General features: G+C 45.5%; 6 protein-coding genes across 14 annotated transcripts; 3 read left to right on the top strand and 3 right to left on the bottom strand.

Annotated features, from left to right (window-relative positions):
* Positions 1–3,425: 3,425 nt before the first annotated feature.
* GLE1 (GLE1 RNA export mediator) lies at positions 3,426–23,503 on the top strand. Of its 3 annotated transcripts, XM_056539020.1 has the most exons (17): positions 3,426–4,020; positions 4,142–4,173; positions 5,919–6,030; positions 6,100–6,225; positions 8,680–8,828; positions 8,922–8,982; positions 9,839–10,087; positions 11,687–11,909; positions 12,812–12,924; positions 13,025–13,094; positions 14,829–14,971; positions 16,237–16,427; positions 17,897–18,026; positions 19,362–19,466; positions 21,383–21,465; positions 23,183–23,246; positions 23,327–23,503. In XM_056539020.1, exons 1-17 carry the CDS (start codon positions 3,931–3,933, stop codon positions 23,393–23,395), a joined length of 2,010 nt encoding a protein of 669 aa, XP_056394995.1. In that variant the 5' UTR covers positions 3,426–3,930; the 3' UTR covers positions 23,396–23,503. The 3 variants fall into 3 exon arrangements, with proteins under 3 accessions (XP_056394995.1, XP_056394992.1, XP_056394993.1); XM_056539017.1 differs by lacking the exon at positions 4,142–4,173 and having other exon boundaries at positions 5,882–6,030; positions 8,922–9,015; positions 23,327–23,502; XM_056539018.1 differs by lacking the exon at positions 4,142–4,173 and having other exon boundaries at positions 5,882–6,030; positions 23,327–23,500.
* A 7,773-nt stretch (positions 23,504–31,276) lies between these two features.
* Positions 31,277–41,154, bottom strand: LOC130290611 (torsin-1A-like). 2 transcript variants are annotated; one of them, XM_056538470.1, is made up of 5 exons: positions 40,999–41,154; positions 37,973–38,238; positions 35,205–35,380; positions 34,354–34,481; positions 31,277–31,841 (listed from the first exon to the last, which is right to left on the bottom strand). In XM_056538470.1, exons 1-5 carry the CDS (start codon positions 41,099–41,101, stop codon positions 31,597–31,599), a joined length of 918 nt encoding a protein of 305 aa, XP_056394445.1. In that variant the 5' UTR covers positions 41,102–41,154; the 3' UTR covers positions 31,277–31,596. The 2 variants fall into 2 exon arrangements, with proteins under 2 accessions (XP_056394445.1, XP_056394444.1); XM_056538469.1 differs by having other exon boundaries at positions 40,879–41,116.
* Positions 41,155–46,897: 5,743 nt separating this feature from the next.
* On the bottom strand, positions 46,898–65,593 carry LOC130290700 (torsin-1B-like). Of its 4 annotated transcripts, none has more exons than XM_056538685.1 (6): positions 65,413–65,593; positions 62,665–62,775; positions 53,840–54,093; positions 53,322–53,497; positions 50,865–50,992; positions 46,898–47,592 (listed from the first exon to the last, which is right to left on the bottom strand). In XM_056538685.1, exons 1-6 carry the CDS (start codon positions 65,441–65,443, stop codon positions 47,351–47,353), a joined length of 942 nt encoding a protein of 313 aa, XP_056394660.1. In that variant the 5' UTR covers positions 65,444–65,593; the 3' UTR covers positions 46,898–47,350. The 4 variants fall into 4 exon arrangements, with proteins under 4 accessions (XP_056394660.1, XP_056394663.1, XP_056394661.1 ...); XM_056538686.1 differs by lacking the exon at positions 65,413–65,593 and adding an exon at positions 65,150–65,202 and having other exon boundaries at positions 46,899–47,592; XM_056538687.1 differs by lacking the exon at positions 65,413–65,593 and adding an exon at positions 64,974–65,113 and having other exon boundaries at positions 46,899–47,592.
* Positions 65,504–77,544, top strand: REXO4 (REX4 homolog, 3'-5' exonuclease). Its single transcript, XM_056538684.1, has 9 exons — positions 65,504–65,640; positions 66,770–66,989; positions 68,319–68,605; positions 69,979–70,131; positions 71,612–71,805; positions 72,667–72,755; positions 73,871–73,945; positions 74,977–75,051; positions 77,408–77,544. The coding sequence occupies exons 2-9, from the start codon at positions 66,792–66,794 to the stop codon at positions 77,537–77,539; spliced, it is 1,203 nt and encodes a 400-aa protein (XP_056394659.1). The 5' UTR covers positions 65,504–65,640; positions 66,770–66,791; the 3' UTR covers positions 77,540–77,544.
* Positions 77,545–78,683: 1,139 nt separating this feature from the next.
* On the bottom strand, positions 78,684–101,658 carry STKLD1 (serine/threonine kinase like domain containing 1). 3 transcript variants are annotated; one of them, XM_056538681.1, is made up of 19 exons: positions 101,511–101,657; positions 101,246–101,332; positions 100,986–101,030; positions 100,678–100,752; positions 97,958–98,062; positions 97,767–97,837; positions 96,908–97,023; positions 93,805–93,917; positions 92,524–92,684; positions 91,379–91,509; positions 88,584–88,667; positions 87,382–87,498; positions 86,829–86,978; positions 86,082–86,210; positions 84,422–84,550; positions 84,186–84,314; positions 82,997–83,137; positions 81,788–81,867; positions 78,684–78,821 (listed from the first exon to the last, which is right to left on the bottom strand). In XM_056538681.1, exons 1-19 carry the CDS (start codon positions 101,580–101,582, stop codon positions 78,774–78,776), a joined length of 1,983 nt encoding a protein of 660 aa, XP_056394656.1. In that variant the 5' UTR covers positions 101,583–101,657; the 3' UTR covers positions 78,684–78,773. The 3 variants fall into 3 exon arrangements, with proteins under 3 accessions (XP_056394656.1, XP_056394658.1, XP_056394657.1); XM_056538683.1 differs by lacking the exon at positions 101,511–101,657 and adding an exon at positions 101,418–101,436; XM_056538682.1 differs by lacking the exon at positions 87,382–87,498 and having other exon boundaries at positions 101,511–101,658.
* A 10,169-nt stretch (positions 101,659–111,827) lies between these two features.
* On the top strand, positions 111,828–130,120 carry SURF4 (surfeit 4). Its single transcript, XM_056538150.1, has 6 exons — positions 111,828–112,022; positions 121,004–121,190; positions 123,845–123,921; positions 126,451–126,494; positions 127,372–127,558; positions 128,662–130,120. Exons 1-6 carry the CDS (start codon positions 111,975–111,977, stop codon positions 128,926–128,928), a joined length of 810 nt encoding a protein of 269 aa, XP_056394125.1. The 5' UTR covers positions 111,828–111,974; the 3' UTR covers positions 128,929–130,120.
* Positions 130,121–130,452: the final 332 nt, after the last annotated feature.

Below are 130,452 nucleotides of genomic sequence, written 5' to 3'. Positions count from 1 at the left end.
CCGCGGCGCTAAGACGAATCCAAAATGCGCCGCCTCTATAGACGGTCAATGTTCATTGTTTCAGTGGACGTCGAAATCAGCATTTTTTGTAGAAATTTTTGCGGCAGAATCCCACTGAAAATATTTCAGTGAAATTTCCGCCGTGGGGACATGGCCTCAGGGTACATTCACTTTGCGGAATTTCTGGGTGGGAGATTCCGTCTAAGCAAACGCCCCCCCCCCCAAAAAAAATAAAAAAATACTCCGGCGCCAGGACCCGATCCATCACCGCTGACAGCAACTAAGTCGGCGTTCAATTCCCCCCCTGAATTCCTGCCGCTTCAATTCCACAATGCGAATGGGTCGGCGGAAGGTCCATTCACACCAAATGCTAGATTGGTGCAGCGGAATTCCGTGTGGACAGAACCTTATGGCTATTAAAAAAGGCGAGGAGGAAAAAATAAAAAAATAAATAAAAAGAAATATGCAAAAATAAATACTTTAACTAAATAAATGAACTAAATTATTTAATGAATTAAAATTAAATTAAATTATTTATTTCAACTTACCGGTAATTTAAGTAAAATTAAATATAAAAATACATTTAAAAAAATACATAATAAACACAAATAAATAAATGTAATTAATTAAATTAATTAATTAAATAGACAAATAAATTAAATAAAAACTGCGTCCTCAAGGGGTAATTCAATGGAAAAAGGATTCCGCAGGACGACATAACGTATACATTAAACGGAAACCAGAACGCAGCGTGAAGCCGACCTTATTGATAAAAAGTGAATACCGCCATTACTAAATTCTGGTCCAATGCGGTAGCATACAATGGGGGGGGGGGGGGGCTCGGATCATACAGGGGCCCCAAAATTAACTATAAGTGTTATTTAGGGTCTCCTAGTCCAGTGGTCATTTATATAATCTATCCTATATATCAGTGGTCTCCAAACTGTGGCATTCCAGCTGTCGCAAAACTACAACTCCCAGCATGCCCGGACAGCCGTTGGCTGTCCGGGCATGCTGGGAGTTGTAGTTTTGCAACAGCTGGAGGGCCGCAGTTTGGAGACCACTGATATATAGGATATATATCTGTGGTTGGATGCATGTTCCCATCGGAGTCCCACCATATCAGGACCTCTACTGACCTGACCATCTTACGTTTCCCATATAAGAGATACGAGTGTGTGCTCACCTATACGGATCTGAGTGCACGCTCCTACCCGAAGAGAGTCCGTCACCTCGGCCGCTCTACAAGACTCTACCTGACTGTGGGATCGAATCCCCAGGGACTCCTCTACTAGTAAACAGTTCCTATAGTTACTGAAGCCTCTTACAACCGTCTCCTACAGAAGCCAAGCCGCTCCCTGTTATGGGAGGTGGAGGGGGAGGCCGTGCCCGAGGACAGGTCTGGCCTCTATATACAGTGTATATTGGGATTAAAGCAGAGGAGGTTCCCTTTAAATAAAATAAAATAATTTATTTATATATATATATATATATATATATATATATATATAATGTTTTGTTTTTCCTATTGTAAATAAAGTTTTGAATAGACAAACTTTTTTTTTTTTATTATTATTTTTTTTAATAAATTCTGCAGATCTCTGCTTGAAGCCAATGAATGGAAAGATTCTTGTTGACATCCAGAAGGCTGGAAATCTGCCCTGATCACTTGAACGTGTTGCATGTAATCCCATAGATTTCCATTCGCTTAAAGCAAGCGAAGATCTTGAAAATGGTTAAAAAAAATAAATTAAGACATTTGTTCAAGATCTCTGCTTGCAGTCAATGAATGAGAATGTTCTCGTTGACATCCGGAGGCTAAAAACCCATCCTGATAGCTTAACCAGCAATTTTTTTTAGGAGAACGTGTTGCATTTACGCGAGAAGTTTTCTAGTCAGTAAAAGCAAGCAGAGATCTTGAAAATAGTGAAGAAATATACACTTTCTAGATCTCTGCTTGCAGTCTTGTTTACTTCCAAAGGTTGGAAATCTATCCTGATCACTTGAACGCGTTCGATGTGAAGCCATATGTTTCTATTCACTTAAAACAAGCAGGGATCTTGAAAATGGTAATAATAAAAAAAAAAAAAAAAATGAAATGCCTGCGTTCAATATCTCTGCTTGCAGATAATGAATGAGAATGTTCTTGTTTCCATCCTGAGGCCGAAAACCTGTCCTGATGTTAGGAGATGACTGTCTGGGTACGATGTTGGATGTACACAAGCAGGTTTCTATTCAGTAAAAGCAATCAGAGACTTTGAAAATGGTAACGAAGTACGTACTTTCGAGATCTCTGCTTGCAGTCAATGAATGGAAAGGTTTTTGTTTACTTCCAAAGGTTGGAAATCTGTCCTGATCGCTTGAACATGTTGGATGCAAACCTATAAGTTTCTATTTACTTAAAACAAGCAGAGATCTTGAAAATGTTAAAAAAGAAGAAAATAAAAGAGAAAATACATACATACTTTCAAGATATCTGCTTGCAGTCAAAAGATTTTTGTTAAAATTGTAAAAATAAATAAATAATACTAATAATAATTTACTAAAAGCAGAGATCTTGAAAGAACAGTTAAAATATGAAATACCCACTTTCAAGATCTCTGCTTGCAGTCAATGAACAACACTTTGGGACTGTGTTTGAAGAATATTTAGGATATTATGTAAACAGGCATGTTTCTATTTAGCAACTGCAATCTCTCTGCTTGCTTATAGTGAACGGAAACATGCTTGTTTACAACCAATATGTTCCAGTTGAGCGATCAGGACAGGATTCCTGCCTCCTAAAAATTTTGCCATTCATTGACTGCAAGCAAAGTTCTTGAAAATGGAGGAGTACTGAAACGCAAATGACGCGTTTTTAATTCTTTGCCATTTTCAAGGTCTGTGCTTGCTCTTTTGTGAAGAACAGAAACACCTCATTTGTGTTTCAATTCGCCATTGACACGATCTCTGCTTGCAGTCAATGAATGGCAACATTCTTGTTTACACCCAGAGGCTGGAAAACCTGTCCTGATCTCTCAACCAGCTGTATGAGAGGGACGGACACTGGATGTAAGCAAGCAGGTTTCTATTCACTAAAAGCAAGCAGAGATGTGGAAAATGGCGAAGAACCCGAAACACAAAAGGATATTGGGAACTTGCGAATCTTTTTAGGATTCAGTGGCTGAGTTTATGACCAACCTGCGGCTAACTAGCTGTTGTGGAACTACAACTCCCATCATGCCCTGACAGCCGAAGGCTGTCAGGGCATGATGGGAGTTGTAGTTTCACAACTAAGATTCCCAGCACACTCTGTAGCTTTAACCTACAGATGCTGTGGAACTACAAGTCGCAGAATAACCACAGGTCAGGCTTAGGCAGAGACTAAAGCACAACAAACCGCAACCACTAGTAATAGCCTCATTCTTACCATTGGCGGCGCCATCGTCCTTGCCGATCCCCCCCTTCCCCACTACATACACCCCGATAGTCCCAGCTCTGCTCAGCTTTTGTTCCGGGACACGCCCCCCAGAACGTCCATTGGTTTGTTTAAAAGTCGTCCCAAGCCAACGAGGTTTGTGATTGGATAACAAAAAGGAAAAGGGGGCGGGTACTATGTAACGTCCGTTGCCCTGACAACACCCAGCCGCGACGCGTTCGGCTTCCTGCTTTTTATGGGAGTTTTTTTTTTTTCACGGAGTCACGTGATGGGTGACCCGGAAGTAGAAGGCGGAAAGGGTCCTGGGTGCACACCGTCTTATTATGTAGTGTGGATGGATTAGTCCCGGCTTTTAGCGACGCGTTCGGCTTCCTGCTTCTTATTTTTATTTTATTTCCCATGGAGTGACGTGACGGGTGACCCGGAAGTAGAAGGCGGAAAGGGTCCTGGGGTGCACACTGTCTTATCATGTTAGTGTGGATGGATTAGTTCCGTCTTTTTTAGGCGTTACTATGCCGGGCGATCTGGACTGGGAGGCCTTGGTGGCCATCAAGAATTCCTCTAAGGGGAAGCTGCAGTATAATAGAAAATGGAGCTCGGAGGTAACAACAATCATTTATAAGTATCTGACCCACCACTAGGGGGCACCATTATAAGGTGGCACTAAACTAATTTGACATGAAGTAGTTAACAAAATATGTTGTCTAACACAGCGCACCCTAGTCCATAAGGTTGTATACGGTATTGCTGTCGTCTCCAATATGCGAAGTTCCAGATGTCCAAAAACTACAACTCCCAGCATGCCAGGACAGCCATTGGCTGTCCAGGCATGCTGGGAGTTGTAGTTTTGCGATATCTGGAGGGTCCACGGTTTGAAAACCACTGTGAGTATTGTCTAAGCTCCTTACAGCCCCTCTGTGGTGTAAACGGATACGTTGCTCGTTGGGTTCTGTGCAGTGTACCCTGAAGAAGTGGCTACTAACAGAAACCCGTTGGCAAAAGTGAAATTCAGTGTATCTTATGTGAAGTGGTGCCGTACCCTATAGCCACATCAGCAAACTGTTTTATTCAGTTTATTTACAGGAGGTATTCCCTATAGGCACCTGCAAAGTGTATACAGAATTACCCATGATTCATTTGAACTGTAATAATACAGCTCCGTTTGGCCTTTAATACCACACATAACATGCTGAAAGTGTTACTTCTGCCAAGCAAGCTACTCAGCGCCCCGACGTGGTGTAAACAGATACTTCGCCGGCTGGTCGTCTTCAGTTTTCCCTGAAGAAGTTGCAAGTAACAGAAACCCAATGGAAGAAGTGTAATTATTCAGTGTATCTATCTGAAGTGGTGTCATACCCTATATCCACATCAGTAAACGGTTTATATTCAATGTATAGGTTGTATTCCCCATAGGGACACCTGCAAATTGTATATTACCCACAATTCATTCACAGGGATTGTAATGTAAGTATTATGAAGAGTGGTTTTTATATGTTGGGGTTGCCCTTTTTTATTGATAGGTTTTGGGTGTGTTTTAATCTAAATACCCATAAAAAGTATATATATATTTTTTTTTTATGGCACTTCACAATTTTTGGTCGTATGATTTTTTAGATTTTTTGACAGCACCTAAATACAGCAACAAAAAATTGGGGACTGAACTGGAATTCCAATATAGGTGCCGCACTTACATTTAAGAGAAAAAGAGGAACCCTAGATACAGGTTAACACTTAAATGGGCAATGTCATTAAACCTAATTTTTGCTATTGCACTCCTTATGGTAAATAAAAAATCTTTCTAATGTACTTTGTTGTTTTAAAAAAAATTTGACGTTTCTATGTTTTATTTGTGTTTAAAAAAGCTGCCACTAGGTGTCTCCCTACTTGTACAGACCACATTCCCCCCCCGCCCCCCCCCCCCTCTCCCCCCATCTCTTGCACAGACTTTGTACTCCTGCTGGCCTGGCAGAAGTCCATCATCAGAGAAAAAATGCAGTCCGAAGTGCTGTGGGGGTTGGGGGTGCAGTGCAGCGTGCAGCCTTAGCCAATCATAGCTCATCTCACACTGAACTGCTCTGCGCTGTGTGTCTGCGAATCTGACTGAGACTGAGCAGAAAATACAGAGTAATATCAAGGTAGAAAACTAAAAAATAATAAAAATAAAGGTGGGGGGTGTTTTATCATGAGCTGGGAGGATTATAAAATTTAACAAGATCTTGAAAGGTACTATTTAAAGGGATACTTTGCCCCTTTAAGTGTCAAAGATAGGGGATAAGATGTCTGGTCCAGCCACTGGGACCCACACTGAGTCGCCCCTTATTCCCCCTTCTACCCACCCTCGCCCTCTCTGCGCTAGCTCTGCACTCAAATGGGGGAGCATGGACCATTGATCTGTCATTCATTCAGGTGCTAATAACTGTTCCTTCTGGTAACATCCCTCCCCTTCTTGTCTGTGTTTATTAGGATGCTCTGGGTATCGAGTCTGTGGTGGCGCTGTCTGATACTCCGCCTGGGTACTGGATAATATCAGCTGCAAAAAATCGGACAGCACTCTCGTGGAGACCGCACTCCCGCTGCAGGATGACCCCGCGCCCGTCACACGCAAAGACTCTGTAAGCGGATCCGTATCTTTGGTTGTCCGGCCATCAAACCATCTTGATCTCACCAGCCTGTCTTTACAGGATAAGCGGCACTCCGAACTGTCGCCTAAAGAAACCGCGACGCCGTCAAAACCACGGCTGGCCAAAGCAATGGAAGTTCAAGGCAGCATATTGTTGTTTGAGAAAGCCCACAAGATGAAAGCGCAGGTCAGTCCTTAGGAAGATTTATTGATTACGGAGCTCCCCTTTAAAGGGACCCAGTCGTTCGTTTCATGCTGCCTGAAACACAGGCCGTGTGAAAGGTGGTCGTGAAAATTGCGTAGATTGGCGTTTCTTAACCAGGGTGCCTCCAGCTGTTGCAAAACTACAACTCTCAGCATGCCCGGACAGCCAACGGCTGTCCGGGCATGCTGGGAGTTGTAGTTTTGTAACAGCTGGAGGCACCTTGTTCTGGGAAACTTCAATAGATTATGTGCCCTATAGATTTGATATACTTAAATGGGCACCATCACCAACCCCTTTTTTTTATTTTTATTTTATTTTTTTTTTAGATGGAGATGTAGTACTTATGTACTACAATATATATCCATTATTTATTTATTTATTTTTTTGTTTAAAATATTTTATTTTACATTTGAAAACCGGCCACTAGGGGTCTCCCTCCTAGTTGCCGGCTGCAGCCTGACGTGACTTCACAGCTGAATTTGGACCAATGCCGCAGGGCAATCGGTCCTAATTCAGTCAGTCAACCTGCGCTCGCTCCCTGCCTGTCAATCAGACAGGCGGGAGTGAGGGCTTGTGAACGCCGGGGCTTCACGCAATGGCTCACTGGCCTCGCGCGCAGCCCATCCCCCGCCCCTGGCAGGGATATCTTGCACGGCAAAGTCGGCGATGCTCCTAAACTTCTCTTCCCTGGATAGCACATGATCTGCTAAACAGGGAGGAGGAGAGCCCCGGAGCAGCTTGCCTTGCTATTGGCCGCTGATCTATGCGCGCTTCCGACAGGAGCGCAGCATAGATGAGGTGAGGGCAAGAAGTCGGCACCCAGCAGGCTTCAGTGACATCGCGCCTGCTAGGGGAAGTCTGCTTCCGGCAGCAGAAGAGAAGACCTTTATAAGGTAGGAAACAATTTTTAAAAGGCAGGGAGGGGGTTAGGGATAGATTAACAAAGTAGGGACAGAAAAAAATAATTAAGATGGTGGGAGTTACTCTTTAAAGGGGTACTCCGCCTCTAGACATCTTACACCATACCCATAGGATAGGGGATATAATGCCTGATCGCTGAGGGGTCCGGCCGCGATCGGACATCTTATCCACCATCCTTTTGAATAGGGGATAAAATGTCTAGGGGAGGAGTACCCCTTTTACAGTGTACCTATTATGATGAGCACACAGGATACGTGTGTAGTAGTATTACTCAGTCCCCATCACTTTAGTTTGGCTCAACTGCAATATCGTTCTCAACCTATGCACAGGTGTGGGGCAGTTTGTAAAAGATAGCCGCCATGTTTTTTCTAATCCTGAACTACCTACAACCAAACGATTTGTTCAAAAAAAAAATTTCAGCAATATCTGTTTTGGGGAAAGCTGGGTGATGACCAAAGCGGCTGCCATTATGGGCCCCCACAGTGGTTGACACCCTACTTTTTCTAATAATCTTTTCTATTTCCTATAATGCTGGGGAAAATGTTGAAATCAAATATCACCTTGCATGCGGAACAGACTGCGTGATATACTGTCATACCAATAGATCGGTGTTTCTCAATCTAAGTGACTCCAGCTGTTGCAAAACTACCACTTACAGCATGCCTGGACAGCTGTTGTTGTTTTGCAACAGCTGAAGGCACCCCGGTTGGGAAAACGCTGCAATAAATTATGTGCCCTCAGATTGAATAGGTTCGAGATACTTAAATGGTTACTCCGCCCCATGACATCTTTTGCCCTATCCATAGGCTGTTCTATCCATGCCTGATCTTGGGGGGGGGGGGGGGGGGGGGGGGGGGGGGGGGGGGGGGGGGGGGTCCAGCCGCGATCAGACATCTTATCCCCTATCCTTTGAAAAGGAGTAAGATGTCTAGGGGTGGGGTACCCCTTTAAGTATCTCAAACCTATTCAATCTAACGGAGGGCACATAATCTATTGCAGTATTTCCCCAAACAGGGTGCCTCCAGCTGTTGCAAAATTACAACTGTTGCTGAACCACACACAATCAGACATCTTATGCCTTATCCTTTGGATGGGAGAAAAGGTGTCAAGTGGTTGGAGTACCCCTGCAAGATCACGGGGGTCTCCAGCGGCAGGACCACCGCGATCAGGCATCTTATCCCCTATCCTTTGGATAGGGGATAAGATGTCTAAGCGCCGGAGTACCCCTTTAAAGTGTACCTGTTATCCTGCCGCAGCTCATCATATGTTTAAATGTCCCCCGAAATCTTATACTCCGAGACTGCTGCGATCAGAAGTCATTCTGGAAGTCCCATTGACTTGTATAGGGCTTCCAGCATGTAAGTCCTCGCTCCCCTTGCACACCTACCTGTATACATAAGTATTGCATCAAGTCATTTAGTACCTAAGAGAGAAGTCAGCTGCAACCCACATGGGATAAGAAGATAGAAGTTGCCCACGCCAAATAATCTGTAAAGTGTTTCCTCTATTTTTAAGGAAAAAATGCAGGCGCGGCTCGACATGTGTAACCAGTTCAGCAAATCCATAGCGGAGAAGTCTGTGGAGCAGCTGAAGCGCTTCGATGAGATGATGGAGCTGAAGCAGAGACAAGAGAAGCATCAGCTGCTGGAACAACTGGAGCAGAGGTGAGGGAGGACTGAGCTGCCATTGACTACAGTGTCCTATATCATATGGGATGGGGAGGTCACTAATGTCTTTACTGTCGTCTTTTCCTAAAGCTCTAAGGAGGTCTTGGGACAGCAAGAAAAACTAAAGGAGGAACATCGTCATAGAGCGAAGGTCAGCGTCATGTCACGGGCCTGGAATCCCAATGTATTGTGTGAATTTTGCGAGTGACCTATGATAAAGGGAAAGGTCCAGAGATAAGTGGCGGTAGAACAGCAATGTGCCATTGTAGGGGACCGGTTTCCTTTATCTTCCTGTGATATAGTGGCAAAAAATGCTGGTCCATGTCTCTTCCTGACCGCCCTTTTGTCTGTAGTCAGGAACAGTCGGAGCGGCTAGTCCAGGATTCTGTAACGCCCCCCGAGGCCACACCGCACCTGTCCGGCTACGTCAGCACTTGGCCTGTTATTGACGCACAGGGCCTCCTCAGCACGTGCGCCATTCATCGTCTACTATGGCGTGCCTAATATGTTTCTGCCAGCGCTCACTCCCTATGCCTCCCAGCTCTGCACGCCTGTCCAAAGGATAGGGGATAAGATGGCAGATCGCAGGGGTCCCACCGCTGGGGACCCCCGCAATCTCAGTGCAGCCCCCAGCATTCTGTGCCGGGGCGCTGCTTCAGAGACAGGGACATGACGTCACAGCCACGCTCCCTAGTGCCGCGCCACGCGCCCTCCATTCATGTCTATGGGAGGGGACGTGACGGCCATCACATATAAAGCCGGAATACCCCTTTAAGTTTAGCTACCCACCCAGGGGACTACTTATGGGGCCGGCAGGGGACACTTATAAACTTCATATCCTCACCATCCCTGCGAGCAGCAACGTTTCCCTGGGATAGTGGTGATGACGACGATTTTACCATATTTAATGCATTGCCATGTGTTATATATGGTAAAATCTTATGCTTGGTTCCCTGATTTACTTGACTGTATTTGATCTGTAACCCATATTTTCCGATCCCCCTCAGCTTGTGACTTTGAAGCTTCGTGAAGCAGAGCAGCAACGCCAACAGGAAATGGAACGCGTCCGGCAAGAGGAAGGGCGCGAGAGGATGCGCCGCCTGTGCACTGTGCAGCAAGAAGTGCTGCAGCTTGTTCAGAAAATTCAAGTGGACTACAAGCAACAGGAATCCCTGCGTGTGGATCTCTCTGCTTATGGCCACCGAGGGAACCAAATATGTGGCATTCTATCCTCTGTTGTTCGCTCTAGTAGTGAGGTAAAATAAATTCTCAGTCCATTCCTCTAGCGCAGTGTTTCCCATCCTGGGTGCCTCCAGCTTCTGCAAAACTACAACTCCCAGCATGCCCGGACAGCCGAAGGCTGTCCGGGCATGCTGGGAGTTGTAGTTTTGCAGAAGCTGGAGGCACTGTGTAGTAGTATTGTCTTAAAGGGGTACTCCGCCCCTAGCATCTTATACCCTATCCAAAGGATTGGGGATAAGATGTCAGATCGCCGGGGTCCCGCTGCTGAGGACCCCCGGGATCTCCGCTGTGGCACCCCGCCATCATTACTGCACAGAGCACACTTGCTCTGTGCGTAAAGACCGGCGATACAGGGGCCGGATCATCGTGACATCACGGCCCGCCCCCTCAATATAAGTCTATGGGAGGGGGCGTGGCGGCCATCACGCCCCCTCCCATAGACTTGCATTAAGGGGGCGGGCCATGACTTCACGAGGGTGCAGAGCCTTGATGTCACAATGATCTGGCCCCTGTATCGCCGGTCATTACGCACAGAGCGAGTCTGCTCTGTGCAGTAATGATAGCAGGGTGCCGCAGCGGAGATCCCGTGGGTCCCCAGAAGCGGGACCCTGGCAATCTGACATCTTATCCCCTATCCCCTTTGGATAGGGGATAAGAAGCTAGGGGTGGAGTACCCCTTTAAGACAATACTATAGAGTAGTGTTTTCCAACCACAGTACCTCCAGCTTCTGCAAAACTACAACTCCCAGCCTGCCCGGACAATCTAGGGGCGGAGTACCCCTTTAAAATACAGCTGCACCCTTACTACCGATATAATTTACACGCACACTCATTAAAACCTTCACTCCCTCCCCCTTCAAAAATGTTGTCAGCTATTTCTCCCGATCCCGCTCGTACAGATATGCTCGGGCAGACAGTAGGAGAACCTCTGCCAGACACTCCTGGCGGTGGCTTATTACCCTCAAGTACAAAAGAATTGAGCATAGTGAAACTGCCCACTACTTCTTCTCCTCCCTGGCTTCTGCCATTGATGTTGGGGCACACCAGGCCCATAAAATGGCACTTCTGATCATATTGAAATTGGCTGGTCCGGTGGACATTTATAGGTGTAGGGGCCCCATTTTGCAGTCCATACTATAATTTACTACAAAACAGACAAAATGGAGCGCTCCATGGTGCAATAAATAACCTATGTGGAAACGCTAGTAATGATAGAGCGCTTACCAATGTTAGTTGTGCAAGTGCCAGCACAACTTGGATAATAGCATGAAACAGATGCCTCTGCTGCCGCTCCACAATATAAGCAATCTAAAACCAACGACCTCCAGACCAGTGGATGATAGGTCGCTGAGGGACCAGGCAACAGTTGAAGCAATCGGCTTTTATTCCCAACATGCAACGCGTTTCGCGCTAGTGCGCTTCATCAGGCATCCATGCCTGATGAAGCGCACTAGTGCGAAATGCGTTGCATGTTGGGAATAAAAGCTGATTGCTTCAACTGTTGCCTGGTCCCTCAGCGCCCTATCATCCACTGGTCTGGAGGTCGTTGGTTTTATAGTACTATAATTTAGACAGCCAGAACAATCCTGATCTGAGTTTCTTCTCCTCCGCAGAGAGGTTTCCCTACACAGGATGATGTGAGTCTTGGGGAGCGCTCCCTGCAGGAGATGCAGATGTTGGCGAGCACCATAGAGAAGGAATTGGCTGCAGCCGAACAGAGGAAGAAGGCGGAGGAAGAAGCTGCTAAGCAGGCACTACTACAACAACAGCAGCAGCAACAGGCAGTGCCACAGAGCCCAGCTCCAGCGCAGGACCGGAGGCAAACTAAACAAGAAGGCAAGTGCTCTACAAACTAAAGGGTTGTAACAACCAGACTTTCCTGGCTACGGCCAAGCAGTATGTGTCCTGTTGGCTTCTTAGTCACAGCCAAGCAGAGACAAACAGACCTCAGAATGTTATGGGTGATTATAGGAGGTTTCCAGTTTAGTCATGGTAGAGAATAAGTGTTGCGTTACAGCCCAAACGTTCCTGGATGAGTGCAAGTGAGGGTTCCCTGAGCGAGCCATCACTTACACTAGTTTCCGAGGGTGGGGGCCAGAGGAAGGGTAAGTAGATGAGCCTTTTCTGGAGATCGAGAGGCGTTCCAGCGGTCGGATCCCTTGCAATCAGAAACTTATCCCGAGTTCCCTGGAGTACCCCTTTGATGTCATGTGACAGCAGTTCTTAGATGAAACTTGAACATGAGGCCCTCTCTGACACTTATAATTAAGATATGTCCCCAGGAGGTAGTTAGGACCTCCCCACCTCAAATTAAGTAGAACCCCCAATTAGGTAGGTGGGGAATCCCCCTATTAGGTAGAAGCCCCCAGTTGGTAGGTATGTGTGTAATTCTATGTGAGAGATGCAGGGTTCGGCTGTCTCCGCACTTCCATAGAGATACATGGAGAGCGGGGTGCGGGGATCAACAAGCTCCATTCCCGGAGCTTGTTGATCCGGTCCCAGCGGTCTGACCCTCCCGTCATCTATTACTTATCCCCTATCATTTGGATAGGGGATATGTATTTATACACAGTAGGTCTCATTTAACAAGCTCTGGTAAAATGAAAGCTTAGCTGGGATTGGTTAATATGGGCAAGTTAACTCCAGTTTTTGGTCTGTCAGATTGGCCCAGATTATCAATGTTTTTATATGAACATGAAACTCCTTATTAACAAAGGTCCTTTTTTTTTTTTTTTTAGGACTCCAGAAAAAGGCTTCAAAGGGCACATTGGAAACCTTTCTGCAGCTGCAGAAGGTATTGGAGAGGTGTGAGAATGCCTGTGAAGACCTGTCAACAAGCAAAGACCCAAAGGTATCTGAAGTCGTCTTTTTATGTGTTTTTGTTTTTTTTCCATTCCTAATCAATGCTTTGCTGTCCTTTTTATCTACTATAACTTTACGATCTCTTCCAGATAAAAAAGATCAGGGCTGATTTTCAGAGGGCGGTTAACATCCCTGTCAGCCAGATATCCAGCGTATCAGGTGAGTTTTTACCATTACAGTCATAGGTGAAGTATGTAAAGGGATATGTACACAGTACACGACTACGACTACACAGTGATGGTTATGTTCTAAATGAAGTAGAAGTGTAACATTACCACAACACAACCTTCCAGTCATGTGAAGGTAATGCAATACTTTCACCATGTAAGTCATGGTTGGGAAACACTGTAAGTAATCAGAGGCTACCATGTACAGTTGTCCCGCAACATACGATGGTAATCCGTTCCAAACGGACCATCGTTTGTTGAAACCATCGTATGTTGAGGGATCCGTGCAATGTAAAGTATATGATAGTGGTCTACAACTTGCGGACCTCCAGATATTGCAAAACTACAACACCCAGCATGCCCGGACAGCCGTTGGCTGTCCGGGCATGCTGGGTGTTATAGTTTTGCAACAACTGGAGGTCCGCAAGTTGTAGACCACTGTTAGAGAAAGTTGTACTCGCCTGTCCTCGCCGCTCCGGACCGTCACCGCTGCCCGGGATGTCACCTTCCATCGCTGTCGCCGTGTCCCCGACGCTCCGGCAAGGCCTCTGCTTCCCCGGCATCTTCGCTCTCCGTCACCGCCATCACGTCGCTACGCACGCCGCTCCTATTGGATGACGGGACGGCGTGTGCAGCGACGTGATGACGTCGATGGAGAGTGCCGACGATGCAGAGGATCCCGAAGAGGACGCACCGGAGCCCCGAGGACAGGTAAGTGATCGTCAGCGGACCACACGGGGCACTGTAAACAGCTATCCGGTGGCAGCTGAAGCAGTCTGCGCTGCCGGATAGCGGTTATGCGATGGCCCCGACATACAAAAGCATCATATGTTGATGCTGCCTTCAACATGCAATGGCCTCTGAGAGGCCATCGCATGTTGAAATTATCGTATGTCGGGGCCATCATAGGTCGAGGGGTCTAAATCTTAGAGGTTCTGCTGTTTAGGTATATTCCACGAGAGGAAGAGCAGGTTTCTTACTGAAGTTGCCATAACTCTGTCCAAAGTGATATACAGATAAGACAGAAAAAAGCCGGTTTTGCGGAGGCGCTGCACAAGAACATGAAGCGAGGACTCGAGCAGCACAGGACAATAAAATGCTTTTATTGGTATAGTAGGGACAACGCGTTTCGGAATGAACTCATGCCTTCCTCAGGTCCACTTACAATGCCCAAGAAAATGCTTGTTATGGTACTGTAGAGCTGGGTAGAGGTACTGTGTGCGTCTGTCTGACCAGACCGGCAGCAGCACAGACGCACACAGGACCTCTACCCAGCTCTACAGTACCATAACAAGCATTTTCTTGGGCACTGTAAGTGGACCTGAGGAAGGCATGAGTTCATTCCGAAACGCGTTGTCCCTACTATACCAATAAAAGCATTTTATTGTCCTGTGCTGCTCGAGTCCTCGCTTCATGTTCTTGTGCAGCGCCTCCGCAAAACGGGCTTTTTTCTGTCTTATCTGTCTACCATTACTATTGACCCCCATTACTGGGGTCCGATACTGGTAGGAACGCAGCAGCCAACTTGCGCCATCGACCCTACCCTTGCTTATCGCCGCACCAACCAACCCACTGTTGTACAAGGTGGGTATCTTACTGTGGTGTGGTGAAGGGCACACACCAGCAGATACCCCTCATCAGGGAGCACCCCCTGTGTTTTTTTTATTTTTTTTAATCCTTCTCCAAGCATCCAAAGTGATATAACATTGTCTTTTAACTTCTTCAGGGTCTCATGTGAAGAGCACATTTGACAAGATTAATAATTTCCTGATGGGAAAACCCACTGTCTCTGCTGGGCAAACCATCCTTCTATCTCAGCATCCCCTAGGTCTGGACTTTGCTTGTCTGAAGTTGGCAGGAAAGTTAGTGGTGAGTAGTTCAATGGGAGAAGCTCATGGATTGTGAGAAAAAAAAAACTTAAAGGAGGGCTAATGTATGGAGTGTAAACTTAGGCTTCTTTCACACTGTAAATTTGCTCAGTTACAAATGGAGGTTAAAGGACAACTGTAGTGGAACACTTTTATATATGCCCGTGCCCGGGCCTCAAAAACAAACAAAATAAACGTATACATACCTTCCTACAAGCCCCCGTTGGTCCGGCACAGGCATCACGGTCCGGCAGTGCTGACCTCATTCCACTTCCTGGGGATGCCGCAGAGCCCTCAGCGTATCACCGGCCGCAGCGATGTCCCGCCCCGGCCTGTGATAGGCTGAGCCCACTGTCGTGTAAGAAGCCGGCCAGAGCTCCTTACATGACAGTGGGCTCAGCCTATCACAGGCCGGGGCGGGACATCGCTGCCGACGGTGATACGCCGACGGCTCTGCGGCGTCCCCGTCCCCAGGAAGTGCAGTTAGGTCAGCACTGCCGGACCGTGATGCCTGTGCCAGACCAACGGGGGCTCATAGGAAGGTATGTATAAGTTTATTTTGTTTGTTTTTGAGGCACTGGCATATATAAAAGTGTTCCACTACAGTTGTCCTTTTAATGGCTCTCTTTTTTTTTTTTTTTTTTATTTATTTATTTTTTAAAACTTTGTCTGCCATTAACGTCCATCATTGTAACAGAGCCTAACAGGAGTTATAATGGGAAAAGAGGATCCCATTCACTTGAATGGGATTGGGATTCCTCTAACATACGTTATAACTCCCATTATTGCGGCCGACGATAGCGGGAGAAAAAAGACGTGTTATGCACAAAATTTCCTCCCGCTATCTTCCGGACGTCTGTAACGGACATCACCTACCAGACGAAAACGGTAGTGTGAAAGGAGCCTTACCATAGCCTCTTGACAAAGCTACAGGAATGGCAAAACGTCGGGGTGGGTTGTGTTTGTGGTTATAACTGCAGTAGTGCTGTATCCCCCATACAAACATGCGATACAAAATAAGTTTATTAAATTATTGTAACCTTTTAATAATTCACATAACTCTGTATACAGCAGTGCCTCCAGCTGTGTCAAAACTACAACTCCCAGCATGCCCGGACAGCCTCTGGCTGTCCAGGCATGCTGGGAGTTGTAGTTTTGCAACAGCTGGAGGCATCCTGGTTGGGAAGCACTGCTGTATACAACAGTTTCCATTGCAGTGTTAACTTATCTAATCTAATTTAATGAACATTAGTCTTGTGCCTACAGAATCAAGGTGAAGAGGAAGTTGCTTCTCATCATGAATCCGCCTTTCCTATTGCTTCAGTGGCTTCTGCCTTATGGGAGCGGTATCCCATAGTGCGGGAACTTTTCCTTGCCAACCTGCACAAGAAGTGTCCGTACGCTGTTCCGTTTTACCCAACTTGTAGTGAAGACACCCCTCCGATGGAATATAAGAGGTAAGAACAAAGGGGGAGATTTAATAAAATCTGTGCAGAGGAAGAGCGGTGCAGTTGCCCATAGCAACCAATCAGAAAGCTTCAATTTTAAAAAGGCCTGTAAAAAAAGAATTTTTGGGTTGCTATAAGCAACTGCACCACTCTTCCTCTACACAGGTTTTGTTAGTCTTTATACAGCCCCGTATAACACGCATTTTTTATTTATTTTTTTCAGCTAAAATTTTTAGCTTAAAGGGGTACTCCGCACCCCTAGACATCTTATCCCCTATCCAAAGGATAGGGGATAAGATGTCAGATCACGGGGGTCCCGCTGCTGGGGAACCCCGATATCTCGGCTGCAGCACCCACCTGTACGGCTTCCACCTCACACCGGCAACGCTGGAGGCTTCGGATGCCGACCACAATGGCGGAAGAGCGTGACGTCGCGTCTCCGCCCCGTGTTACATCACGCCCCGCCCCCTCAATGTAAGTCTATGGGAGGGGGCATGACATCACGCTCTTCCGCCATTGTGGTCGGGATCCGAAGCCTCCAGCGTTGCCGGTGTGAGGTGGAAGCCGTACAGGTGGGTGCTGCAGCCGAGATCCCGGGGGTCCCCAGCAGCGGGACCCCCGCGATCTGACATCTTATCCCCTATCCTTTTGGATAGGGGATAAGATGTCTAGGGGTGCGGAGTACCCCCTTTAAAATCTATCTGCGTGTTATACACCGATAAACTATTTCTTACCCGCGTAAAAGCCGCTGCGGTTCAATGATTTAATTCGGCCGCTTTAAATCATGTAACTGCAGCGGCTTCTGCGGGGCCAGAGTCCCGCCTCTGACGCCAGATTCCCTCCCCATCCCCGACTTTCATATTTACCTTTCCTGGGGCGCGCTCCTGCAGGCTCAGATACCGCCGACGTCCTGCGCTGTCGAGTGACGTCCTCAACGCGACGTCACTCTTCATTGCACAGCGCAGGATGCCGCCGGAGCCTACAGGAACGCACCCCAGGACAGGTAAATATAAAAAAAAAATGGGGCGACGGTGGGACTCTGGCCCCGCAGAAGCTGCCCTACACGCACCCTCATTTTAACAAGGATTTTTGGTTAAAAAAAAACTTTTCCTTGGAAAAATGAGGGTGCGTGTTATAGGCCAGTGCGTGTTATACCCCTATAAGAGCCCCCGATAGTTACCACACACCTGCCACTGATGTCTTAGTGCCAGATACCACGGACACATCACAGGTCTATGGAGTCCAGACATCGATGGGTCAGGATGGAGGAGACCTTTACAGTACTAGGCAGGTGGTTTTTATATTATGGCAGTTCGGTGTATGGGCAATAAGCCACAACCATCTGAACACTTGTCGGATCTGTCTCCCCGCTCCTGTTCTGATGTATTCTCCACCATCTCTTCTACCTCCTGCGCATGTACATTGTGTTTTCAGATCATTTTAATATAATGTGATTTTTCATGGTTTTTGGCCTGTAGGTTGCTGGGATACAAGGTGAAGGACTCTGTGGTGGAAGAACAAGATAGCTTCCTGAAACGCATGTCCGGAATGATTCGGCTCTACGCTGCCATTATGCAAGTTCGCTGGCCTTTTGACTCACATCAGGGGGTGCGTGAAACTGGTCTTAGTGTCATTTCAAGCCTCTAAAGGGGTACTCTGCCCCTAGACATCTTATCCTCTATCCAAAGGACAGGGGATAAGATGTCTGATCGCGGGGGGTCCCGCCGCTGGATCTCTCCTGCAGCCCCTCCGTTCACGAGCTGCACAGAGTGAAGAACGCTCCATGGCTGATGACGGGCGATACAGGGGATGGAGGATCGTGATGTCACGGCCCCTCCCCCTCGTGCCGTCATGCTCCGCCCCTCAATACAAGCCTTTGGGAGGGGGCGTGGTACCCTTTTAATATGTCTGAATTTCCCATTGTCAATCATGCAATATTTTTATTTATGTATTTTTTTAATTTATTTATTTTATTTACATTTTATTAATTTTACTTAGTTATTTATTTATGTTTTATGTATGTTTTTTTATTTAGGTATTTATGTTACTACATAGGAAAGAATTCTTACTACAGCCAAACTTTATGGTCTATACACAGGTTACGTCATATTGCAGTGTTCCCCAACCAGGGTGCCTCCAGCTGTTGCAAAACTACAACTCCCAGCATGCCCGGACAGCCAAAGGCTGTCCGGACATGCTGGGAATTGTAGTTTTGCCACAGCTGGAGGCACCCTGGTTCTAGAACGCTGTCATATTGACCGGGTACCCTCCATTTGCAAGAATTTTTGTGCACTGGTTCATGTCACCCTCCATTAATCTGCAGGGGGTACAGAATAACTGAGCCTGTATACTTATCTTTTTCTGCATGTTCCATATGGGAGAGTGACCGTCCATCTGCTTCCACTTCCAGTACTTATCAGCTGATGTATGCTCCAGAGGAAGTTGTGTAGTTCTCTCCAGTGTGACCACAGTGCTCTCTGCTGACACCTCTGTCCATGTCAGGAACTGTCCAGAGCAGGAGCAAATCCCCATAGAAAACCTCTCCTGCTCTGGACAGTTCCTGACATGGACAGAAGTGTCAGCAGAGAGCACTGTGGTCACACTGGAAATAACTACACAACTTCCTCTGGAGCATACAGCAGCTGATAAGTACTGGAAGGATTAAGATTTTTTATATAGAAGTAATTTACAAATCTGTATAACTTTCTGGCACCAGTTGATTTGAAAAGCTTTTTTCTTCTCCAGAGTTCCCCTTTAATGTTAATATTATTTAGGGGACACAAGCAGCTGCTAGAAACCTTTTTTGAAGTTTTCACTTTTCATTCTTCTTAGTAAAGTACTTTGCTGTGGATAACACTAATGTATTGTACCAGCAATTTCAGAGTTTTCCTTTGCACCTTTTCCAATTCGGTAATATCCCCCCCTTTTTTTCCCCCTCCCTAGAACCACCCACATGGATTAAATCATGGATGGCATTGGTTGGCACAGACGGTGAATATGGAGCCACGGTCGGATATAACAGCCACCTTACTCTTTGATTTCTTGGAGGTAAGTGCTAGTAGAAATATCGCCATCATTTTACTTTATGACATTTAAATTACATGAAGTTTAGTTGTCATACTTTGGCGTTACGGTTATTCATGGGCATCTTATTGGGGGACACAGGTACTATGGGTATAGGCTGCTGCCAATAGGAGACCACCCAGACCTGGGATAATATTGATGGGCTATTAACCTTAGTCGACTGCATCCCTCTTTATTTTTTATTTTTTTCCCCTTCTTTTCTGCGTTGTCTATGCAGATTTCTCCTTTTACCTTTTATTGTGTTCCTTTTTTCGTGTGCCCGTCACTTGCTTTCCCAGGGATCGGAGAGGAATCCCCATCTCTTCTGTTGTTGGCTCCACTCATTAGGGTACCTTTTTGGCATTTTCAGCCCCCGTTAGCTCCATGTAAAAAAAATATATATCTATATATCTATATTATTATTATTATTATTATTATTATTATTATTATTATTATTATTATTAATAATAATATAAATTTTTTTTTTTGTGTACAGGGCCCTGCCACCATATCTGACTCTCCCTCCGAGACCTCATGCCCCCAGCAGGCCACTCCCACTTGGTTACTTATTATTCATGCTCTGTTTGTAACTGTAAATTTGCCTCTGGCCAACCCCAGCCTTACTACCCCTGATGATGCTGGCGATACTGCAAAACATGTTGGGCAGGCTTCTTTAGAAAGTCTTTACCGCCTTCTAGGTACCGATGTAAAAGCATACTCCACACGCTGATTTATCTTAGGATATCTGTATAGGGATGTTTGATAATTGTACAGTGTTTTAGGGGTGGGTCACTAGAGGTTTATACCCCCCTGGGCATTTTATTGGACCCAAGAGTTTAGTTTTGGTTAATTACCCTGGGATTCAGTCCATTTGGCATATGTTTAGAACTTGGGCAGTCTTCAGATCACCATGGAGGCTTTCTTTTGTTTAAATTTTCAACCAGTCCAAGTCCTTTACAAACTTTCCCCCTGAGACAATCCTGTCCAATCTTTCCCCCTGAGACAATCCTGTCCAATCTTTCCTCCTGAGACAATCCTGTCCAATCTTTCCCCCTGAGACAATCCTGTCCAATCTTTCCCCCTGAGACAATCCTGTCCAATCTTTCCCCCTGAGACAATCCTGTCCAATCTTTCCCCCTGAGACAATCCTGTCCAATCTTTCCCCCTGAGACAATCCTGTCCAATCTTTCCCCCTGAGACAATCCTGTCCAATCTTTCCCCCTGAGACAATCCTGGCCAATCTTTCCCCCTGAGACAATCCTGGCCAATCTTTTCTCCTGAGACAATCCTGGCCAATCTTTTCTCCTGAGACAATCCTGGCCAATCTTTCCCCCTGAGACAATCCTGGCCAATCTTTTCTCCTGAGACAATCCTGGCCAATCTTTCCCCCTGAGACGATCCTGGCCAATCTTTCCCCCTGAGACGATCCTGTCCAATCTTTCCCCCTGAGACAATCCTGTCCAATCTTTCCCCCTGAGACAATCCTGTCCAATCTTTCCTCCTGAGACAATCCTGTCCAATCTTTCCCCCTGAGACAATCCTGTCCAATCTTTCCCCCTGAGACAATCCTGTCCAATCTTTCCGTCTGCACTATAACCGATTATATCTGATTGTAGCAATATTGCTTATGTAGTGTTGTCATGTGACCATGTGGACCAGTTGATGAAGGCCACTGTGTGGTTTTGCACATGGCGACATTTCGTGTGTGTTAGTGAAATGATGCCATGTTCTTGTGCACAAGTGATATCTGCAGTCATGAGAGATGATCTCCTGTATAATATAAATAAAAAATAAATAAATATATATAATATATATATATATATATAGTCTGGGCTTCCTTTGTAGCTTTCTGCATCTTAGAAATGACGTCTTTTTGTTATGGTTTCCTTCTATACCTACAGGTTTGTGGCAACGCTATGATGAAGCAATACCAGGATCAGTTCTGGAAACTCCTAACGTTAATCCATGACCGGTATTTCCCAGAGTAAGTCTATAGGACTTTATACTACAAATAGTACAGAGAGGTTACAGGTGGCAAAAGGATGGCTCTGGATGTATCACACGCCCCCTCAATGCAAGTCTATGGGAGGGGGCGTGACGGCAGTCACGCCCCGTCCCATAGACTTGCATTGAGGGGGCGTGGCGTGACATCATGACCCCCCACAGCCCGCACCCAATGTTCGGAACAAAATATTCCGGTCAGTGGAGTACCCCTTTTAACCCCTTAACGACATAGGACGTAAATGTATATCCTGGTGCCCTGGTACTTTACCGCAGCAGGACGTACATTTCCACCCTATACATGACAGCGAGCACTATGGGGACTATTTAAGTGTAAAAAGGAAAAGAAAATTATAAAAAATAAAAGTGAAAAAATTATTAAATCCCCTCCGCCAATAAAGTAAATCATCCATTTTTCCCATTTTACCCCCAAAAAAGCGGTAAAAAAATAATTAATAAACACATTTGGTATTGCCACGTGCGTAAATGTCCGAACTATCAAAATATGTTATTGATCCCGTACGGTGAACGGCATAAACGTAGAAAAAAAAGTCCAAAATTGCTGCTTTTTTTTGTCACATAATATAAAAAATAATAATAATTTAAAGGTTAATATATGCAAATGGCGTATCAATAAAAAGTACAGATCACGGCGCAAAATAGGAGTCCTCGTACCGCCGCTTATACGAAAAAATGAAAGTTATAGGTCATCAAAATAGAGGGATTTTAATCACACTCATTTTGTTAAAAAAGTTTGAGATCTTTTTAAAGCGCAACAATAATAGAAAAGTGTGTAATCATGGGTATCATTTTATTCGTATTGACCCACAGAATAAATAAAACATGTCATTTTTACCATACATTGTACTGCGTGAAAGCAAAACCTTCCAAAAGTTGCAAAATTGCGGTTTTCTTTTCAATTTTCCCACACAAATAGTATTTTTTTTATTTATTTCGCCATACATTTTATGGTAAAGTGAGTGATGTCATTACAAAGGGACAACTGGTCACGCAAAAAATACGCCCTCATACTAGTCTGTGGATGAAAATATAAAAGGGTTTTATGATTTTTAGAAGTCGAGGATGAAAAAACGAAAACGCAAAAATAAAATGATCTGTGTCCTTAAGTCAGCTGTGTCATGCTTAGAGCTAAAGTGTCAAGAAGGCAGTGCTGAGCTGCAGCATGCATGCCTCCTCCCTCCACCACCTCTCTCTGCCTTGACTGATAGGCTTTGCTTCCAGCACTGAGCCCTGTCAATCAGTCAAGGCTTAAAGGGGAGGGAGGAGTTATGCAGGTTGCAGCTTAGCCCTGCCTTCTTGACACTTTAGCTCTAAGCATGACACAGCTGACAGATTTCCCTTTAACTTAAAAGGGTACTCCGCTGCTCAGCGTTTGGAACAAACTGTTCCGAACGCTGGAGCCGGTGCCAGGAGCTCGTGACGTCATAGCCCCGCCTCCTCATGCTGTCATGCCCCCCTCATTGCAAGTCTATGGGAGGGGGCGTGACGGCTGTCACGCCCCCTCCCATAGACTTGCATTGAGGGGGCGGGGCGTGACGTCACAAGCTCTCGACTCCAGCGTTCGGAACAGTTTGTTCCAGACGCTGAGCAGCGGTGTTTCCCTTTAAGTATTCTCTATAGACAACCATCTTTTTTACATCCAACTATTTTACATTTTTAATATTTTCTTTCTTTCACAGGATTGAGAAGATCACCACCAGTACAGAAATGGGGTCGGCTTCTCGACTCAAGCATTTCCTAGAGGCAAGTTGACTAGCTTGTAGCTAACGCGCACGGCGCGGATCTAGTACACGACTCACATTAAGGATTTTTATGTCTTTCAGGGAGCGATACGACGGAAGGATATCCCTTTACCCAAAGGATATTTATCAGCCTCATTCTGGAGGACGTGATAATGTTCAAGACTTTTTTGATATTTTATTTCTGTAAAATCTATTTCTACAATTATACATGGTGCGTACTGCCAATAAAATGTTGTTTTAAAAAAAAAAAATAATAATTACATGGCTCCTTCAGAATGTCGTATAAATAAGGGAGGGTGATCCCACTGCTTATTATTGTAGTATTAAGAGTTTGGTGTCCCTGTAGAATTTCAATGGATTTTTTTTTATTGATGGCCTATGCTCAGGAGTTGCTCTAATCTTAACCCCATCAGGACCAAGGGCGCCCCTTGCCCTGGTACTTAAGATTAAGGGTGTACCTGTACGCCCTGGTTCTGTCAAGAGCGGAGAACGGGTTAAAGTTGATTGCGGCGTCTGAAATGCCGGGTTAACGGTTTCGGTAGCTCATTGGAACTGATCGGGACGTCCGCTGTGAAATCGAGGGTCCCGATCAGCTGACTGGACAATGGGAGGGTCCTCACCTGCCTCCTCGCTGAGAACACTGATCAGTGCTATGCTATGGCACAGCATTGATCAGTATATGCAATCAGAAGATTGCATGTTGTATTCCCTGATGGGGGCAAAAAAAAAAAAAAAGTTAATAGGGGAATTAACACCTTCCCTAATAAGTTTGAATCACCCCCCCCCCCCCCCCCACTTTTCCCATTTTTAAATAATGTAAAAATAAATAAAATAATCATATGTGGTACCGCCACGTGCGTAAAATGTCCGACCTATTAAAATATAAGGTCAGTTAAACCGCACGGACGATGGCGTACACGTGGTAAAATACCAAAAAATTTGCACTTATATAGCCCTGTATGCGGAAAAATAAAGTTATAGAGGTCAGAAATGACAATTTAAAACATACTAATTTTGGTGCATGTAGTTCAAATTTTTTTAGAAAATAAGTCATAAAATAATGCCTCAAATGCGCATGGAGCTCTCTCTCTTCGGAGCCCTGTCGTATTTCAAGGAAACAGTTTAGGGCCACATATGGGGTATCTCCGTACTCGGGAGAAATTGCACTACAAATTTTGGGGGGCTCTTTCTCCTTTTACCCCTTATGAAAAGGAAAAGTTGGCATCTACACCAGCTTGTTAGTGTAAAAAAATAAAAAATAAATTTACACTAACATGCTGGTGTTGCCCCATACTTTTTATTTTCACAAGCGTTATAAGGAAAAAAAGACCCCCAAAATTTGTAACGCAATTTCTCCTGAGTACAGAAATACCCCATATGTAGGCATAAAGTGCTCTGCGGGCGCACAACAAGGCTCAGGAGTGAGAGCGCACCATGTACATTTGAGGCCTAAATTGGTGATTTGCACAGGGGTGGCCGATTTTACAGCGGTTCTGACATAAACGCAAAAAAATAAATACCCACATGTGACCCCATTTTGGAAACTACACTCCTCATGTAATGTAATAAGGGGTACAGTGAGCATTTACAGGAGCATTACAGGTGTCTGACAGATTTTTGGAACAGTGGTACGTGAAAATAAAAAATAAAATTTTTCATTTGCACAGCCCACTGTTCCAAAGATCTGTCAAACGCCAGTGGGATGTAAATACTCGCTGCACCCCTTATTAAATTCTGTGAGGGGTGTAGTTTCCAAAATAGGGTAACATGTGGGGGGGTCCACTGTTCTGGCACCGGCGCTAGCAGAGCACACGACGTCCACACATGGGGTATTTCCATACTCAGAAGAGATGGGGTTTCAAATTTTGGGGGGCATTTTGTCCTATTACCCCTCGTAAAAATTTAAAATTTGGGGGAAAACTTGCATTTTAGTGAAAAAAATATTATAATTTTCACATCCATCTTTAACGAAAAGTCGTCAAACACCTGTGGGGTGTTAAGGCTCACTGGACCCAATGTTACGTGCCTTGAGGGGTGTAGTTTCCAAAATAGTATGCCATGTGGGTTTTTATTTTTTTTATTTTTGCTGTTCTGGCACCATAGGGGCTTCCGAAATGTGACATGCCCCCAAAAACCATTTCAGAAAAACTCACTCTCCAAAATCCCACTGTCGCTCCTTCTCTTTTGAGCCCTCTACTGCGCCCGCCGAACACTTGACGTACACATATGAGGTATTTTCTTACTCAAGAGAAATTCGGTTACAGATTTTAGGAAGAATTCTCTCCTTTTACCCCTTGTAAAAATTCAATAACTGGGTCTACAAGAACATGCGAGTGTAAAAAATGAAGATTTTGAATTTTCTCCTTTAATTTGCTGCTATTCCTGTGAAACACCTAAAGGGTTAACACACTTAGTGAATGTCATTTTGAATACTTTGTGGGGTGCAGTTTTTATAATGGGGTCATTTGTGGGGCATTTCGAATATAAAAGCCCTTCAAATCCACTTCAAAACAGAACTGCTCCCTGAAAAATTTTGATTTTGAAAATTTTGTGAAAAATTGGAAAACTGCTGCTATATTTGAAGCCCTCTGGTGTCTTCCAAAAGTAAAAACATGTCAACTTTATGATGCAAATATACAGTAGACATATTGCATATGTGAATCAATATATAATTTATTTGGAATATTCATTTTCCTTATAAGCAGAGAGCTTCCAAGTTAAAAAATGCAGAATTTTCAATTTTTTCATCAAATTTTTGAATTTTTCACCAAGAAATGATGCAAGTATCGACAAAATTTTACCACTAACAAAGTAGAATATGTCACGAAAAAACATTCTCTGAATCAGAATGAAAGGTAAAAGCATTCCAGAGTTTATTAATGCTTGAAGTGACAGTGGTCAGATGTGCAAAAAATGGCCGTGCCCTACAGTGAAAATTGGCTGGGTCCTTAAGGGGTTAAAGGGGTACTCTGCCCCTAGACATCTTATCCCCTATCCAAAGGATAGGGGATAAGATGTCTGATCGCGGGGGTCCCTCCACTGGGGACCCCCGTGATCTCGGCTGCGGCACCCCGCCATCATCACTGCACAGCGACTGATGTGACTGATGGGCGATACAGGGGCTGGAGCATTACGACGGCAGCCACGCCACCTCCCATAGACTTTTATTGAGGGGGCGGAGCTGTGACATCACGAGGGGGCAGAGCAGTGACATCACTATGCTCCAGCCCATGTGTCGCCTGTCATCAGTCACAGAGCAAGTTCGGTGTGCAGTGATGATGGCGGGTTGCCGCAGCCGAGGTCACGGGGGGTCCCCAGCGGCAGGACCCCTGCGATCAGATATTTTATCCCCTATCCTTTTGGATAGGTGATAAAATATCTAGAGCCAGAATACCCCTTTAAGAGGTCAAATCAGTGGCCACTGGTGTTATGAATAAAACTGTGTCCCTGTAACTGAATGTGACTCCTACAGTGATTGGCTATGCAGACACTGTTTTCTCCATCCCCGCTACCTTCTCGCTCTCTCACCCCGGGACTGGACATAAGTTTTCTCCATCCCTGCTCTGGGGACGCAGACAGGACACAAGTTGGAAGAGCGCTCCACAACCTTTCTCCCAGCTGCCCGCTAGCTGTGGCATAACTACAGCGCCTAGCATACCCTTACAGTGAGGGCACGCTGGAGGTTGTAGTCTTGCAATAGCGGAGGGGGAACAGAGCGACATGGAGGAGCGGAGCCGCCAGGTGAAGGAGGAAGAGCCAAGTCCCAGGACCGGAGCGCCTGACAGGAGCCATAACTGACAGGAGCGGCGCGCAGGCGCAGATGTTCTACGGGCTCCCGAGCGGCCCACACTGCCCTCTCTGGCCAACTGCGCGGGATACTTTTTCTATTGTCATGAAGCCACGCCCACTATACTTTATATACTTTTACCACGCCCACACGGGTCATGTGATGACTGAGGAATGAAACTCCACTAAGTGTGCGGGGATTTCTGGGGGATTTTATTCATAGAAGATTGTGGATCAGTATCGTCACTTTTATATGTGTCCTCTAAATATAAATGTATATCCACTAGGGGGGTGCATAGAAGTATTGGGACTCCCATAGCACAAGGGTCTCCAAACTGTGGATCCCCATATGTTGCAGAATTGCAATCTCCCAGGTGTGGTTTTGCAGTATTTGATTCCAACCCCTCCGCTATGTAGTTTACCCCATGTAGGTAGATTGCCCCTCTCCACATGCACCATATGTAGGACCCCACTGTTGGTAGTTTGTTCCTTGGATGTAGGATCCCCGTGTGTATGGTTTGCCCTGCACCCCCATATAGGGTAGACTCCCCCTGTACATAGTTTCCTCCCTCCATAGGTAGGTAGGATTCTCTCAGTAAGAAATTCCTTTCTCTGTGAAAATGTGTTCAGATGTTAGCTGGGAGTCAATATGGAAATGTAAAATGCTTTACCTACATATAAAGACATACATTGCTGCTTCTTGGAGACCATCAGTACTGACAGATCGTACTATGAGGAGTCTGCAATTCTATTTAAAGCGTACTTGTCAGATTCCCTCCCCCCCCCCCCAAAATAAAAACCTTACATGTTGCTCAGTACCTCCACCTGATTATGTACATTTTTATGTGTGTATGACCTATATTTCTCTCAGAATTACCTTTATTTACTTGCCATCATTGCTCAGTGAGGTTTCTGTCCATGCAGAGGCAGGGGGCGTGTCCCTCTCTTCTCCTAACTGATGACTCCTCCCCTCCCTCACTCTGCTCTAACTCACAGAGGGCTCTGGACCTGTAGTGGTCTCTAAACTGTGGCCATCCATATTTAGCAAAACTACAACTCCCAGCATGCCCAGACAATGACCAATGGTCTCCAAACTGAAGTCCTCCAGATGTTGTAAAACTACAGCCAATGGCTGTCCTGGCATGCTTGGAGTTGTAGTTTTGCAACATCTGGAGAACCACACTTTAGAGACCACTGGTCTGCTGCCTTCCCCTACCCTTTTATGGGGTGCAGTTTTTTTTTATTTTTTTTTTGTTCTGTTTCTTTGCACTTTTTTGATAGCGGCTAAAAAAAACTTTTGCACCCCAATTCATTTTTGTGCACATGGCAGAATTTTCACTATAGATGTTTTTTTGCGGTGGAAATCCCTATTCCGGAGTCCGCAGTAACCATAGACGTGTCTATTCTTTCTGCGGAGTCCACACATAAATGCATTGCCATCTATAAGACAGCGCACTTGCGAGCACTCAGAGCGCCGGCATGTTCTGCCAGTGCTCCGCTGTCGGTGGCATGTCCGCACTGAAATGTCTGAACATAGACTCAGCTGCCCGTATGCAAATCACTAATTTAGGCTCCAAATGTGCATGGTGCTCTCTCACTCCGGAGCCCTGTCGTATTTCAAGGCAACAATTTAGGGCCACATATGGGGTATTTGTGTAGTAGGAAGAAATTGTGTTATACATTTTTGTCGGCCTTTTTATCCTTCTACCACTTCTGAAAATGAAAAAAATTAGGGCATTTTTTGCAGTCACAAAAGCCTGCAAATATTAGGTAAATATATTGCTGTACCCACCACCTGTACCCACCACCAAAATTTCATGACTGTTGCGCTTTAAAGGGGTACTCCGGCGCTAAGACATCTTGGATAGGGGATAAGATTCCTGATCGCGGGGGGGGGGGTCCCGCATGATCTTGACTGTAGCACCGCGTTACGATCAGTCCCCGGAGCACGTTCGCTCTGGGTCGGATTACTGGCGATCACGGGGCCGGAGCATTTTGACGTCACGCTCTGCCCCATCAATGCAAGCCTATGGGAGGGGGTGTGACAGCTGTGACATCACACGGGCAGGGCCGTGACATCACAATGCTCCGGCCCCGTGATCGCCAGTAATCAGACCAGGAGCGAACATGCTCCGGGGACTGATTGTAATGGGGTGCTGCGTGCAAGATCACGGGGGTCCCCAGCGGCGGAGCCCCCGCGATCAGGAATCTTATCCCCTATCCTTTGGATAGGGGACAAGATGTCTTAGCACCGGAGTACCCCTTTAAAGTAAAACGGACATGTTTTCTTTACTCGGCGGGTCAATACGATTGAAGCTATACCCATGTTTACATGCTTTTTTTTTTTATTGTACTACTTTAAAAAAAAAAAAGAAAAAAGTCAAGCCTTTCACTGTCCAGGCATGCTGGGAGTTGTAGTTTTACAACAGCTGGAGGCACCCTAGTTGGGAAACACTGCCCGATAGTAATACCCATCTGCACGATGCCCTCCATATAGATTATACATTAACTCCGAGCAATACCGTATACTGCGACACTGAACTTTCATCCAGCACGTCCGAGCATCCTGTAATACAATACAATCCCCATCCTGTTGATCTCCGGCTGCTGCAGAACTACAACACCCAGCAAGCCCTGACAGCCAGAAACATGATGGAAGTTGTAGTTGTGAAACATCCGTAGAGTCGTATATTAGAGATCAGTGAAATACGAGAATTTCCCAACATTTATTATACCGTCTGATATAGTCACATGGGGCTCGTTTTAATTTTTTTATTTATTTAAATTTTTTTTTACAACACACAGTACAAAAAGGCTGGAAATGTAAACATGTGAAATCATAATAAAAAAATGATATCAATCTATACCCAGAAATTTAAGTGCTGATCGTATAGTCAGAATGTGAATATATTGCAAACTTATATTAGGATTCTTTTATTTCTTACTCTTTTTTTTATTTTTACTTTTTGCTGTCAATCACAACGTACATTGCTGCTTCTTGGAGACCATGGGGGAGATTTATCAAAACCTGTGCAGAGGAAAAGTTGCTGAGTTGCCCATAGCAACCAATCAGATTGCTTCTTTCATTTTTAACAAGGCCTCTGCAAAATGAAAGCAGCGATCTGATTGGTTGCTATGGGCAACTCAGCAACTTTTCCTCTGCACAGGTTTTGATAAATCTCCCCCCCCCATCAGTACTGACAGATCCTACTATGAGGAGGGTGCAATTCAATTTAACCCCTTCCTGACAGGTGGTAAGGTGCTTATTTTTTATTTTATTCCTGCCTTAGTTTTCGGTCTACATAGCTGTTTTTTTCCTCAGGACCACATGATGTATTGTAAAACCTTAAATAGGAATAGAAAAATATGCAATATCCTTTTGTTTACTATGTAAAGTCTATTTACACGTATATATTATCCTGCACAGTTTTGATGCTGTGTTCAGAGATTTAGTTTACATTAAAGGGGCACTCCGCTGCTCAGCGTTTGGAACAAACTGTTCCGAATGCTGGAGCCGGCAGCTCGTGACATCATAGCCCCGCCCCCTCATGACATCACTTAAAACCCGCCCCCTCAATGCAAGTCTAGTGGAGCCGGGCTGCAGTATGAACTTGGCCTTACTCCGACCGGCTACTATGACCTGCTGGTGGTGCCGCAGGCGAATTTCACAGGTTTCTCCACAGATTACAACTTGGGTATGGGGGGGGAGATGATCTCAATAAAGGGACAATTTGTGATCACTCTGTCCCCAATATGATGCCAAAACATTCCGATACCTGTGTAATACCTCATACAGACAATACTAGCCCTTTAAAGGGGTACTCCGGCGCTAAGACATCTTATCCCCTATCCAAAGGGTAGGGGATAAGATGCCTGATCACGGGGGTACCGCCGCTGGGACCCCCGTGATCTTCCACGTCGCACCCCATTAGAATCAGCCCCCGGAGTGTGCTCGCTCCGGGTCTGATTACTGCCTATCACAGGGACGGAGCATAGTGACGTCACGGCTCCGCCCCCTCAATGCAAGCCTATGGAGGGGACGTGACAGATGTCACGCCCCCTCCATAGGCTTGCATTGAGGGGGCATAGCATGACGTCACACGGGGCGGAGCCGTGATCGCCAGTAATCAGACCCGGAGCAAGCACCCTTCAGGGGCTGATTCTAACGGGGTGCGGCGTGGAAGATTACAGGGGGTCCCCAGCGGCGGGACCCCCGCGATCAGGCATCTTATCCCCTATCCTTTGGATAGGGGATAAGATGTCTTAGCGCCGGAGTACCCCTTTAAGTAATCAATATACTTATCCTGTGGCTGTGCGGGCATGCTGAGAGTTGTAGTTTTTCACATAGAAATCGATTCATCATTACTTGTATATTCACATCATTATCAATAGGGATCATCTTACTTGTTCTGCACCTAAAATGTCCGTCCATGTGGGGTGAACAATAAGGGACTCAGTAAATGTATGCAACAAGTTCATTAAAAAGTCCTTAGAAAATGTCATCTCTTTATTGGCCAATGAGCAGGCGAGGAATGAAGGCCGCATGGTGGAGGAATACGGATCCGTCATAGTAAGACATCCACCTTGGTGGACACAGTTTTGCAGCCCTTAACAGAATAGATTTTTTCCCCAGGGGGGTAATAGGTCATGTCTTTGGCAATCATGGCTACCGTCTCCTCATCTGTCGCCATGCCGCGACGCGCAAGCTCCGCCTTCACACACATCTTTACGTGCTGAAACTCCATAGGGAAGAACGGGACAAATAGGTCAATGAGGTGCTTTTCGATTAGGCTGGCGTGCCAATATCCACCTGAAGCAGAAGATGGAGGACGGAGAGAAGGGAAGAGTTAATGACATTCTAATTAAAAAAAAAGAAGAAGAAAGGCAGGAGGTCCAGCACTTCGATAACAAGCAGCTTTATTGAAGATTCGACACACAGTAAAAGCGGTAGTCAGACGCGTTTCGAGTGTATGCGCTCTTCCTCAGTGACCGAGGAAGAGCGCATGCGCTCGAAACGCGTCTGCTGCTTTTACTGTGTGTCAAATCTTCAATAAAGCTGCTTGTTATCGAAGTGCTGGACCTCCTGCCTTTCTTCTTTCTGTTTGGTGCCCAGCCGGGCACCGGTCCTTACACCGGATCAGGACTTTCTTCTTTAACCCCTTACGGACGCAGCTCCTTTTCACCTTAAGGACGCAGCCCTTTTTTGCAATTCTGACCACTGCCACTTTATGCATTAATAACTCTAAGATGCTTTTACCAATTATTCCGATTCGGAGATTGTTTTTTCGTGACATATTGTACTTTATTTTGGTGGTAAATTTTCGTCGTTACTTGCATCCTTTCTTGGTGAAAAATCCCCAAATTTCATGAAAATTTAGAAAATTTTGCATTTTTCTAACTTTTAAACTCTCTGCTTGTAAGGAAAATGGATATTCCAAATAAATGTTATATTGATTCACAAATACAATATGTCCACTTTATGTTGGCATCATAAAATGGGCATATTTTTACTTTTTGAAAACTTTAGAGGGTTTCAAAGTATAGTAGCAATTTTCAAAATTTTCATGAAAATTGCTAAATCTGATGGGACAGATGTTACAGAACTACAACTCCCAGCATGCCTGGGCAGTCTAGGCATGCTGAGAGTTGTAGTTTTGCAGCATCTGGAGGGCTACCGTTTGGGCACCACTGTAATAGTGGTCTCTAAACTGTGACCCTCCAGATATTGCAAAACTACAACTCCCAGCATGCCCAGACAGCCTTTGGCTGTCTGGACATGCTGAGAGTTGCAGTTTGGCAATCACTAGGAGGGCAGCAGTAAATATCGCTTTACTGCCACCTCCCTTGATGCTCCACGCTGTCGCCTCCCTACCTGCGCCGCTGATGTCACCGATGATCGGCGGTCCCCACGGCATCTTCTTTGCAGGTACCGGCCGCCATCTTCTCCCCCCCGTTCTTCCAGACATCCAGAGGTGGGCAGAGCCGGGGTGGGGAGGGGTTAGAGGGGGGGGGTCCATGGCAACCCCCCGTCGACTGCCATTGGTCAGTACTCAGTGCTGACTAATGGCAGGGGATAGGAGGAGGCTGCAGCACTGCAACCTCGTTCCTATCCCTATTTTCTGGGCGATCGATTCACCAGAGAATTTTTCTTTGGCCACAGGATAGGGGATAAGTGTCAGATCAAAGGGGTCTGATTGCTGGAAACACCCCCCCCCCCCCCCCCTCCCTCCCCACGATCTTGAGAAAAGGGCCCGCAGTCTTTATCTTGAATGGAGTGGCGAGTCACACGTGCTACTGCTGCTCCATTTGTTCTCTATGCAAGTTGCTGAAGCGCTGGACTCTACTCCAACAGCTTCATAGACAACAAATGTAGCAGCGGCACTCATGAGGGACTTGTCACTTGATTAAATATAAAAACTTTAGGCCAGTGGTCTCTAGGCCGTTGGCTGTCCGGGCATGCTGGGAGTTGTAGTTTTGCAACATCTGGAGGTCCGCGGGTTGGAGACCACTGGCCTAGGCCCTGTTCTCGAGATCAAGGTTGGACTCTGCAAACTGACACTTATGGACTTATGGATGTAATTCGGGAATATCCCTTGTAGGATACGTCTAGAGGTGGGAAGAGTCCATCTGAAAAAGGACAATTGGAGCCACCGTTCTGTATATCAGCCAAGAGTGCTGAGGCCACTCCCAGTAATCATGATTGGCCGATCTCAGGTGACTGACAGACTCTAGGTAACCAAGCTCCTCCCACACGTCCTTTCCTGCTGGTTGTCAGACCTAATGCCATTTAGAAAGAACTTTTGGCGCTCCTCATTGCCATCTGTGTCTCATTTAAAGAGTTAAAGGGATTATCCAGGAAAAAAAAAAAACATACATACATAATATATACACACACATTATATATATATATATATATATATATATATATATATATAGGCAAGTTAAACAGATTTTAAATTACTTCTATTAAGAAATCTTAATCCTTTCAGTACTTATGAGCTTCTGAAGTTAAGGTTGTTCTTTGCCGTCTAAGTGCTCTCTGGTGACACGTGTCTCGGGAACTGCACAGAGTAGAAGAGGTTTGCTATGGGCATTTGCTTCTAAACTGGGCGTTTCCCGAGACACGTGTCATCAGAGAGCACTTAGACAGCAAAGAACAACCTTAACTTCAGAAGCTCATAAGTACTGAAAGGATTAAGATTTTTTAATAGAAGTAATTTACAAATCTGTTTAACTTTCTGGAGCCGGCTGATATATAGAAAAAAACGTTTTTTTCCTGGATAACCCCTTTAAAGGGGGTGAAGTTTCTGGGTCATACTCACTGTCTTTTTTGTTGAATGCAGCCAGATATACATCTCTTTCCACATCGGATAATTTTATTTCCTCTCTGTTCCTTCCAGCCCTCCAGAATTTTAGAGATAATTCAGTGATCTTCTCTCCTCCTGCATTACTGAGATAGAAAATCCCAAATTATTGGCTATTGCAGTAATTCTGATAACCCGGCACTGAACTGCAGAACACGTCATAGTACGTGTAGTGCCGGTGTACGAGCAATATTGGTCATATGGTAGATTATTTATATCGGGCAACTCCTTTTCAGCGGTGGTGACTGGGCTTCAGGCGGTTATCATTCCTACTCTGGCGTGATCGATAGCCGGGGCAACGCCATCTTCAGTACCCAGGCTATCAATCATGCCAGAGTGGGAATGATTACAACCCAGTGCTCCATGACTACATGATGTCACATGACCTGATGACTACTTGTGGCCGATTACCATACGGCACAGGACGTTTTCAAACTTAACCTCTTAAGGACCAAGGACGTACCGGTACGTCCTGAGTCCTTTCCCTTTCTATAACGCGGGTCGGGCCCGGCCTCTAACAACCCGTGGCTAATAGCGCACAGCACTGATCGCGGCGAACGAACCTCGCGGCTCGGTGGTTGCTGACTTTATCCTGCATAAATTAGTTCAGCTTTCAGGTGCTCCGATGCCACCGGAGCACCTGAAAGCTGAACTAATTTATGCAGGCTAAAGTCAGCAACCGCCGAGCTGCGAGGTTCGTGACGAGTCGAATCACTAACTTCGCTCATCTCTACTTCTCCCCTATCCTGTGGATGGGGAATAAGATGCCCATTTAAGCAAGGGCAGGATACAGATGAACACTGGCTTACCTGAGAAAAATGAAGATGGCCTTCCTGTACGATATGCCATCAAGGTTGTCGTAGTAATCGAGGAAAGGCTTGATGGCGTCGATGAGCCCGGGGTGCATCTTATCGATCTCATCGAATATAAAGATCGATCGCTCGCAGTCTATCACTGCGTTTTTTACCAATGTCTGTAGCTGGTCCTGTTGGTAGAAGACGTGGACAGTATATCAGTAAAAGTCAGAACAGAGGGTTTGTTTAAAGGGGTTCTCCACTGCCCTGCATTCCGGAGCTCCGCTCGCAACGTCCGGAAGTTTATTACTCCGAACGCTATGTGCGGGCTTCCATGTTCGAGGCCGCCCCCTCGTGACGTCACACCCACCCCCTCAACAAAAGTCTATGGGAAGGGGCGTGACATCAGTCGCGCCCCCTTCCCATACTTTCGTTGATGGGCTGGGCGTGACGTCACGAGGGGGCGGCCTCGAACACGGAAGCCCGCACACAGCATTCGGAGTAATAAACTTCTGGACGCTGCGAGCGGAGCTCCGGAAGGCAGGGCAGCGGAGAACCCCTTTAAAAAAAATAATCCCCTAATGTTTATATAGTAACATAGGGCTGGGCGGTATGACCAAATGTGTGTATCGCTGTATTTTTTGGCGGTATTGTAACTTTTGGCGGTTCCACGGTATATAATGGTATTTCCTCTTTCTCCCCTCCCCCCTCCAAATTAATTATCAGCCCATCGCTGCCCCCATCGGGGTAAACACTCACATGTCACCCGCAAGCGCTGCCCTCCTTGTCCTCCCGTTAGTTGCGGCCGCCGGCGCTGGCACTCTATACTGCGCGGTGTATCCCTATGCCCGGGCTGCAAAAAGGTAAACAAAATAAACTAACGCACCTACGTCGGCCTTACGCTGGGGACGGGAACGTCGGAGAGCCGTCAGCCTATCACCGGCCGCAATGATGTCCCGCCCCGGCCGCTGATAGGCTGAGCCCACTGTCATGTATGGAGCTCTGGCCGGCTTCTAACATGACAGTGGGCTCAGCCTATCACCGGCCGAGGTGGAACATCGCTGCGGCCGGTGATAGGCTGACGGCTGTCCGACGTTCCTGTCCCCAAGAAGCAGGAGAGGCCGGTACCGGACCAACGGGAGGTGAGTTAAAGTTTATTTTGTTTATTTTTTGCAGCCCGGGCATAGGGATACCGCACAGTATAGAGCAGTGGTCTTCAACCTGCCGACCTCCGGATGTTGGAAAACTACAACTCCCAGCATGCCCGGACAGCCGTTGGCTGTCCGGGCATGCTGGGAGTTGTAGTTTTGCAACATCTGGAGGTCCGCAGGTTAAAGACCACTGGTATAGAGTGTCGGCGCCGGCGGCTGCAACAAACAGGAGGAAGAGGAGGGCAGCGCATGCAGGTGACATGTGAGTATTTACCCCGATGAGGACAGCGCTGGGCTGATAATTAATTGGGGGGGGGGCAGAACAGCGCTGGCGGGTTACATACTATTAGTTCCCCGATGTGGGGACAGCGCAACGCTGGGCTGATTCATTCATTCATTCATTCCCGAGGGGGAGGGGCCAAACCGGTATTGCGGTATGGGTTAAAATTCATATCGTGCAGCACAAAAATTTCGGTATTCGGTATGAACCGGTATAACGCCCAGCCCTATAGTAACATTTTATGCTTATATAGTAACACTTTATTCTTATATAGCAACACTTTATTCTTATATAGCAACACTTTATTCTTATATAGCAACACTTTATTCTTATATAGCAACACTTTATGCTTATATAGCAACACTTTATGCTTATATAGCAACACTTTATGATTATATAGTAACATTTTATGCTTATATAGTAACACTTTATGCTTATATAGCAACACTTTATGCTTATATAGCAACACTTTATGCTTATATAGCAACACTTTATGCTTATATAGTAACACTTTATGCTTATATAGCAACACTTTATGCTTATATAGTAACACTTTATTCTTATATAGTAACACTTTATGCTTATATAGTAACACTTTATGCTTATATAGTAACACTTTATGCTTATATAGTAACACTTTATGCTTATATAGTAACACTTTATGCTTATATAGCAACACTTTATGCTTATATAGTAACACTTTATTCTTATATAGTAACACTTTATGCTTATATAGTAACACTTTATGCTTATATAGTAACACTTTATGCTTATATAGTAACACTTTATGCTTATATAGTAACACTTTATGCTTATATAGCAACACTTTATGCTTATATAGCAACACTTTATGCTTATATAGCAACACTTTATGCTTATATAGCAACACTTTATGATTATATAGTAACATTTTATGCTTATATAGTAACACTTTATGCTTATATAGTAACACTTTATGCTTATATAGTAACACTTTATTCTTATATAGCAACACTTTATGCTTATATAGCAACACTTTATGCTTATATAGCAACACTTTATGATTATATAGCAACACTTTATTCTTATATAGTAACACTTTATTCTTATATAGCAACACTTTATTCTTATATAGTAACACTTTATGCTTATATAGTAACACTTTATGCTTATATAGTAACACTTCAGAGCAGTGTCTCCAGGGTTATAAAGTAATCCTGAGCAGTCAAAGAGCAGGTGTGCAGGACCAGACTACAGAGGGATTGGTTTGTAGTCTGTAACCATGGAGACATGCCAGTATATATATATATATATATATATATATATATATATATATATATAACCTCAGGATCCCGCTGGATTCCCTCCTGTACCTTGTAGGTCTGGATTTGATTGGCGTGTGGAAAGTGAAGAGTGGCCACGATGGTATGCACACACTTCTTCCTCATATGTTCCGAGTAAATGTGGTTGACCAGGATCTGGCTGACGTAGTTCTTGCCTGTTCCGGTCCAGCCATGTAAGGACAGCGCCAGAGGCTTCTTGGGGTTCTCGTTGCTCAGGTAGCGAGGCACCACCTTCAGGATCACCTGCTTGGCCAGATGCTGCCCGAAGATATGGTCATCGAAGTCCAACTGTAGGGCTGGAAGATGGAAGACGATAGTCACCCTCTACAGGTGGAGAACCTGTTGCAAAACTACAACTCCCAGCAACTACTGCAGCTGCCGCAGGTTGCAGATCACCCAACAGAAATGACACCACAACTCCCAGCAGTGATCTGCAAATCTGAGGCAGCTGTAGAAGGACAAATCAAAGCAGTGATCGGCAGCTATAGAACCACAACCCCCAGCAGTAGTCTGTACCCTGCGGAGGCTGTGGAACCACACCCCCCAGCAGTAGTCTGTACCCTGCGGAGGCTGTGGAACCACACCCCCCAGCAGTAGTCTGTACCCTGCGGAAGCTGTGGAACCACACCCCCCCAGCAGTAGTCTGTACCCTGCGGAAGATGTGGAACCACACCCCCCAGCAGTAGTCTGTACCCTGCGGAAGCTGTGGAACCACACACCCCCAGCAGTAGTCTGTACCCTGCGGAAGATGTGGAACCACACCCCCCAGCAGTAGTCTGTACCCTGCGGAAGCTGTGGAACCACACACCCCAGCAGTAGTCTGTACCCTGCGGAAGCTGTGGAACCACACCCCCCCCCCAGCAGTAGTCTGTACCCTGCGGAAGCTGTGGAACCACACCCCCCCCCAGCAGTAGTCTGTACCCTGCGGAAGCTGTGAAACCACACCCCCCCCCCCCCCCCAGCAGTAGTCTGTACCCTGCGGAAGCTGTGGAACCACCCCCCCAGCAGTAGTCTGTACCCTGCGGAAGCTGTGGAACCACCCCCCCCCCAGCAGTAGTCTGTACCCTGCGGAAGCTGTGGAACCACCCCCCCCCCCCAGCAGTAGTCTGTACCCTGCGGAAGCTGTGGAACCACCCCCCCCCCAGCAGTAGTCTGTACCCTGCAGAAGCTGTGGAACTACACACCCCCAGCAGTAGTCTGTACCCTGCGGAAGCTGTGGAACCACACCCCCCAGCAGTAGTCTGTACCCTGCGGAAGCTGTGGAACCACACCCCCCCCCCCCCCCCCAGCAGTAGTCTGTACCCTGCAGAAGCTGTGGAACCACACACCCCCAGCAGTAGTCTGTACCCTGCGGAAGCTGTGGAACCACCCCCCCCCCCCCCCAGCAGTAGTCTGTACCCTGCGGAAGCTGTGGGACCACACCCCCCCAGCAGAAGTCTGTACCCTGCGGAAGCTGTGGAACCACACACCCCCAGCAGTAGTCTGTACCCTGCGGTAGCTGTGGAACCACACACCCCCAGCAGTAGTCTGTACCCTGCAGAAGCTGTGGAACCACACCCCCCAGCAGTAGTCTGTACCCTGTGGAACCCCGCAACCCCAGCAGTAGTCTGTACCCTGCGGAGGCTGTGGAACCACCCCCCCAGCAGTAGTCTGTACCCTGCGGAGGCTGTGGAACCACCCCACCAGCAGTAGTCTGTAGCCTGCGGAGGCTGTGGAACCACCCCCCCAGCAGTAGTCTGTACCCTGCGGAGGCTGTGGAACCACACACCCCAGCAGTAGTCTGTATCCTGCGGAAGCTGTGGAACCACACCCCCCAGCAGTAGTCTGTACCCTGCGGAAGCTATGGAACCACACAGCCCCGTAGTAGTCTGTACCCTGCGGAAGCTGTGGAACCACCCCCCCCAGCAGTAGTCTGTATCCTGCGGAAGCTATGGAACCACACACCCCCGTAGTAGTCTGTACCCTGCGGAAGCTGTGGAACCACACCCCCCAGCAGTAGTCTGTATCCTGCGGAAGCTGTGGAACCCCCCCCCCTCCCCCCAGCAGTAGTCTGTACCCTGCGGAAGCTATGGAACCACACCCCCCAGTAGTAGTCTGTACCCTGCGGAAGCTGTGGAACCACACCCCCCAGCAGTAGTCTGTACCCTGCGGAAGCTGTGGAACCACACCCCCCCAGCAGTAGTCTGTACCCTGCGGAAGCTGTGGAACCACAACCCCCAGCAGTAGTCTGTACCCTGCGGAAGCTGTGGAACCACAACCCCCAGCAGTAGTCTGTACCCTGCGGAAGCTGTGGAACCACAACCCCCAGCAGTAGTCTGTACCCTGCGGAAGCTGTGGAACCACAACCCCCAGCAGTAGTCTGTACCCTGCGGAAGCTGTGGAACCACAACCCCCAGCAGTAGTCTGTACCATGCGGAAGCTGTGGAACCACAACCCCCAGCAGTAGTCTGTACCCTGCGGAAGCTGTGGAACCACAACCCCCAGCAGTAGTCTGTACCCTGCGGAAGCTGTGGAACCATAACCCCCAGCAGTAGTCTGTACCCTGCGGAAGCTGTGGAACCACAACCCCCAGCAGTAGTCTGCAACCCTTTAGATTGACCTGCAATCTAAAGCAGCTGTAAAAACACAATTCAAAGCAGTGAACTGTAGCACATGGAATATTGAACTACAATTTCCAGGAATGATCTGAAACCTGCCACAGCTGTACAACTACAACTCCCAGCAGTGACCCGCTGCAGGTGGCTCTCCAGCTGTTGCCAGACTACAACTTCCAGCATGCCCTGACAGTTGAGGCTATAAGGATATACTGGGAGTTATAGTGTTGTAACAGGTGTGAGCACAGGTTGGGAAGCAGTGGCATACCGCCATATTTCCCAGCTGTCAGGGTATGCTGGGAGTTGTAGTTCTGCGGTTTTAATCCTCCAGGTCTCCATTACCGGTGACATTGACCGCTCCCTCCATCCGGCTGCCGCCCCACAGGTAGTTGTGTAATCCATAGTAAGAGATGATCCCGGTGATCACCGACACCGTCCCCACCGTGATAGAGATGGGCTCACCGCGGGAGATCACCGGGAGAAGTAACCACAGCGCCGCCGCTCCCAGCAGCTTCATAGCACGGACATAGCACCGGTAAGGGCGGGCGCTCTGCGCTGACGTCATTTCCGGTGAGCGGGAGCGGCCATTTCTTCTGAGGGCAACAGGCGATGATATGGGAACATTTACTTCAAAAATATTAAGGGCTCTAACTAAACTGGGGCAAATCTGGAGCATTGCCATAGCAACCAGTCACACTGCTCCTTATAAAATACACTGAAAGCAAATTGGTTGCCATAGGCAACTGCACTCATTTCCTTTTGCACTTACTGAATTCAATGGCGGCCATTTTGGCTACCTCACAGTGTGAAGTTTGGCTTAACCCCGGACCAGGCCAATTTTTTTTTTTGCGTTTTCGTTTTTTCCTCCTCGCCTTCTAAAATCCATAACTCTTTTATATTTCCATCTACAGACCCATATAAGGGCTTGTTTTTTGCGGGACCAATTGTACTTTGTAATGAAACCTCTCATTTTACCATAAAATGTACGGCGAACCCAAAAAATCTTTTTAAAGGAGATGTCTGGCGCAGACTTTTTCTATTCCGTCCTACCCGGGTTGCAAAAAAAGACAAAATAAACTCTCACTTACCTCCATATGTTGCCCCGTAGCTCCGCAACAGCTGATCAGTCGGCCGGGCTGTCTGCTTCCTACCTCCTTTAGCCCGGTACGTCACACGGCGCTTCAGCCTATCACCGGCCGCAGCGATGTCCCGCCTCGGCCGGTGATAGGCTGAAGCACCATGTGACGTACCGGGCTAAAGGAAGTAAACAGCCTGGCCGACCGATCAGCTGTTGCGGAGCTACGGGGCAACATATGGAGGTAAGTGAGAGTTTGTTTTGTCTGTTTTTGCTGCCCGGGCAGGACGGAATAGAAAACGTCTGCGCCAGACATCTCCTTTAAGGAGGAAATTTACATGAAAACCACAATTTTGCACATTTTGGAGGGTTTCGTTTTCACACTATACACTTTATGGTAAAAATGACAAGTGTTCTTTATTCTGTGGGTCAATTTGATTAAAATGATACCCATGGCTAGATACTTTTATATTTTTGTACCGCTTAAAAAAAAATCTAAAACTATTTTGTACAAAACCAGTAATCTAAAATTGCCCTATTTTGACCACCTATAACTTTTTCATTTTTCCGTATATAGGGCGGTGTTAGGTTCGACCCCAAAAGGTCGAGACGTCATCTGTCAGCGGATTCCCAATAGTGCGTGGAAAGCCTGTAAGGGGCTGCAGTCACCCAACTTTCCTTCCAACGCTTCCTGCCATTCAAATCAAGACACAGACACAAGAGCTGTCTCTGTGAGCTGAGGGCAGAACTGGTCTGGCCCTTTTCTTAAGGGTATTTTATATAGCTGATTTTCAAATAAGGCATGCGCAGTAAAATTTACATTGTACAAACATAGGAAATCATAAATCTTTTGCATAGTAAGAAGAAAGTTGGAAACAAAGATATATTGCTTAAGCTGAAATATAATGAACCATTGTTTCAAGAACACATCTGGGGTAGAAAAAGATAAGAGTGTCTGCATTCTTGAAGATATGGTACCCATCGTCTCTAGTTCATAAGTTCAGGAGTTAGTTATGCAGAAAAAACAAGAATGCAGTCACTTAGACCAAGAATAATGAAGTCTTAATATAAAATGGATTCTTCTTAACACAAAATGGATTCTCCTCTACCCAATTCCATCAGGCAGTATGAGGGCTCATTTTTTGCGCCGTCATCTGTACTTTTTATCAATACCACATTTGCATATATAAAACTTTTAGATCATTTTTTATTAAAAAAATTTGGAATAAAATTGACAAAAAAACTGCATTTTTTTATTTTTTTTTATTTTTTACGATTACGCCCTTCACCATACGGGATCATTAACATTATATTTTGATAGTTCTGACATTTACACACGTGGTGATACCAAATATGTTTGTAAAAAAAATGTTTGCTTTTTGGGGGTAAAATGGGAAAAACTGACAATTTCTATTGGGGGAGGGGATTTTCACTTTTTTTTACTTTTTATTTTTACATTTTTCAACTTTTTTTTTTACAATTTTTATGTCCCCATAGGGATAGATCGATAGATATGAGATAGATAGATATGAGATAGATATGAGATAGATAGATAGATAGATATGAGATAGATGGATAGATCGATAAATATGAGATAGATCGATAGATATGAGATAGATAGATATGAGATAGATATGAGATAGATAGATAGATAGATATGAGATAGATGGATAGATCGATAAATATGAGATAGATCGATAGATATGAGATAGATACATATGAGATAGATATGAGATAGATAAATATGAGATAGATATGAGATAGATAGATATGAGATAGATATGAAATAGATAGATACAGGCCCATCTTTAACATGGGGCAAAATGGGCAACTGCCCAGGGCCCTGTCATTCCTGGGGGCCCAAGGCAGCTAGCCCTTTAGCCCCACGCTAAAGCAGCTTGCCGCCGCTGCCGGTCCAGGCAGGGCCGGCCCTACTGCTGGGCTGCGGTTCACTATTATAAAGTGGTGCCACAGCCTTTAAAACATTGAGCCTGCGGCCGGGACTGATGGGGGTGAAAGGATCTGCTACTCCTCACTATATGCCCCTGGCATAAGTGCCCTGGTTCCACCTTGGTTTGCGTAACCTTCCCTGGTGCCAGGAGAGGGTCTCCCTCATGGGAAAAGATGACAGACACGTAGGTATGAGGAAAACACTCTGTCTTTATTACTACTAAGCATTGGTATATTAAAGCAAAGGGTGTATCTGCCAATTTGGGGAGTTGACGCAAGTAAATGGTTGATACAATAGTTTTAGCCAAGAGCAGAAGGTTTCAATTCTTTAGCAAGCGAAGTCAGCTACGGGAAAAATAAACTTTTCAAGAACATAACCTTGAGAAAGACTGAGAACTTAGAAAAAGAAATAAGAAAGAAAAATAAAATAATAATAAAGGAGAACTCTAGCTTCAGCCTTTCATTATGCAGTCACTGTATGGTGGTGTTATCCAGTCACTGTATGGTGGTGTTATCCAGTCACTGTATGGTGGTGTCATCCAGTCACTGTACGGTGGTGTCATCCAGTCACTGTACGGTGGTGTCATCCAGTCACTGTACGGTGGTGTTATCCAGTCACTGTACGGTGGTGTTATCCAGTCACTGTACGGTGGTGTCATCCAGTCACTGTACGGTGGTGTCATCCAGTCACTGTACGGTGGTGTTATCCAGTCACTGTACGGTGGTGTCATCCAGTGATGGAAGTGGGTAGAGGAGACTCCATTTTTGTGTTCAAAGACTCCATTTTGTATGAAGACTTGATTATTCTCGGTCTAAGTGACTGTATTCTAACTTTCTTGTGAATTCTATATAACTAACTCCTGAACTTTTGAACTAAGAGAGGATGGGCATCTTATCTTCAAGAATGCAGACACTCTTATCTTTTTCTACCCCAGATGCATCCTTGAAACAATGGTTCATTATATTTGAGCTTAAGCAATGTATATTTTGTATTTAACTTTCTTCTTAATATGTGAAAGATTTATAGTTTTCCTGTGTTTGCACAATGTAAAGCTTACTGAGCATGCCTAATTGAAAATGGGCTATATAAGAAAATACACTGCAAGAGGGCAGACCAGTTTTGCCTTCAGCTGACAGAGACAGCACTTGTGTTTGTGTCGTGATTTTGAATGGCAGGTAGTGTTGGAAGGACCATTGGGTGACTGCAGCCCCATACAGGCTTTCCAAGCACAAATTGGGCATCCGCCGACAGAAGACGTCTCGGCCTTTGGGGTCGAACCTAACACCAGCCACTGTATGGTGGTGTTATCCTGTCACTGTACGGTGGTGTCATCCAGTCACTGTACGGTGGTGTCATCCAGTCACTGTACGGTGGTGTCATCCAGTCACTGTACGGTGGTGTCATCCAGTCACTGTATGGTGGTGTTTGCACTGTCGTTGCCCTCCAACCCCTTCAGGATCTATTTGGCTCTTTTCTTTTTTTGCGCCAAACAGACCCTGAACAACTGACACTGCTGGGTCCTGGCTGATCCCATTCATCTGACTGGGGTCCATCAGGTGTCCAATATTTTACAGAATTTGAACGGAGGAAAAACATCAGTGTGAATGAGCCCTAAACTAAATGTGTAATGGACTGTACCGGCTTGTGGAAACGCAAGAGCTGCACAAAACAGTGCTGTCCCGAGCCCCCTGCTCCCTACATCCTGCCCGAAGTTATGAATAAGCACCGTTTACTTCAATAAAGTCCCCTGAATGGTGAGCGCTGGCTACTGTCATTTTCAAAAATTTTTCTGCCTTCCACATGTGAATTGGCACAGTGCACCACCGCAATCAGGGCAGGTGCAAGAAGTGTAGCATTCATTCCGAGTGAACGTCCAGACTCCTAGTAGTGTATGTGCCGATGCCTGTTCTAAATGTGTAATGGTTTGCAGGATGATTTTTGGCGGCTGTCACGATCACACCCTATCGGTCCAGCCGAGACGCTAGAGAGAGTGTGATGGTGCAAGGGGTAAAGCCACCAGACCTCTGGGTATCCACTACTAGTCCCAGCAAGTCACCAAATTAACCCTTTGATAAACGTGTTACACCAGAGCTGCCTTCAGAAAGGTGAGCTCCTATATTTAGAGATCAAAGACCAGAGATGATTAATTAAACATTTAATCTGATTAAAGGAATCACAGTGCTATGTATAAAATTAACAAATGATACAAAATACAGGTACAAAAATATATAAAAGAGATTGGCAAGACAAGTTCAGAAAACAAAAATGAAGCGTCCTTACAGCATGATGGTATAGCAGTCCTTGTGAGGTAGAGTACAGCTGTTCTTAGGATGGTTTTTCGTTTTTGGGCCACAGGCTCTAGCACCAAATGTTTGTCCAGCATCTCAGTCATATAGTGGATTTTCTGGAGGGAAAACTCCAACCCCCCCCCCCCCCCCCTTTCATCCCACCAAGTGGGGGGCATCTCTCTTCTCTTAGGCTATGAACACACTATGGAATTCCACGAGTGGAATTCCGCGGTGTGAACTTAACATGAGTGTAAACGGGTCTCCGCGAGACCCGTTCACGCTGCGGAATTTCCCCGGCGGACAATTCCGCCGCTGAAATTGTTCCGCGCAAAGAAAGAACATGTTCATTCTTTGCGCGGATTCCGCCAGCACTGCATAGCCGTCAATGGTGACGGCTCAGTGCCCCGCGGCCCCAGCGCCGAAGGCTCCACGGCAGCGGCCGCCAGGCGGAATCTCTGCTCGTGGAATTCAGCGAGCGGAGATTCCGTAGTGTGAACGGGGCCATACACCTTATCTCAAACTTGTTTTTATGATGGGACCAGAGACATCTCATATCCTGTTGCTGCAAAGACTTTTGACTTCAGAAGAAATATGACACAGACAGACAGACCCCCCCCCCCAATGAAACTGGAATACACAAAAACAAATACACAGTCTGAATGAACCCTCACCCATGCCTTAGATTATAAATTATATACAAATACAATTATAATACACATATAGGATTCCTCAAGTTACAATATTAATTGGTTCCAGGACGACCATTGTATGTTGAAACCATTGTATGTTGAAACCAGAACTCTATGGAAACCTGGTAATTGGTTCTGAAGCCACCAAAATGTCATCCAAAAATAGGAAAAGGTGAGGATTAAAGAAAAATAAATAGATAAAGCAAATCCTTCCATATAAAAGTAAGGAAGATCTGCTGGGAGATGTAAATCATTCTATGTCAGTGTTTTCCTACCAGGGTGCCTCCAGCTGTTGCAAAACTACAACTTCCAGCATGCCCGGACAGCCGTTGGCTGTCCGGGCATGCTGGGAGTTGTAGTTTTGCAACAACTGGAGGCACCCTGGTTGGAAAACAAAGGTTTATGTAGAGGACAGGAGCTTCTTCAGGGTCCTATACAGTACACACAGTGTCCCAAATGGAGCCGCCCTTACTTGGTGTCCAAAAGAGAAGCTAACTTGTGCACAGGTAAAGAGTAGTACAGAACTTGTAGTTCCTCCCTGTACTGTAGGGGGCGCTACCAGACACCAGTCAGTGCATACACTTCAGTAATACAGGTGATTTACCAGTAAAATGCCAATTCTGATTGGTCAATTCCTCCAGTTGTGACACGTTTCACAGATCTGGACTGTCTGTGTATGTTGAGTCTGGTTTCAAGTTACAATGGTCCAGAAGAAAACATTGTATGTTGAAACTATTGTATGTTGAGGCCGTTGTAAGTTGAGGGATCACTGTATAGGATTCCATAATCAGGCCTTGGGCCTGACATCGGCTCATAATAATTTAATTCGTGCAGCCACATTTTTGCAGCCATTTTGAGAAAAAACCTTCTCCTCCCTGGGGTAGTAATCCATGCTTCCGGCAATCCTATCGACAAACGCTTTATCTTCTGTCTTTTCCAGCCGCTGCAGCTCCGCCCTCACGCACATCTTCACATGCTCCAATTCCAGAGGCAGAAACGGCACAAAGACGTCAATAACATTATTGTTAATCAGGTCTGAGTTGTGATATTCACCTATTGATAGAAACAGGCCAAGAAAATTATAATCGGAACAAGCACACACACGCGCGCCATTTCACCCGGCTTTGGCTTTTTTAAGGGTTATTTAGTTTTTTGCTGTTTTTTTTCCAACCCCCTCCATAATTTATTTAAAAAAAAAAAAAAAATTGTCTTATTTTTTGCAAGATGAACTGCATTTTTCAATCGTACTATTTTGAGGTATTAAAGGGGAACTCCGCCCCTAGACATTTTATCCCCTATCCAAAGGATTAGCGGGGCGTAACCGTGCAAGTCTATGAGCGGGGCGTAACCGTGACATCACGAGCCACTGCCCCACATTGCCAGTCATCCGGCACAGAGCGAAGTTTGTTCGGTGCACCGGATGTCTGGGGTACCGCAGCCAAGATCGCGATCCGACATCTTATCCCCTATCCTTTGGATAGGGGATAAGATGTCTAGCAGTGGAGTACCCCTTTAAGGCTAGGTTCACATTGTCGTTTGCATCTGACCCGTTTAGAGTCCAATTGGCTCTTTTTAGTTATAAATTTTTTTAGCCGATCGGACCCTAAAACGGGTTGGATGCATACGGTTACTATCGGGGCCCGACGGACCCCATGCCCCTGCATGGAGTTCGTCGGTCATCCGGTAATTTTACAGGAATTTAGCGGAGAAAAAAATTGTGCATTATTATTATTTTTTTATAAACTCTCTTCCTTCTGGCCAGATTGCCAACGGAGCTCCGAATACCAGAGTCCGACAGCAATGTGAATGAGGCCTAAGAGAATTTACAGTACATGGTCAAACCCGAACCTGATGTCTCGGCCATCGATTTATTTTGTCTACATAAAATAGTTCCGTTTTCACAGAGCTCCAGGTGACTGAAAAATGATGGAGTCAGTCCTATGAGACCTATGGCTGTCCTCCTGGACATTCCCAGGTACCCGGAGCACTCTAAAAACAGAACTACTTTATACAGACTAAAGCAATCAACAGCCAAGCTGTCTGGTCGGGTTCTGCCGCATTTACTGTAAATTTGCTCAACACTAACTCTACTTTTTGTCCATGTTGAATGCTCACTGTTTAATTCGTTCCGCAAATAAGAGGATAATTTACTTTGTAATCCAAAAAGTTGGATCTCCTCCCTTTTCTTTCCTTCTTTTCAGAACTCTAAAGCCCCCTCCCATAGACATGAATGGAGGGGCATGGTGTGATGTCACGAGAGGGCGTGAGCATGATATCATGACCACTGCCTCAGGAAACCAACATTTGTTTAGAATGCCAGGTGCTGCGGGAGATCATCGGGTGGTCCCAGCAGGGGGACCCCTGCGATCAGACATCTTATCCCCTATCCTTTGGATAGGGGATAAGATGTCTAGCAGCGGAGTACTCCTTTAAGGCTAGGTTCACATTGCCGTTCGCATCCAACCCGTTTAGAGTCCGATCTGTTCTTTTTATTTTTTAGCCGATTGGACCCTAAAATGGGTTGGATGCACACGGCTACTACCGGGTCCCGACGGATTCCATTCTCTTGCATGGAGTTCGGCGGTGATCCAGTAATTTTACAGGAATTTAGCGCAGAAAGGAGAAAAAAAATTGTGCACTATTTTTTTTCTCTGCTAAACTCCCTTCCTCCTGGCCAGATTGCCGACCGGAGCTCCAAATAGGAGTCTGTCGACAATGTGAATGAGGCCTAAAGAATTTATGGTAAATGGCCAAACCCAAACATGATGTCTCGGCCATTGATTGCTTTAGTCTTAATAAATTAGTTCTGTTTTCACAGAGCTCCAGGTGCTTGTAAAAGATGGATTCAGTCCTATGAGACCTATGTCTGTATTCCTGGACTTTCCCAGGTACCCGGAGCACTCTAAAAACTGAACTACTTTATAAAGACTAAGGGTACGTTCACATGTACAGGATCCTGTGCAGATTTGATGCACAGGATTTGTAACTGCAGATTAGAAGCTGTGCCCAGTCAGACTGCCGTGACTATCAATTTAGGAGAGAGGAACAGGGAAAAACAGGACGAAAAACACTTGCATGACATTATACATAATAAAACACCAAAAACCAGTAACTTTTTAGTGGGTGGGGTAGGTCACGGTTTTCTTTTAAATATCAAAATAATTGTTACATACAGAAAGACATGCAGCGTTATGTACCCCGAGCCCGGGGTAAAAGTCAGCCTATGTGTCGACAACAAATAATCCTATTTACAATTGATCACTGAGTGATCACTAGAACCCTAAATTTTCCACCCACTAAATTAATTGTGAAACCTAAAATTTTACTTTTAATGCCAACTCATTTAAAACTATCAGTGTATATGTCTCCAGTTGATTGCTGCAATAACACATCTACCCCCCCCCCCCCCCCGACGTTTCACCACAAGCAGTGGCTTTATCAAGGGCTAAAGGGTCAATGGCATGTGATAGAGCTCCGTTTGGGGTTTATAATGCAGCGGCATTACACTTATCCCCTATCCACAGGGGATGAGTGTTTGATCGCGGGGGGTCCGACCGCTGTGACCCCCCCCCCCCCCCGATCTCCCTAACGGGGCGCCGCCATTAGCACTCATGGTGAGCGCTAAGGCGCGTAGCGTCGACCTAGAGGTCGACGGTGACGCTCCGTCTCCTCCCCGTCCCCCATACAGTTCTATGGGGGAGGCACGAACGCTGCCTCCCCGCCTCTCCCTTGTATGGAGGATGTATGGAGGAGGCGTGCCGGCCGCAACGTCATGCTGCGGCTGGCACGGGACAGCCGCGGCCCCGTACAGGAGATCGCCGGGGGCCCCAGCGTTCGGACCCCCCGCGATCAAACACTTATCCCCTATCTTGAGGATTTGTAACGCTGCAGATGTCCTTTAACAAAAACAAGATTATAAACAGGGAGGGAGGGAAAACGATCTGAAAAGAGCAAAAACCCGGGAAAAAGTGGGGATATATAACTTGGGGTGATTCCTTATTGGTGTAAAATCCCTATATTTGATAGGTTGAAGACAATTTTAATAATATAACTGGCAGTGATATCTGTCACTTGAACAGGTCATGCAAATTAGGTAAAACCAAGAACACCAGAACAGGAGGGGGGGGGGGGGGGGGGGAGTCAAACACAGCAGTCAGAGGCACCTTCCTTATGCAGAATGGTGTCTGCCATTTAGTTTACATTGAAATCTGCAGCGGAAAATCAATCAACGGCCGAGCTGTCTGGTCGGGTTCTGCCGTATTTACTGTAAATTTGCTCAACACTAACTCTACTTTTTCTGCTATTTGTCCATGTTGAATACTCACTGTGTAATGATTTCTGCAAATAAGAGGATAATCTACTTTGCAATTCAAAAAGTTGGATCTCCTCCCGTTTCTTTCCTTCTTTTCGGAACTCTAAAGCGAAATCTGAGATAACATTTGCTCCAGTATTACTAAAATACAAAACACAAGGGAATTTTTTTTTTTTTCAAATTTATGGAATTATTCCTAAACTGGTATATCTAGTAATATCCTAAAGGTGTAAATATACCTTCAAAAACTGTTGGCCAAATGTTAAGCTGACAGCAAAATGCATGTGTTGTCAATGAAGAATATGCTACCAGACAACTCTTACCTCGTAGGGCAATGGTCTCCAAACTGTGGACTTCTATATGTTACAAAACTACAACTTCCAGCATGCCCGACAGCCGTTGACCTTGCATTCTGGGAGTTGTAGTTTTGCACCATGTGGAGGTCCACAGTTTGGAGACCATTGTTGTCGGAGGAATAGGGATCATACATTGAAATTCTCTGGGAGAGTTGTGAGGTCCCCCATACACATTAGATCAGTCATTTGGTAATGCCAAAAGGGCTCCAAGTTATAAAGAGCCACCATTAGAGAAGACACCATGCTTTATATAGAGGTCAAAAACCCGTTTGGACAAAAGTACAGTGCTCCCTCAACATACAATGGTAATCCATTCCAAATGGACCATCGTTTGTTGAAACCATCGTATGTTGAGGGATCTGTGCAATGTAAAGTATAGGACAGTGGTCTACAACCTGCGGACCTCCAGATGTTGCAAAACTACAACACCCAGCATGCCTGGACAGCCAACGGCTGTCCGGGCATGCTGGGAGTTGTAGTTTTGCAACATCTGGAGGTCCATAGGTTGAAGACCACTGGTATTGGAGGTTATACTCACGTGTCCCCCGCCGCTCCGGACCATCACCGCTGCCCTGGATGTCGCCCTCCATCGCTGTCACCGCGTCCCCGACGCTCCAGCAAGGCCTCTGCTTCCCCGCTCTCCGTCGCCGCCATCGCGTTGCTACGCACGCCGCTCCTATTGGATGACGGGACGGCATGCGCAGCGACGTGATGACTTTGATGGAGAGCGCCGACGATGCAGGGGATCACGAAGAGGACGTGCCGAAGCCCCGAGGACAGGTAAGTGATCGTCAGCGGACCACACGGGGCACCGTAAACGGCTATCCGGTGGCAGCTGAAGCAGTCTGCGCTGCCGGATAGCCGTTTATGCGATGGCCCCGACATACAAAAGCATCGTATGTTGATGCTGCCTCTGAGAGGCCATCGTATGTTGAAATGATTGTATGTCGGGGCCATCGTAGGTCAGGGGGTTACTGTATTTTAAAGGGGTACTCCACTGCCCCAGCGTTCGGAACATTTAGTTCCAAACGCTGGGTGCGGGCTTTGTAGTCGTGACATCACAGCGACGCTCCCTCAATGTAAGTCTCCTATAGACTTGCATTGAGGAGGCCTGGCGTAGACTACCCCTTCAAGGCTAATGGTTATGGACTTGGGCTCTACAAATAGAAGAAAACATAAGACACTAATTTTCCATAATGGACACTAAGGGTACGTTTACACTGGATGTCTGGCAGGTTTCCCGATGAGTTTGAGCCACGGCCTGTTTTTCGCAGAGGATTTTCCACAGCAGAAAATCTGCAGCAGTTTACATAATCTTCAATAGTGTCTGCTGTGAATTTTCCTCTGCGGAAAACCCGCAGTAGGAAACTCGCTAAACATCCGCCCGTGTGAACGTATCTTAAGGGAATGAAAACTTCCATGCAGACATGCAGACTGCGGGTGCCAGCATAATATGCGTCATCTCACAGACGACAATGCATTCCATACGGATTCTGCAGAAAAAATGGACAGGTTCATTTGGCGTGGAAACATCTGGCGTGTGCACAGCGCAGCAGAATCCCACTAAATACAATGGGACTCTGCTGCTGTGGGATTCCAATGCAGAATTCCACATGGAAATTCCGTACGTGTGAACATGGCCTAAGGGTACGTTCACACAAGTGGATCCCCAGCGTTTATTATGCTGCGGATCCGCCGATGAAGGACCTCTGTATGCTGCCTTTACAGGTGCCTGCTCGGGTCGGCAATACGCCGCTACAAGCAGATACACTGTAGTGATGTGTGAGTCACTGCGCATGCGCAGTGTACTTGCACACATCGCGGCCACTCCCCCTGCTCTATGAGTTAGGCCGTGAGCTGCCGCAATGCGTGAGTATACTGCGCATTTGCCTCGCACATCGCAGTGCATCTGCTCGTAGCGGCGTATTGCCGCACTGAGCAGGCACCTGTAAAGGCAGAATACAGCGGTCCTTCAGTGGCGATCCGCTCGTGTGAACGGACCCTTAGGCTGCCTTTTTTCCTATGCAGCCCCACTCCTCTAGACATCATAGATCCATCCCGGAAGATTGACTAGTTATAGATTCCAGATCTAACCTGTTTGATGTCTACCTTACCTAATAAAGATGAAAATGCTCTTCTTGTAAGACACCCCATCAATGTGGTCATGATTATCTAGATAAGGCTTTAGGGAGTGTAAGAGTTCTGGATGCATTTTGTCACTGTCATCAAATATAAACAAAGAGCGTTCACATCGTGATACGTTCCCTCTGATCCATGCGTGCAGCTGATCCTGTTGATAAAGATAAGGATACTGTAGTCTTAAAGGGGTTTTCCAAGGAAATGTCAAAGTTTAGTGCATCCCTCTGTCTCACAACAAGACCACATACTTACCTCACATGCTTCTGGTTGGTGGTCCTGTGATGTTCTTCCTCCTTCCAATGACATCCTGCCCCCCGCTCTGCAAATGAAAGAGCTAAGAGGGGAGCAGGACGTCATTGGAAGCTGGCAGAACAGGAGTGCTGCGCGGATCGGGAGATCTGACTATGGCAGCACTGGGGGACATTTGTGAGGACAGCTTTAGACAGGATTGAGATAAATCAATGACTTTGCTACATATTTTATTTTCCATTACCTTGTATTCTTCGACTTTTCCTACATGTGGAAAACTAGCAGTTGTCACAATCTTACGAACAAATCTACTCTTTTTGCCCATTGGATTAAAATGTTTGGCTAGGATCTGAGTAATGAAAGTCTTGCCACTGCCGGTCAGTCCATGAAAGGAGAGGACGAGCGGTTTGAGACGATTTTCATCCTCCATCACCTTCAGGATGACCTGTTCGGCTAGGTGCTGCCCAAATACTTTGGTGTCCAGGTCATACTTCACACCTGGAAGAAGTAAAATATATAGAAATTGGTTATCATATGGATATTCATTAGACTGGTGCCAATTACAAGTAAACTGTATGAGTGGATATTTTTCTGGCAGAAGGGTTTTCTGGTGTTTGGCTAAAGCAACCTGCATTGCTGTGACGATGCCAGGGCCTATCAGGGGGCTTGGACATAGAGCCACATAGATCACATCTGGTCTCAGTGTCCACGCTGTTCTCAGGTCAGTCTGTGATTGAGTTGTCTGTGTTTGAGTCTTTCTGCACTAGCTCTTGTACTACTCCTAGCATGATCTATCCTATATACTTTGACCCTTGGCTAAGTGTCCCGACTATTCTTCTGTCTTCTGTATTTGTACTACAAGCTCTCTAGGTTTGGATTCAGCCCATCTGTACTCTTTTACTATTTGTCTGTTTATCTCCAGTGTTTAGTTTCTTGTGCTATGCCTGTTAACCCATTCTGTCCTGACCTGCTTCCCTGACTCAGAACAGGGACTGCCACCAAGTTGATGATTTGTCACTTAGGGTGGATACTCAAGTAGGGAGAAAGTGGATGTGGTTGAGCTCAGGGCTGCATGTATCCCTGCCCAATGTGTCTCATACACCGGAGTTAGGTTATAGAACGGGACAGTACTCTGAGCGGTAGTGTGATGTAACGGGCCAGGGATCCAGGAAGAAGGCCGGGCCCAGTCCTGTTACATGACCTTGCCATTCAGCATATCACCGGCTGAGGCAGGAAATTGCTGCGGCCAGCGATAAGCTCAGTGCAGTCTCACCTGTTGGGCCCAGAATGCGAAAGAAAACCGGTGCCCAAAAGACGGGAGAGCGGGGGATGTTGAGCTAAAACTTTTTTTTTTTTTTTTCTTTTTGCAGCCAGAGAATGTTATTTTGTCACACAGAGTTTCATTTTGCTAAACAGTATCTTATTGTGTAAGACAGAATGTATTTTGTTAAAGCCAGTAATATTAAAGTGTATCATATAAGATTTTGTCCATAAAAATCTAATTCTTTGTCACAAAAAAACAAGATACCATTGTAGCAAACCCACAAATGTAACTAGTACTAGATCTGCATGGGGTTTCAGCTCTGACTAAAATGAAGAATATTGACATGAACCTGTTGAGGACATTAGACGTAAATGTAGGGCCTGAGCCTTAAGTGAATTTGAAGCTGCGCTCACCAGAAACTCAATACTAATGACATTAACACTTTACATGCTGTGATCTATGCCGATCCATGTCTAAAGCATTAAATCATGCATGTCGGTTAGCTCAGGACCCGTGTCGTGATCGCTGGGGTCCGATGGGTTCAGCCAGGCTGTATTAGTGGAGTGCCGATCAAACTGTATAAATCCCTAAAAACCAAACCCCCAAAAAGTAGCAAAATTTTATTTTTTTTAAATCAATTTCCACCCATAAATTATATATATATTGAAGTCTATGGCAAACGGATGAGCCTTTAAGGTCATCCGTTTGCACCCGGTTTATAATATCTGTTATTACTTCTGAGCATGCTGAGAAGAGGTGAAATCAGCAGACTCCTGCAGTGTTGTGAAACTACTACTACTCCCATCATGGAACATACTTGTTTCCATGATGGGAGTAGTAGTTCCCCTGGCTGAGGGAGTCTGACGAATGCTGCGGAGATTACATTAGTGTTTGTACTACTACCCTCATCATGGAACAGTGTCTGTTCCATGTTGGGGGTAGTAGTACAGGGGCTGAGGGATTGAATGCACTGGGTCTCACTTCTGAGACCCAATGCGATCAGAAGTTATTAAACAGGGGAGCGGGCAGCATGCTCCGCTCCCCTGCAATGTACGGTGTATTTTTACTTTCATTTTTAAATTCCCCACCAGGAGCCCTGAGTGGCCAGCACCGAGGAGCCATTCACGGTTCCCGGCGGGCTTTTTAAACTTCCTGTGCATAATTTCCATATAATCCTATTCCCCCGACTTTTGTACAATCATTTTATTCTCCTGCTGCCCGGTCATCTGTTATGGCTTTCACAGTACAGCGGGGGACATGCCGGTCCATTCACCACTGCTCATCTCCATCGGGTACGGGGATGAGCAGTGGGGAATAGACTGACATGTCCCCGCTGTGCGCTCTGATTGCGCTTTGAGCAGGGCAGCAGCAGCAGGGACATGTCAGGAACCGGCGGCGCTCCCCTGTTTAATAACTTCTGATTGCATCGGGTCTCAGAAGTGAAACCCGGTGCGATCAACCCCACAGCCCCTGTACTACTACCCCCATCATGGAACAGAGTCTTGTGTAGCAAAGAGGTTCTGAGGTGGCACCACAAATAAACCCAAGTCCAGTAAATAACACATACACAGATCTAATGGCGATCAGACAGGTGTTCTGATAAATATCAAATGCGCTGTGTGTGGTGGTGCTGGGAAAAAAAACAAAGAGAAACCATTCAATGTGGAGGTAATGACCAGCGGGCCAAACAGTACCCGCACTCACTGCACAGTAAGCGTCTTCAAACTCCGAGACTGGACATCACCCGGCGGGGCTGAAGACAGGGACAGGGGACGCTCAGAAAGGAGGCGACTGCCGGCAGTTTCACGCTATAGAGAGCGCTTCATCCGGCCTCTGTCTCATCACGCCGCCAACTGAACCTAAATAGGAAGTGCACAAAAACCGGATGTGAGGTCAAACTGACGTGAGTCGATCATTTGATCAGTCACATGATCGAAATTTTTTTAACAAACACACTGTTAAGTGAACAGGGGAAAACAACTATCCCGATATGGAGGTAGGTAGTGCTTATAGAAAAGGGGACATGTCAAGCTTGTCATTAAGTCCTATTGGACCTTGGGCTTCTAGCCTCATAATCCACTTCGCTTCAGCTTGAAGCAAAGCTTTGTGGCGATCTGGCTGTTGTGAAGACGGCCATATTTTTTTGAGTCCTCCAAAAAGAAGTGATTCACATGATGAATCGTGAATTTGACGTATGTGTTGGATGAACCGGGGGTATCCTTTTCCAGAGTGTACAGAATAGATGTGTTCTCTAATCCGGTATCTTAGTTGCCGTATGGTTTTGCCTATATAAAACCGTTTGCAACTGCACGTGATGAAATAGACAATATAAGTACTTCTGCATGTTATCAACTCTCGTATACCGTAGAAAACGCCCCCTAAATTCCCTGTGGCAGAACAAGCATTATATCTGCACATGGAGCAATTACCGCATTTTCTGTTTCCTTCTGGTAAATTACGTTGTAACCAATTTTCCTTCTTTTTTGTAGATTGTGTTCTGGCGGTGGCTTGGAGAGTCTCACCAAGTGTTCTATTTCTCCGGTAAGTAATAATAGGTGTGGATAGGGATATATTTCCCAAAGCTGGGTCATCTTTCAGAATGTGCCAATTTTTCATGATAGCTGTTCTAATATGTTGGTTCATAGGGCTATTTTTAAATACAAAAACCGGTCTCTCTAAACCTTTTTCAGTAGGGATATTTTTCTTCTGTAATACTTGATTACGTTTCATTCCTTGCACTTTCCAATATGCCTGGTTCACTACTGACTTGGGGTATCCTCTTATTAATCTGACAGTTCTTTAGATTGTTGCTGGAACGTATGTGAATTGGAATTGTTCCGTTTCAGTCAGATGAATTGACTGAATGGAATGCTGTCCTTGGTTATATTGGGGTGGGAACTTTGGTAGTGTAGAATAGCATTTTTAGCTATCTTTTTCCTGTGACCCTCTGTTCTAAGCCAACCATCTTCTTCAAAAATCCTTAGGTCTAAAAACTCTATGGACTTAGGATCCCATTGGCACGTGAATGTCATGTTCATCTGGTTGTTCTGATTGAGGTATTCTACAAAACTTTCAAAACTTTCTCTGTTCCCCTCCCAGATAATCAACACATCGTCGATGTATCTCATGAATGCTTTGATGTGAATTTTGAAGGGGTTTTCAGTACAAAATACGTACTCCCTCTCAAAAATAGTAAGAAATAAATTTGCATATGAGCAGGAGGTGGGGCTGCCCATCGCTGTCCCCGTCAGTTGTTCATACCACACGTCTTCAAAACAGAAGGTGTTGTGAGTCAGTATGAATAGTAAAGCAGCACATAAAAATTCAGAAAAAATTGTAGATTTGTCAGAGCTCATCAAGAGGGGGTGGATCGCCTGTACACCCGCATTGTGAGGAATGCGGATGTACAGGTACTCCACATCAATAGTAGCAAACATGTATGACTCTTGCCATGAAAAGCCTTCAACAAAATTCAATACATCACGTGTGTCTTTCAGGTAAGTGGGGGCTAGTGACAGAGGTCTAAGGGACCAGTCTACAAATTTTGATAAGTGCTCGGTGACAGACACCCTCCCGGCCACTATGGGGCGGCCCGGAGGGGGGGGGTAACAGTTTTATGCACTTTCGGAAGCAGATTCCACTTGGGTCTGCTAGGATTCACAGGGATTGGCTGTTTCAGCGAAATGACTGGAAATAGCACCTTTGGTCCCATAATTCCTCAAAAATGTTTTGAGTTGGTCCATAATTTTGATAGTGGGATCACCCGACAATTTTTTATATTCTGCCGGATCCTCTAATTGTTGAATGGCTTAATTCTGATATTGTTCTTTAGTCCACACGACTACACAGCCCCCCTTGTCAGCTCGAGACACGATTAAATCTGGTTGTTGACTGAGCCAGTTGAGGCCTTTCTCTTCCTCTTTGGATAAATTAGATTGGGCTCTAGGATATATGAGTGCTTTAACTTCACTACTGACTGCTTTAGTGAAAATGTCTAGTGGACTGCCACTCATCATAGGGGGGGTTGAAGGTAGATGCTTGGTCACCATATTCTCCCACATTAGAGGACAGATTAGTGAGCAGATTGATGACCCACATATCTTCCATATCACAGTCTTTGACTGGACAGAACCCCAAGGGTCCTATCGAGCAGGGTACATCACTTTCTTCAGGGGATTTGGACAGAGAGGGACTTTTAGCGAATCATTTCTTGAGGTTGAGTTTCCTCATGGATTTGAACAAGTCGATCTCAAATGAGGTGAAATCGAATTGTTCAATCATACCGAAGTTAAGCCCTTTTGATAATACATTGACAGTGTTGTTAGGGAGGGGAACAGCATAAAGATTCACTACCAATTGGTCCTCTACTAATCCCTCCATGTGACTGCCTTCCTTTTCTGAAAAAACTTTCCTCTTTCCTCTGTTCTTGCGTCCACCCCTTCTGCATTTCCGCCTAAAGGGGGGTCAGTATGGGAAGATGGATGTTTCATCCCTGCCTTGCTGGTAGTGGCTTCGTCTGAAGCACTGGTGTAAGTGGTCCAAAAATCAGGACCTCTGTTTTTGGAATTAGTGCGCCTCCTGTAATTATTCTTTGTATTATTGCCCTTTCTTTGAGAATATCGTCGTTGGGTATTCCAATTGAATATATGACCTGATTCATAATCTTTGCGATCCCGCAAAAATTTGTCTCGTTTTTGTTCTTTAATTTCTTGAGTTTCAGACATCCTGGTTCTAAGTTCTATTTTACTCCTGCACAGTTCTTCTGCTGTGGTGATGTATTCACTCCTATTTTGTTCTAACACTATTTTCACTAAGTTGGAGGCATGTGAAATATGGGCATCGTTCCAAGCTTTGGTGAATTCGGTGCTATCCTGAAACTGCGAGGGTATTTTGTAGATCCTCAACCCTCGGGGAGCCCGACCACATTCGACATGTGCTTGGAGCAAATTGATGGTCCAAAAGATCCTCGCTTCTTTATCGGCTAGTGTGTGTATTTTGTGCTCTAGTGCTTTGGTGCTCATGAATCTGATCTCGTCCTGTTCATTACAGGATTTATCCAAAGAGGAAGAGAAAGGCCTCAACTGCGCATCTCATGGATAGTCCAGAAGTTGATTTTTTTTTCCCTCGTTTTTCATATTACGCTGCTCCTATGGTATGATGCTTTTGCTTGTTTGATGCTATGTTGCTACCACTCTTTGTCCTTTCGAATTGTACCTCACTTTTGAAACCTCAATAAAAATTTACAGTTGAAAAAAAGAAAGGCCTCAACTGGCTCAGTCAACAACCAGATTTAATCGTGTCTCGAGCTGACAAGGGGGGCTGTGTAGTCGTGTGGACTAAAGAACAATATCAGAATGAAGCCATTCGGCAATTAGAGGATCCGGCAGTATATAAAGAATTGTCGGGTGATCCCATCAAAATTATGGACCAACTCAAAACATTTTTGAGGAATTATGGGACCAAAGGTGCTATTTCCAGTCATTTCGCTGAAACAGCTAATCCCTGTGAATCCGAGCAGACCCAAGTGGTATATGCTTCCTAAAGTGCATAAAACGGTTACCCCCCCCCCTCCGGGCCGCCCCATAGTGGCCGGGAGGGTGTCTATCACCGAGCACTTATCAAAATTTGTAGACTGGTCCCTTAGACCTCTGTTGTCACTAGCCCCCACTTACCTGAAAGACACACGTGATGTATTGAATTTTGTTGAAGGCTTTTCATGGCAAGAGTCATACATGTTGGCTACTATTGATGTGGAGAGCCTGTACACCCGCATTCCCCACAATGCGGGTGTACAGGCGATCCACACCCTCTTGATGAGCTCTGACAAATCTACAATTTTTTCTGAATTTTTATGTGCTGCTTTAATATTCACACAGACTCACAACACCTTCCATTTTGAAGACGTGTGGCATGAACAACTGACGGGGACAGCGATGGGCAGCCCCACCTCCTGCTCATATGCAAATTTATTTCTTACTATTTTTGAGAGGGAGTACGTATTTTGTACTGAAAACCCCTTCAAAATTCACATCAAAGCATTCATGAGATACATCGACGATGTGTTGATTATCTGGGAGGGGAACAGAGAAAGTTTTGAAGAATACCTCAATCAGAACAACCAGATGAATATGACATTCACGTGCCAATGGGGTCCTAAGTCCATAGAGTTTTTAGACCTAAGGATTTTTGAAGAAGATGGTTGGCTTAGAACAGAGGGTCACAGGAAAAAGATAGCTAAAAATGCTATTCTACACTACCAAAGTTCCCACCCCAATATAACCAAGGACAGCATTCCATTCAGTCAATTCATCCGACTGAAACGGAACAATTCCAATTCACATACGTTCCAGCAACTATCTAAAGAACTGTCAGATTAATAAGAGGATACCCCAAGTCAGTAGTGAACCAGGCATATTGGGAAGTGCAAGGAATGAAACGTAATCAAGTATTACAGAAGAAAAATATCCCTACTGAAAAAGGTTTAGAGAGACCGGTTTTTGTATTTAAAAATTGGTTACAACGTAATTTACCAGAAGGAAACAGAAAATGCGGTAATTGCTCCATGTGCAGATATAATGCTTGTTCTGCCACAGGGAATTTAGGGGGCGTTTTCTACGGTATACGAGAGTTGATAACATGCAGAAGTACTTATATTGTCTATTTCATCACGTGCAGTTGCAAACGGTTTTATATGGGCAAAACCATACGGCAACTAAGATACCGGATTAGAGAACACATCTATTCTGTACACTCTGGAAAAGGATCCCCCCGGTTCATCCAACACATATGCGGAATTCACGATTCATGTGAATCACTTTGTTTTGGAGGACTCCAAAAAATATGGCCGTCTTCACAACAGCCAGATCGCCACAAAGCTTTGCTTCAAGCTGAAGCGAAGTGGATTATGAGGCTAGAAGCCCAAGGTCCAATAGGACTTAATGACAAGCTTGACATGTCCCCTTTTCTATAAGCACTACCTACCTCCATATCGGGATAGTTGTTTTCCCCTGTTCACTTAACAGTGTGTTTGTTTAAATTTTTTCCGATCATGTGACTGATCACATGATCGACTCACGTCAGTTTGACCTCACATCCGGTTTTTGTGCACTTCCTATTTAGGTTCAGTTGGCGGCGTGATGAGACAGAGGCCGGATGAAGCGCTCTCTATAGCGTGAAACCGCCGGCAGTCGCCTCCTTTCTGAGCGTCCCCTGTCCCTGTCTTCAGCCCCGCCGGGTGATGTCCAGTCTCGGAGTTTGAAGACGCTTACTGTGCACTGAGTGCGGGTACTGTTTGGCCCGCTGGTCATTACCTCCACATTGAATGGAACAGAGTCTGTTCCATGATGGGGGTAATAGTACAAAGACTAATGTAGCCTCCCCAGCCACCAGCAGATTACCGCAGCCAGGGGACTATTACTCCCATCATGGAAACAAGTCTGTATCATGATGGGAGTAGTAGTAGTCCCGGCTGAGGGAGTCTGTAGGCAGCTGACTTTTTCATACTAAAGGATCATCAGATTGCATCCGTTAGTAGTATAGTCCGTTTAGGAGGCAGTGACGGAAGAAAAGCGGGACGGAAGACAATGGCCGTGTGAACGTAGCCTAACCTAGGATTGTCTACACTGGATACAACAGTAGCAAACCCTCAGCTGTCAGAAGTATTTTAGCTTCTCTGAATGGGACAACTGCAGCATCAGTAATGCATAACAAATAAACACAGCCCCATAAAAACCAATGGGTGAACTATCTGGGCCCATGAGAGACTTTTCTATACACCCACAATGCATTGTTCCTTTTGCGGTTACCTGTGATGTTGACCTTTCCCTCCTTGTTGCAGCATTCATAGGACCTGGGCAGTTGCGTCGTATAGCAGGCCAAGCGATCGCATGGAGGGGTCAAAAAGTCCATTATATAACCTGCATAAGAGAGGAGGGTAGAGACTGGTACAAAATCTAGAAGTTTCATGGCACCAAACAACTGTATTAGAGACCACAGCAAGACTATCTGGGCTTGTAACAGTTTTCACTTTCATGTTTCAGTTTTCACTTTCATTTTCTCTTTGGCATCATAAGGAGAGGGAAATAATATGTGAATTAATGTTTGTTTTATAATATGTGGTGTTAATATATGGTGTGAAAAACAAAAAAACAAATTACAAAAAAGGAGAAGATTAAAAAAAACAACTAAAAACGTTATCTTAAAAGAAGTATAGCGGCAATGACCCTGCCCGCCATATCTCAGAGATACGTGTACCTTCACTATTGGCTTGTAAAGTTGAACAGAAAAATGATCATAAGTAAGAAAAGTAGTAATATTTATCATCGCCATCTTCTGATCGTAACTGGTACTGCAGTTTACAAATCTTTTTGTTTCATTTTCACTGTGTAAAAAGTGGGTAACCAAAAACTTTCCTGTAATAATTCTTCTCACACCACCGCCTGCTAGGACATAAACAGGAAGGGGGGGAGGGAGGGGAATTACTAAAATGAATAAGCCCTTATTTGGTATAGCAGTGTTTCATTTTCGGGAGTTCCAAGTACGATATCAATGGGCCCCATGACCACCCCGACCTGCGCCGTCCTCATTAACAGCAATGGAGTCTGCTCAGGAATTTCTCAGTGTGAACTGGCCCTAAGGTGATATTTTCCTGTAGACCAGTGTTTTCCAAATGGCGTGTCTCCAGCTGTTTCAAAACTACAACTCCCAGCATACCCAGAACACTGCATCCAGATTCGGTTTAGGGGTTGTTGGGGGGGGTCACATGGGCATGGTGAATGTGAAGTGAATGTACGTACAGGGACAGGGACTCATGTCTATCGCTGGACTCCCTGCTCCTGGACAGTGGTGAGCGGCAATGCTGTATTCATTCACCGAGACGGATTAGGGGAAACAATAATTACCTTGTCTGGGCGTTGGCAAACCTGCGTTAAGCCGCTGTATGCAATTGTGGTTACTGCCTTGGGGTGTAGTGTAGTTGGGGTGTTGCTTCGGTATATGAGGGGTTAATTTAACCCCAGTCACTCGTGACGCCAGGGTGAGGGTTAATACGCTGAGGTAAATCTTCGGCCTATCGCCACCCTTCCCAGAAACGATAGGTGCGTGCTTAAATGAATGAAGGTCCACAATAGGGATGAACTTGAACTTGCATAAACTTTACTGAGGTACTTGCGGTACATCCAATTAACAGCAACAGTCTTAGTAATACAGTCTCTATACAGCACGGCAGTGATTGACAGATGCCGAGGACCATTGACTTATCCAAAGGATTATTAGAATTAGGATTGGTGCAGAGATCCGTCCGGATTTAGGGGTCTATTTAGGTCCGGTGATCTTGCAGAGTTAACAGGGATTGAGATAACTCCCAGTTTTGTAAAGATGGCGGCCGTTGCCGCAAGGCTTGGGCCTAGTCACTGCTGATGACAGCTGCGCAGGTCCTCCTCTATCAGCAGCCCACGAGGAAAGAGAAAGAGTAATGGTTACAATGCATGGTGGGCGATCACCTGACTTCCTCCAAAGGTCCTTGAACCAGAAAACCATAGTTTTAGGAACGCATCACGTGACCCTCAGGTCCTGCGACGCCACAACAAGGTAACTACACTTTATTTACATATTTACACATTGAATTTGAATAATTTTACCTATTAAAGGGGTGACAAGGGGCTAACTATTGATGAGGACCCCACCGGTACCTAGGGACTCTGACTTTGGGGACCTCACCACAAGGTAACGGATGTAATCCGGTACCGGGACACCACACAATACATGAGTACGGCGTTGCATGACACTTTGCAGGCAATGTGGGCGTACGTTCACACTGAGAATTTTTGGGAGTTCCAAGTCCGATATCAATGGGCGCCATGACCACCCCGACCTGCGCCGTCCTCATTGACGGCAATGGAGTCTGCTCAGGAATTTCTCAGCATGAACTGGCCCTAAGGTGGTGTTTTCCTGTAGGCCAGTGTTTTCCAAACAGCGTGTCTCCAGCTGTTGCAAAACTACAACTCCCAGCATGCCCGGACAGCCGAAGGCTGTCCGGGCATGCTGGGCGTTGTAGTTTTGCAACAGCTGGAGACACGGCGTTTGGAAAACACTGCTATAGGCTGTATATACATACATAGATATAGTAGAATGTGACAACATGAAAACAACCTCGGGAACGCCCCTGAACAGCGCAGAACCCGCCCCCGCGCTTTAGTGCTGCGTTCGCATCATCTCCACCCTTTTGGTCATACAACTTGTTAAACCATCAAATATCATCAATTATCAATTAAATATCACAACTATACACACAATATAGAAAAAAAGGAGCAGAGTCTGTGGGGGAGAGTTACCAAAACCTGTCCAGAGGAAACATTGCTGAGTTGCCCATAGCAACCAATCAGATCGCTTCTTTCATTTTTCCGAGGCCTTGTCAAAAATGAAAGACGCGATCTGATTGGTTGCTATGGGCAACTCAGCAACTTTTCCTCTGAACAGGTTTTGATGTCCCCTTAACTGTACAGTTTTTCAGTTTTCTCGTTAACTTCACAATGACCAGCAGGGGGCAGACGTACATGAAAGAAAAGAAAGCAAAGGAACGCGCATGACAACTGAGCTCTTCTGGGCTGCAGGCGTAGATGGCTACTGCGCATGTGCGCGCGCTTCACAGACGGAACCCGAACGCAGATCGTTGTTGTTCCTGTCCGGAGCGAATTGTGTGTCGGCTTCCGGTGTAACCATGCTTCGTGTTTGCTTGGGAGAAGTGAAGCTGTAGACTGTACATGAGCTGCAGCATATGACATGTGAGTATCTGGGCAGCATGGAGAGAGGTGGCCCCCGGGGGCCCCTGCTGGCCTCTGGTTTATGTTATATAGCAGCAGTACTGAACAGCATAGACTCAGTAAAGCAGTGTTTCCCAACCAGGGTGCCTCCAGCTGTTGCAAAACTACAACTCACAGCCAACGGCTGTCCGGGCATGCTTGGAGTTGTAGATTTGCAACAGCTGGAGGCACCCCGTTTGGGAAACATTGCAGTGGAGACATAGCGATTACCATGGCGCCATGCCGCTCTTCTTGGCCCCCGGGGCCCCTGATATTGTTGTTGCAGTTCTCCAAATAGCTCCTTCACCCACCGCTTAAGTGTTCTTGTAGCATTAACCCTTTCCTGCCACACCTGTCGTCAATGACAGCCAAAACTTTGTTACATTTTCCAATATTTCTTTTGCTGGATTTTCTAATTCCTATTATTGTTATTATTATTATTATTATAATATATATATTTTTTAAACAATACTATAAATGGTTAACTTTTTTGTGGGGTGCAATGGAAACAACCCCCCCCCCCCCCAGCAATTCCGCTATTTTGGGGGGGGAAGTCGGTGTTTGTTTAATTTGGTAAATTTAATGTATGGCTTTATTCATCAAGTTTGATGAGCGACATTTTGGTTGAGATGTATTTTTTTTATTTATCATTATTATTATTATTATTTTTTTTTTGTGGACTGTGAGAAAACATAGATAAATGAGAGACTGCAGTTACCGTACTGACCCCCAGAATAAAGGTGTATATTTATACTGCACCGAAATAAACGGTAAATGCAGCCAAGCGGTAATTCCACAAACACCCGGAGGACAGGTACGGTGCTGTTTTTTTAAAGAAATTACCTTATTTCCCCCCCCCCCCCCTCTTTAATCTCTAATAATATCTGATTTATCAAGGTCTGACCATGGGAACCCCAGTAATCATGGGATCGGGCTCCCTTGTCCCTCATTCCCAATAGAGGCATTCCAATGCATTGTTTTAAATGGCCTGTGAAAGACTAGGAAAACTCTTCTCTTTATGCAGAATATAGGAAATAATAATAATCAAAACAAAAAAAAAAAACTTCAGTTTCTTTAATGGTTGATAAAGTTTTCCAATTCATCTTTTCAGACCTATTAATGACAGAGCAAAGATGGCGAAGGCTGTAGTGAAGACGGACAAAGCGTCTCCAGCTGTGAAAAATCCTCAGAACAAGAAAAATAAGAAAAAGGAATTCTGGAAGAAATATCCCAAGTTCACTGCAAAGGAAGAGAACGTTAAGAAGGTGACGCCGGCGCTGCCTCCCAAGGCCCCTGAGGAGTTTTCATCCAACTGGAAAGTTCTACAGGCAGTAAGTGTGTGTGTATGGGGGAAAACCCTATTACTGTATACAGCAGTGTTTTTCAAACCAGGGTGCCCCCAGCTGGGTGTCGTAGTTATGCAACAGCTGAAGGCACCCTGGTTGGAAAAACTTTTGTAGAGCAATCGTCTCCTCACTGAGGCCTGCAGCTGTCAGAGCATGCTGGGAGTTGTAGTTTTGCAACAGCCAGGGAGCCCCAGAGTGGACACAGCTACTGTAGGGCATTGGTCTCAAAACTGTGGACCTCCAGATGGTGCAAAACTACAACTCCCAGCATGCCTGGACAGCCTTTGGCCTGGAGTACAGTCTGCCTAAGGCTATGTTCACACAGCGGAAATTCTGTTATTTCACTCAAATTACATTCTGCATTGCTTGCTGGGGCTTTTTCCTGCAGTTTTTTTGGAATTTCTGTGTGCTGAACACACAGATTCTGCCCGGGGTTCAAAGCCCCATTGACTTTAATTGGATTCTGCAAAATTTGAAGACAGTTTCATTCTCTCTGCAGAATCCAAAATCTCCATGCCGGAATTTCCACGGCTGAAATTCCACCATGTAAACAGGTCAGCAGAATCCCCATTGAACACAATGTGCAATAAATTTAACAGAATTTCTGAGCAGAATTTTCCTGCGGAATTCCACATGGAGATTTCCGCCATGTGAACATAGCCTTAGCGTAAACAAGATCCCCGGATAGCAGCACAGAGGTGGGCAACAGGCGTCTGGTCGCCCTCTTTGCTCATCGGACACCAGTGATTGCGCTGCGGGGGTCCTATGAGTACCTTCCAAATACCCGGCAACAGTATTCTCTATTTTAGATGTCGATTTCAGCATTGATTGCTGCATATAAAGTGTTAAATCAGCGTGTGATGTCTGGGGTTACTCACTGGCTTTGAAGCGAGCTTGTTCAAAGTCCTTTAGCACGTATAGGGTATACATGTATGTGCTGTGTTGTCGAATGGTTAAAATATATGGGAACTACATCAGCGTTGTTATCCTTACTTGTCAGGTCCAGCACCAATGTGTGAGGCACCAAGGGGTGTCCATAAATAGAGAACAGAGCTAATTTCTTCCAAAAACAGCACCACTCCTGTCCTCAGGTTGTGTGTGGTGTTACAGCTTGGCTCCAATAACTTCAGTGGAAATGAGCGGAATAACCACACACAACCTGAGGACGGGGGTGGCGCTGTTTTTGGATAAATTATCCCTAGTTTTCTATTCCTGGACAACCCTTTTAATGTCTTATTGTAGAGTATATTATCTTATTACTCACCCTCCTGGCATTGTCCTAATCCTGCAACTTTTGTTATTTACACTTTTCAGCTCCTGAAACCAGAGACCAGTAGTCCTGTCCCCACAGTCACCAACCCCCCCAAAAAACAGGACAAGGGCTTAAAAAAGGAGGAGAAAGTGAACGGTAAGGAAAAACCTGAATCCAAACCCAAAACTGTGGCCCCCAAGGTCAATGGGCGAATGACGGCTGATGATAAAGGGGCAGATACTACAGACAAGAGCAAAGAGAAGAAGAGAAAATTACCTAAAGAAACTCACAGACCGGCCCTGGATCCGAAAAAGAAGCCTAGTGAAGAAAGCCCAGCTGAGCCGCCAAAGTGAGTCGGTTATATGGGGTATATACATGTGGTATTTTTTAAGGTTTAGATCTAATCCTAGGAAAGCTGAGTGACAACCAATATGGCCACCAACAGTCTGAATAACACCTATAACTTCTTATGTATCTATATATCCCAATACTCCTTTTGGAATCTTGCATAACTAGATCCTGGGATCAATGACCACACATATGGGGGAGGCCGTATTGGTTGCCAGGCAAGTTTCCCAGATGCAAATTTAAAGGAGAACTCCAGCGAAACTAAACGTATCCCCTATCCACAGAATAGGGGATAAGAAGCTGATCGTGGGGAATCGGTGCACTGGGACCCCCCACAATCTCTCTTAGTGAGGAGCCTGTGTCGTCTCCTGGTCCATTCGTGTGGGGGAGCTCCGACGATGCCAGAGGGCTGTACTCTGGTCTTTTCGGCGCTCGCAAAAAATTTAATGGAGCGCATGCCGGCTGCAGCACCAGGTCCTGTCTGGGTGATCGGACCCCCCCCCCCTACTCAGCTACTTATCCCCTATTCTGTGGATAGGGGATACATTTATTCTTACTTGATATCTCCTTTAACTGAAGAGATTTCAACAACTAGTGTACAAACCAATAAAATAACAGATAGTTAAAGGGGTATTCCATTATCAGAGAATTCTATTTAAATAACACTATCACTGCAAGTTTATACCAGGATGCTGGTATATTCAGCATGCTTTTGCGTGATTCACACCTGACGGGAAGTTGTGTAGTCCTCTCATTGTCAGTGTGGTGTTGTCTAAGCAGCTCTCCGGCTCCTCCCTCTTTCCAGACAAGAAGTTGTGTAGTCCTCTCATTGTCAGTGTGCTGTTGTCTGTGGCTCCCAGGCTCCTACTTTTTCTCCTGAGATGACCCATCATCCTCTGCTGTCTCGGGAGGCGTGGCTGGATCTTGTCTCTGAGCTCTAGCCCCGCCCCCTGAGTGATGTAATCACCTCTGAACAGTCCCTACAGCTATATCACTATCTCCCTGTCATATACCTATATTTATCTTTATTGGGACATTAAGGGAGAATAAGGTGTGTTTACAGCATGCTGCCTTGTGCTGAGCAATACCACAGGCAGAGGAGCAGACAGGGAATGAATACAGCACCTGCTGTAAATTATGAATTGAGATGTTCTGCAACAGCTCTGGGCAGGGAACTGTAGGGAGGGTGGGAGGGCACTAGGCAGGGTGGGAGGGCTGTGATGAAGAGCTGAGGGAAAGCCGTGCATTCTGGGAATTGTGCTGAGCAACTACTTAATATTTAGGTTTATTTAAAAAAAAAAAAAAATAATAATAATTTAACATGAAATCTGAGTACCCCTTTAATAAATAGTAATTCTGTATTTTTCTCCCCAGGATAGACCTCTGGTTTGATGGCGTGGATCCAGATGACATTGAGGCTGCGCTGGGTCCAGAAGCCGGTCAAATCGCCCGACAGATGAAAGGATTGCCAGAGAACAAATCTGATGCAGTGGACAAGGTTCTAGTGAAGGACAGAGCTTTCGAGGGGTGAGTGCTAATATTGGTGAACCCCCGTATGACACGCATGTACCTGGCAGACTTGTGTCATGTCACAGATTATATAGATGGAGCGGAAATGTTGACTTCATGGATATGTTATGATTGTTGACCCTTGACCCCGATGCTGTTGTAGAGCAGCAAAGAATTGGAGAAGTAGAAAGAACTCGGCTCATCGGTCATTGCCATAGAGCAGTGTTTCCCAACCAGGGTGCCTCCAGCTGTTGCAAAACTACAACTCCCAGCATGCCCGGACAGCGGAAGGCTGTCCGGTCATGCTGGGAGTTGTAGTTTAGCAACAGCTGGAGGCACCCTGGTTGGGAAACACTGCCAGAGACTACAAAGTATTAGTCTGTTAGACAGGGGTCAAAGCATGCATGTTCTACCAATAGGTGGTGATGGTTTTACATTACTACCTACTGGTTTAAACTATTGAATCTCCATAAATTAAAATAATCCTTTTAATAGACAAGATAAAGCACGCCTGGGCAAAGGGGATATTTTCAAGTTAAAGGGGCACTATGGAAGGAAAAAAAAACAATTTAAAATCAACTAATGCCAGAAAGTTATACAGATTTGTAAATTGCTTCTATATAAAAATCTTAATCCTTCCAGTACTTATCAGCTGCTGTATGCTCGAGAGGAAGTTGTGTAGTTCTTTCCAGCCTGACCACCTCTGTCCATGTCAGGAACTGTCCAGAAAAAATGAGGTTTTCTATGCGGATTTACTCCTGTTCTGGACATTTCCTGACATGGACAGAGGTGTCAGCAGAGAGCACTGTGGTCAGACTGGAAAGAACTACACAACTTCCTCTGGAGCATATACAGCAGTTGATAAGTACTGAAAGGATTAAGATTATTATATAGAAGTAATTTACAAATCTGTATAACTTTCTGGGACCAGTTGATCTGAAAACTTTAAATTACTTCTATTAAAAAAAAATCTTAATCCTTCCAGTACTTATTAGCTGCTGGATACTATAGAGGAAATTCTTTTCTTTTTGGATTTCTTTTCTGTCTGTCCACAGTGCTTTCTGCTGACACCTCTGTCCTTGTCAGGAACTGTCCAGAGCAGGAGAAAATCCCCATGGGAAACATGCTGCTCTGGACAGTTCCTAAAATGGACAGGGGTGTCAGCAGAGAGCACTGTGGACAGACAGTAAAGAAATAAAATAAAACATTTCCTGTAGTATTCAGCAGCTAATAAGTACAGGAAGGATTAAGATTTTTTAATAGAAGTAATTTACAAATCTGTTTAACTTTCTGGCACCAGTTGATTTTATAAAAAGAAAAATGTTTTCCCCTGGCGTAAACCTGGCACACAGTAGTAGTGCACCATGTTATCGTTTTATGTATTTGAGGCTGTGTCTATACATGAATTGATTTCTTACCGTATGCTACATATACATTCATCTATCTGTCCGGACAAACGTCTCACAATAACTACATCGTTTTCACCTTTCTGTCCCAGACTCACAAGGACGGTCGCCATGGACTGTGAGATGGTCGGGGTCGGCGCCGACGGAGAAGAAAGCATCTTGGCGCGGGTATCCATTGTGAATCAGTTTGGGAAGTGTGTGTACGACAAGTTCGTGAAGCCCACGGAACGCGTTACCGATTACAGAACGGCGGTGAGCGGGATCAGGCCTCAGGATATTAAGAACGGTGAGGACTCTGAGCTCGGCCTGCACGGCCGCGTGGATACATCGGGGTTTATTTACTAACATGATCCCGACCCTTTTTTTTTTATTTTTTTTTTTTTCTCGGGTTTTGCGCCCAAATTGTGTTCCATATGACACAATTTGCAACCCAAAAAAACCCTAAAAACTCCATTTTACAAGTAAACCCAGAAAGGGGGCGTGGTCATGGGAGAAAGTGGGTGTGGTCCTGACAAAAAGGGGCGTGTCCCCAGTTTTGAAAAATCCCAACATATTTACTAAGGTTTCCACCGAAATTGTGGTGGATTTGAGCTGAGGAAAAACCCGACAGATCAGAACAGTAGTAAAAAAAAAATTAAAAAAAATTTAAAATAAAAAAACAAACAAAAAAAAAAGCAAACGTAGGGAAAAGTGCAAATTGTAGGGAAACCTTGGTAAATACCATGGAAAATACCTGTCGGAAATCAAAACCCACAAAGAAAACTACACTCGACTCTTAGTAAATAAACCCCGTTATGTTGTATTTAGAGATGAGCGAACTTACAGTAAATTCGATTCTTCACAAACTTCTCGGCTCGGCAGTTGATGACTTTTCCTGCGTAAATTAGTTCAGCTTTCCGGTGCTCCGGTGGGCTGGAAAAGGTGGATACAGTCCTAGGAAAGAGTCTCCTAGGATCTGTATCCACCTTTTCCAGCCCACCGGAGCACCGGAAAGCTGAACTAATTTATGCAGGAAAAGACATCAACTGCCGAGCCGAGAAGTTCGTGACGAATCGAATTTACTGTAAGTTCGCTCATCTCTAGTTGTATTCTGTTTTTTTGGGGATATAAAGTTCTCCTCCTTCATGTATATTATTTGTCGTTTCAGGGGAAGATTACAAGGTTGTGCAGAAGGAAGTATCGGAGATCCTTAAAGGACGTATATTGGTCGGCCATGCTGTACATAACGATCTAAAGGTAAGTAATCTAAGGAGCCAACCCTTATCCCAGTGTTTCCCAACCAGGGTGCCTCCAGCTGTGGCCAAACTACAACTCCCAGCATGCCCGGACAGCCTTTGGCTGTCCGGGCATGCTGGGAGTTGTAGTCTGGCCACAGCTGGAGGCACCCTGGTTGGGAAACACTGTTTTATTCATATGCCAATGGTTGTCAATGATTTTATTTATCAATAAATTGGTCAGCTAAGGGCTCGTTCACACTACCGTGGGGCTCCGTTGTACAAAGATAGTCAGCCAGTTCATTGGAACGACAGGATTTTGCGGGGGGGAGGGGAAAGGTTTTTTTTTTACTCCGGTAAACAACTAGACACCCAATGGACCCCCTTTCAAGTCAATGAGATCTGTCAGGACCCGGTGGTGTCAGTTGTGCTCCGAAGCCGTTTGACGCAGGACAACAGTGTAAACCTAGTGTAATGGTGTATGATAGGACTACAAAGTGCGGCTTTCACCAGCAGGGGGCCACCAATAATAGCTGGAGTGGAGCGATCTCTGCTGCTGGCTATTAAAGGGGTACTCCGGTAGAAAACTTTTTTTTTTTTTTTTTTATCAACTTGTGCCAGAAAGTTAAACAAATTTGTAAATTACTTCTATTTAAAAATCTTAATCCTTCCAGTACTTATCAGCTGCTGTATGCTCCACAGGAAGTTCTTTTCTTTTTGAATTTCATTTACTGTCTGACCACAGTGCTCTCTGCTGACACCTCTGTCCATGTCAGGAACTGTCCAGAGCAGGAGAGGTTTGCTATGGGGATTTGTTCCTACTCTGGACAGTTCCTAAAATGGACAGAGGTGTCAGCAGAGATCACTGTGGTCAGGCAGAAAGGAAATGCAAAAAAAGAACTTCCTGTGGAGTATACAGCAGCTAAGTACTGGAAGGATTACGATTTTTATATAGAAGCAATTTACAAATCTGTTTAACTTTCTGGCCCCAGTTGATAAAAATAAATTAAATTCCAGTGGAGTACCCCTTTAATTGTAAAAGTTTTTTTCTTTTGGTTTGTGTGTTTTGGATAAGTTATTGTGTTTTATGTGTTCGTGGCTTGCAGTTTTGCATAAACACTTTTTTCTTTATTTTAGATTTTCTTTTTGGATCATCCTAAGAAATCCATTAGGGACACACAGAAGTACAAACCATTCAAACAACGGGCAAAGGTGAGAGGACAAACGTGACAGTCTAAACTGACCAAGGAATTGTATATAGACAATCCTGACCTCTATGGGCCGAGAGCTGCTAGCTGTGTCAATAAAACAGATGAAAATATACTTAAAGGGGTACTCCACTGGAAAACATTTACATTTTTTTTTTTATTTTTTTTTTTTTACTCAACTGGTGCCAGATTTGTAAACGACTTCTATTAAAAAAAATAATAATCCTTCCAGTACTTAAGAGCAGCTGTATGCTACAGAGGAAATTATTTTCTTTTTGGAATCGTGACGTTACACCCGCCCCCTCAATGCAAGTCTATGGGAGGGGGCATGGCAACTGCAGACTTGCATTGAGGGGGCGGGTGTGACATCACACGGGGGCGGAGTCATGACGTCACGATCTTCCGTTCTCGTGGTCGGGATTGTATTAGCCTGAGGGCCTCCAGCGGTTCCGGAAGCAATTACAGGTGGGTGCCGCATGGTAGAATGCGGGGGTCCCCAGCGGCGGGACCCCCGCCATCAGACATCTTTGGATAGGGGATAAGATGTCTAGGGGTGGAGTACCCCTTAAATAGAAGTAATTTACAAATCTGATTAACTTTCTGGCACCAGTTGATTTAAAAAAAAAAAAAAGAAAAAAAAAAAGGTTTCCACTACTTTAAAACCTATTCCCTTACTGCAGGATAAGGGATAAGTTTCTGGTTGCAGGGGGTACCGACCGGGTGAGACCCCTGCAATCTCCAGAATGGTGTCCGAATCTATCTGCGTCGGTGTGCGCTCCATGCACGGTCTACGGGCAGCACCGACGATACATGAGGACAGCGCTTGTGTATCTCTGGAGCGCGTGCTGTCATGATGCTTCATGCAGAGTGAGAGACGAGGTCTCAGCAGTTGGACCCCCTGTGATCAGACATCTTATCCCCTATTCGATTATGTATGTCAGTATTGGAGTGTAGTACCCCTTTAAGGGGTTGGTGGCACTGATATAATTTAACTATAATGTACCAGCTCCTCAGTCTTGTGTCCTCTCCTTATAGTGCGCACGCCCATCCTTGAAGCTGCTGTGTGAGAAAATCCTAAATGTAAAAGTCCAGACGGGAGAACATTGCTCGGTAAGTCACAAGACCCCATCACAGAGACCTGCTATTATTAAAGGGGTACTCCGGTGGAAAACCTTCCTTTTTTTTATTTATTTTTTTTTAAATCCGTTGATGCCAGAAAGTTAAACAAATTTGTAAATTACTTCTATTTAAAAATCTTAATCTTTCCAGTACTTATCAGCTGCTGTATACTGCAGAGGAAATTCTTTTTGGATTTCTTTTCTGTCAAGAGCACAGTGCTCTCTGCTGACACCTGTGTCCATTCTAGGAACTATCCAGAGTTGGAGAAAATCCCCATAGCAAACATATGCTGCTCTGGACAGTTCCTAAAATGGACAGAGGTGTCAGCAGAGAGCACTGTGGTCGTGACAGAAAAAAAAATCCAAAAAGAAAATAATTTCCGATGTAGTATACAGCCGCTAATAAGTACTGGAAGGATTAAGAATTTTTTTAATAGAAGTAATTTACAAATCTGTTTAACTTTCTGGCATAAGTTGATATAAATAAATACATTTCCACCAGAATGAAAGGGGTCGTTTCAGGAGGGCAACACCTGACCATGTGCCCTTATTAAGACCTATGGACACCTTGCTGGGTACCTCCCCTGTATGGGGCAGATCAGAGAACCAGTCTAGTGGCCTCGAGCTGTCTTTGTATTACTAGTTCAGCCATTCATCTGAATGATCACCATGAAATACTATTTCTCCCATGCAGGGGACATGCCTGGCTGGTTGCCATCTTTCCCAGTAAAATTAGCTGAACCTGGAGCGATCAGAGTGTGTCTAGGTCAGTGTTTCCCAACCAGGGTGCCTCCAGCTGTTGCACAACTACAACTCCCAGCATGCCCGGACAGCCTTCAGCTAACACTGTTGTCTGGTAGCACCAACTACAGTACAGGGTGGTATTACATGTTCTGTACTACTCCTTACCTGTATTACTGAAGTGTATGCACTGACTGGTGTCTGGTAGCGCCCCCTACAGTACAGGGAGGTATTACATGTTCTGTACTACTCTTTACCTGTATTACTGAAGTGTATGCACTGACTGGTGTCTGGTAGCGCCCCCTACAGTACAGGGAGGTATTACATGTTCTGTACTACTCTTTACCTGTATTACTGAAGTGTATGCACTGACTGGTGTCTGGTAGCGCCCCCTACAGTACAGGGAGGTATTACATGTTCTGTACTACTCTTTACCTGTATTACTGAGGTGCATGCACTGACTGGTGTCTGGTAGCACCCCCTACAGTACAGGGAGGTATTACATATTCTGATCCCAACATAAAATGGTTTAGTCATACAATGGTCGTCCTAGAACCAATGAGGGACCACTGTATTACATTTTGAATAGACACCATGTAATACCAAATTTGCCCTGCCCTCAGCTTATCCTGGTTATATCAGCTTCATCAGGGGTTTTCAGCACTGAACCTATGAAGATCAGCTGATCACCACCAAGTCTTCATGGGATAACATGAATCATGTTCCCTTATTCACTGATCTACAGATTTGGATTCTTTTATACATCGTTTTACTACAGAGTAGAGCTGTCTGGACTCTTAGGGCTGATTCATATGACTGTAATTTGGGCTTATTTTCTCATTTTATATTATATCTGCACATTCCGATTGTAAAAACCCAAAATACCAGAATCTTATATGGCTTTAAAGTGTACCTGTCTTGTCACTGAACAATAATGTGCCTAAATGTTACTTACTAGGTCATATAGATTCTTTACATATGTCTAGCTTCTGTATTTGGCTCACAAATCCATCTGTTCTGCTGCTCACTCATTCTGACATACACTGCTCAGGAAGGGGCAAGGCAAGCACTAAGCCCCCCCCCCTCACTATGCATTCACTTTCTCCCTGAGTCTGCTGTGATGTACTGAGTCTCTTCATCCAATCACTGCAGGCTGCTCTGTAACCCCCTCCTCTGTTTTCATGCTGCAGTCTGATAGGACAGGAGTGAGCACAGAGGAGTGCTAGTCCCGCCCTCACTTACCAGACTTTGTCTCAGCCTGTGCTTCAGCTGGGACAAAGATGATGCTGCAGCCGGACAGTATTATGTTCTGGATGTTATGGGGACCCCTAGTGGTAATTATTTAATTTTAAATTTTTTTTGTTTCTTTTTATAAGCCATGATTTCTGTAATAAGAAAACATTTTTTTATGAAGTTTATAATTTTTTCCCAAGATGTACAACATCATTTTTTTTTTGACATTGCCCATTTAATTCTTATAATTTGGCTCCTGAGACCCGTAGTCCGGCTGGGACTTGTGGTTGTAATATGAATGCTACAATGCGGCCTTGTTACATATGCTTGTGTTTATTAACCCGTTATTCATCATTACTGTTTTACCATCTTAGATCCAGGATGCACAGGCCGCCATGAGGTTATACACCATGGAGAAGAAGAACTGGGAGGCTTCCATTAAAGCAAAATATATCCGCACTAAAAAGGAGCCCCCGAAGAAGACGACATCATCCTCCTCCTTGTAATCTTTTGTTGTGGTGACTGATATAGACAGACTACTCCCCTTGTGCCTTACTCGCCCAGCTCAGCTCCTGACTGCTCCTTGAAGCTGACTCTTTCCATCGTTCCAGTATCAAAACTCCAAGGAGGCGCAGCGACCTGTCAAAGTGGTCACAGTGGCTCACACTGTCTTTCTGTCCGTTTTACCATTTGATACAGTTCGTTTAATTTTGAGGTATGCAAAAGCGCGGTCAACGACACTAGTGTGTACGGCAGAAAAAAAAGAATCCATTATGTTCGGTTTATTTTATTATAGAAGTCAATAGGAAATGGATTCTGCTGTATGGTACCTATGGCTAAGCCATAAAGGTCTATTATTTATATTACCCTTTAGGGTCTATTCACACGGACAGTATTCTGCGCAGATCTGATGTGCAGGATTTCAGGCTGTGTTCAGTCATTCTGTTTACATTGAAATCTGCAGCAGAAAATCTGCGCAGAATACTGTACGTGTGAATAAACCATTAGGGTGCGTTCACACTGAGTAATTCCTCTTGAATTCTCCGCTTAGAAATAATTAACATCTTCTTTGTCATTGACTTCAATGTATTTTACTCTGCACTGTTCACACTGCGTAAATTCCGCTTGTGGGATTCCGTTCCGCTAGAAGAAGGAACATGTTCATTCTTCTTGCGGAATACTCGAGCAGAAGTCCATTGAAGTCGACGGTAAAAAAAATTCCGCTTGAATTCGTTTCAGTGTGAAATTTGCGCGGAAATTCCGCACACAAAAAAAATAAAAGAATTCAAAGGGAAATTCCAATTGGTGGTTATAGTCCAGCCAAAAAAAACCAAAACAGTTTCCTCCTATATTAAGTGGCGAATTCCGTGAAAAAAAAACGTAAATTCCACGGCGGAATTTCTATGCGAGGATTCCTCTCTTATTCCTCAGTGTGAACGCACCCTTAGGAAACTGTTTTATTCCCCACTGCTGGAATGCACAGTTTGGTTATATTCCTGTGTTGTATTAATTGTGGGCTATACCATGTTATAGGGAACCTCAAGGGGGGGGCAGGGCTGGGCCCTTATTGTGAATGACATCAGTGGGGTCTCCAGATCGGGGACACAGATCGGATGTATTTTTCTGACGTGTATTTGCCAACAACTGGAGTTCTGATTCTGTATAAAGAAAGAAAACTTCATCTTCATTTTTCCAAATCTAAAAACCATCTTTTCTTGGGGAAGTCACATTCTTAATTCATTAACTCTTTAGTCTGGACAGTGCGGTGTCGGCCAATGTGGTTATCTCCTAAAAACAGAAGCAGATCGGTGAATGTGCAGGAGGTGCAGGTCCCCATTCTACTAAAGCCAATGTACAGTCTCAGAGGTGTGGAAATAAAACGATTTGCCCAAAGGACTACAAACAGGAGCACAATCTACTTGTCCAGGCCAGTTTTCGTTTTTGCACTTTTTTTTTTATTTTCGCCCAATAATAACTGTGAGAGATATATCAAAACCTGTCCAGAGGAAAAGTTGCTGAGTTGCCCATAATAACCAATCAGATCGCTTTTTTAATTTTTAACAAGGCCTCTGCAAAATGAAAGAAGTGATCTGATTGGTTGTTATGGGCAACATTTCCTCTGGACGGGTTTTGATGAATCTCCCCCTATAACAGTTTTTTTTCCCATCTATAGACCCATATGAGGGCTTGTTTTTTGCGGGACTGATTGCACTTTGTAATTACATCTTTTATTTTTCCATATCAATTGCGCCGAAAGAAAAAAAATATTGGTGAGATGATATTGAAATAAAGATAATTTTGCAAACTTTTTTTTTTTTTTACGCCATTTACTTTGTGGTCAAGCTAAAATGTTATTTTGATACTTTTAGGTCGGCCTGAATACAGAAATACCAAATTAGTATAGTTTCCGTCACATTTAACGAAGTTTACATTTTTCCAGAATTTTTTTTTTAATTGCCATTTTCTGACCCCTGTAACTGTTATTTTTATTTATTTTTTTTTTTCCCCCGTATACCGAGCTGTAGAAGGGCTAATTTTTTAGGCCATAATATGTTTTGTATTGGTACCATTTTGGTATTGATCTGACTTAATTGGTTTTTTACTTTTTTTCGGGGATGTTAAAAAAAAAAAAAAAAAAAAAAAAATAGCAATTCTGGGGTTTGGTGTTTTTTATTTTTTTTTTATTTTTACATGTACGTCATTTACCGTACGGTGTATATATAAGGTTATATTTTAATAGTTGGGACAATTATTTATTCGGGGATACCAAACATGTTTATTTTTAATTGTTTACATGTGAGAGATATATAAAATATTTAGGGATGTAAGAAAAAATCGATTTCCGCGATTATCTCGATTTTTCACTTGCCGATACTTAATCGATTCAAAAATATTTTGAATCGATTCAGTATCGGCAAGTGAAAAATCGCTTTAGTGATGTGGAATTTGTATCTCCTGATGCACAGAAAGCATGTCCCGGGCATCAGGAGATACAGGTTCCACATTTTGTCAGCCGGATCTGACGCGGCGGCGGCGCTCTGGATGTATGGAGCGGGCTCCGACTCGTGCCCGCTCCATACTCTGCGGCCCCGGCTGATTTCAGTATCCGGGGCCGGCTGATGCTTCACCGCCGCTAGTATCCAGCATGCGGTGCTCTGCAGTCTGTATGGAGCGGGCTCCGGACTCGTTGCCCGCTCCATACTCTGCAGCCCCCGGCTGTTCTCAGTAGCCAGGGGCCGCCGCTAATAGCCAGCATGCGGCAATCGCCGCGGCTGGCTATTAACCCTTTAGATCGCCGCTGTCAAAGCTGACAGCGGCGTCTAAAGGGAGATGTGTAGGCTCTCCGTGGCTCTGTCATTGATAGATCCTGGCTGGACCAGGCTCTATCAATGGATCGCAGATAAATGGAGTTCAATAGAACTCTATTCATCTGTCTGAGGAATCTAATGATTCCTAAAAGACTAATAAAGTGTACAAAAAAAATAAAATAAAAATAAAGTTTTAATAAAAGCGTAAAAGACATTTTTTTTAAACAGAATCGGGATATATCGCGATGTATCGTCACCTAGACGGTATCGCGATATATCGAATCGCCACACTGGTATCGCGATTCGAATCGCCAAATTCTTGGCGATTCACACTGTATGTATGTGTGTGTATGTGTGTGTGTGTATGTGTGTGTATATATATATATATATATATATATATATATATATGTGTATGTGTATATATATGTGTATGTGTATGTATATATATATATGTGTATGTGTGTGTATATATATATATATATATATATATATATATATATATATATGTGTCGCACCTCCTAGAGACAGCAGCATACACCCACGGTCTGTGTCCCCCAATGGAGACGATAGAGAAAGTAGGGTGATTAGAATTTTTTTTAAATGGAAGGGGTTAATGTGTGTCTTAAACTTTTATTAAACTTTTTTTTTTATATATATATTTTTTTTTTACACTTTGACTTTTAGGAGGAATCATTAGATTCCTTATACAGATCAATGCAGTTCTATTTGAAATCCATTGATCTGTGTGCTCTCCGCTGGTCCTGCAGAAGTCTATCAATGACAGAGCCATGGACACCAGGGAACGAGAGGTAGCCCACCAGGAAACATTTACATGCCCTTTTAGACATTGCTGTCGGCTTTGACAGCGGTGATCTAAAGGGTTAATGGAGAACTGTAGTGCAATATAACTTATGCCCTCTCTGAAGGGCTGTCTGGGCATGTTGGGAGTTGTAGTTTTGAAACAGCTGGAGGCACCCTGGTTGGGAAACATTTGTCTATGGGAATTCCAGACCTAGTGGAGTTCTGTGCTCAGCACTTAAGCATGCACAATGCAGTTCCATTCACTTGGGGGACAACTAACCTTTATACTTGTGATCACTGGCCCAGCAGTCTGACCCCTCACCAATCACCTAGTTATCCGCTATCCCGTGGATTTGGGATGACTTGTAATTTTGGAGATAACCACTTTAAAGGGGAGAATTGAAAACCAGATTCCAAAAACAGTGCCACCCTGTCCTCAGGTTGTGTGTGGTATTACAACTTGGCTCCATTCAGTGTAATAGAACTGAGCTGCAATACCACACCCAACCTGAGGACACGTGTGGTGCTGTTTTGGAAGAAATCAGCTCTGTTTTTCTAATCCTGGATCAACCCTTTTAAGCTGTTTATCCAACAGTAAGTGATCAGTGAATTTACATTAATGAAAACACATCGGCCTGGTCGTACCTCCAAGGATTCGAAACGCTCTTTGATGTCGCCCAAAAGCTGATCCACGTGTTGTAATAGCAGTTCGGCATGTGTGCTGCCTGTAAGACATGGGATACCAGATGACTGCACGTAATATTATGTCCACCATAACAAGCACTGAGCCCTATGCATTCCCGGTGGGGGCTGTGAAGGGACGCAGGACTGATCGCTGTGCGTGACCTCATTGTGCTTTTAAAGGGATTGCTTTTGTTGCATACTAGGAAGTGTCCAGCAGGGACACCCCCCAAAATTAGGGTACTTGTTTATTTTCACATAACGTCAATGGCAGGCTGGGAGATTGACTAGCCTAGTACAATTTAAAGAGGTACTCTGGAATATAATGTTTTTAAACCAATTAGTGCCAGAAAGTTATACAGATTTGTAAATTACTTCTATATAAAAATTTTAATCCTTCCAGTACTTATCAGCTGCTGTATGCTCCACAGAAAGTTGTCGTCCTTTTTAGTCTGACCACAGTGCTCTCTGCTGACACCTTTGTCCGTGTCCGGAACTGTCCAAAGTAGGAGCAAATCACCATAACAAACCTCTCCTGCTCTGGACAGTTCCGGACACAGACAGAGGTGTCAGCAGAGAGCACTGTGGTCAGACTGGAAAGGACTACACAACTTCCTCTGGAGCATGCAGCAGCTGATAAGTAAAGGAAGGAATAGAGGGATACTCCAAAGGAAAAACATTTTTTTTTCAAAAATCAACTGGTGGCAGAAAGGTATACAGATTTGCAAATTACTTCAATATAAAAATCTTAATCTTTCCAGTACTTATCAGCTGCTGTATGCTCCAGAGGAAGTTGTGTAGTTCTTTCCAGTCTGACCACACTACTCTCTGCTACCTCTGTCTGTGTTTCAGGAACTGTGGTTCACTATGGGGATTCGCTCCTGTTCTTGACAGTTCCTGACACGGACAGAGGTGTCAGCAGAGAGCACTGTGGTCAGACTGGAAAGAACTACACAACTTCCTGTGGAGCATACAGCAGCTGATAAGTACTGGAAGGATTAAGATTTTTATATAGAAGTAATTTACAAATCCGTATAACTTTCTGGCACCAGTTGATTTGAAAACATTTTCTTTTTCCTACGGAGTACCCCTTTAAGTAACATGAGGGCAGGTTCAGTAATGTGTACTATCAGATGACCTGTTAATCCTGTTACACATTGATCTGTTCCTCACCGTAATAAGCCATCTCACTGAACAGCAGGCAGATGTTCTCCACGATCTCGGGGTCATCTGCGTGTAATCGGTAAAGCTCTTTAATCACAGAGAGGCCGCTCGCCCCGGCTGCGGGCACCAGCACACGATATGCCGCCAACTCTGGAGAACAAAACAGTCACTAGATCAGGCAAAGGACCAGGGTCAGCTGTGGGTCTACGGCAGTGTTTCCCAACCAGCGTACCTCCAGCTGTTGCAAAACTACAACTCCCAGCATGCCCGGACAGCCAACGGCTGTCCGGGCATGCTGGGAGTTGTAGTTTTGCAACAGATGGGGGCACTTTGGTTTGGAAACACTGGTCTTCTATAACACAGCTACTTCCTTCTGGAGCCAGCGCCACACTTGTCCATGAGCTGTGTGTGGTATTGCAGCTCAGCCCCATTAAAAAAAAAGCATTCTGGGAAATTTTGCTTATACAGTGCCGAATAGAGTATTAAAGAATATAATGTAGAGGTTCTTGTGTATGCCTTGTGCTTGCCTGATTTAGCTGATGTGGCAGGCATGAGATTTTGGCCATATGTATTGCGCACAGAATCAGGAGAAATTGGTTCTCAATGCTGGAGAAGAGGTGTATAACTACTGTGTATTCCGATCCTATAGAGATAGCAGCAGTATACAAACAAAGCTGGAGGGGAAGTGTATAACTATTATATATCCTGATCCTATAGAGATAGCAGCAGTATACAGATAGAGCTGGAAGGGAGTTGTATAACTACTATATATCCTGATCCCATAGAGATAGCCGCAATATACAGATAGAGGTGGCGGGGAAGTGTATAACTACTATATATCCTGATCCTATAGAAATAGCAGCAGTATACAGATAGAGCTGGAGAAGAGGTGTATAACTACTATGTATCCTGATCCTATAGAGATAGCAGTAGTATACAGATAGAGCTGGAGGGGAAGTGCATAACTACAGATAAGTTTGGCGCTGTTTCTAGAAGTAGTAGCCATGTTTTCCTAATCTTATAAACCAGTGGTCTCCAACCTGTGGACCTCCAGATGTTGCAAAACTACAACTCCCAGCATTTTTCGGACAGCCAACGGCTGTCCGGGCATGCTGGGAGTTGTAGTATTGCAACATCTGGAGGTCCGCAGGTTGAAGACCACAGTCATAAACACTCTTTAATTGATATTAGGAAATACCTGAATTCACCACCAAACTGGTCAGGGCCGAGCAGACATTCTTAGCCAGGACCGGACGCTGTGAATGAGCTTTCAGGGCTGCCAGGAGGAGCAACGTTACTGTTTCAGTCTGTTCTGCCATTATGTGACCTGTAGGTAGACAAAACAAAGGTTATCATGACTGTATGTTTTTGTCCCTTTATTCGGCTGAATTACAAAACATAATAAATGATCATCTGATATAATTAGGTCTCCACCTTTCACCCCCAGTATCCATAGGGCGGTACAGGCCGATTCCACCAGTGGTCCATCAGTGCGGTACTTCGTGAGCAGCGCGCAGATCACTGGCACGGCGTCCTTTAAGCATTCACCGTCTGTCTGGTTCTCTGTGTCAATAATAAAGCGTTTGTAATGGGGTTAGATCAGTCCTCCTCAAACCAAAACCTAAAAAGTATATATATATATATATATATATATATATATATATATATATATATATATATAATCTTTATTTCTTTATTACGACATTGAGAGAAGAATAAGGTGTGTTTACAGCATGCTGCCTTGCACTGTGCAATGCAAAAGGGAGAGGAGCAGACAGGAAACGAATGCAGCCACTTAGTAGATTTTCTCTCGACATAACAAATCTGCATATGTACAGAAAATGTTTCCCAACCAGTGTGCCTCCATCAGTTGCAAAACTACAACTCCCAACATGCCTGGATGGACAACCAGATGCTTTCCAGGCATGCTGTAGTTTTGCAACAGTCAACTGGCTACAGAAAGTTAAACGGATTTGTAAATGACTTCTATTAAAAAAATCTTAATCCTTTCAGTACTTATGAGCTTCTGAAGTTGAGTTGATCTTTTCTGTCTAAGTGCTCTCTGATGACACAAGTCTCGGGAACCGCCCAGTTTAGAAGAAAATCCCCATAGCAAACCTCTTCTAAACTGGGCGGTTCCCAAGACAGGTGTCATCAGAGAGCACTTAGACAGAAAAGAACAACTCAACTTCAGAAGCTCATAAGTACTGAAAGGATTAAGATTTTTTAATAGAAGTAATTTACAAATTTGTTTAACTTTCTGGAGCCAGTTGATATATAAAAAAAAAGTTTTTTCCTGGATAACCCCTTTAAGGTAAAAGAGAAAAGTGGAGGCCACGTATGTATACTGTTATCTCCAATACACCTTTAAGAGGTTGTAGAAACAGATAAATTAAAGGGTTACTCCGCTTCCCAGGGTCTGGAACTCAATGTTCCAAATGCTGAGTGTGGGCTTCCGTGTTCATGCCCGCCCCCTTGTGATGTCACACCCCGCCCCCTCAATGAAAGTCTATGGGAAGGGGGCGTGACGGCCCCTTCCCATAGACTTTTATTGAGGGGGTGGGGCGTGAACACGGTAGCCCGCGCCCAGCATTCGGAACATTGAGTTCCGGACGCTGGAGAGCGGAGTAACCCTTTAAAGGGACACTCCAGACAAAAACACTGCTTTATACTTGAATAGACTGTTGAAGCTGCCCTTCAGTTGCATTGTGTATTCTGCGCCTAATCTGTGGCGGTGTATGATTTCCTGCGCGGTCACCCCCCTACTGCTTCCTGTACTGTTAGGTCAAACTAATCGGCCATCATGTGTAGAATGGTTGTTGTTACCCAGAATTCCCCATCACTATAACCATAGGAGACTATAGGAGGGGAGGCCGGAGTATTATTCATGTGCAGGACAAGCGGTGTGCGCTCCGAAATATCATCCTCCTACCTGCAAAAGCAAATGACACTGAGCGAATATGTTCCTTCTCCTCACATTTTAGTAAGAAAGAGAGATGTGTATAGGAATAGTTTTATGCATTGTGCCAAGTGTAGATGAAATAGTTGTATGTAAATCATTATGTATAATGGTGTCTGTCACCTCTATACTGACCTGTCATAGCGAGGGACCATAGAAGAGCACAGCAGGACTGGCACATATCTCTGTTCTCGAGGGATCTCGCCATAATTCTGACTAGATCCAAGAGGAAACCTGTTCTCCTCAGCATCTCGGCTGTCTGCGCTACGAGGGTGGAGAGATATGTGATAGATAGATATGTGATAGATAGATAGATATGTGATAGATAGATATGTGATAGATAGATGTGAGATAGATAGATGTGAGATAGATAGATGTGAGATAGATAGATAGGAGATAGATAGATAGGAGATAGATAGATGTGAGATAGATAGATATGAGATAGATATGAGATAGATGTGAGATAGATAGATGTGAGATAGATAGATATGATATAGATTAGATAGATAGATGTGAGATAGATAGATATGATATAGATTAGATAGATGTGAGATAGATAGATATGATATAGATTAGATAGATAGATGTGAGATAGATATGATATAGATTAGATAGATAGATATGAGATAGATTGATAGATAGATATGAGATTGATAGATAGATATGAGATTGATAGATAGATATGAGATAGATAGATAGATATGAGATAGATAGATATGAGATAGATTAGATAGATTGATAGATAGATATGAGATAGATAGATAGATATGAGATAGATAGATAGATATGAGATAGATAGATATTAGATAGATAGATATGAGATAGATAGATAGATAGATATTAGATAGATATACTGTAGATGATAAATAGAAACTGACTTACCACTTGCTGAAATCATTATCATCACACTGAAGGTTACAGATATTAGTTCAGCTTTCTGGGGATAAGTCCTCACCGCTTCCACCAGTGTAATGACCAGATCATCGCCAGCCCAGCGCTGCTCCTCCTCATCCTCATCTTCTCCCTCCATAGCTGAAGACACAGACGATCGTCTCCTCAGATCTACTGTTTACACTTAGAGGCTGAGAAGCCACAGAGATCGAAAACTTCTCCCAGCTGAGGGTTTGTATAGTCAGATTACAGCATAGACTAATGGGGCGATTACTCCGGAGCCCCCAGGACTTAGGGCCTTCAGCACCTTTCATCCACTATGTCCTAAAGTTATGTTATCACTATAGCTCTGCTTTGTGTGACTATGATTTGAGAAGTTTATAGCAATGTCCTTATAGCACTGTAATGTATGCACGATATGGCAGAATAATATGGATATTGCAGTGGTATTATTTATCTACTATATGGGCACCCCCACAAGGGCTTCCACTAGTCTCAATCCAACCCAAATAATAGACCTACAGTCTCCAGCGGATCTCCTTACCTTGTGATATAAGACTATGCAGCACCCGGCTCCCCTCCCATTGTACTTCATAAGAATCTCTGTGGGTCCTCATGGCCAGAGATACAAGCTGTATTGTGTCCCCTATGTCCAAGACCCCTAAAAATATATATAGTAACTATATCAAACTTAAATATAATATTACTGTAAGGATATGAAATCACTCAATAGAACGGCGCCCCTAGTGGTCATGAAAAATAGCTGCAGCTATTTTTTTCTTTTTCTTGCAAAAGCCGCGCCACGCCTGCCTACAGGTTGTGTGTACTACAGCAGTTCAATCCCATTCACTACAATAGTGTTAAAGGGGTACTCCGGTGAAAAACATTTTTTTTTAATCAACTGGTGCCAGAAAGTTAAACAGGTTTGTAAATTACTTCTATTTAAAAATCTTAATCTTTCCAATACTTATCAGCTGCTGTATGCTCCACAGGAAGTTGTGTAGCTCTTTCCAGTCTGACCACAGTGCTCTCTGCTGCCACCTCTGTCCATGTCAGGAACTGTCCAGAGCAGGAGCAAATCCCCATAGCAAACCTCTCCTGCTGTGAACAATTCCTGACATGGACAGAGGTGTCAGCAGAGAGCACTGTGGTCAGACTGGAAAGAACTACACAGCTTCCTCTGGAGCATACAGCAGCTGATAAGTACTGGAAGGATTAAGATTTTTTAATGGAAGTAATTTACAAATCTGTTTAGCTTTCTGGCACCAATTTATTTAAAAAAATAGTTTTCCACGGGAGTACCCCTTTAAGCTGCAATACCAGACACAACCTGTGGACAGAAGTGGTGCTGTTTTTGTACAAAAAAAAAAAGTGCTGTGCCCCTAAGGGAAGGGTGACATGTGCTGTATTTTGCTGTTGTGTATTTGAAGGCAATGGCTAGCAAAATCTGCAGCAGAAACTATGCAGAAAAATACAGCAAGTGTGACCATACCCTGATAGTAAGGATGTATGCAAATATATAGGGCATTAAATAGGTCTGTAGAAGTGGTCTCCAAACTGTGGCCCTCCAGATGTTGCCAAACTACAACTCCCAGCATGTCCGGACAGCCATTGGCTTTCTGGGCATGCTGGGAATTGTAGTTTTGCAACATCTGGAGGGTTGCAGTTTGGAGACTAGTAATCATTACTAATATGAGAGTTTCTATGTGGAATTTTAGATGCTGTCACCCCTCCCCCGCACGTTACCATCTCTTCCTGAATCATAACTGGTCAGGTGCTTCAGCGCTGACAATTGTGCGTCTTCAAAGTCTGGGTACCTCTTCATCAACCCTAAGGGAAGAAGCATATTTGACCTGGGTATCAAGAAACAAATGTGGTCTTCAAATATTGTCCATTTCCTCTAATGTTAGCCGCGCAATTCTTATCTCATGTATAATAGAAACACGTTCTCACTATTCCTCCATAATTCTCTGTATTCACCATGTACAAAAAATGTCACAAGTAAAAAAAAAAACTCAGGTCAATAGGTACCTTAAAGGGGTACTCTGGGGAATAACACATTATTTCATATCAACTGGCTCCAGAAAGTTAAAAAGATTTGTAAATTACTGCTATTAAAAAAATCTTAATCCTGCCAGTACTTATCAACTGCTGAAGTTGAGTTGTTCTCTCCAGTCTGACCACACTGCTCTCTGCTGACACCGCTGTCTGTCTCAGGATCTGTCCAGAGCCGGAGAGGTTTCCTATGGGGATTTGCTGCCACTCTGGACAGTTCCTGAGACAGATAGAATTGTCAGCAGAGAGCACTGTGGTCAGACTGGAAAGAACAACTCAACTTCAGCAGTGGATAAGTACTGGTAGGATTAAGATTTTTTTTAATAGTAATTTACAAATGTGTTTAAAGGGGTACTCTAGTCCTAATACATCTTATCCCTTATCCAAAGCTTAAGGGATAAGATGTCTCATCGCAGGGGTCCCGCCGCTGGGGACCCCCACAATCTGTCATTCAGCACCCACCTTTGCGAGCTCTCCGCAGCGCTGGAAGTTCCGAGTGTGCAGCGTGACGACCACGGGGGCGGAGTATCGTGATGTCACGACTCCGCCCCCTCAATGCAAGTCTATGGGAGGGGACGTGACGGACGTCCTTTGGATAGGGGATAAGATGTATTAGGGCCAGAGTACCCCTTTAACTTTCTGGAGCCAGTTGATGTGAAAAAAAAATTGTTTTTCTCTGGAATACCCCTTTAATGGGATTTTTCCATAATCAGCAATCAGAGCCCCACTGATCAGACACTTAGGTGGGAAGTTTGGATTAAATGGGCCATGTTAGAATCCAAAACTTTTTATATGTTTATATGTTGTACATCTTGACAAAACATTAACCATTCTAATACTTCATGAAAAATTTGTGGCTTATAAAAAATAAAATAAAAAGACCACTAGGAGTCCCCATACCGTCCAGAACATAATCCTGTCCGGAGGGTCGGGACTAGCCCTCCTCTGTGCTCACTCCTGTCTTGTCTGTCAGACTCCTATCTGAGAACAGAGAGGAGGGGGTTACAGAGCAGCCTGCAGTGACTGGATAAAGAGAAATGGCACAGCACAGCAGACTCTGGGAGGTCATGAATGCATGGTGAGCGAGGGGGGGCTCAGTGCTTGCCTCGGTCACTCCCCTTCCTGAGCGGTGGATGTCAGAATGTGTGAGCAGCAGAACAGAGGGTTTTGTGAGCCAAATATAGAAGCTAGACACATAAAAAAGACATTTTAAGCATCTGCATGACCTAGTGAGTAACATATAGAAGCATCATTTTTTCTGTGTGTTGCAACAGGTTGGGGGAAACACTGCTCTGATAGATGGGGATCCTAAAAAGAGGGAACCCCTAACAGGCATTAGAAAACAGGTTTTCTACACTTTTTCCTATAAATATAGATGTAGTCACTGTAGGGGGAAACTTATCATTAGGGAAGATTTTTGAGAAATGCAGAACCTGCTGCGTAATTTTATTGGTTTCCCAGCTCTTGGACAGCCCAGACGTCAATGAAGAAGAGGACTAACGCCCCTCTAATTCCCCACCCCCCTATGTGTTTGGAGAGTAGTTTAACCCTGTGATCCGCCCCTCCCTACCCCTATAGAGCCCACCCCCCTCCTCGATCACAGATTGTATTGTATAGTTTTTCGACTTTGTTTCTTCTTCAATAGTGCAGAATGTTAGTGCAGCATGTGGTACAGTGGAGCGGAATGTTAGTGCAGCATGTGCTACAGTAGAGCGGAATGTTAGTGCAGCATGTGCTACAGTAGAGCGGAATGTTAGTGCAGCATGTGGTACAGTGGAGCGGAATGTTAGTGCAGCATGTGGTACAGTGGAGCGGAATGTTATTGCAGCATGTGGTACAGTGGAGCGGAATGTTAGTGCAGCATGTGGTACAGTGGAGCGGAATATTAGTGCAGCATGTGGTACAGTGGAGCGGAATGTTAGTGCAGCATGTGGTACAGTGGAGCGGAATGTTAGTGCAGCATGTGGTACAGTGGAGCGGAATGTTGGTGCAGCATGTGGTACAGTGGAGCGGAATGTTGGTGCAGCATGTGGTACAGTGGAGCGGAATGTTGGTGCAGCATGTGGTACAGTGGAGCGGAATGTTAGTGCAGCATGTGGTACAGTGGAGCGGAATGTTAGTGCAGCATGTAGTACAGTAGAGCGGAATGTTAGTGCAGCATGTGGTACAGTGTATAGCGTAGTGTGTATATGGTACTGTCATGCTATGTATGATTGTACTTTATTGTATGATTTGTATTGACCACTGAATGGTTACCCAAGCTCTTTCAATAAACTCTCCCAGCTCCTGCGCAAAACTGTATCACGTTGCGCCCGTCACTTCATTAATTGACACAAATGACAGGGCGCCCCTAGAAAAGCTCACACCCATTCCTGCGCCGCTTTGTCGAATGATACATTTTTTTCACCAACCAGTGCATCTTGAAAGCGCTCAAGAAAATGATGAAGCCAACGTGCAGGCAATTTTGCAAGCCTTTGTATCCTTACCCATTACTTTTTCTACATTGCCATCTTTAAGCTCGTCTAGAATCCCGGGAGGCAGAGTCTTCTTTATGCCGGACAGGGAGGAACCAATCAAAGCCAAGAACTGAATGACATAAGGCTCACGTAGCAAGTCGCTGTTGGGAAAAACATATGATAGCTTTAAAGGGGTACTCCAGCATTTAAAAACATATCCTCTAGCTACAAGATAGGGGAGTTTTTTTTCCATCCTATGTGCCTTCATCTGTTTCAAAACTACAACTCCCAGCATGCCCGGACAGCCGAAGGCTGTCCGGGCATGATGGGAGTTGTAGTTTTGCAACAGCTGGAGCCAAACTGTTTGGGAAAAACTGGGATAGGGATAAGTGTCTGATCACTGGGGGGCCTCAACGACCTCTGTACTGGTGTATATCCGCTGTATCCACAGGGTATACACTATATATACTCACGTCGCAGAGGGCCTCTCCTCTGAATTAAGTTTTAGTAGGTACATGAAAGTTAATCAGATTTGTAAATTACTTCTATTTAAAAATCTTAATCCTTCCAATACTTATCAGCTGCTGTATGTTCCAGAGGAAGTTGTTTTCTTTTTGAATTTCTTTTCTGTCTGACCACAGTGCTCTCTGCTGACACCTCTGTCCATGTCAGGAACTGTCCAGAGGAGGAAAGGTTTGCTATGGGGATTTTCTCCTGCTCCGGACAGTTCCTAAAATGGACAGAGGTGTCAGCAGAGAGCACTGTGGTCAGACAGAGAGGAAATTCAAAAAGAAAACAACTTCCTGTGGAGCATATAGCAGCTGATAAGTACTGGAAGGAATAAGATTTTTTAATAGAAGTCAATTACAAATCTGTTTAACTTTCTGGCACCAGTTAATTAAAATAAAAATAAAAATGTTTTCCAGGGGAGTACCCCTTTAAGACAGTGTTTCCCAACCAGTGTGGCTCCAGCTGTTGCAAACTACAACTCCCAGCATACCCGGACAGCCTTCGGCTGTCCGGGCATGCTGGGAGTTGTAGTTTTGCAACAGCTGGAGCCACACTGGTTGGGAAACACTGGGATAGGGATAAGTGTCTGATCGTTGGGGGCCTCACCGACCTCTGTACTGATGTATCTCCGCTGTATCCGCAGGGTATACACTATATATACTCACGTAGCAGAGGGCCTCTCCTCTGAATGAAGTTTTAGCATCTTCGGCAGCAGCTGCCTGAGCTCCTCTGAGTAACCAACTTTGTCCTGAATTTCTTCCAAATTTTTCTGTAAGCTCAATGGCTTCAACTTTACCTCTTCCAAGAGCTGAACGATCTCGGCGTCCTACAAAGGATACAAACCACCAGACATTAAAGGGGTTCTCCACCACAACCTGACTTTAGTACTTACCTGCCAGACAGTAATGGACATGCTTAGAAAGGATGCATTCTTGTCTTGGGGCTAAATGGCTTTGTTGTGAGTCCACCATAATGCTGCTGCTTTCTTTTTGTGAACTGGCTATTTCCTGTTGGAGTTCCCTCCCTCCAAGTCCCAGGATCCCTTGTTTGTAAGTGTGAGGTCACTCTTCTCCCTCCCCCCCCCCCACACTCATTGCAGCATGGCTGAGCTTCCTTCCATGTTGTGCTGTGCTTGAAACTACAATTCCCTGAAGCCCTGTGGAGAATGATCTCCCCTCTCACCCATTAAAGCTTAGACAGGCTCTCCTTAAAGGGGTACTCCAGTGAAAAAAAAATTTTTTTAAATGAACTGGTGCCAGAAAGTTAAACAGATTTGTAAATGACTTCTATTAAAAAATATTTACCCTTCCAATACTTTTAAGCAGCTGTATGCTACAGAGGAAATTCTTTGCTTTTTAAATTTCTTTTTTGTCTTGTCCACAATGCTCTCTGCTGACACATGATGCCCGTATCAGGAACTGCCCAGAGCAGGAGAAAATCCCCATTGCAAACCTATGCTGCTCTGGACAGTTCCTGACACGGACAGAGGTGTCAGCAGAGAGCACTGTGGACAAGACAAAAAAGAAATTCAAAAAGAAAAGCATTTCCGCTGTAGCATACAGCTGCTAAGAAGTACTGGAAGGGTAAAGATTTTTTAATAGAAGTAATTTGCAAATCTGTTTAACTTTCTGGCACCAGTTGATTTAAAGAAAAATGTTTTCCTGCGGAGTACCCCTTTAAACACCTGACTAGTGATGTAATGTCTCGAGCCACACTGCAACCTGGGAAAGCCTGAGACAACAGTTATTTTTTATGCTGTTGAAAGTAAACATTGGGGCAAAGATCACATAAGAATAGCGAGATCACCATCAAACACAGGTACAGACACTATATTATGAACCACACTAACTTTACAGCCCTTGTAGCATAGTCAAATAAATCCTAGAATATTATTATAATGACCAATAGGAATCATGGACTACAGGCAAATGGCTGACCCAACGTACCGTCTTTATGGACGTTGTCATCAAATCCAGTAAAATACACCCCAAAGACCAGATGTCTGACTTATCAGTATACATGGATTCTAGAGATTCTGGAGCCATGAATATTTTCCTCTCTGTAGGGTAAAACAGGGTTAATTAGAATCATCTCTGGGGAGCACATTATACAAAACCCACCACCGAATTCATGTCTAATATGATGACAGGATTGCACCAGACTGTGGTTCCAATGTTCTTCTGACTAGAAAGGACCCTAAGGCTATGTATGTGACTAGAAAGGACCCTAAGGCTATGTATGCGACTAGAAAGGACCCTAAGGCTATGTATGTGACTAGAAAGGACCCTAAGGCTATGTATGCGACTAGAAAGGACCCTAAGGCCATGTATGTGGCTAGAAAGGACCCTAAGGCTATGTATGTGACTAGAAAGGACCCTAAGGCTATGTATGTGACTAGAAAGGACCCTAAGGCTATGTATGTGGCTAGAAAGGACCCTAAGGCTATGTATGTGACTAGAAAGGACCCTAAGGCTATGTATGTGGCTAGAAAGGACCCTAAGGCTATGTATGTGACTAGAAAGGACCCTAAGGCTATGTATGTGACTAGAAAGGACCCTAAGGCTATGTATGTGACTAGAAAGGACCCTAAGGCTATGTATGTGGCTAGAAAGGACCCTAAGGCTATGTATGTGACTAGAAAGGACCCTAAGGCTATGTATGTGACTAGAAAGGACCCTAAGGCTATGTATGTGGCTAGAAAGGACCCTAAGGCTATGTATGTGACTAGAAAGGACCCTAAGGCTATGTATGTGACTAGAAAGGACCCTAAGGCCATGTATGTGACTAGAAAGGACCCTAAGGCTATGTATGTGACTAGAAAGGACCCTAAGGCTATGTATGTGACTAGAAAGGACCCTAAGGCTATGTATGACACTAGAAAGGACCCTAAGGCTATGTATGTGACTAGAAAGGACCCTAAGGCTATGTATGTGACTAGAAAGGACCCTAAGGCTATGTATGTGACTAGAAAGGACCCTAAGGCTATGTATGTGGCTAGAAAGGACCCTAAGGCTATGTATGTGACTAGAAAGGACCCTAAGGCTATGTATGTGGCTAGAAAGGACCCTAAGGCTATGTATGTGACTAGAAAGGACCCTAAGGCTATGTATGTGACTAGAAAGGACCCTAAGGTTATGTATGTGACTAGAAAGGACCCTAAGGCTATGTATGTGGCTAGAAAGGACCCTAAGGCTATGTATGTGACTAGAAAGGACCCTAAGGCTATGTATGTGACTAGAAAGGACCCTAAGGCTATGTATGTGACTAGAAAGGACCCTAAGGCTATGTATGTGACTAGAAAGGACCCTAAGGCTATGTATGTGACTAGAAAGGACCCTAAGGCTATGTATGTGACTAGAAAGGACCCTAAGGCTATGTATGTGACTAGAAAGGACCCTAAGGCTATGTATGTGACTAGATAGGACCCTAAGGCTATGTATGTGACTAGAAAGGACCCTAAGGCTATGTATGTGACTAGAAAGGACCCTAAGGCTATGTATGTGACTAGATAGGACCCTAAGGCTATGTATGAGACTAGAAAGGACCCTAAGGCTATGTATGTGACTAGAAAGGACCCTAAGGCTATGTATGTGACTAGAAAGGACCCTAAGGCCATGTATGTGACTAGAAAGGACCCTAAGGCTATGTATGTGACTAGAAAGGACCCTAAGGCTATTTTGACACGGTGGAAAATTAGCAGAATGTCCGCCTGGTAAACACGGGCAGACATTCTGCCAATCCGCATGTTCTGCTGGTGCTAGGCCCGCACGGAAATGCACCATCTCCATAGACAGTAATGCATTTCCGAAAGGAACCTGCAGAAACAAGTGTGCACGGTGGACCAGAATCCCACTGAAATTAATGGGACTCTGTTGCCACGGAATTTCCGCTTAGAAATTCTGCCATGTGAACATAGCCTTATCCTGCCGCTCAGATTCCATTCTACCAAGCTGGCAGCAGATCTTTTTGCAGCTTTCCGGATTCCGCACAGAATTTGTGCTTAAAGGGGTATTCCAGGTAAAAACTTTTTTTTCTATATCAACTGGTTCCAGAAAGTTAAACAGATTTGTAAATTAATTCTATCAAAAAATCTTAATCCTTTCAATAATTATCAGCTGGTGAAGTTGAGTTGTTGTTTTCTGTCTGGCAACAGTGCTCTCTGCTGACATCTCTGCTTGTCTCGGGAACTGCACAGAGTAGAAGAGGTTTGCTATGGGGATTTGCTTCTAAACTGGGCGGTTCCCGAGACAGGTGTCATCAGAGAGCACTTAGCCAGAAAAGAACAACTCAACTTCAGCAGCTCATATGTACTGAAAGGATTAAGATTTTTTATTAGAAGTAATTTACAAATCTGTTTAACTTTAACTTGATATATAAAAAAAAAGTTTTTTCCTGGATAACCCCTTTAAAGGGGTACCCCCTGGAAAACATTTTTTTTTTATCAACTGGTGCCAGAAAGTTAAACATATTTTTAAATCACTTCTATTAAAAATTCTTAATCCTTCCAGTACTTATCAGCTGATGTATGCTCCAGAGGAACTCTTTTGTTTTGAATTTCCTTTCTGTCTGACCACAGTGCTCTCTGCTGACACCTCTGTCCATATTAGGAACTGTCCAGAGCAGGATAGATTTTCTATAGGGATTTGCTCCTACTCTGGACTGTTCCTAAAATGGACAGAGGTGTCAGCAGAGAGTACTGTGGTCAGACAGAAAGGAAATTCAAAAGAATAGAACTTCCTCTGGAGAATACTTCAGCTGATAAGTACTGGAAGGATTAAGAATTTTTAATAGAAGTGATTTACAAATATGTATAACTTTCTGGCACCAGTTGATTAAAAAAAGATGTTTTCCAGTGGAGTACCCCTTTAAGTGTCTGATCAGAGGAGATAAAATGCCACCAGTGGAGTCTGGCAACAGCTTACCCCTTACCAACTCACTCAATTCCCAACCGAGCCAAGTATTTACGTCTATGGTGGGAGAGATAGCTGTTTGGCCAACAGCTATCATGTCTATGGCTGCCTTTAAAAAATATGTTTGTTGCCCTGTTACCGGGATCCACTCTTATCTTCAACTTCATTTCATCTGTTGCCAGTGTCTGAGGAAGAAAGTCGCTTATCACAAAGAAATCTTCCCGCTTCATGAGGATGTTACTTGGTTTGAGGTTTCTGCAGAGACAGAAAACACAAGAGGTCAGAGGATCTGGGGATGGCGGCATTTACTGCTCCTCAGTTCTATCTTCTCAAGTTCCCAATGCTGCACCATGACAGTGTGCGCCAATGCTCCCTACGTCCTGTTTTTTTTTTTTTTTTTGGTAGAAGCTAAAAGAAAGTCCGAGAAGCAGCAGAACCTAGAACCTAGAAGTTAGGGCTCAAGTCCTGCAGGAACGTGTGGGAATGGAGTTCCTGCACTTTTTCTACAGCATGAACACCATTCCCATTAGCAGGAGTCCTGCATGACCAGCCCTTGCGTGGAAATCTTGGGTGAGTTCCTACATTTTTTCCCCCAAGACTTGACCCCAGCTAGAAGTGGTAAGGGTCCCTCCTTATTGTCAGAAGGTAGGTCAACCCTTCAGACCACTCCGGTGTGTCATTACAGCGGTCCCTCAACATACCATGGTTACAATGTATGCGAGTTCTCTGTTATTTCTATCATAGCACCTGTCTCAGCTGGATGTCACACTTTCTGGATGTAAACAATAATTGTTACATTCACTGACAGCAAGCAGAAACTTAAAAAAAAGAGAAAGAATTAAAAGCTACTGACAGTTTCATTAAGAAATGAACAGTCTTTATTACAAAGAACCAGAAAACCCCTTTAACGGAGCATGAAATTGGTGTAAAGGGTGGAGACGATCCCCCAGGACTCCTAACCATATGAAAATGCTCTGAACAGGAAAATCAGGACCTACCTGTGGGTGACGCTCTTGTTGTGAACATAAATCAAAGCATCAATAGTCTGACCGAGAAATCGCTGAATGATCTGGTTTAAAAAAATTAATAAATACATTTTAAAAAAAGTAGTAAATAATAAAGACAAAACTTACGGATATGACTATGGCCAGAAGTACCAGGACATCACTGTCTTTATTTCTCCAGTTACCTTTTCATCTATTATCTTCCCCTGTCGTCTGTTTTCCCGCACTATTTGCTCCAGGTTCCCATGATCACAGTAATCCATCACCAGGCAAAAAAACAGCGAAGAGATCTAAAATAAGAAAAATCATCATCATCCTCTTCTGTCGTGCACTTGCAGAAGGGCAGTTTAAAGGGGTATTCCAGGAAAAAACTTTATATATATATATATATATATATATATATATATATATATATATATATATCTCAACTGGCTCCAGAAAGTTAAACAGATTTGTAAATTTCTTCTATTAAAAAAATCTTAATCCTTTCAGTACTTATGAGCTGATGAAGTTGAGTTGTTCTTTTCATTCTAAGTGCTCTTTGATGACACCTGTCTCGGGAACTGTCCTGAGTAGAAGCAAATCCCCATAGCATACCTCTTCTACTCTGTGCAGTTCCCGAGACAAGCAGAGATGTCAGCAGAGAGCACTGTTGCCAGACAGAAAAGAACAACTCAACTTCAGGAGCTGATAATTATTGGAAGGATTAAGATTTTTTAATAGAAGTCATTTACAAATCTGTTTAACTTTCTGGAGCCAGTTGATATAAAAAAATAAAAAAAAAGTTTTTTTTCCTGGAATACCCCTTTAATGCTTGCGGACGCTGGTGCAAAAGTTTGGCTTGCCCCTCATGCATCCTGGAAACTTCTCCTCATGGATGCTGGCTGTGGCCTACCAAAACTTTCACTTTTTCACTGATGATGTTCCCTCTAATATAGAACTGCATCAAATAACTCACATACAGCCCATAATAATTAGCTATAAAACAGCCAGATATACCAGGCCACAGAATTCGAGCCAATAGTGCAGTGAAGGATATGGCGCCACGGTCCCTAAGGATAAGCCATTAATAAGTTTTGACTTGCATTTACACACAATGGATCCGCTACAGATTTCAAGATGTAAAATCTGCAATTCCTACGGATTTTGTTAAAGTGACTGCCTGGTAAAATCCTCAACTGCATCAAAGTGACAACTGAATTGATGCACCCTTAAAGGGGTACTCCGGTGGAAATATATATATTTTTTTAAATCAACTGGTGCCAAAAAGTTAAACAGATTTGTAAATTACTTCTATTAAAAAATCTTTATCCTTCCAGTACTTATTAGCTGCTGTATGCTACAGAGGAATTTCTTTTCTTTTTTGAATTTCTTTTTTGTCTCGTCCACAGTGCTCTCTGCTGACACCTCTGTCTGTGTCAGGAACTGTCCAGAGCAGGAAAAAATCCCCATAGCAAACCTATGCTGCTCTGGACAGTTCCTGACACGGACAGAGGTGTCAGCAGAGAGCACTGTGGACAAGACAAAAAAGAAATTAAAAAAGAATAGAATTTCCTATGCTAATAAGTACTGAAAGGATTAAGATTTTTAAATAGAAGTAATTTACAAATCTGTTTAACTTTCTGGCACCAGTTCATTTAAAAAAAAAAGTTTTTCACTGGAGTACCCCTTTATGTTAAAAACATATCCCCAATAATGCCCAGGCTATGTTCTCTTCTGTTTGGGATCCCTGGGTTTGTTTCAGTGTTTCTAACTGGATAGTCGGAATGGACAATATTGCCAATAATGTCGCCATTCCTTGTTGTGCCTTATCAAATTTATTTTGTTACTTTCGCTCCTGCATATCTTGACCTCTGATTTTGCTGCTTTTTGTAGTAACGATTATTCTATCTGCCTTGGTCAAGTTTTTGTGCTGGTGGAACGTATATTGTTTTCTATGTTTGTGTGAAAATCTTTTAATAAAAATTTACAGTTTAAAAGAAACTTAGCCCCTATTCACAGGACGGGGTCTGACTCCCCTCAGTGAACCCTCCGGCCCCCACCTTCTGAGACGTACTCATCTCACCAGTGGAGGCCAGCTCTGCCAATCACTGACTGAGGCGGGACACCATTGCGGCTGGTGATTGGCCGTCACTGTTGAGACAAGTACATCTCAAAAAGTGGGGGCCAGAGCGTTCAGCAGGGAGAGTCAAGCCCAGTTCTGGAGAAAGTGCCAGAAAGTTAAACAGATTTGTAAATTACTTCTATTAAAAAAATCTTAATCCTTCCAGTACTTTTTAGGGGCTGTATACTACAGAGAAAATGTTTATCTTTTTGGGTTTCTCTTATGTCACAACCACAGTGCTCTCTGCTGACCTCTGCTGACCTCTGCTGTCCATTTTAGGAACTGTCCAGAGCAGGAGAAAATCCCCATAACAAACATATGCTGCTCTGGACAGTTTCTAAAACGGACAGCAGAGGTCAGCAGAAAGCACTGTGGTCGTGACATAAGAAAAATCCAAAAAGAAAAGCATTTCCTCTGTAGTATACAGCCCCTAAAAAGTACTGGAAGGATTAAGATTTTTTAATAGAAGTCATTTACAAATCTGTTTAACTTTCTGGCACCAGTTGATTAAAAAAAATATATATATTTTCCACGGTAGTAACCCTTTAATAGCCGGATAACCCTTTTAAGAACCGAGGTAGCACTAGTGTGGTAAGGAGGACCAGTTAGACCTCTCTCGGCTAGGGGCCCAGTTGCAACTGCGACCACTGTGACCCCAATAGCTGCACCTCTGAGTACTTGTTATTAGTCATCGCTCACCAGATACAGCACCAGACATGGATGTCGATATTCATTGTTTGGATACAATGATTCCCATACAGTATTGCATCAGGTAATCCTGACAATACTAATAATACAAACCTTATGGTCCCAGAGCATGAAAAACTCCTTATAGGAACATATATGCGGGTGCTGGAGCTCCAGTAATGATTTCGCCTGTACAAAGGAACAAAGCAAAGTATTAATTTAGTGTACATCGTCCATCTTTGATTGGGAATACATGTCTCTGCTTTGTTCTAAAAAAAAACAGCACCACCCTTGTCTTTGGGCTGTTTGTGGTATTGCAGCTCAGCCCTTTTAAAGCGGATTTTCTTAAGTCTGACTCATGTTATGGTTACTGTTTTTGGATGGCCACGTTCTCATTGTCCGCGTGCGATGATGGCGATTACCTCTTCCAGAGCGAGATTTGCCTCCTGCTCATCGATGCACTCCACCTGTAAAATACAAACTGATCTGTCGTCCGGGCATGCTGGGAGTTGTAGTTTCTTAAGTTTGTAAGTATATATTGCATTAATCTCCAATCTGGGGCTCCCCAGCTGTTGCAAAACTACAACTCCCAGCATGCCCTGACAGCCGAAGGCTGTCAGGGCATGCTGGGAGTTGTAGTTTTGCAAGACAAGTTATATACAACTTATATAAAGCCTCTTACCTTTTTTACGGCATATTTCCTTCCTTCTTCTATCTCCTCCACAAGACAGGTCACCCCAAAAGCTCCAGCACCCCATTCTTCCAAAACCTGTAAGCACAGATCCCCAAATATTTAACCAAGAGATTATATATATATATATATATATATATATATCACAGAAAATCTTCCTCACACTATATCACAGAAAATCTTCCTCACACTATATCACAGAAAATCTTCCTCACACGTTCTAAAACTACTTATTGATCCAAATGTATCTACATACCCTGTATTTGTCCATGTCCGGATTTAGTTTGGGCCGTATGGGCTTCCGTCCACAGCGTCCGCTCGTTCCCATAGAAACAACTAATAGCTGGGGGAATGACTGAAACCACGCCCCCTCGAGCGCTCATTGGTCGCGAACGGCATCACCAGTACAAGAATTCCAACTATGTATATATGGTAGAGCACGCATGCGCGACTTTACGCTGCTCGTCGATGCTTATCGGGAACGCATGCGCAGTGATGCGGCTCAGAACTGAAAGTGAAGGGTTGCGGAATGTGAAGCCGTTTGCGTTACTTGTCCATGTGTCGGGGATGCAGGACTCACAGGCTTTCTATATGAGTAGTCAGGGATGTAGGACTCACAGGCTTTCTATATGAGTAGTCAGGGATGCAGGACTCACAGGCTTTCTATATGAGTAGTCAGGGATGTAGGACTCACAGGCTTTCTATATGAGTAGTCAGGGATGCAGGACTCACAGGCTTTCTATATGAGTATTCGTGGATTTAGGACTCACAGGCTTTCTATATGAGTAAACAGGGATGTTGGACTCTCAGGCTTTCTATATGAGTAGTCAGGGATGCAGGACTCACAGGCTTTCTATATGAGTAGTCATGGATTCAGGACTCTCAGGCTTTCTATATGAGTAGTCATGGATTTAGGACTCACAGGCTTTCTATACGAGTAGTCAGGGATGCAGGACTCACAGGCTTTCTATATGAGTAGTCATGGATGCAGGACTCACAGGCTTTCTATATGAGTAGTCATGGATGCAGGACTCACAGGCTTTCTATATGAGTGGTCATGGATGCAGGACTCACAGGCTTTCTATATGAGTAGTCAGGGATGCAGGACTCACAGGCTTTCTATATGAGTAGTCAAAGATGCAGGACTCACAGGCTTTCTATATGAGTAGTTGATGCAGGACTCAGGCTTTCTTTATGAGTAGTCGGGGGGGGGGATCAGGACTCAGGCTTTCTATATGAATAGTCATGGATGCAGGACTCACAGACTTTCTATATTAGTAGTCGGGGATGTAGGACTCACAGGCTTTCTATAGTAGTCGGGGATGTAGGTCTTACAGGCTTTTCAAATGAGTAGTTGATGCAGGACTCACATGCTTTCTATATGAGTAGTCGGGGGGTTCAGGACTCACAGGTTTTCTATATGAATAGTCATGGATGTAGGACTCACAGGCTTTCTATATGAGTAGTCATGGATTCAGGACTCTCAGGCTTTCTATATGAGTAGTCATGGATTTAGGACTCACAGGCTTTCTATATGAGTAGTCAGGGATGCAGGACTCGCAGGCTTTCTATATGAGTAGTCATGGATGCAGGACTCACAGGCTTTCTATATGAGTAGTCATGGATGCAGGACTCACAGGCTTTCTATATGAGTGGTCATGGATGCAGGACTCACAGGCTTTCTATATGAGTAGTCAGGGATGCAGGACTCAAAGGCTTTCTATATGAGTAGTTGATGCAGGACTCAGGCTTTCTTTATGAGTAGTCGGGGGGGGGGGGGGGTTCAGGACTCACAGGCTTTCTATATGAATAGTCATGGATACAGGACTCACAGACTTTCTATATTAGTAGTCGGGATGTAGGACTCACAGGCTTTCTATATTAGTAGTCATGGATGCAGGACTCACAGGCTTTCTATATTATTAGTCAGGGATGTAGGACTTACAGGCTCTCTATATGAGTAGTCGGGAGGGGTGGGGGGTTTAGGACTCACAGGCTTTCTATATAAGTAGTCGGGGTCAGGACTCTCAGCCTTTCTATATAAATATACCATATGCAGGAAGACCATTTACATCTTTCACCACCACAATAATAACTGAATACAAAGCAACAAGATGTTGTGTGATCAGGGGGGACTCATCGGCTATGGCGCTACCCTGACCTTAGTGACAGTGAAGGGTCCCCTCTATTCTCCTTTAATATACCGCCCCCCCCCACTCTACTGTAGAATTGCCCCATCTCCTGTTGTCTCCAGATTTCCTTCACGCTGTACTGTCACTTCTCTTCTCCTGCGGTATTTTCCCTCGCTACCCTCTTTTGTTAAGCCCTTCAATACAGAAATCTTCCATCAGCCCCTCTAATACCGCTCTGCCCTGTCAGCCCCTCTAATACCGCTCTGCCCTGTCAGCCCCTCTAATACCACTCTGCCCTGTCAGCCCCTCTAATACCGCTCTGCCCTGTCAGCCCCTCTAATACCGCTCTGCCCTGTCAGCCCCTCTAATACCGCTCTGCCCTTTCAGCCCCTCTAATACCGCTCTGCCCTGTCAGCCCCTCTAATACCACTCTGCCCTATCAGCCCCTCTAATACCACCCTGCCCTGTCAGCCCCTCTAATACCGCTCTGCCCTGTCAGCCCCTCTAATACCGCTCTGCCCTGTCAGCCCCTCTAATACCGCTCTGCCCTGTCAGCCCCTCTAATACCGCTCTGCCCTGTCAGCCCCTCTAATACCGCTCTGCCCTGTCAGCCCCTCTAATACCGCTCTGCCCTGTCAGCCCCTCTAATACCGCTCTGCCCTGTCAGCCCCTCTAATACCGCTCTGCCCTGTCAGCCCCTCTAATACCGCTCTGCCCTTTCAGCCCCTCTAATACCGCTCTGCCCTGTCAGCCCCTCTAATACGGCTCTGCCCTGTCAGCCCCTCTAATACCGCTCTGCCCTGTCAGCCCCTCTAATACCGCTCTGCCCTTTCAGCCCCTCTAATACCGCTCTGCCCTGTCAGCCCCTCTAATACCGCTCTGCCCTGTCAGCCCCTCTAATACCACTCTGCCCTATCAGCCCCTCTAATACCACCCTGCCCTGTCAGCCCCTCTAATACCGCTCTGCCCTGTCAGCCCCTCTAATACCGCTCTGCCCTGTCAGCCCCTCTAATACCGCTCTGCCCTGTCAGCCCCTCTAATACCGCTCTGCCCTGTCAGCCCCTCTAATACCGCTCTGCCCTGTCAGCCCCTCTAATACCGCTCTGCCCTGTCAGCCCCTCTAATACCGCTCTGCCCTGTCAGCCCCTCTAATACCGCTCTGCCCTGTCAGCCCCTCTAATACCGCTCTGCCCTGTCAGCCCCTCTAATACCGCTCTGCCCTTTCAGCCCCTCTAATACCGCTCTGCCCTGTCAGCCCCTCTAATACCGCTCTGCCCTGTCAGCCCCTCTAATACCGCTCTGCCCTATCAGCCCCTCTAATACCGCTCTGCCCTTTCAGCCCCTCTAATACCGCTCTGCCCTATCAGCCCCTCTAATACCGCTCTGCCCTTTCAGCCCCTCTAATACCGCTCTGCCCTGTCAGCCCCTCTAATACCGCTCTGCCCTTTCAGCCCCTCTAATACCGCTCTGCCCTGTCAGCCCCTCTAATACCGCTCTGCCCTGTCAGCCCCTCTAATACCACTCTGCCCTTTCAGCCCCTCTAATACCGCTCTGCCCTTTCAGCCCCTCTAATACCGCTCTGCCCTATCAGCCCCTCTAATACCGCTCTGCCCTGTCAGCCCCTCTAATACCGCTCTGCCCTGTCAGCCCCTCTAATACCGCTCTGCCCTGTCAGCCCCTCTAATACCGCTCTGCCCTATCAGCCCCTCTAATACCACCCTGCCCTGTCAGCCCCTCTAATACCACTCTGCCCTGTCAGCCCCTCTAATACCCCTCTGCCCTATCAGCCCCTCTAATACCCCTCTGCCCTATCAGCCCCTCTAATACCCCTCTGCCCTATCAGCCCCTCTAATACCCCTCTGCCCTATCAGCCCCTCTAATACCGCTCTGCCCTGTCAGCCCCTCTAATACCACTCTGCCCTGTCAGCCCCTCTAATACCGCTCTGCCCTGTCAGCCCCTCTAATACCACTCTGCCCTGTCAGCCCCTCTAATACCGCTCTGCCCTGTCAGCCCCTCTAATACTGCTCTGCCCTGTCAGCCCCTCTAATACCGCTCTGCCCTGTCAGCCCCTCTAATACCACTCTGCCCTGTCAGCCCCTCTAATACCGCTCTGCCCTGTCAGCCCCTCTAATACCGCTCTGCCCTGTCAGCCCCTCTAATACTGCTCTGCCCTGTCAGCCCCTCTCCAGGTCACAACTGCCCCATTAGCCCCTCTTGTCCAGCATTGCCCCCTTCTGTACCCTCTAGCAAAGGATTTCCTGTTATCAGCCTCTTTAGTCTAGCACTGCCCCCTGTTGGCCCCTGAAGGTCAGCACTGCCCCCTGCCGACCCCTCTTGTACAGCATAGCCTCAGTAGTCCCTCTAGTCCTGTCAGCCCCTCTAATATAGCATTGCTTAATAACAGCCCCTTTAGTTCAGCACTGCCCCCTGTTGGCCCCTCTAGTACAGCATTACTCCCTAAAAGGCCCCTTTACTACAGAACTACCCCATGTTAACCCCCTCCAGGTCAGCACTGCTCCCTGTCTGCCCTATAAGCCCCTCTATCCCCTGTGTGTCCCTCTAGTATAGCACTGTCCCCTGTTGGCCCCTCTAGTATAGCACTGTCCCCTGTTGGCCCCTCTAGTATAGCACTGCCCCCTGTTGGCTCCTCTAGTATAGCACTGTCCCCTGTTGGCTCCTCTAGTATAGCACTGTCCCCTGTTGGCCCCTCTAGTATAGCACTGTCCCCTGTTGGCTCCTCTAGTATAGCACTGCCCCCTGTCCGCTCCTCTAGTATAGCACTGTCCCCTGTTGGCCCCTCTAGTATAGCACTGTCCCCTGTTGGCTCCTCTAGTATAGCACTGTCCCCTGTTGGCTCCTCTAGTATAGCACTGTCCCCTGTTGGCTCCTCTAGTATAGCACTGCCCCCTGTTGGCTCCTCTAGTATAGCACTGTCCCCTGTGCGCCCCTCTAGTATAGCACTGCCCCCTGTTGGCCCCTCTAGTATAGCACTGTCCCCTGTTGGCTCCTCTAGTATAGCACTGTCCCCTGTTGGCTCCTCTAGTATAGCACTGTCCCCTGTGCGTCCCTCTAGTATAGCACTGTCCCCTGTTGGCTCCTCTAGTATAGCACTGCCCCCTGTCCGCTCCTCTAGTATAGCACTGTCCCCTGTTGGCCCCTCTAGTATAGCACTGTCCCCTGTTGGCTCCTCTAGTATAGCACTGCCCCCTGTCCGCTCCTCTAGTATAGCACTGTCCCCTGTTGGCCCCTCTAGTATAGCACTGTCCCCTGTGCGCCCCTCTAGTATAGCACTGTCCCTTGTTGGCTCCTCTAGTATAGCACTGCCCCCTGTTGGCCCCTCTAGTATAGCACTGTCCCCTGTTGGCTCCTCTAGTATAGCACTGTCCCCTGTTGGCTCCTCTAGTATAGCACTGTCCCCTGTTGGCTCCTCTAGTATAGCACTGCCCCCTGTTGGCTCCTCTAGTATAGCACTGTCCCCTGTGCGCCCCTCTAGTATAGCACTGCCCCCTGTTGGCCCCTCTAGTATAGCACTGTCCCCTGTTGGCTCCTCTAGTATAGCACTGTCCCCTGTTGGCTCCTCTAGTATAGCACTGTCCCCTGTGCGTCCCTCTAGTATAGCACTGTCCCCTGTTGGCTCCTCTAGTATAGCACTGTCCCCTGTGCGCCCCTCTAGTATAGCACTGTCCCCTGTTGGCTCCTCTAGTATAGCACTGTCCCCTGTTGGCCCCTCTAGTATAGCACTGTCCCCTGTTGGCCCCTCTAGTATAGCACTGTCCCCTGTTGGCCCCTCTAGTATAGCACTGTCCCCTGTTGGCTCCTCTAGTATAGCACTGCCCCCTGTTGGCTCCTCTAGTATAGCACTGTCCCCTGTGCGCCCCTCTAGTATAGCACTGTCCCCTGTGCGCCCCTCTAGTATAGCACTGTCCCCTGTTGGCCCCTCTAGTATAGCACTGTCCCCTGTCAGTCCCTCTAGTATAGCACTGTCCCCTGTTGGCCCCTCTAGTATAGCACTGTCCCCTGTTGGCTCCTCTAGTATAGCACTGCCCCCTGTTGGCTCCTCTAGTATAGCACTGTCCCCTGTTGGCTCCTCTAGTATAGCACTGTCCCCTGTTGGCCCCTCTAGTATAGCACTGTCCCCTGTTGGCTCCTCTAGTATAGCACTGTCCCCTGTTGGCCCCTCTAGTATAGCACTGTCCCCTGTTGGCTCCTCTAGTATAGCACTGCCCCCTGTTGGCTCCTCTAGTATAGCACTGTCCCCTGTTGGCTCCTCTAGTATAGCACTGCCCCCTGTTGGCCCCTCTAGTATAGCACTGTCCCCTGTTGGCCCCTCTAGTATAGCACTGTCCCCTGTTGGCTCCTCTAGTATAGCACTGTCCCCTGTTGGCTCCTCTAGTATAGCACTGTCCCCTGTTGGCCCCTCTAGTATAGCACTGTCCCCTGTCCGCTCCTCTAGTATAGCACTGTCCCCTGTTGGCCCCTCTAGTATAGCACTGTCCCCTGTTGGCTCCTCTAGTATAGCACTGTCCCCTGTTGGCTCCTCTAGTATAGCACTGTCCCCTGTCGGTCCCTCTAGTATAGCACTGCCCCTGTTGGCCCCTCTAGTATAGCACTGTCCCCTGTTGGCTCCTCTAGTATAGCACTGCCCCCTGTTGGCTCCTCTAGTATAGCACTGTACCCTGTTGGCTCCTCTAGTATAGCACTGTCCCCTGTTGGCTCCTCTAGTATAGCACTGCCCCCTATTGGCCCCTCTAGTATAGCACTGTCCCCTGTTGGCCCCTCTAGTATAGCACTGTCCCCTGTTGGCTCCTCTAGTATAGCACTCCCCCCTGTTGGCTCCTCTAGTATAGCACTGTCCCCTGTTGGCTCCTCTAGTATAGCACTGTCCCCTGTTGGCTCCTCTAGTATAGCACTGTCCCCTGTTGGCCCCTCTAGTATAGCACTGTCCCCTGTTGGCTCCTCTAGTATAGCACTGTCCCCTGTTGGCTCCTCTAGTATAGCACTGTCCCCTGTTGGCTCCTCTAGTATAGCACTGTCCCCTGTTGGCTCCTCTAGTATAGCACTGCCCCCTGTTGGTCCCTCTAGTATAGCACTGTCCCCTGTTGGCTCCTCTAGTATAGCACTGTCCCCTGTGCGCCCCTCTAGTATAGCACTGTCCCCTGTTGGCCCCTCTAGTATAGCACTGTCCCCTGTTGGCCCCTCTAGTATAGCACTGTCCCCTGTGCGTCCCTCTAGTATAGCACTGTCCCCTGTTGGCCCCTCTAGTTCGGCAATGCCCCCCAGGGGTCAAGTCCTGGGGAAAAAAGTGAGGGAACTCATCCAAGAATTACACTCAAGAGCTGGTCCTGAAGGACTACTGCTAATGGGAATGGTGTTCCTGCTGTGGAAAAAGTGCAGGAACTCAGTTCCCACATATTCCTGTAGGACTTGAGACCTGTGCCCCTCTAGTACAGCATTACTCCCTAACAGCCCCTTTATTACAGCACTACCCCATGTTACCCCCCTCCAGGTCACCACTGACTGCTCTCTGTTTCCCCCTCCAGTTCAGCACTGCCCCCTGTCCGCCCATCTAGTATAGCACTGCCTCCCCCATCTGCCCTATTAGCCCCTCTAGTTCAGTGATGTCCCCTGTCTGCCCCTCTATCCCCTTGTTGGCCCCTCTAGTATAGCACTGCCCCTGTTGGCCCCCGTTGCCCCCCTGTCCGCCCCTCTAGTATAGCACTGCCCCCTGTTGGCCCCTCTGGTCCCGTTGTCCCCCTGTCCGCCCCTCTAGTATAGCACTGCCCTGTTGGCCCCTCTGGTCCATGTTGCCCCCCTGTCCGCCCCTCTAGTATAGTACTGCCCCCTGTTGGCCCCTCTAGTTCAGCACTGCCCCTTTTTGGCCCCTCTGGTCCCCGTTGCCCCCTGTCCGCCCCCCTTCTAGTATAGCACTGCCTCCTGTTGGCCCCTCTATCCCCCTATGGGCCCCTCTAGTATAGCACTGCTTACTGTTGGCCCCTCTGGTCCCCATTGCCCCCTGTCCGCCCCTCTAGTATAGCACTGTTCCCTGTTGGGCCCCTCTGGTCCCCGTTGTTCCCTGTTGGCCCCTCTAGTATAGCACTGCCCCTGTTGGCCCCTCTAGTATAGTACTGCCCCTTGTTGGCCCCTCCGGTCCCCGTTGCCCCCCTGTCCGCCCCTCTAGTATAGCACTGTCCCCTGTTGGCCCCTCTAGTATAGCACTGCCCCCTGTTGGCCCCTCTAGTATAGCACTGCCCCCTATTGGCCCCTCTAGTATAGCACTGTCCCCTGTTGGCCCCTCTAGTATAGCACTGCCCCCTGTTGGCCCCTCTAGTATAGCACTGTCCCCTGTTGGCCCCTCTATCCCCCTATTGGCCCCTCTAGTATAGCACTGCCCCCTGTTGGCCCCTCTAGTATAGCACTGCCCCCTGTTGGCCCCTCTAGTATAGCACTGTCCCCTGTTGGCCCCTCTAGTATAGCACTGTCCCCTGTTGGCCCCTCTAGTATAGCACTGTCCCCTGTTGGCCCCTCTAGTATAGCACTGTCCCCTGTTGGCCCCTCTAGTATAGCACTGTCCCCTGTTGGCCCCTCTAGTATAGCACTGTCCCCTGTTGGCCCCTCTAGTATAGCACTGTCCCCTGTTGGCCCCTCTAGTATAGCACTGTCCCCTGTTGGCCCCTCTAGTATAGCACTGTCCCCTGTTGGCCCCTCTAGTATAGCACTGTCCCCTGTTGGCCCCTCTAGTATAGCACTGTCCCCTGTTGGCCCCTCTAGTATAGCACTGTCCCCTGTTGGCCCCTCTAGTATAGCACTGTCCCCTGTTGGCCCCTCTAGTATAGCACTGTCCCCTGTTGGCCCCTCTAGTATAGCACTGCCCCCTGTTGGCCCCTCTAGTATAGCACTGTCCCCTGTTGGCCCCTCTATCCCCCTATTGGCCCCTCTAGTATAGCACTGCCCCCTGTTGGCCCCTCTATCCCCCTGTTGGCCCCTCTAGTATAGCACTGTCCCCTGTTGGCCCCTCTATCCCCCTGTTGGCCCCTCTAGTATAGCACTGCCCCCTGTTGGCCCCTCTATCCCCCTGTTGGCCCCTCTAGTATAGCACTGCCCCCTGTTGGCCCCTCTATCCCCCTGTCCGCCCCTCTAGTTCAGCACTGCCCCCTGTCCGCCCCTCTATCCCCCTATCGCCCCTATATTTCAGCACTGCCCCCTGTCCGCCCCTCTATCCCCCTGTCCGCCCCTCTATCCCCCTATCGCCCCTATATTTCAGCACTGCCCCCTGTTGGCCCCTCTATCCCCCTGTCCGCCCCTCTAGTATAGCACTGCCCCCTATTGGCCCCTCTAGTATAGCACTGTCCCCTGTTGGCCCCTCTAGTATAGCACTGTCCCCTGTTGGCCCCTCTAGTATAGCACTGTCCCCTGTTGGCCCCTCTAGTATAGCACTGTCCCCTGTTGGCCCCTCTAGTATAGCACTGTCCCCTGTTGGCCCCTCTAGTATAGCACTGTCCCCTGTTGGCCCCTCTAGTATAGCACTGTCCCCTGTTGGCCCCTCTAGTATAGCACTGTCCCCTGTTGGCCCCTCTAGTATAGCACTGTCCCCTGTTGGCCCCTCTAGTATAGCACTGTCCCCTGTTGGCCCCTCTAGTATAGCACTGTCCCCTGTTGGCCCCTCTAGTATAGCACTGTCCCCTGTTGGCCCCTCTAGTATAGCACTGTCCCCTGTTGGCCCCTCTAGTATAGCACTGTCCCCTGTTGGCCCCTCTAGTATAGCACTGTCCCCTGTTGGCCCCTCTAGTATAGCACTGTCCCCTGTTGGCCCCTCTAGTATAGCACTGTCCCCTGTTGGCCCCTCTAGTATAGCACTGTCCCCTGTTGGCCCCTCTAGTATAGCACTGCCCCCTGTTGGCCCCTCTAGTATAGCACTGTCCCCTGTTGGCCCCTCTATCCCCCTATTGGCCCCTCTAGTATAGCACTGCCCCCTGTTGGCCCCTCTATCCCCCTGTTGGCCCCTCTAGTATAGCACTGTCCCCTGTTGGCCCCTCTATCCCCCTGTTGGCCCCTCTAGTATAGCACTGCCCCCTGTTGGCCCCTCTATCCCCCTGTTGGCCCCTCTAGTATAGCACTGTCCCCTGTTGGCCCCTCTATCCCCCTGTTGGCCCCTCTAGTATAGCACTGCCCCCTGTTGGCCCCTCTATCCCCCTGTCCGCCCCTCTAGTTCAGCACTGCCCCCTGTCCGCCCCTCTATCCCCCTATCGCCCCTATATTTCAGCACTGCCCCCTGTTGGCCCCTCTATCCCCCTGTCCGCCCCTCTAGTATAGCACTGTCCCCTGTTGGCCCCTCTACCCCCCTGTCCGCCCCTCTAGTTCAGCACTGCCCCCTGTTGGCCCCTCTATCCCCCTATCGCCCCTATATTTCAGCACTACCCCCTGTTGGCCCCTCCGGTCCCCGTTGTCCCCCGCCTCCTCTCCGCCCCCCCGGGCCCCCGCCTCCTCTGTGTCCGGCCCTTTAAGGCTTGGCCTACGTGGCAGGCCGGGGAGTAGCAGCTGCTGTCCTGGGAGGAGGGGCGACACTCTGCCCGACACCGGTGTTCTGATCATGGGCAACAACGACATGATGGGCACCGCCGAGGACTTCGCGGACCAGGTGAGACATCGGAGCCATATCCCGTCCCTCCCGGGGCCACACCCCACCCGTCCCGGGGCCACAGCCGGCGCTCCCCGGGTGCAGCACATGGAGCGGCCCGGCGCCGGATACACATGGAGCGGGGCCCTGGCACCGGTTCTGGGGGCCCGGGTGCGGGACACGCTGGCTCATAGACCGGACCCCGAAGGCGACCACTGGGGGACCCGACTGCAGAGCCGGGGGCCACAGCTCACCAGGCCGGCGCCCTCCTCCATGCCAGGTGCTGCCTGATGTGTGGGCACCAATGGGGCAGCGGGTACCACATGTGGGGAACAGGCTGGCATCTGCTGTACAGAGGGGGCACATGGCTGCCAGGTAGTGGGGGAGAGGTTGGCATGTCATACAATGACTGGGGTAGTAGTGATTGGATGAGGGTATAAAGCATGTTTGCCAACCAGTGTGCCTCCAGCTGTTGCAAAACTACAACTCCCAGTATGCCAGGACAGCCTTCGGCTGTCCTGGCATGCTGGGAGTTGTAGTTTTGCAACAGCTGGAGGCACACCGGTATAGAGCCTGGCATTTGTTGTGGGGACTGGACACAGGTATAGAGAGGTTGGCATCTACTGGGTGAGGGTATACAGAGGCTGGCACCTGTTGGAGTGATTGGACAAAAGTATACAGACTGGCAGCCACTGTACTGCCTGGAGAAAAGTATAGATTGGCAGGCACTTAATGTAGTGATGACTTGACGAGGGTATAGAGAGGTTGGCACTAATTCTAGTGATGTAAGAGGTTGGCACCATTGTAGTGACTAGATCGGGATGTAGAGGCTGCCACCAGTTGTAGTGATTGCAGAAGGGTATACAGAGTGGGGCACCTGTTATGGTGATAGGACGTGGGTATAAAGAGGTTGGCACCTAATGTGGCTGGACAAGGGTATAGAGAGGTTGGCACTCATTGTAGTGAAGTGGGTTGGAAGTTGGCACCATTGTAGTGACTAGATGGGGGTTTAGAGGCTGGCAACTGTTGTAGTGAGTGCGCGAGGGTATCCAGAGCTGGGCACCTATATTGATGATGGGATGTGGGTATAGAGAGGCTGGCACCTAATGTAGTGGCTGCACAAGGGTTTAGAGAGGTTAGCACATATTGTAGTGAAGTGGGTTAGAGGGTGGCACCATTGTTAGTGACTAGATGAGGATATAGAGACTGGCACCTGTTGTGATAACACGAGGGTATAAGAAGTTGGCACGTATTTTAGTGACTGTATAAGGGTAGTGATGTTAGTTAAAGGATGGCACCTTGGTAGTGAATGGGTGAGGAATAGATGGCGTCTGGCAACCAATGTAGTGACTGAATGAAGGTGTGTAGAGACTGGCACCTACTTTAGTGACTGAGCGAAGGTGTATAGAGGCTGGCACACATTGTAGAGATGTGGGTTAGTTTCCATAGTAGTAGTAACAAGGGTACTCGGAGGTTGGCATCCACTGGAAGAGTCTATACCGCTGCCATCTATTGTAAAACGTTTGAGAGAACAAGACTGGCATCATAGGAAAACCAGCGGCTGCCAACCAGTACCCCTACCACCTTGTTCTAGTTGCTGGGATTGGACACAGAGAGCTTGGTATATGATGCCAGTCACGGCATTTATTTTATCTTAGTGGCATCAGTGTTGAGTTACACTTTTCACTGCTGAGGTTGGTAAAATCATGAGTTATATCTGCTGCCAGGTTGGCATTAGATGGGGACTAGATGCTGGGTACAGGACGCATGCACTTGGCGGTCACCATTTTCTCCACCAGTCTATCTCCATGTTCTCACCACGCAGTGACTCAACGTTGGCAGCGCTTTTGAAGACTATGCCTAATGTGCCCGGTTAGTAATTTAATGTATGCCACCCACCGCAGCTGTGCGCTGGGTTATGTTCTCTTTTCTCTCCTGGTAAAGTTGTGTAAGTTCCTATTTGTGAGCTACAGAGAAGCTAGTGCCAGCTTATGGGATGAGGAGCCAGGACTGAGCGGAAAGATGGGTTATCACTTAGGTGTATGCATGGTGCCAGCCTGGATATATCATCAACAGCGCCATACTGTGTGTGTCGGGCCTTAATGTCCAACCTGTGGCTCTACAGCTGTGGCAAAACTATAACTCCCAGCATGCCCTGACAGCCGAAGGCTGTCGGGGCATGCTGGGAGTTGTGTTTTGCCTCAGGCTGGAGATCACTCTTGGTGTAGCATCTGGGCACTGATGGGTATATGGTATTCGGCATAGTATCAAGGCCGCAATCTGGACCTTAGTGGTAAAAGTATATGGGCATAGGTGGGTATATAACATCAGGAATTTATTGGTAATAGTATATGGGCATAGGTGGGTATATAGCATCAGGAATGTATTGGTGATAGTATATGGGCATAGGTGGGTACATAGCATTAGAAATGTATTGGAAATAGTATATATGGGCATAGGTGGGTATATAGCATCAGGAATTTATTGGTAATAGTATATGGGCATAGGTGGGTATATAGCATCAGGAATGTATTGATAATAGTATATGGGCATAGGTGGGTATATAGCATCAGGAATGTATTGGTAATAGTATATGGGCATAGGTGGGTACATAGCATTAGAAATGTATTGGAAATAGTATATATGGGCATAGGTGGGTATATAGCATCAGGAATTTATTGGTAATAGTATATGGGCATAGGTGGGTATATAGCATCAGGAATGTATTGGTGATAGTATATGGGCATAGGTGGGTATATAGCATCAGGAATGTATTGGTAATAGTATACGGTCATGGTTGGGTATATAGCATCAGGAATGTATTGGTAATATATGGGCGTAGGTGGCTTTATGGCATCAGGAATGTATTGGTAATAGTATATGGGCATAGGTGGGTATATAGCATCAGGAATGTATTGGTAATAGTATATGGGCATAGGTGGGTATATAGCATCAGGAATGTATTGGTGATAGTATATGGGCATAGGTGGATATATAGCATCAGGAATGTATTGGTAATATATGGGCGTAGGTGGGTTTATGGCATCAGGAATGTATTGGTAATAGTATATGGGCATAGGTGGGTATATAGCATCAGGAATGTATTGGTAATAGTATATGGGCATAGGTGGGTATATAGCATCAGGAATGTATTGGTGATAGTATATGGGCATAGGTGGGTATATAGCATCAGGAATGTATTGATAATTGTATACGGTCATGGTTGGGTATTTAGCATCAGGACATTATTGGTAATCATATACAGGCATAGGTGGGTATACAGCATCAAGACATTATTGGTTATAGTATGTGGGCATGGGTGGATATATAGGGTCAGGACCTTATTGGTAAAGGGCATGGGTTGGTATATTCACAGAACCTACAGATCAGTATAGCGCTCACCATATGGTCACCTCCCAGTATCTGTGCCAGTGTAACGGTAACCACACTCCCCAGCTCGCCCGTCTCGCCCTATGTGTGTGCAGGAGATCTGGATTTCCCATTTTGTATTCCAGGACTCTCTCTTGTACATTCATATCGATTTAATCTTACATGGTAATACTGGTTTTGTGACTGTACGGCTCCCATAAGGGGTGGCACACTGTGCCAGGTCATGGGCCGGGGTGGAATCTGACACTTGTCTGTACCTGTCGCGTGTCTGATCCTTTCCCATGGAGTCAGGTGTTTATTCAGTGTTCACGTCGTGTGGTTTTAGGTAATTTACCGTTTATAAATGTTTGTTGTAATTGTACGTCTGGGCAGAAATCACCGCTGCTGTACAAGTTGCTAACCTGGCACCGGCGTAAGATAACAGATAATGGTTTTATGCCAACCAGATCCATGGCATACAGCAACATCTATACATCTATTCGTGGGGAAATCCAGTCCGGTTGATCTTCGCCAATCACATTGGCGGAGCCTGTGACCACCGCTAGTTTTCGCCCATTGACCCTTTCCTTAGAATATTGTATCATTTTTTAGTTTTAGAAGACTCCGAGCTGTACCAAAGGGGTTTGAGCGCTCTATAGAGGCCGGCCATTCTAAAAACCAGTAGTAAGATTATATTCTAGTTTCTAACGAGTAATATGACCGCAAAAAATTAATAAATAAAATTAGGCTACTTCAGATGTGATAGTTTCTAGTGATATGTAGACCTGTCTCCTGTGTTATCCCTGTAAACTAAAAAGGGTATTCTTACATTCTAACTGGTCGATGCAGGCCCCGCCCATAGTGTAGTGCTGGACGATATGACCAAAAATGTATATCACAGTATTTTTCTAAATTATGGCGGTTTTACGGTATTTCGGGGGGGGGGGTCCTCCAGTATAATGTCAAGTGGTCGGGGGTCCTCACCATGGTACCCGGGGTCTCGGTCAGGCCGCCCGGTAACTCTCCTCCATGTCTCTGCAGTTCTGCTCGAGTTTACCGGAGGTCGGGGGTCCTCACCATGGTACCCGGGGTCTGGGTCAGGCTGCCTGGTAACTCTCCTCCATGTTGCCACAGTTCTGCTCGAGTTTCCTGGTGGTTGGGGGTCCTCACAATGGTACCCAGGGTCTCGGTCAGGTGGCCCGGTAACTCTCCATGTCTCCGCAGTTCGAGTTTCCCGGAGGTCGGGGGTCCTCACCATGGTACCCGGGGTCTCGGTCAGGCGGCCCGGTAACTCTCCTCCATGTCTCCTCAGTTCTGCTTGAGTTTCCCGCGCCCGCCGGGAGTTGTAGTCCTCTCCCAGCTCCTCACAGTCGGTTCAGTGCGGCTCGGACTACACTTCCCAGAGACGCTGTGCGGCCGGACGTTTCTCTACGCCATCACGCGTTGGAGTTGGTTGCTATGGAAACGGTATTGCGGTATGCGAAAAATTCATATCGTAAAGGAAAAAAACACACCGGTATTCGGTATGAACAAGTATACCGTCCAGCACTACCCTAGGGCTCTTATTAGTAGGGAGTTTAGGAGTCTGTGTCTGGCCATGATTCTTTTTGTAACTTCAATAGACTAAATTGAAGGGGTCTAGATCAGCGGAGGGGGGTGGTGGGCTTACATGATGTGATTCTTTCATCATGTGACTCAAGTATTGCTGCTGAAGTTTTTATTTTTTTTTTTTTTTTTTTTGGAGGAGGGGGGGTGTTATCGCCACATAAACCCTACAAACAAAGTTTTTCTGGCATTTTATTCCCACCTGTATAGAAGTCTCTGTGAGGAAAATGCCACAATTTCTTGAAAAACAAAAAAAAATGCAGTGATTTAAAAAAAAAAAAAAAACAAAAAACACTGAAGCCCAGAAACAAACAAAAAATGGGTCTGGCGTTTCATTTCTCCTCACTGACATTTCGCCACAGTACTTTTTTGGGCCAATGTGATGTATGGAGTTGTGATGTGTGTGTGTGTGTGTGTGTGTGTGTGTTTTTTTTCCTTTCTTAAAATTCCGGACAACCCCTTCACAAGTCTACACTAGTTTGTCCTGAGCTGCTTTGCGCAGGAGGCCGGTTAAGGAGATGAACGCTGTATTTTAAGTCAGTGCTTCCCTCTTCTGATTGGCTGAGAGGGATCACTCACTGTGCTGTGAGACTCTTCCTACTACACCCTAGTGATCAGCCGTGGTTGGTGGAGGAACCAAGCGTTTCCCTGCAGCACCTCCGCAGGTGAAATGGAGCATTACACACTGCCCATTTGCTGTCCTTGTAAGGGCTCGTTCACACTGCGGACATTCCAATTGCTGTCTATAGGGACGGCACCCATCCTTGCGGTCCTACCGCTGAAGTATGTGGCAGCGCATTCTGCATGCGGAATTCCGCTGGCTGGATATCTGTAGTGTGAAAGAGCCCTAATGCCTAAGTGTCTAATCTGTGGCCTTCTAGCTGTTGCAAAACTACAACTCCCAGCATGCTGGGAGTTATAGTTTTGCAACAGCTGGAGGCATGCATGTGTAGGATCCTCCCGGCTCGAAGGTCCTCAAAGGTGGCTAACGCACGCCTAACGTAACCACAGCGCTCCCCCTTATTCCCGAAAGATTTGCAAAAGTTCCGGTACACGTTGTATCTGGAGGCTTATCTGTCAAGGACTGGCGAGGGTTAACTGGCATGTCACTAAATATCTATCCCTTATCTGCGGTGACGCTCGGCAGATGTTCATCATGGCGGTTTCCTGGAAACCCACTGACTCACTATCACGCACGCTGCGTTAATGAGCCGCTTTCTAACGCTCGCTTAATTCTTAGTATTTGCAGTAGAATTTTTTATTTTTTTCTTACGTAAGCGTATGGCGTGCCGCACCGTGTGCCGAGCGCCAGATTGTATTTACACGACTCCGGTGAATGGTAAACTTCAGGAATTACAGGAGTAGGAGCCATATGGCGCTGTAGGGCTCTGGAAAACCGGTAACATGGCTGCTCAGCTTATGGGGCAGATCTACGAAAACATTCGGGATCAGAACCCCTCCCCCCCCCCCCCCCCCCAAACCTGCGGCTTTCCATCTGTTGCGAAGCCACAACCCCCATCGTGATGGAAATAATGGGAGTTGTCACTTTGCCACAGGTTGGGGACCACTGTTCTAGAAGCTAACGTTTCCTTGTTGCCCCTAGCAACCAAGAACGGTGGCGTTATCATTTCTAATTCTGTGCTTTGTTGCCCCTAGCAACCAATCCCAGTCCAGCTTTCACTTCTCATAGTGCTCCTTGTTGCTCCTAGCAATCAATCCTAGTACAGCTGTAATTTTACTGTCGCCCCTAGCAACCATTCTCATAGCAACTTCGTGTATCCTAGGGCTCCTTGTTGCCTATAGCACCCAATCGCTGCTTTCACTTTCCATGAAAGCTGTTGCGAGATTGGTTGCTAGGGGCGACACGGAGCAGAATAAGAAGTGAAAGTTGCGCCGTGGTTGCTAGGGGCAACAGCATCATGAGAAATGATTGATAGTCTGTGGTTGCTAGGGTCAGAGTAAGTAATGAAAGTTGCTCTTTGGTTGCCAGGGGCAACAAAGAAGATTTATAGATCAGTGATTTTTAACGTTTTTAACCAGCACTACAATTCCGATTGTGTCAGTTTCACCAAACTGGTGTTTGTTGCCTATGGCAACCAATCAGGGCTCAGCAGGATGGTGACCTGGTTGCTACGGGCAGCCGGATTTAACTGTTAAAGTTTTGATAAACAAGGCCTAACTGTTGCTATGGAGATAAGCAACTGACAAACATGGCGGCAGTAATAGGGCTATATCTGGGTTATTCTGACAGGATCGTTCTACGAATAGATTCCTCTACATGCTCCTAGGGCAGTGGTCTTCAAACTGTGTCCCTCCAGATGTTGCAAAACTACAACTCCCAGCATGCCCGGACAGCCGTTGGCTGTCCGGGCATGCTGGGAGTTGTAGTTTTACAACTTCTGGAGGGCCACAGTTTGGTGACCCCTGCCATAGAGGTTTGTCCCTCCAGTATTGACTGCAGATTTGCGCCCACAGCTGTGTCGTTCTATTCATGAACCAGGAGGCTCAGGATGCACACTGCTCGGAGTCCCTCATCCGTCAGTCATCTGCATGTGTTGGTTTGGTATACAGTCTGCCATCACGTTCTCACACTCTCCTTCTCTTCCAGGCGGCAGCGGTCAGTGTTAGAGGCCCTCCGAGTGCTAAGTATAAGAGCCTGCTGCATGCCAAGTGTGTCATATACAACACCCTGCGGACGAAAATAGCCCGAGCCCTGACCCTATCGCCCTCCCGTGCCTTGAAGTGAAGCCATTATATCAGCTATATTTCCCTCTCTGCCCACCTGGGGGCGTAGTCACATTTGTATAATTAAATACCTTGATGTATTATCAAATACAGTTCGAAAAAAAGTGATTGATTTATATATATATATATACACACACACACACTTTTATTAAAAAAAATAAAAATGAGATAAAATATATATATATATATATATATATATATATATATATATATATATATATATATATATATATATATATATATATTGTGTGTGTATATATATATATACGCTTTCTATAAAAAAAATGAGAATATATATATAATCTTTTAAAAAAATATATACACACACACATATATATTCTCTTTTTTTTTGTGTGTGTATATATATATATATATATATATATATATATATATATATATATATATATATATATACTTTTTTTTTTTATAAAAAAAAAATATATCTTATATTTTTATAAAAAGTAAAGATATACTATTTTTTTTGTTAAAATAAAAAAAGAGATAGATATATCTCATATATTTTCTTTTCTTTTCTTTTTTTTTATTAAAAAAAAGTGTCTGTGTGTGTGTGTAATCATGTAAGCCCCCCTTCGATAGGAGTGACAAAAAAATCAGGGTCAGACTCCTACTCTCCCTAATAATAATTTTTTTTGTAGCTGAAACGAATTTATATCTTTATCTTCAGCTACAAAATTTCCGACACAACAGAACGCGGCCTACGTAGAGTGTCAGCCAGCAAGTTTGTTGTCAGTTTCCCCTTTGTTTTGGGAGGTGGCATGGTGCATGTTACACCACCCATATATATCTGGTGGACATAACTCGCAATGACCCTTGTTATTAGGAAACCGGTTTTACATTTATGGGTCCTAGCGGAAACCGATCTGTCTGTCCTGGAATGTCCTGACTGTGTAACCTGAATCTCGGCTTTCATGGGGATTGCCTGGTACCATGAAGCGACCTAACCCTCTGTGTGGCATACTGCTTGTAGTGAGCGTGATCCTTGTATGTGTGTGACGTACCAGCCATAATAAATGGGTTTCTGGTATTTCAGTTCACCCCCTGTTGTGCAGAAGACCTAGGCCTCCAGATGTTGCAAAACTACAACTCCCAGCTTGCCCGGACAGCCAACGGCTGTCCGGGCATGCTGGGAGATGTAGTTCTGCCACGTTTGTAGGTCCACAGTTTGGAGACCACTGAATGCTGTTCTCCTCTTCTTTTTACATATATTGTATATTAGTGCATAATACATCACTAACCCTGTTCATCTCTGCTTCTATCTGCAGTTCCTGCGGGTCACGAAGCAGTACCTACCGCACGTCGCTCGTCTTTGTCTCATCAGCACGTTCCTGGAAGATGGCATCCGCATGTGGTTCCAGTGGAGCGAGCAGAGAGATTACATAGAGGCCACCTGGAGCTGCGGCTACGTGTTGGCGACCATCTTTGTCCTTATTAACTTAATAGGGCAACTGGGTGAGTTAAAAAACTATGCGGATACAGCGGTGTTTCCCAACCAAGGTGCCTCCAGCTGTTGCAAAACTACAACTCTTACAGCATGCAACTTCCAATCATAAACCTTGAAGAGAATCTCATGCAGAAGGCTTGATCTAATCTAAGGGCCAGATACCCCCTTAACCCCTTAAGGACTCAGCCCATTTTGGCCTTAAGGACTCAGACAATTTAATTTTTACGTTTTCATTTTTTCCTCCTCGCCTTCTAAAAATCATAACTCTTTTATATTTTCATCCACAGACTAGTATGAGGGCTTGTCTTTTGCGCGACCAGTTGTCCTTTGTAATGACATAACTCATATTATAAAATGTATGGCGCAACCAAAAAACACTATTTTTGTGGGGAAATTAAAACGAAAAACGCAATTTTGCTAATTTTGGAAGGTTTCGTTTTCACGCCGTACAATTTATGGTAAAAATGACGTGTGTTCTTTATTCTGAGGGTCAATACGATTAAAATGATACCCATTATTATATACTTTTCTATTATTGTTGTGCTTAAAAAAAAAAATCACAAACTTTTTAACCAAATTAGTACGTTTATAATCCCTTTATTTTGATTACCTCTAACTTTTTTATTTTTCCGTATAAGCGGCGGTATGGGGGCTCATTTTTTGCGCCATGATCTGTACTTTTTTTTGATACCACATTTGCATATAAAAAACTTTGAATACATTTTTTTAATTTATTTTTAATAAAATGTATTAAAAGTAGGAATTTTGGACTTTTTTTTTTTTTTCGTTCACGCCGTTCACCGTACGGGATCATTAACATTTTATTTTAATAGTTCGGACATTTACGCACGCGGCGATACCAAATATGTCTATAAAAAAAAGAATTTACGCTTTTTGGGGGTAAAATAGGAAAAAAAACGGACGTTTTACTTATTGGGGGAGGGGATTTTTCACTTTTTTTTTTACTTTTATTTTTACATTTTTTTACATTTTTTTTTTTTACACTTGAATAGTCCCCATAGGGGACTATTCATGGCAATACCATGATTGCTAATACTGATCTGTTCTATGTATAGGACATAGAACAGATCAGTGTTTTCGGTCATCTTCTGCTCTGGTCTGCTCGATCACAGACCAGAGCAGGAGACGCCGGGGGCCGGACGGAGGAAGGTGAGGGGACCTCCGTGCGGCGTTCTGAATGATCGGATCCCCGCAGCAGCGCTGCGGGCGATCCGATCATTCATTCAAATCGCGCACTGCCGCAGATGCTGGGATCTGTATTGATCCCGGCACCTGAGAGGTTAATGGCGGACGCCCGCGAGATCGCGGGCGTCGGCCATTGCCGGCGGGTCCCTGGCTGCGATCAGCAGCCGGGATCAGCCGCGCATGACACGGGCATCGCTCCGATGCCCGCGGTTATGCACAGGACGTAAATGTACGTCCTGGTGCGTTAAGTACCACCGCACCAGGACGTACATTTACGTCCTGCGTCCTAAAGGGGTTAAAGGGGTACTCCGGTGGAAAACTTTTTTTTAAATCAACTGGTGCCAGAAAGTTAAACAGATTTGTAAATTACTTCTGTTAAAAATTTTTAATCCTTCCAGTACTTATTAGCTGCTGAATACTACAGAGGAAATTATTTTCTTTTTGGAACACAGTGCTCTCTGCTGACATCACGAGCACAGTGCTCTCTGCTGACATCTCTGTCCATTTTAGGAACTGTCCAGAGCAGCATATGTTTTGCTATGTGGATTTTCTCCCACTATGGACAGTTCTTTAAATGGACACAGATGTCAGCAGAGAGCACTGTGTTTCAAAAAGAAAACCATTTCCTCTGTAGTATTCAGCAGCTAATAAGTACTAGAACGATTAAGATTTTTTAATAAAAGTAATTTACAAATCTTTTTAACTTTCTGGCACCAGTTGATTTAAGGAAAAAAAAAAAGTTTTCCACTGGAGTACCCCTTTGATGGAGATTTATCAAAACCTGTCCAGAGGAAAAGCTGTTGAGCACTGTGCTCGTGATGTCAGCAGACAGTTCTGTGTTCCAAAAAGAAAATAATTTCCTCTGTAGTATTGAGCAGCTAATAAGTACTGGAAGGATTAAGATTTTTTAATTGAAGTAATTTACATATCTGTTTGACAAAGGGTCACGTGACCCGAAACGCGTCACATCCTATCCGGAGTGCCGGTATGTGTACTATCCTGTTACTTTTGTATACCTCTTGAATAAATCTGAAGACTGTGCGCTGGCTCCTGCTTTCTTTTCTTCATAATTTACATATCTGTTTAACTTTCTGGCACCAGTTGTTTTGCAAAAAAAAAAAAAGTTTTCCACCGGTGTACCCCTTTAAGGCAGCCATATATCTGGTAGGTGCATACACAGTCTATGAGATCTGAGAATGGAGCAGAGAAGCTTCAGGGAGATCAGATTCCTTGCCGCCTGTGTCATACACCGCTGCTTGTATTCTGCTGACACATCAGCAGTAATGGAGATTTATCTTGCGTCCTTTGCGGTATATAAACAAAGTTGCAAAATCAACATCATATTGCCTGTGTAGGGGATGAGATAAATAAAAATATATTAAAAAAATAAAATAAAAATGATATGTATAGTATGTGCTTGTATGTATGCCATTTAATCCCTATTGGTCTCTTCCAGGTGGCTGCATACTGGTTCTGAGTCGGAACTTCGTACAATACGCCTGCTTTGGTTTGTTTGGAATCATAGCAATGCAGGTGAGATCATTTCACGTTTCCCTCTTGGGCCCCATTCACATATATCCAGCGATCCGGAGGCATTTTCCTCAATCGCTTTAGAAAAGTGCCAGATGGAAAACGTATAGGTCAACTCATCCCATTAATTTCATATTTACCCGACGTCTTCATTTGGATGCCGGATGGTTTTTATTGCCTGACAGGGGAACTCCTCTTGCTGCTTTCCCCTGTCCAGCCTGCACAATTGCTTGCGGTGTCTAAAGTGAAAGTAAAACTATCCCGGCAGCTCAGCAGAGCTAATTGGGACAATCGTGATGTCCCGATCAGCCTACTGGATGACGGGAGGGTCCTCACCTGCCTCCTCTTCATCTGATCGGCGATCTACTGCTCCATGCCTGCTCAGCAGGCTGGAGCAGCAGAGTGCTGATAACACTGATCCACGCTATGCTATGGCATAGCATTGATTAGTGTATGCAATCAAAAGACTGCATGGTAAAAAAAAAAAAAAAGACGTAAATGTGAATAAGCCCCCCCCCCCCCTTTTTTTACTATTTTTTAAATTGTGCATTTTTGGTCACTTCATATACCATAAAATATTAATAAAAAGCGTTCAAAAAGTCCCATCAAAACAAAAATGATAGCGATAAAAACTACAGACCACGGCGCAAAAAAGCCCCGTACGCAGAAAAATTAAAGTTATAGGGGTCAGAATTCCGGTTTTGGGAAATCCGCTGTGAGTTTCGCTTCTATTCACTTCAGTTAGTCTGTTCATCTGCAACGTAACATATCTGTAAGAATTGATCTCGCAGCCTTCCTGGGTATATTTAGATGTTATGACCACCCTGTGTTTCACTTAATGGGAAATGTCACAGGGACATAGTGAAAGTTTTGACCAGTCTGGGTCTCTGTGCTTAAAGGGGTACTCCGGTGCTATTTATTTTTTTAAATAAACTGGTGCCGGAAATTTAAACAGATTTGTAAATTACGTCTATAAAAAATCTTAACCCTTCCAGTACTCGTCAGCTTCTGTATGCTCCACAAAAAGTTATGTAGTTCTTTTCAGTCTGACCACAGTGCTCTCTGCTGCCACCTCTGTCAGGAATTGTCTAGAGCAGAAGAGGGGGATTTGCTCCTGCTCTGGACAGTTACTGACACGGACAGAGCTGTCTGCAGAGAGCACTGTGGTCAGACTGAAAAGAACTACACAACTTCCTCTGGAGCATACAACAGCTAATAAGTGCTGGAAGGATTAAGATTTTTAAATAGAAGTTATTTACAAATCTGTTTAACTTCCTGGCACCAGTTAATTAAAAAAAAAAAAATAATTGTTTTCCACCGGAGTACCCCTTTTAATAATGGCTGTGCATATAGATTACATATGAGACCTGAATCGAATCCTATACAGTGACCCCCGACATACGATCATTTCAACATACGATGGCCTCTCATAGGCCATCGCATGTTGAAGGCAGCATCAACATACGATGGTCTTGTATGTCGGGGCCATCGCATAAACGGCTATCCGGCAGCGCAGACTGCTTCAGCTGCCACCGGATAGCCGTTTACGGTGCCCCGTGTGGTCCGCTGACGATCACTTGCCTGTCCTCGGGGCTCCGGCGCGTCCTCTTCGGGATCCCCTGCATCGTCGGCGCTCTCCATCGTCGTCATCACGTCGCTGCGCACGCCGTCCCGTCATCCAATAGGAGCGGCGTGCGTAGCGACGGGATGGCAGCGACGGAGAGCGAGGATGCCGGGGAAGCAGAGGCCTTGCCGGAGCGTCGGGGACGCGGCGACAGCGATGGAAGGCGACATCCCGGGCACCGGTGACGGTCCGGAGCGGCGGGGACACGTGAGTACAACCTCCAATACCAGTGGTCTTCAACCTGCGGACCTCCAGATGTTGCAAAACTACAACTCCCAGCATGCCCGGACAGCCGTTGGCTGTCCGGGCATGCTGGGTGTTGTAGTTTTGCAACATCTGGAGGTCCGCAGGTTGTAGACCACTGTCCTATACTTAACATTGCACCGATCCCTCAACATACGTTGGTTTCAACAAACGATGGTCCATTTGGAACGGATTACCATCGTATGTCGAGGGACCGCTGTATATTCCATGTTATATCTGCTGTATTTCACATGGGATGAAATGCGAGGAGGAGCATGTACTCATATATCTGAAAGGAATAATGAATATACTGTGGACCGTGAGCTAAACTCCATGGCCCAGATTTATCAAACTGCGTGAGAGAAAAAATGGAGTGATTTTCCCTACAGCAACCAATCACAGCTCTGCTTTCACTTTACCTCAGATCGTTAGCTGAGCTGTGATTGGTCGCTGTGGGGAAATCACTCCACTTCTTCTCTCACGCACTTTGATAAATCTGCGCCCATGTTCTCCGGCCCCATGTGCACAAAGTCCGCTGTGGGCAACAAAGAAAAGATTCTATTCAAATCTGAGTGTATGCGCCGTCTCTCGTTTTTAGGGACTTGATTTGCTTGCTATATATATTACTGTGATTTTCAGCTGTTATATGTTCTTCTCTTCTTTAGACTATTGCCTATAGTATCCTGTGGGACCTGAAGTTTTTAATGAGGTAGGTTCACTTAGACCCAGTCTCCAGTTGGGTCATTTTCGGACAGTATTCCCTTCTTCTTCTTCCTTTTTTTTCCCCGTAGATAGCGGTTTTCAGTCCAGCAAAGAACCAGACACGGTCCCAAAAAGTCAGTACAATGAATGGGGTACAGCAGGGATACGGTGGCAACTAGAGATGAGCGAACTTGCAGTAAATTCGATTCGTCACGAACTTCTCGGCTCGGCAGTTGATGACTTTTCCTGCATAAGTTAGTTCAGCTTTCCGGTGCTCCCGTGGGCTGGAAAAGGTGGATACAGTCCTAGGAGACTCTTTCCTAGGATCTGTATCCACCTTTTCCAGCCCACGGGAGCACCTGAAAGCTGAACTAATTTATGCAGGAAAAGTCAGCAACCGCCGAGCCGAGAAGTTCGTGACGAATCGAAATTACTGTAAGTTCGCTCATCTCTAAATGGTGCGACAAAACTTCGGACTATAGGCGTTTGTCGCACATTATGAATTAGTGACCACTGGAAAAACAAGGCTATAGTTAGTCAAAACAGTTTGATATGGATAACAGCATAAACAATTTGGCGCATAGAAAAGTTGCACGCTATGTATTGCGACAGAAGATGCGACAAATTTTATATATGTAAAAAAAAAAGGATAAATGGCTTGATGAATACTACAGTCCTGTCCAGTGTGGGAGGTCCCTGGGGGGGCCAATTCCAAGGAGAAGATCCTATTGACGTGGGATTGGTTTAAAAGGGGCCTAAATAAGCTCTTGTAGCGGTTTTGATTTTTACCCCACTTTTTATTTTAATTTTATTTTCTTAGATTCCTTCACAGCAAAACTTCTGTGAGTGTTCACTACTAAGAGACCATGTTCTTTCTTCTCTAGGAACCTGGCTCTAGGAGGAGGACTCTTACTACTTTTGGCGGAGTCTCGGTCGGAAGGAAAGAGTATGTTTGCGGGAGTGCCCACCATGGGCGAAAGTTCTCCAAAGCAGTACATGCAGCTCGGGGGGCGCGTGCTGCTCGTCCTCATGTTTATGACCCTGCTGCACTTTGATGCCAGCTTCTTATCTGTAAGTCTGTAGATGTGACGTTGTTTTACTGTATAAGGGGTTGAAATATTGTGGGGATACCTCATAGGGCAGTGTTTTCTAAGCAGTGTGCCTCCAGCTGTGGCAAAACTACAACTCCCAGCATGCCCGGACAGCCTTTGGCTGTCCGGGCATGCTGGGAGTTGTAGTTTTGCCACAGCTGGAGGCACCCTGGTTGGAGAAAACGGTGCTGTAGAAAATCTGTTGCACGTACCGTATGTAATCTGCAGATTTTGCTACCTATTGACTACAGAGTGTGAACGGAATCTCCGCTCAGCCTGGCAGCCGACAGCGGCAGTAGGGCCGCGCGACACTGCGCCATCACCATTGACGGCTATGCAGTACTCGCGGACTTCCTCGCAAAGAATTAACATGTTCTTTCTTTGCGCAGAACAATTTCAGCGGCAGAATTGTCCGCGGAAGACCCGTTCACACAGATGTTAAATTCACACTGCGGAATTCCGTAGTGTGAACATAACCTAAAGCAGTAATCCGGTAGAATTTTTTATTTATTTATTTATTTATTTTCAAATCAACTGTTGCCAGAAAGTTCTACAGATTTGTAAATTACTTCTTTTTAAAAAATCTTTAATCTTTCCAGTACTTATCAGCTGCTGTATGCTCCAGAGGAAGTTGTGTAGTTCTTTCAAGTCTGACCACACAGTGCTCTCTGCTGCCACCTCTGTCCATGTCAGGAACTGTCCAGAGCAGGAGAGGTTTGCGATGGGGATTTGTTCCTGCTCTGGACACTTCCTGACATGGACAGAGGTTTCAGCAGAGAGAACTGTGGTCAGGCTGGAAAGAACTACACAACTTCCTCCAGGTCCGCAGCAGATCTGCAGTAGTGAAGGATTTGATGTGGGTAGCAAAATCCGCTGCAGAAAGTCCTAAAAATAAAATGATAGGGTACCCTCAAATAGTATTAGTAAATTCTCAGCATCTGGTACTGTGTGCAGGATTTTCTAGATACAGCTGTTTCTGTTGCGCTTTGGCGCCAGTCCCATGGTCGAACTGCGATTCCAGATACAGCCCACGGGCAAGAGTGGTAACATCCGTACTTACTGTCCTTCTCCTGCCCCCCTTAGATTCTACAGAACATCGTGGGCACGGCCTTGATCATCCTGGTGGCGATCGGCTTCAAGACCAAGTTGGCGGCCCTGACTCTGGTGGTTTGGCTCTTCGCCATGAACGTCTACTTCAACGCTTTCTGGAGCATCCCAGCCTACAAGCCCATGCACGACTTCCTAAAATACGACTTCTTTCAGACCATGTCGGTCATCGGCGGACTCCTCCTAGTGGTGGCCTTGGGACCTGGTGGGGTGTCCATGGACGAAAAGAAAAAGGAGTGGTAGTTTGTGACCATACCTCACGTGGAATCATGTAGAATGGATGAAGTAGAGTCCTGCTACAACATCTCCCCCTCTCCCCGCAACCCCCAAAGTCTCATTTTCATTATTATTATTTTTTTTCTTCTATCCCTCGAATCTCGCCACCGGAGTTCTGCAGCGTGGCAATAGTACCGCGCCAGTGCACTGTAGGAACAATCACCCCCCCCCCCACCATCATGGTTGCACCAGCTGGTTGGACCTGAATTGAGCCTGGTTCAGAAAATGTTACAAGACTCTGTCCCAAGCGGAATGCAGTATATTGATTGTCGGGAGGCGTTTTATTCCGCTCTCTGCTTTACGTTTTTTTTTTTTTTTTTATCTATAATTTTCATGTAACGTTCAGAACCAGACGCCGGTGCGGCAAACGCAAGGCCTCTGGCTCTGAAGCCGATTTCACCTAACCCCGAACCAGGGGTCTGTATGTGCAGTACTGGGATGGGAAACGTGGTTTTTTTTTTTCCTGTTTAGAGTGAAGTTCTCTGGTTAAATATTTAATACTGTATCTGCCAGGTGATGGCGCTGTGTGTAATTTTTTTATTTTATTTTTTCCTGGACTCTGCATGACACCTCATCTCTGGTCGATTTGAAGCGTCTGTGCTGTGACGTCACATCTCGAAGGGACACAAAGTCTAACGTATAGTCTTATCCTCTGCATTCGGATGCGATCTAGCTTCCCTGTTAGCGGCCATTTTTCTACCAGTGAATAAGCCGGCGTTGTGGGATGACTGATGGCAAGCCCAGAATTTCTGCCCCCCTTTTTAATTCACAATACATGTACGTTGGTAGAAGTATTTTTTTTTTTTTTTTTTTTAAGGTTTACCGGCCCTTTTAAAACCATCGATCATCTATTACTAACAAGCACCTTGGTTAGAAGTGGCCAAAAAAACTCCTTTGGACTCTGACCGCATGTATCAGTTACTAAAACCAAATTCCTTGCATAGCGTTGTCTAGCACCTTCACGGTTGTCTTTTTATTGTCCCTGTTGTTCTCGACATTTTTGGCCAAATATGAAACCAGTCTGAATTCTTATGTTTCCTCTGTTTCCTTTTATTGATATACAACCTGCCCCCCTGGCTGTCCATAACATAAGACCCTTTGTATTGTACATCTGAGCCAATGTCTAAATTTATTTTATTTTTAAATTTTTTTTTTTTTTTATTTTTTTTTTTTTATAAGGATATCCTCCTTTTAGATATTTAATACTTGGAAAGGTTTAGGGGGAGGAATTTGGATTAAGGTCTCATTATGGGGACCACCTTCTCGTCTAGGGTGGTAATTTTTAGCATAATGTGACGCCTATCAGCTGCTGTTTGCACTGAGGGATTATTTAGCTGGATTTGCCTAATATTATGGGGTACTCCTTTTTTTTTTTTTTTTTTTTTTTTTTTTTTAGGTTTAGGGAAGTGTTTTCCAAGCAGTGTGTCTCCAGCTGTTGCCAAACTACAACTCCGGGCATGCTGGGAGTATTAGTTTTGCAACAGCTGAAGA

The sequence above is a fragment of the Hyla sarda genome, chromosome 9, assembly GCF_029499605.1.
Source record: "Hyla sarda isolate aHylSar1 chromosome 9, aHylSar1.hap1, whole genome shotgun sequence".
Classification (NCBI taxonomy): Eukaryota; Metazoa; Chordata; class Amphibia; order Anura; family Hylidae; genus Hyla; species Hyla sarda.
The sequence above is the reverse complement of the archived record's forward strand: the minus strand, read 5'-3'. Positions and strand labels throughout refer to the sequence as shown.

Bases quoted from the DNA above. Each gene is read 5' to 3' on its own strand.
- GLE1 (XM_056539020.1), top strand. From the start codon at position 3,931: ATGCCGGGCGATCTGGACTGGGAGGCCTTGGTGGCCATCAAGAATTCC. The intron at 4,021-4,141 runs GTAACAACAATC...AGCGCACCCTAG, and splicing joins ATAGAAAATGGAGCTCGGAG to TCCATAAGGTTGTATACGGT. The intron at 14,972-16,236 runs GTGAGTAGTTCA...TTGTGCCTACAG, and splicing joins AGTTGGCAGGAAAGTTAGTG to AATCAAGGTGAAGAGGAAGT.
- LOC130290611 (XM_056538469.1), bottom strand. From the start codon at position 41,101: ATGACGTCAGCGCAGAGCGCCCGCCCTTACCGGTGCTATGTCCGTGCT. The intron at 38,239-40,878 runs GTAATGGAGACC...TCCATCTTCCAG, and splicing joins GGGAGCGGTCAATGTCACCG to CCCTACAGTTGGACTTCGAT. The intron at 31,842-34,353 runs GTGAGTATGACC...CTTCTGCTTCAG, and splicing joins TGCATTCAACAAAAAAGACA to GTGGATATTGGCACGCCAGC.
- LOC130290700 (XM_056538685.1), bottom strand. From the start codon at position 65,443: ATGCGCGTTCCTTTGCTTTCTTTTCTTTCAT. The intron at 62,776-65,412 runs GTACGTCTGCCC...TCTCTTATGCAG, and splicing joins TTTGCTTTCTTTTCTTTCAT to GTTATATAATGGACTTTTTG. The intron at 54,094-62,664 runs GTAACCGCAAAA...TACTTCTTCCAG, and splicing joins GGGAAAGGTCAACATCACAG to GTGTGAAGTATGACCTGGAC.
- REXO4 (XM_056538684.1), top strand. From the start codon at position 66,792: ATGGCGAAGGCTGTAGTGAAGACGGACAAAGCGTCTCCAGCTGTGAAA. The intron at 71,806-72,666 runs GTGAGGACTCTG...TTGTCGTTTCAG, and splicing joins GCCTCAGGATATTAAGAACG to GGGAAGATTACAAGGTTGTG. The intron at 75,052-77,407 runs GTAAGTCACAAG...TTACCATCTTAG, and splicing joins AGACGGGAGAACATTGCTCG to ATCCAGGATGCACAGGCCGC.
- STKLD1 (XM_056538681.1), bottom strand. From the start codon at position 101,582: ATGGGAACGAGCGGACGCTGTGGACGGAAGCCCATACGGCCCAAACTA. The intron at 88,668-91,378 runs GTAAGGATACAA...TTCTTCCCTTAG, and splicing joins CAATGTAGAAAAAGTAATGG to GGTTGATGAAGAGGTACCCA. The intron at 83,138-84,185 runs GTATTTCCTAAT...TTTGTTCTCCAG, and splicing joins CAGTTTGGTGGTGAATTCAG to AGTTGGCGGCATATCGTGTG.
- SURF4 (XM_056538150.1), top strand. From the start codon at position 111,975: ATGGGCAACAACGACATGATGGGCACCGCCGAGGACTTCGCGGACCAG. The intron at 123,922-126,450 runs GTGAGATCATTT...TCTCTTCTTTAG, and splicing joins TTGGAATCATAGCAATGCAG to ACTATTGCCTATAGTATCCT. The intron at 126,495-127,371 runs GTAGGTTCACTT...TTTCTTCTCTAG, and splicing joins GACCTGAAGTTTTTAATGAG to GAACCTGGCTCTAGGAGGAG.